Source organism: Desmodus rotundus, chromosome 9 (genome assembly GCF_022682495.2).
Source record: "Desmodus rotundus isolate HL8 chromosome 9, HLdesRot8A.1, whole genome shotgun sequence".
Classification (NCBI taxonomy): Eukaryota; Metazoa; Chordata; class Mammalia; order Chiroptera; family Phyllostomidae; genus Desmodus; species Desmodus rotundus.
The window spans coordinates 39,853,149-39,995,103 of NC_071395.1; the positions used below are offsets into that span (position 1 = coordinate 39,853,149).

General features: G+C 54.7%; 1 protein-coding gene across 16 annotated transcripts; it reads right to left on the minus strand.

Annotated features, from left to right (window-relative positions):
• Nucleotides 1-21,242: 21,242 nt before the first annotated feature.
• On the minus strand, nt 21,243-117,229 carry PTPRS (protein tyrosine phosphatase receptor type S). 16 transcript variants are annotated; one of them, XM_053910956.1, is made up of 36 exons: nt 117,042-117,229; nt 108,894-109,019; nt 79,624-79,814; nt 73,491-73,636; nt 72,794-72,935; nt 69,771-69,959; nt 64,204-64,314; nt 53,174-53,443; nt 51,104-51,685; nt 49,993-50,126; nt 49,370-49,514; nt 43,894-44,199; nt 42,448-42,641; nt 42,270-42,296; nt 40,093-40,210; nt 38,011-38,619; nt 37,499-37,596; nt 36,719-36,972; nt 36,038-36,131; nt 35,718-35,933; nt 35,168-35,325; nt 34,670-34,681; nt 34,322-34,434; nt 32,946-32,993; nt 31,800-31,897; nt 31,585-31,708; nt 30,851-31,026; nt 30,654-30,773; nt 27,666-27,820; nt 27,281-27,566; nt 26,912-27,090; nt 26,031-26,157; nt 25,826-25,951; nt 23,263-23,417; nt 22,967-23,102; nt 21,243-22,387 (listed from the first exon to the last, which is right to left on the minus strand). In XM_053910956.1, exons 3-36 carry the CDS (start codon nt 79,712-79,714, stop codon nt 22,319-22,321), a joined length of 5,808 nt encoding a protein of 1,935 aa, XP_053766931.1. In that variant the 5' UTR covers nt 79,715-79,814; nt 108,894-109,019; nt 117,042-117,229; the 3' UTR covers nt 21,243-22,318. The 16 variants fall into 16 exon arrangements, with proteins under 16 accessions (XP_053766931.1, XP_053766929.1, XP_053766930.1 ...); XM_053910954.1 differs by lacking the exon at nt 108,894-109,019; XM_053910955.1 differs by lacking the exons at nt 108,894-109,019; nt 117,042-117,229 and adding an exon at nt 86,630-86,750.
• Between the last annotated feature and the right edge of the window lie 24,726 nt (nt 117,230-141,955).

Genomic DNA, 141,955 nt, shown 5'->3' on the forward strand with positions numbered 1-141,955 from the left:
CAGGGCTTCCCATCTCTCTTAGGACAAACTCCTCCATGCGGGTCTCAAAGTCCTGCACCCCTTGCTTCCACCTCCTGGACCTCATTTCACATTCCACTTCCCACCCGCAAATTCCTAAAATGATCCCTTGCATCTCACAGACCCTCGCTCAGGCTGCTCCCTGGAACACCTTTTACCCGTCCTTCTCCTGGCCAACTGCTGGTTGTCCTTTGGGTCATTTGTCCTTTGTCCTATTTGTCCTCCGGGAAGCCTCCCCTGACGCCACCATCCAGGTTGATGGCATCCATCCTGTTCCAGATTTCCCCACCTTACTGTGCTGACCTTGGAGAACTTCTCACAGCCATGTTTGTGCAATTTTTTGTGGATGATTTAGACTTTTGTCTCATCCACCTGCTCCCCTAAGAGCAGAAGCCCCCCCTGGCTCTCAGGCACCCAGCCTGAGACCCGGTCCACAACAGGTGCTCAGTATCTATAGGGAAGCTCAGAAGGCAGACCTTCCTCGGCCAGGGGGGTGAAGTGCCGCCCAGATCACACAGCGCAGCCGTCGGGCATCCTTCCCGAGCAGCCACAGCGCCCCCTGGAGGCCTCCTTGGCCCTTCCCTCCAGAGCTCCCATCACTGAAAGCAAATGTTCCTTCCAGGAGTTTACCCTATCTGCATTCATCTCCTGTGCGGGCTAATTTTATTAAAGCTCCCCAAAGAGAGAATTGTAAATTCATTAGCGCACATCTTGGACCAGACCCTCCTGTATACCGGGTAAAAAGAGATTAGAAGTCAGCTGGGCCCGGCGATAATGGCACAGAAGACTCTGAGACATAATTCTTAATTAAACTGTAATGAGATAAGAAGTTGTCGCCGGCTTGCGGCCTGGCCCGAGCTGCCCATGTTCTCCCTGTAATGCTGTGATTTACAATTCTCTTCCCTCAAAGATGTAATTAGTTTTTTCTTCCCTCTTAAACTAACTCTAAACATTATTTAGATTATTTAAGAAAAAACAACAACAAAAGACAGGCAGCCACTGGGGGTTGTTTTTAGCCTGGTGGAATGTTGACTTCAATTTAGAAGAAGGGAATGTGGAGGTCCAGGGGAGCAGATTCCAGAGGAGGAAGCGGAGCGTGGTGTAACGCGGAGCCAGCCCGCTGAACTTGGTGCAAGGACGGCCTTTCAGACCAGGGCTGTTGAAGGGTGCCCGCCTCCCTCACAGACTCCCAGCCAACCTCGGTTTGAGGCGGCTGCTGCACTGTGGCCGGTCCCGCCGGGCAGGAACGTTTGGTTGAGGTTGAGCTCTGTCTCCCCGTCACTGTGGCTCGTTCTCAGTACATGCTGTGCCTCATGGGACTTTTCCACGGCAAAGGACAGAAACCACTCCCAGCTGTGTGGGCGGGGAAGGGAGTCAGGGGGAGGGTGGAAGGGGGCTTACAGAGTGGAAAGGGGGGCAGTTAGCTTTGATGCATGGCCTCCTGCCGTCTCCCTCCTCTCATGGCACTTATACCAGCTTCAAAGTCAGCCTAAAGGGCAACCCAGACTAAGCCCTGATGGCCCCCCATGCGGACTGGCATGAGGTGAGTGGAGGACCTGTCTCTTCACCAAAAGAGGGCACCCTGATAACCCCAAAGCCACGTGCCGAGAGAGACTCTGTGAAACAGAACCCAGGGGTGATTGAGCACGGTGCTGGGGCCCCAGGTGGTGGCCAACTGCTGTGGGACTCGCTGTAGTCTGTTTGAAGATGAGGGGGTATGTGTGTATGTGTGTGTGCATGTGTGTTGGGGGAGTCTCGGTCCCCACTAGGACATCTCATTCCTCTAGAGGTGGCTCCTCATGTCCATCTGGACAGCCTGCCCCATGTCAGGGGTAATCAAACCCACTAACATTTGCTGAGCCCCTCTATGCCCCTGACACAGTGGTCGAGCATTGTATCAGTCAGTTACTGCTGCATAACAAATAATCCCAAAATGTACCAGCTTCAAACAACATTTATTATCTCACAGCTAATGGGGCCTGGACTCTGGGTGCAGCTTGGATGGATCCCCTGCTTGAGAGCCCTCAGGCTATAACGAGGTCTTGGCCAGGGGCCACAGCCTCCTTTCAAGGCTGAACTGAACAAGGTCTGCTCCCAGGCACACTCCTGCAGCTGTGGGCAGGATTTGGTCCTCGCTGGCTGTTGGCTGGGGCACCCTCCCTCCTCCTGACACGAGCATTCCCTGTGGTCATTCACTTCATCACTGCACACGCATGGGTGGGCCAGAGAGTGTGAGCAAGGCAGAAGCGCTAGACATTTTCAACCTGACCTCGGAATGACATTGCATCACATTTGTCTTATTCTGCATGTTTGAAGGCAGTCACTAGGTCCTATCCACACTCAAGGGGTGGGGATCCCATAAGGGTGTGACCAGCAGGAGGCAGAAGTCAGGGGCCGTGTCTACAGCTGCCCAACCACACCAAGTTTGTCCTGTACACCCTGCGTCTGTTCACAGCTGGGTCCTCACGGCTGGTATGGTGCCCGCCACATGTCAGGTGCTCCGTTAACAAGTGTTTGCCAGACTTCCAGATTCATTCACTCTCACTCCCTCATTTATTCATTTGCCTACTCAACAAATATTTACTAGGCACCTACTATGTGCCAGGCCTGTGCCAGGAACCCGGGGGTTACCAAGAAGCACCAGATCCCTGCCTTTGCAGACCCTTTGCAGACAATTCAGTGGAGAGAAACCAACTTTCAGTGAATAACCACACACACAAACCCAAAATTACAACCGTATCAGCGCTGAGAAGGAACAGGGAGCTAGGCGGATGTTTTAAGGGGGACTGACCTGGGCTGGGGTAGGGGGTCCAGGAAGTCTTCAGGCAGAAGTGTGAGCTTGGACCTGAAGGGTGGGTGGGAGATACAGAACTGGGCAGGGTGGGGACGGGCACTCCAGGTGGAGGGGACAGCCTGGGTGAAGGCCATGAGGGGGGACAGCTGGAGAGGGAGGAGGGAGGCTGGGAATGAGGAGTTTGCCTTGGGAGGCCCTGAAGGGTGAAAAAAGTTTTTTAAACTGAGATATTTTACCTAGGATAAAATTCAGTACTTTAAAGTCTACAAGTCAGTAGTTTTTAGTACCTTCACAGAGTTGTGCAACTATATCGTTAGCATCTAACTTCAGAACGTTTTCATCACCCCAAAAGGAAACCTCGTGCCCATCAGCAGTCACCCCCCCCATCCCCAACACCCACTAAGCCACTCTCTGTCTCCGTGGGTTTCCCTGGCCTGCACATGTCACGTACATGGAACCACACATCGTGTGGCCTTTGTGTCCGGCTTCTCAGTGAGCACCGTGCGTTCAAGGTCCGTCCACGATGCAGCGGGTCAGTGCCTGGCTCCTGTCACGGCTGGGTGATGTCCCGCTGTGGGGCCGGACGCATCTTGCGTACCCACTGGACAGCGATGGACACTTGGGTTGTTTCCACATTTTGGCGAAGGCGAATCATGCCGCTATAAACATGTGCATACAAGGATTTTTAAGGTTTTATTTATTTATTTATTTTAGAGAGAAGGGAAGGGATGGAGAAAGGGAGAGAAACACCGATCTGATGGCTTGCAATGTCCCAAGTCGGAATTCAGGCCTGCAACCCAGTCATGTACCCTGACTGGGAATCGAACCAGCAACCTTTCGGTTTGCGGGACGACGCCCAATCCACTGAGCCACACCAGTCAGGGCTGCATATGAGTGTTTGAGCAAATGTATGTTTTCAGTTCCCAGGGGTGGCATTGCCGCGCTTTATGTTAATGCTATGTTTCACCTTTTGAGGAACTTTCAAACTGTTCCAAAGCAGCTGCACCATTTTAAATACCCTCCACTGGGAGATGAGGGCTCAACTCTTCCACACGCTGGCCAGCGCTTGTTAGTACGCTCACTTTCTCAGTTGGCCCTCCCAGTGTGTCGCACCGAGGTTCTCACGGCGGTTCTCACGGCTTACGAGCCCGGAGGGCCACGGCTAGTAGGATTCACTGAGGCGCAGGCTCAGACCCTTGACAGTGACTGGGCCCCCGGGAGTGCGACTGCCGAGCACCCCAGCTCTCTGCCACTCTCCTGCTCGGCGGCCCACGTGAGGGCTCCCAGGCGGGAGGGAGGGGGTTAAGCCAGCCCAGTCATCCCAGAGCTGGGAACCTGCTGACCTCAATACTGCAAGGTTGGCCATTCAGGGGGTTTATTCAGCCGGAGCCCTAACCCGCTCCCGAAAGGGCCGCCAGAGAGGCTGGCAGCCAGGAGCAGCTTGGGAACAAAGCCCGAGTGGTGGGGGGGCACAGTCTCGCCGGCTGCAGCGGCCCATTGTCTGCCCCCATTGAAATGCAAAGAGAAAATTAGAATTCGCCAGCTTCCTTTCTTCTCTTTCTTCTGGATTTTAATGAATTCAGCGGTTACTGGCTGAGCAGGTGAAGAATATGGCTTTCGAGGTGTTTTGTAAAAGAAGATTTTTCCATTCCAGGCTGGCCCTTGAGTTCAACCTCCATCAGCAGAACGTCCCCGCAGCGCTGCGTGGTCTGAGTGGCGCTCTCTGCTGTGGGCTGTTTTACCAACATCTGCCAGCAGCTTTTCCTTTGGGTTCACAAGGAGACTTTGTAGATCCACAGATGATGTTGCTACGGGCCAGGGGCCTGGCCCTGAGTGGCCCTCCTGGAGCCTGCCGGTAGCGTGTGGGTTCTTGACTTCGTGGGGGAAAGATTTCATGGCCCGAGTCCAGGTGACTATGAGGGCACGTTTGTGAGACTGGGGACAGTGAAGCGAGGAAGGGCTCGGCGCAGAAGTGCAGGAGGAGCTCACCGGGAAGTCAGAAAAGAGCCGGCCTCAGAGACAGGTTCAGGGTGTTGGCCTGGGACAAGCTGCAGCGGCCCAGTGCTCCCTTGGTGGCAAGTCCTGTGGGGACCCCCAGAGTTTAGGAGATGCGTGCCTATGGGGGGAAGGGAGGGAGGGAATGGCGCGGGCTGCTCCCCAGAGGGAGAGTGCGGGCTGGGGCCTTTGTTTTGTGGCTTTTATCTCTCTCTGGCAGGAGGGAATCCTAGGGGAGTTCTCAGGGGGAGGGTTTCAGCAGAATATCCATCAGTTCTCCAGGTGTGCCCTTTCAGGGTCGTGGTCTCCACGGACTGGTCAGCGCCCGGGCGGTGGGTCATTGGTCATTGAAGCTGGTCCTGGCATCGCCCACCTGGTTTGGCTGCTTTTCTGGGTCTGGAGCGGAACTACAGCTGAGGCCTGGATGTTCTCTCTGGGGCGGTGGCCTCCTGCGTCTGGCTGTAAACTGCTCAGAGCTGTGTTCAGCTGTCTCAGTTTCCCTGTTCCCTGTTCCCAGCTTCTTACTACCCTGCCTCAGTACTACCTGTGTACCAGACAGTTCATCATAAAAATAAGTACACAGGAGAATATGTTTGCAAAAGGCTCATCTGACGAAGGACTGTTATCCAAAATATATGAAGAACTCTCAAAAGTCAGTCATTAGCTCACATCAGATTCAACAGTGAGAAGCTGAAAGACCCCCCTCTAAGACTAGGGCCACCTCTCACGCGGCCAGCAGGGACAAGAACGCCCACCCTCTGTCTCCTAGCCAGCGCAATCAGGAGAGAACAAGAAGCAAACACTATCTGAATGGGAAAAGAAGTAAAATCGTCATCCGTTCGCAAATGACATGGTGCTACATAGAAAAAACCCCTAGAGGACCCACCAAAAAATGGTCGGAACAGTAAGTGCATCGGCACAGCTGCAGGATGCAAAAGTCCAAATACAGAACCTAGTTGTTTCCATATACGAGCGATGAGCCATCTCAGGTTCAATTCCCGGTCAGGGCACAGGCCCGGGCTGTGAGCCAGCTCCCCAGTTGGGGGCATGTAAGAGGCAACTGACCGATGTTTCCCTCCTTCTCTTTCTCTGTCCCTTACCCTCTCTCTAAAAATAAATAAAATCTTAAGAAAATGAAAACACCCCATTTACAAGAGCACCAAAAAAGTAGGATACTTAAGAATAAACTTAACCAAGCAGGCAAAAGCTATTAACCATTGATGAATAAATTTAAGAAGACACAAATAAGTGGAAAGATATTTTGTGTTCATGAATTGGAAGGATGAATATTGTTTATATGTCCATATAACCCAAAGTGATCGCCGGTTCGATTCCCAGTCAGGGCACATGCCTGGGTTGCAGGCCAGTCCCTCGGTGGGGGTGCGCAAGAAACACACTGATGTTTCTTTCTTCTTTCTCCTTCCCTTACCCTCTCCTTAAAAATAATAAATAAAATCTTTAAAAAAAATAGACATAGAATTACCTTACAATGGAAATGCCTTCAGTAGCTGATGGATAAACAAACTGTGGAACGTTCAGAAAATGGGCTGTTATTCGCTGCTAAAAATATGTGAGCCATCAGCTGAGAAAAGACAGGGAGGAAACTTCAGTGGATGCTACTAAGTGAAAGCAGCCAGCCTGGAAAGGCTACAGACTGCATGATTCCAACTCTGTGACCTTCTGGAAAAGATGAAGCTATGCAGGCAGCAGAAGGATCAGTGGTTGCCAGGGAGGGATGAGTAGGTGGAGCACAGAGGATTTTTAGGGCAGTGAAGCTGCTCTGCGTGATGCTGTCAGGCTGGGTACACGTCATCAGACGATTGCCTAAACCCACGGAATGCGCGGCACCAAGAGCGAACCCTAACGCCGGCGTGGACTCGGGGTGATGACGTGTCAGCGTCTGCTCATCTGGTGTAACAAGTGGCTCACTCCGGTGAGGGAGCTGTGCTTGTGTGGGGCAGGGGTCTTTTGGGGAAATCTATACCTTCTGCTCACTTTTGCTGTGAACCTAAAACTCTAAAAAAACAAGTTTATTTAAAATATATATAAAGGAAACAGCCCTGGCTGGTGAGGCTCGATGGATTGAGTGCCATCCCGTGAACCAAAAGGTTGCAGGTTCGATTCCCAGTCAGGGCACATGCCTGGATTGCAGGCCAGGTCCCCAGTTGGGGGTGCGTGAGAGGCAACCACACATTGATGTTTCTCTCCCTCTCTTTCTCCTTCCCTTCCCCTCTCTCTAGAAATAAATAAATAAAATCTTTTTTAAAAAATCAGGAGATTAGAGTATCCAGCAATCCCGCTCCTGAGGGTTTACCCAATGGCGGGCCTTTTCATTGCTGCATAGTATTCCGCCATCCTATGGAATGACATTCCACATCGTTGTACAAGAATGTTCACAGCAGCTTTGGCCCTAGACTAGAAGCATCCTGAGAGCTTATCAATAGCAGAGTGGATAATCCAACCACAGAATATTACATGTGCAGCAACAAGAAAGCGGGAATCCTGTACCAGAAGCGACACATAACCACCTGCATGAAAGAAGCCAGGCCCCAAAGAGAACATGCTTCGTGATTTCACTCCTATGAGGCTCAAGAACAGCCGAGACTAGGTTATGGGGACGGGATCGCCACAGTGGTTCTCCCTGGGCTGGGAGCGTTGACTAGGAGGGGCCACCAGTGAACTTTCAGGGAGATGCGCTAAGATAGAACACCAGAGACGGGGGCTTATAAACAACAGACATTTATTTCCCATAGTTCCGGAGGCTGGAAGTCCAAGTTCAAGGTGCCGGCAGATTCTACGTCTGGTGAGTGCCACTTCCTGGTTCCTAGGTGGCACCTTCTCGCCGTGTCCTCGCCATGTGGCGGAGGGACAAGGAAGCTCTCTGGGGTCTCTTTTATAAGGACACTCACCCTATTCAAGGGGGCTCCACCCTGGTGACCTAATCACCCCCAAACATGCCACCTCCTGATTCCATCACATGGGGAGGTAGGATTCCACTACACCGTTGACCTTGGGGCAACATGGCTTGGCCTTTGTGGGTCCACTCACGCATGGGTTTCTTTTCAGTAAATACTCCCAAATGTATTTTCTCTGCCTTATAATTTTCTTCATAACATTTTCTTTTCTCTGGCTCACGTTATTGTAAGAATACAGTATATAATCCAGGGAACGTACGAGATATGTGTTCATCAACTGTGCACATTACAGCTAACGCTCCGATCAACAGTAGGCCGTTAGCATTTAAGTGTGTGGGAGCCAAAACATCTATGTGGAGTTTTGACTATGCAGAGGTCAGGGCCCCAGCGCCTCTCTGATCGAGGGTCTACTGTGTGCATTTCGGGGAGACACATTCCTAGCATAGCAGGCGGAAACGTTCTGATGGGTGAACAGATGCAAGAGTCCACCCAGCAGCACACTAACGGTTGGACTTCGACGGCATGTCAATTATACCTCCGTTTTTTTAAGGGGAGGGGAGGTTAGCAAGGGTTAGGTTGGCTATTAAGTAACACACACCTGAGTCTTTGTGCCTGGACCCAACGGAAGAATTTTGAGAGAATTAAAATTGAACATCCGGCCCTGGCTGGTGTGGCTCAGTGGATTGAGCGCCAGCCTGCGAACCAAAGGGTCGCTGGTTTGATTCCCAGGCAGGGCACATGCCTGGGTTGTGGGCCAGGTCCCCGGTGGGGGGCACATTAAAGGCAACCACACATTGATGTTTCTCTCTGTTTCTTTCTCCCACCCTTTCCCTCTTTCTAAAAATAAATAAATAAAATCTTTAAAAAAACCAACAACGAACGCCCTCATTTGGGATTCGGTTATTTAGAGCCACGTGAGGTCATCCCACTTCTCATCACTTCTATTCACCTCCCGTGCTTTGGCTCCCACACTTGGGGAGCCCTGTGTTAGGCTGCTGGGGCCGCCGTAGAACGAAGTGCCACAGGCTGGGGGCTTCCACAGTAGACACTTATCAGCTCTCAGTCTTGGAGGCTGGAAGGCCGAGGTCTAGATGTCAGCAGGGTTGGTTCCTTCTGAGGCCTCTCCCCTTGGCCATCCCTCCCTGTGTCCTCACATGCTTGTCCTTCTGTGTGAGCCTGTGTCCTGATCTCTTCTTGTAGGGACACCAGTCCTGTTGGATCAGGGCCACACTCCTGACCTCACTTTAACTTGATCACCTCTGTCTCTCCACCCCGTCACAGTCTGAGGTCCTGGGGGTGGGGCTTCAACACATGCATTTGGAGGGGCGGACACGGTTCAGCCCATTAGACCTAGTTTGCCTCAGTGCAGAACCAGAAGGGAAATTCAGCTCCCGGGGCAAAGTCCCAGGCAGGGTGAAGTCTCCAGGGGGCTGTGCTGTCTGTGCAGCAGCCGTCCCGCTGAGGCACGGGTTTGCTCTCGGGGTTCCAGTTACCTGCAGTCAGCGGTGGTCCGAAAATATTAAATGGGAAATTTCAGAAAGAAACACTTCCTAAGTTTTCAACTGCACACCATTCTGAGTCATGTGATGAAGTCACTAACCCTAACCCTAACCCTAACCCAGGCCGTGGGTGGGGTGGGGGGCAGGGCGAATCTTCCCTTTGGTGCCTCCACGCTGTGACGCTCCTGTCAGTCAGTCACTGAGTAGCGTCCAGGTGGTCAGATTGACTGTCTCGGCATCAGCCCTTGGTTCAAGTCACATTCACCACGTAACTCCTATAGAACAATTATAACAGTGTCCTGTACTTTTCTTACTGTTAACCTCTTACTGTGCCCAGTTAATAAATTAAACTCTATCCTAGGTATGTTTGTGTAGGAAAAATAAGTATTTAGCCCTGGCTGGTGTGGCTCAGTGGATTGAGCACCGGCCTGCGAACCAAAAGGTTGCAGGTTTGATTCCCAGTCAGGGCACATGCCTGGGTTGTGCGCCAGGTCCCCAGTAGGAGGCGCATGAGAGGCAACCGCACAGTAATGTTTTTCTCCCTCTATTCCTCCCTTCTTCTCTCTAAAAATAAATAAAAATAAAATCATTCATATATATATACATATATATATATATTTATAATTTATAGGTCTTGGTACTATCCATGGTTTCAGGCATCCACTTGGGTCTTGGGACTTGTAAGAGAAGGCTGATGCCCACAGAGCTGGCTCAGGGTGGCCCCTTCATCTCCCGAAGATTTGTTTGGTGGAGGAGCCTACAAGCTGGACCTGAGCAGAACTGCTGGCACAACAGGTGTCAGCTGGGGCACAACCAGCAGCCCTCTTCCTGCTTCAAGGGCCAGGGGCCAGCTCCCCACTGACCCCGTCTGAGTGGTAGGGACCCTGTGGCTGTCCTTTGGAGGGGAGGTCGACAGAAATAGAAGTGAGGTGGATGATGGGGCCAGTGCGTTTGCACCTGTCCCCAGTGCCTGGATGCTGGACGGTCTCACTCATCTTTATACAAGCTGTGCTTTCTTCCAGGCACACCCTTCCCTGCCTGCCTCTTCCCCACCATGATGCAACTAAAATCCTAAATCCTCTTTGCCTTGCACTGACACCCTTCAATCTATGTACCCATGATCCCTTGCAGAATAGAACAGAAATTTCCTGTTTTACAGTCCGTCTCCCTTACTTGCCAACAAACCCCATGGAGGCGGGGGCGGGGCGTGTGGCTCACTCTGACCAATGCCTGGCACAATGCTTGCTCAACACTGTGAACACTCTGGGGCCAGAAAGGCCCAGGTTCAATCCTGGCCTCTGCCCTTTTCTGGCTGTGCGACCTTGAGCGAGTTAGTTAACGTCTCCATGCCTCAGTTTTCTCATCTGCAAAATGGGGATGATAACACTATGTTATCACTGCGGTATGAAATACCACAGTTACCTCTCATTCAGTGAGAGGCTGTTTTTTTCTTTTTTTAATGACAGGGATAAGGCCCGGGCCGGGTGACACAGTCCGCTCCATTTCCGGTGCCCTCAGCCTTGTGGGCTGCTGCTCCCCACTCCCGAGGAGCTCAGTCTCCAGTGGCTGATCATGGATGGAAGGGCTTCATTTTTTAAATTCATTTTCAATCACACCATCACCAAACAAATGCATTTGCTGTCATAAGAACAGGAATGTACTGCAAGAACTAAAGTTCAGCCACCTTTCATGGGGTCCCGCCTTGCCCTCTGCTCTGCTTGCCGTTGCCACACGACCGTCACCCAGGTTCCAGGCTGCGAGCACCAGTCACTTTGAAATGCTTGTGGGTGCTGATCCTGTCCCGTGAATCAGTCTCTGGGGCCAAGTGCGGTGGGGACACTAGTTTCTGTTGGGTGGTGTCTGGGTCATCAGCTGGGAAGCTGGGACTGCAGACCAGGGCACCTGTGTGTGGCCTCCCCAGGTGGCCGGGGCCTGAGGGGGCATCCTGCGGAGACACAGCCAACAAGCGGATGTCTGTCTGCAGGGAACCAGAGAGAGCTGAGGGCCTGTTACGGCCTCCCCTTGGGGGTCACTGAGCACCACTTCCCCTGTCTGCTGTACGTCCTCGTAGTCACAAGCCCACCCAGACCCCAGAGTGGGGGGACGTGGACCCCACCTGTCAACGACAGAAGTGTCAGAGAAGTTGTGGCTATGTTTTAACATGGCCGTATCTCACCGGACGTACACCGTCAGCTTACAGGTGTGGCTTTCCGAACTCTTTGTCCTGTGAATTTATAATCACATGCGTGTCCCCCCCAAAAGATGTAGTGTCTTTTTTTTGAGGTAATTACTGATAATCTTTCTTTCTCTTTCCCCTCCCCTCGCCTGCCCTCTCCTTTCTCTCTCTTGCTCTCCCCTGTTCTCTTATTGTACCGAAATACACATAACATTTGCCACCTTAACCACTTCTCCACGCACAGCTCAGTGGCAGTGTGCACACTCGCACTGTTGTACAACCGTCCGCCACCGTCTGTCCTGCGACCTTTTCACCTCGCAAATCTGAGCCCCCAACCCCATTAAATGCCTCTCCCTACTGCCCCCCCCCCCCCAGCCCCGGCTCCCACTATTAGGGTCTCAAGTCTTTTTTTATGTACAATTTCCCATTGCTAATTGCTGTTGTTACAACTAGCTGATGACTTTAAAAATTATTGTAATTTTTATTTTGAAATAATTTTAGACCCACAGAAACATTTCCAAAATAACACAGAGAGACCCTGTGTGTCCGGCCCCCACGTGCGCTGCCTGGCAGCATCTCCTGTGACCACAGGGCGCTTCCTGAGGCCCGAATGTGACGTGATGGACACCAGGAACCGGCCCGCAGACCTTTCTCAGGTGTGGGCAGTTCTGCCTCTTCTCCGGGCCCAGAATCCAAGCCAGGGCCCCAGGTTGCACGTAGTCAGCACGTTTCCTGCGTCGCCTCTGGTCCGTGATGATTCTCATTCTTTGTCGCTCACGGTCTTGACCCGCTAACAGGTGCTGGTCTGTTAAATGTGCCTCCGTTTGAGTTTGACGTCTACTCATAACTCAATTGAGTCTGCGCGTTTCGGGACGAGAGCACCACAGAAGGGGCGCTGTGTCCTCAGGGCCGTGCGGCAGCAGGTACGGGCCGTCGACACGTCTCATCACTGGGGATGCTGACCGATCACTGGCATAAGGTCTGGCTGGCCAGGTTTCTGCACTGAAAAGTTAGTGCTATTTTTCTCTTTGGTGGAAAAAAAAAATCGTGTGTACAGAAACTCTGAGACTATGCAAAATTCTGTTTTTACATCCTTTTCCCTCCCCCCTTTTCTCTACCGCTCCCCTTTAGTAGCCATCAGCTTGTTCACTGTACCTGTGGGTCTGTTTCTATTTTGTTCGCTTATTCATCTGTTTTGTTTTAGATTCCACATATAAGTAAAACCAAGTGGTATTATTTGTCTTTGTCTAGCATAATACCTGTGTCCCTTGGGTCCATCCATGCTACTGCAAATGGCAAGATTGTGCTCGTTTTTATTACTGAATAATACTCCATTGCATTCACGTTTCACTTCTACATCCATTCATATACCAGTGGGCATCTGAGTCGCTTTCCTGTCTTGGCTATCGACAGTAAGGCTGCAGTGAACATAAGGGTGCCTGTATCTTTTTGAATTAGTGTTTGTTTTCTTCAGATTAATTCCCAGAAGTGGGACTGCGGGGTCATCAGGTAGCTCTGTTTTTAATTTTTTGAGGAGCCCACATACTGTCCCCCACGGTGGCTGCACCAGTCCGCATCCCGCCAGTGATGCACGAGGGCTTCTTGTCAACACTCGCTGGTTGTCGACTTACTGATGAGAACCGTTCTGACAGGTATGAGGTGACGTTTCATTGTGGTTTTATTTTGCATTTCTCTGATGATTAGGGACACTGAGTATCTTTTCAGATACCTGTTCATTTGTACCTGCCCATTTTTAATTGAACTGTTTTTTGGATGTTTGTTAGTTTGTATGAGTTCCTTATATATTTTGGATATTAACCATTTACTGGACGTATCATTGGTGAATATCTTCTCCCGTTCAGTAGTTTGACTTCGTTTTGTTGATGATTTCCTTCACTGTACAAAAGCTTCTCAGTGTGCCCTGGCCGGTGGCTCCATTGGTTGGAGCACCATGCTGTACACCAAAAGGCTGTAGGTTCGATCCCTGCTCACAGCACATGCCAGGTTGCTGGTTTCATGCCCGGTCGGGGCGCCTGTGGGAGGTAGCTGTTGATGCTTCTCTCCCTTTCTCTCTCCCTCTCTCTTTAAAATCAATAAACACATTTAAAAGACAATTTAAAAAAACTCTTCCGTTTGATGTAGTCCTGTCTGTTCTTTTCCTCTGCTGCCCTTGCCCACGGGCACGGGGCCACAAAGGTGCTGTGGAGAGCAGTGCCAGGGGGTTTACGGCCTGCGTTTTCTCCCAGGAGTTCTATGGTTTGGGGTCTTAAACACACATCTGTAATCTGTTCTGAGCTCATTTTTGTATATGGTGTGAGAAAGTGGTCCAATCATCCTCTTTTCACCCACTCGTTTACCACTGTTACCATCATCATCACCATCATCACCACCATCATCATCACCATCATCATCTCCTTCCTTCCTTGCCTCGGTCTTTTCTGGAACAGTTCACAGATAACTTGTACCGGGGACAGTGTGCACACCCTAGTGGAACAAAAAGTGACCCTCAGAAGGCGCCTTTTCTTACACAGGTCACCGCAAGGCGGAGAGTCCGGCCGCGCACGGGGCAGGGAAGAGCCAGTGGCCCCGGCCTGACTTTGCCTGGAGAGCCGGAGTCGGTCCAGCCGCAGAGTGTGGGGGTGCTGGGCCTCCCTTTCACGGGGGAAATCACATTTTTTCTGGCCTGTGAGTATGTGGTCGTAAATCTGAGTGTGCTGAGCACTTGACAAGAAAGTGGGTCTGAGGTGTCTGTGGCCAGAAACGTTCTTTGTTGAGCTGCAGCTGCACCAATCTCAGAAATAGGCCCGTAACATTTTATGGTGGCTTTGCCATGTATTCTAGCGGGTTTTCTTATTTCCAGTACGATTGAAGACGATTCCTGCACATCTTCCGCAATAATGGAAGCTTTGCCTCGTCGACTAACCCAGCTCGCTGGTAGCAAGAGACTCGCTGGCCTGAGAAGCCTGAAGCACTTCCATCTGGTTCTTTTTTTTTTAAAGATTTTATTTATTTATTTTTAGACAGAGGCGAGGGGTGGGAGAAAGAGAGGAAAATGTCACTGTGTGGTTGCCTCTCATGTGCCCCCTACTGGGGACCTGGCCCATAACCCAGGCATGTGCTCTGACCAGGAATCGAACCAGTGACCCTTTGGTTCGCAGGCCAGCGCTCAGACCACTGAACCACCCCCACCAGGGCCCATCTGGTTCTTTACAGAAAAATTTTGCCAACTTCTGAAGTTCCCACATTATCAAGTTAACTTACCAAGTCACAAAGCACTTATTTTTTTAGTCAAATGCTGGGAGGTGATATTTCTCCCTTTTTCCATGGGCAGATTTAGTATCTATTACTCCAGGTGTGCAAGAGTGCTATAAAGGTGCAGTGGACACCTATCCTTCCCACCCAACCTGGAAAGCAAAACACTACACATCTCGCCGGTTTACCTGTGCCCTTCGCGCCGCACCCCTCCCTCCTGCCCAGGGGGAGCTCGGGCCCTGGATCTGTTTACTGATGAATTCTTCTAGTTTTATCATTTAGCTCTTACATTTGTCTCCAATACATTTTGAGTTAATTTCGTATGTGATGTGAGGCAAGGGTCCAATTTCCTCCTTTTGCATGTGGACGGCCGACTGCCCCCCCACTTGTCAGAGACCGTTCCTTCCTCACAGGGCGGCCTGGCACCCTTGTCAAAAGTCAATCGTCATAGATGTGAGGGTTTATTTCTGGTCTCGCAACTCTGTCCTACTAATCTGTATGTCTATCCTTGTGCCAGTATCACAGTGCTTTTAAACTTTTAATTATATTTTATTGATTATGCTATTACAGTTGTCCTGATTTTTATCCCTTTCCCCCCTCAAAAGCACCCCCACTCCCTCAGGCAATCCCATCATTGTTCATGTCCTTGGGTCATGCGTGTAAGTTCTTCAGCTACTCCGTTTCCTGTACTGTAGTTTACATCCCCACGGCTATTCTGTAACTACCTATTTGACTCTTCTCATTTTGGCAGCCTCCCTGTGTTTGTTTCTATGTATGAGATGGAGCTGCTCTGACTCTGTGTCTTGGTGGTGTGGCCTGATGTAGTAGGTATCCTTTAGGGTCCAATGGCACAGCCTCCCCTATCACCCAAGCTGGGTACTCAAGGTGCACCCTCTGTGGGCTGAGTACACCCTCCTCTTGTAGTTGAGTGTTGGTTGCTGTTGGCAGATCAATGGGAGGGATTTACCCAAGCCAATCAGCTGCAAGGACTGACCATTGACAACTAACCTCTGCCCTCTGTGGAGGACCAGCTGTGCAGGGGCAGGGTGGTGATGCTCTGACGTGGTCTGTAGGTGCCCACTGGGTGTGCAGGCTCTGGAATTTCTGGGTGGTGCAGGCCAAGGTCAGCCCCTACCTGTGTTCTGCCCAGGGCCACCCTTCCTGAGTTATAAAGCAATCTGAGATGGCCGCTAATTGTGCTGGGCTTGGAGATTCCCAGGCAAAGCCAATTTGTGAATCTACGCTGGCTGCTGCCAGTGCTGGGCCTGGGGCTCACTGAGGCCAGTTGTTGCTTGTTTGAGGGGGTTTAGGAAGTTGTGAAACAAGAGCCAAGACCAGCCATTCATGTGGAAAAGCAGCTTGAGTGGGCCCGTAGGTGGGTGGGGCAGAGTTTCTAGGGAAATCTAGGGCTGGGCAAACAACGTCAGCTAGGTTGATGGAGTCTCAGATAGGCTCCAGCTTGCCAGCTGGGGGGAGGGCGGGCTCAGAAAAAAGACAGTGACCTCTGCTCGCCTTGATGCCAGCCACTTCAGTTTCTCCCTGTGTGCCACTGGCGCCTTTCGAGCTGCTACCCTGGTGCTGCAGCTCAGAGGGAGTGAGTCTCAGTGAGTCCAGTGTGTGGGTTCTGTAAGAGGAACTGCTTGGGGCTCCAGGAGTTTCTTCTACTGATTCAATCTCCACTGGTTTTTGCAGCCAGAAGTTGTGGGGACTTATCTTCCTGACACTGGAACCCTAGGCTGGGGGGCCTGGTGTGGGGCTGGGACTCCTCACTCCTGAGATATCCCTCCTGAATTTTCATCCACCACACGTGGGTGAGGGACCAGCCCATTCCATGCCTGTGCCCCTCCTACCTGTCTGGATGGATGTGGTTTCTTTAATTTTGTAGTTGTCACACTTCCATTCAGCTCGATTCCTGACAGTTCTGAGTGATGGCTTTTCTATGTTTTAGTTGTGATTTTGATGTGGTTGTGGGAGGCGGTGAGCCATGTCTGCCTGTGCCGCCATATTGACTGGAAGTCCCACCGTGTTTTGATTACCACTAGTTTTGAAATTAGGAAGCGTGAGTCCTCCAAAGTTACTGTTCGATTTCAAGACTGTGCCGTCTATTCTGGGTCCCTTGCAATGTCATCTGAACCTGAGATCAGCTTGGCCATTTCTGAAACAATGATGGTTGTGGCTTTGACAGGGTTTGCATTGAATCTGTAGGTTGCTTCTGGTAATGTTGCCGTACAGATGAGATTTTATATATTTGCTCCTTATCTGTTTACTCCTAACTACTACATATTGCTTTATGTGTTTAAAATGTTTTATAATGAAAGTACATGACCTTTTCTTCTTGCCGCCTGCCTGGTGTGGCCGGTGTTTTTGAGACTCGCTCGTGCCGCGGGAGAGCTCTGACTGCTTTGTGTGCACTCCGGACATACTCCACCGCAGGTCTGACAGGACTCTCCACACATTTCCCTGCTGGGGGACATTTACGTCGGTCCCATTTTTTTTATAAAATAAAAAATTGGTTCCAATTAAATTTTTTGTTTACAATAAAAATGTATTATAGTTGGTGCTTTTTCTCTTTCTCTCATTTTTTTAACGAACACTCCCTCTCTGGATTACTGTGTACATCCCCTTGGGCACCTCTGCGAGAGTCCACGCAAGTTGTATCTCAGACTGGAACTGAGTCGAAAAGGTACATCTTCGCCCCGGCCTGTGTGGCTCAGTTGGTTGGGTGTTGTCGCACAAACTGAAAGGTCGCCGGTTTGGTTCCCGGTCAGGGCACTTGCCTGGGTTGCGACTTTGTCCCATCGTTGTGTGTGCACAAGGCAACTGGTGCACGTTTCTCTCTTGCACCCACGTTTCTCTCCCTTTCTCCCTCCCGTCCCCCTCAAAAACAAAACAAAACATGTATATCTTCAACTTCTTACTCTCAACTTGCTCTCCAAAGTAGCAACTTACTCCTCTAGTCTGAGTAATTTTCCAGCGTTCTTGCATTGCCTGACTCCTTCCCCATTGTGTTACTGATCCTTTTACTGAGATGCCAGATTCGCACCATTGGCGTTTTCTTAGCCCTTTGCATCTAGACACGAAGCGGGATGCGCAGCCCCACCTCAGACAGTCCTACAGTTTGGGCAGCATCTGTGTTCCCCTGTAAGCTGACATAGTGTATAAACGCTGCAAATCACCTCTTCCTTGAAGATTTGGCAAAACTCGCCTGAAAAACCACCTGGGAAGGTGTTTTGTACGGGGGATAGTTCTTTGGCCATCATTTCAGTAATTTCTAAGGTTAAATCACTTTTTAAGGACTCGATTTAATTTTATTCTTAAACTTTTTTGTATTTTATTCTTTTATAGATTTAATGGTACAAACTTGCACCCCCCCTTAACCCCTCCCCTCCGTAAGGGTAGTTGGCTCCCCATCATCTCTAATGTCGTCTGTGCTTCTGTCTTCCTGCCAAAGGCCTGCCTCTGTTAGGGGTGTTTCTGAAGATCCAGCTTAAAAAAAACCTTCTTACCCAAGGATATGTTCATTGATTTCAGAGAGAGGAGGTTGAGAGAGAAAAAAACATCAAAACCACAACCAGGTTTGTGCCCTGACTGGGGATCGAACCTGCAAACTTTTGGTGTACAGGATGATGCTGCCACCATCTGAGCCCCCCACCCAGGGCCAAAGAGCCAGATTCCTACTACGTTGTTTTTTTCCTGGCGCTGCCATAGTTTTCCATTTATTAATTTCCGATTGTCTTGCTGTTTTCCCTTGGCCTACCTTGCGTTCGTTCTTTTTGTCATGGATGCTCAGTTGATAGCTTTGACTAGCTTTAGTTCCACTCACATAAGGCTACATATTTGCCTCTAAGTACGTCCTTGGCTGTTTGTTTCATTTATATTCCATGATCTTCCTCCCCTCATACATGCACTTGACCTTAAATTGATGTGACATCTTCAGTGGCGTCCTGCTGGTTTTTACTTGGGGCGGTCGCATCATTCAGTTCCAAGTACTTTATACCTTCACGTGACTCACCTTTCATTCATCATTTAACACCGCCCATCATGTGGACTCCGGGAGCTGGCTGCCATTGGTTTATATAATGTTATTGCGCTGTGGCTAGTAAGTGTGACTGTTCAGCTTTCCTTTATGACCTAACACAGCTTCCGTTCCTGTGCGAGCCATGTTTGGACAGAACATGCATCCTCTGTTTGCTGGGGACAAAGTCCTGTGCATATCTATCTGGTCAAGTTTGCACTATTCATCTCCCCACGGCCTTTATCTTGACGACTCGCTCTTCCTGTTCCTGAGGTAGGTTCCGTCCCCAGCACCAATGTGTTTCTCTTTCCACTCCTCCTCGTGGGTGTTTGCTTTGAACACGTGCAAGCGATGCTGTTAGAGACCAAGTGTGGATTTAGGGCATTTGCACTGAACACCACCACAGCGCTTTCAGAGCCACGGTGATGGTGGGGGCTCTGCCCTCAGCGCCGTCCTTCCCAGCCCGGGCTGTGGTGTGTGGCTGATCCTGACCACAGGCAGGCAGAGCCCACAGACACCTTGCACTGTCTCACTGTGGCCACGGGAAGCAGGCAGGCCTGGGCCCGCTTCCAGCGCTATGACTTGCCATCTGCGTCATCTGGGGTGGGAGACCTGACCTCTCGGAGCCCATTCCTTCTCTGCCCATTGTCAGGACTGAGATGGCATGGGGTGAGCACGCACAGCTGCTCAGTGAACCAGGGTGGTCGTGGTGTCCTGTGGCAGGCCAAGGCCCCTGGAGATAGTGTCTTGTGGCCATGGCTGTAGGATAAGACAATTCCTTAGGGCCGTCCTCTTCCAGGAAGCCCTCAGGTAAATCCCTGCCTGCCACCACCTACTCCCAACCAGGCCAGGAGCATCTCACGGGCTGAGCCACAGAACTGAGTGTCACACATATTAACTTCACCTGAAGATCCTCTGCATCCCGTTCCAGTACGGAGGGCGAGGTACGTCCTGGTTGGACACTTCAGCCTCATGGGCTTAGGAGCCCAGAGGGGCTTTGAGGACTGAGTGGGCGTTCTCTGGGCGGAGTGGACCAAGCTTAGGACGGACTCCGCAGGGGTGTCTAACCCGCAGCCCACAGGCCACACGTGGCCCAGGATGGCTATGAATGTGGCTCAACACAAACTTGTAAATTTACTTAAAACATTTAGATTTTTTCATTTTTGTGTTTGTGTATTTAATGTGTGGCCCAGGGACGCCAAAAGGTTGGACCCTCTTATCAGAGTCTGGCTTTCTGTGCACGTTGTGTCTCTGTCAGTGAGAAGAGGGCACCTCTCCCTTCCTCACTGCATCCAGAAGTCAGGAGCTAAATGCTTTTAATTCTGTTCACACCACGGAATCTCGAAAGTGCTGTTAGTTTCCACTTTCGCCTTTCTTCTTCTTTTTTATTAGGATTTATTCTATTACTTCCTGGTTATTTGAATTGGAAGTTTGGTCCATTTGTCTTAAGCTCCGTGAATTTCTGAGTCTGTTTTCCAGTCAGCGTGTCCAAGGTTACAGGTCTTCCTCGGGCACCTCTCCAGCTGCGATGCGCAGGCCCCATTACACGATATGCTTCTTCCTGTTTCTTCTTTAAACCCGTGCTTTATCTGGAAATGTGTTTTAACATTCTCCACTCCAGGCCTTTTTGGGGTGGCAGACTTCATCGCAGAATCTCCTTCTTGGTGCCAAGATCGGGTTATTTTATCTCAGATTTGTTTCTTGGAATTTGTAAAGATGTCTACTGCTGGATTTTCTAAATGCCAAGTTTTTACATAAATGGTCCGTGTGTGTTTGAGAATTTGGGGGTTGAGAATATAGGGTTCGATCAACTCATTTGACTAAGTTTATTAATGGTATTAGTCTCGGCTTCTATATGTGTGCATTTTTGACTACTGGATCTGATGGGTTCTGAGGGGGGTGCCCCCATCCTCCTGGGATGGGCCCCTGTCCTAAGACCACCCCTCTCCCCCCTGGAGCCTCTGTGACCATGGGGTCGGGGACCTTTCATCCCATCCCATCTCTGGCTCCTTCGAATAGAGACAGGAAATGGCTCGCCCTCCACCCCCCGGGGTCTGACTCTGGCTTTGAGCAGGGGTCCACTCCCTGGGTGGGCACAGGCCCCTAACCCAATGCTTCGTCCAGTAAACTCAGCTCCCTCACCGGCCCTTCCCGAGAAGGCGGCATGGCTGTGGCTGAGACTGACCAGGGTGTGAATCCCGGCCCCATTCCAAAGTGCATGTGGCTCTGGGTTGGTTCTGGCCCCTCTCTGAGCCTCAGTTCCCTCATCTGTAAATGGGGCTGATGACGTCCATCTCAGAGAGCTGGCTCCTGGCAGATGCTCAGTGGTGGTCCCAGCACAGCCAACAATAATAACTACTGTCAATGAGGCAGCCCCTGTAAAGGCAGAACTTGGGTTCCGATCCCAGCAGGGCCCCTTAGACACTGAGCGCTCTGGGACCAGCAGCCCCGCCTCTCTGGGCCCCCCTCCTCACCCGACTGTCTCGGGACAGAAGGAGGAGACAGCTGTCCAGACCCCTGCCAGCCCCAGGACGATGGGACGGACAGGGGCACGACAAAGACGCCACCGACGACCGGGCTCAGACCATCTTCCTTTAATACAAAGTTGATTTATCTACATACACAGAGGTGGGAAAGCCACCCAGCTGCTTCCGTTTGAATAAACAGTGTAGAGCAACAGCAGGTCTGCTCTCGTACAAAGAGAAAAGCTCACTTGCTCGGGGGTGGGGGGTGCCGTCCTTTCTGCTTTTGCCCCGTAGTCCCAGGGGAAAGGCTCCCTGACCGGGGGCAGCACCCAGCCTCTCTTCCCTGGAGAGGCGGAATCTCCTGTTCTGTCCCTTCTCCCTCCTCAGGGGCGAGAGGGGGGCTCAGGCTGCAGGGAGGCCGCCCGCCATCCTGGTGCCCGCCCTCCACTGCCCCACCCTCGGAACCGCCCATGATATGTCTGAGAATTTAATCATTAAACAAAGAAACAAGAAAAAAGAAAAAAAGAAAAAAAACAGGAGCAAAAGGACATCCTATTCTTGAGTGAGGCACAGCTTCTGATGGCAGGAAAAAGAAAAAGCTGGCCACAGGGACAGCTGTCGGAGCAGACACGGCCACCACACAAGAACGTTCTACGGTGAAAAAATAGACTGTGACGGGAACAGGAATAAGCAACATTTTTCTTTTTAAGTTCGTTGACTGGTAAGTCACTTTTTTTTGTTTCTTCTTTTAAAAAAATTGGAAAAAAAATAAGCTATTTAAAAAAAAAGAAATGTCACTGGATAGTTACGGGGAGTATGAAAAACAAAGAGCTGAATTCTGGCCCCTCCAGCCCGGAGCTGCTGCAGGGCTGGAAAACCCCCTGGGGGCGGGGAGGGGCCTCGGCCCCGCCCTCCTCTGGTTCTGGGGAAAACCCCCATTTGCTCTCCACCCCCCCACCCCCCACCCCGGAACTGCTCGTTTTGGAATTGGAAGGGAACGAGGAATGTGGCAAGTATTTCAAGGCGGCGGCTGGTGCCGGGTGGTTGCCGGGGGGGCCGAGTCATTCCCAGAGACCCCACAGAAATGCCGCCGCCTCCGCCATCAGGGGTCCAGGCCTCCAGGGGCCCCCTGGCCCAGGCAGAGAGAGGCATCCGGAGCCGGCGGAGTTGGGCCGGGGTGACCATGGCTTTAGGTTGCATAGTGGTCAAAGCTTCCCAGGTACTCCAGAGCCGCCTGGTAGCAGAACTGGTACTCGTCCTGTGGGAAGGGCAGGGATGGGCTGTGGGTGCTTCGCTCTGACGCCTGTCGGCTCCCCACGGCCGCCATGGCAGCCAGGCTCCGCAGCCTGGGGTGTGTCGGTCGCACAGACTCTCCACCCCAAGTGCCCTGTCCTCTCTCTGCCTACAGGTTGTACACAAAGAGGTGGCTGCCCAGTCGTCCCCTGCACACGCTCCCCCAGGCCAGGAGTCGGTGACACCAACTCTGTCTCTTCAGAGACAGCAGAGGGAGGACCCTGTTCCTAGGCCATCGTGAATGCGACGGTGGGGAAGACCCGCCCGGCCAGTGGTGGGGCTTAGACTCTGTGCCTGTGTTACGGTCTTGGCTGAGCCATGAACTTGCTGTGACTTTGGGACTAGAATGGACCCCTCCCCATCTAATCCAAGGGACACTTCTCAGCTCTGGACTTAATCTACTCTTTGTCAAAGAGCTCACTAATCCCCTTCCAGCCCAGAGCAGGAGGCACTGACGCCCACCTACTCGTGAGCCCACGTCACAGAGGGGCGACTGGGGCTCCCTCGACAGTTGTGAGGCCAGCCTCTCCCCGCCCCTCCTCACCTCCGTCTGCACCATGGCCGGCCTCTGGGTCCGCAGCATCTTCACCGTCTGGAAGATGTCCACCACACCTTCGTACCGCATCCTTTCCAGCACGATGCTGAGCGTGATGAAGACGCCGGTCCTGCCCACGCCAGCACTGCAGGAGGGAGGCGGCAGCTCAGGTGCAGGGCATCTCGAGCCCCCACTCCCCAGGCATGAAAGTATCCCAGACTGGAATGCCTGAGGCTGATGGTCATCCTCCTCGGGCCTCAGCCTCCCCAGCCAGGAAACGGCCTGGGGCCCAGGGAGCAGCTCACCTGCAGTGGACGGAGATGGGGCCGTCCTGGCCGAACTGTTCCTTGGTCTTGTGCACTTGGCCAATGAAGTCGATGAAGCCCTCCCCCGACTTTGGCACGCCCTGTTCCGGCCAGTCCGTGAACTGGAACTGGCGAACAGTCCGGGACTGGCCGTCCTGGAAGGAAGAGCCCAGCCTTGCTCACGAACGAGGTCAGTGGTGGTCACGGCTGGGTTCCGTCCCTGCCAGCCTGCAATCTACCCTCCAGCCTCACCACCAGCGCCACCCTCCTCCACCGCGTTCTGCTGTCACCATCCTACGCCACCGTCTCACATGGCCACCGTCCACCCCCCACCACCCAGTGGTCCTCTCTCCACATCTCCGATCCCATCCACCACAACCACCAGGCCACGTCCTGCACCTTCCCCCACCTCCACGGCCTCAGGCAGCCTGCACCCTGCTGTCCCAGAGCGCCACCCACACCATTGCCCTTGATGCTTTGCCACCCAACGGCGCCATGTGCCCCCACGTGCCCCCACCATCCCACAGGGCTGCCATCCACCACTCACCACTCTACTCAGCACTGTCCCCCACCTGGCAGCACCACCCACACGGCGCCCCCTCCCCCCACTGGCCGCCATCGCCTACACGCCATTTCCCACCCGTGCCGCCCAGCCCCTCACCTCCCACCACCCACCGCCCACCGCTGATGATGGCCGTCCCCACCATCCGCGGTTTCGCTTTCCATGGTTTCAGTTCTGCAGTCAACCACGGTCTGAAACATGAACTGTTTATTTCTGGAATTTTCCATTTACTGAATTTTAAATGGTGGTGTGACGTTCTGAGTAACGTGATAAAATCCCACGCCACCCTGCTCCGTCCCGCCCAGCACGTGCGTCAGCCCTCTGTCCGGCGTGCCCGTGCTGGAGACGTCCCCGAGTCAGTCACAAGCAGCCGCCATGGTGGCAGCATCACAGCGCTCGTGTTCCAGGGACGCTGGTTTCCTTCCCTCGGCCCCCAAACCATGCACGTCACTTCTACTGCAGCCCTGCTGCAGCTGTTCTGCAGCCGCTCGCACACGCACAGGAGAGACCACAGGAGAGACGTGGGATGCTCAGGGCTCAGCGCTATCCGCCGCCGCTGCAGGCATCCGCTGGGGGGTTGGAACCCAGTCCCCACAGGGAAGTGGGGACAACTGCACTCACCAGCCTCTCCCCCCTAAGGGCACCACCCAACACCCTCAGCTCCTATCTCACCACCCACCCCTGGCAGCGCATAATCCTTGACCATCCAACACCATCACCTGCCACTGACTGTCTCCAGCCTCGCCACTCGGTCACCCTCCTCGCCCACCCTGTCTTCCCACGGCCCAGCTGGGCCGCCACATCAGACTCTGCTGTCTTCCCTTCTTCACGACCCATCACTGGTCAGGCACCGCCCTTCACCCCCAGGAGAACATTGCCCGCTTCTGCCTCCACCCTCCTCCAGCCACCGCTGCCTTCTCCAGGCACCTCCTCTACAGCAACGCGGGGCTGCCCGGTGGTGCCCCCGCCCTGAGGGCCTCCGTGCTCCACCCCCAGCCCCATGTTCCCATCTCGTCCCAGCTACAGCGCCATCTACTCCCATTGAACGCTCCGTGCTCTCCACTTTTCGAAGTTATTTGTCATTTTCCATCGATTTTCTCTCCAACATCCCCCGGCTCTTCTCCAATTTCCCCTTCCTCTGTCCCTCGATGACAAACACCACCCTCACCGGCCTGCAGGACTAGCCCTACACAGCCTGTCACCCATGCGGCCCCTTCTCCAAACCCACCTTCCTCCCAGCTGGCACATGCTTGCTCACTGCCCCGCCCCACCGATCCTCAGCCCCACGTCCCAGCCATCCAATGGCGGCATCTCACACCCCCGACACTAGGGCCCGTGACGGGGTTCATTCCCCCAGCCACTGGCAACACCTCGACAGCCTTCTCCCAACCTCTTCTTCCACCAGCTTGGTCCCTCTGTCACCCACCAGGGCCGCCTTCCAGTGTCAGTCTCATCGATCGCCATCTAATACCTACTCTCCCCCCATGGCCGCCGCCCTCTACTACATAGGCATCAGCGGACACCACCCACGCTGCTCTCCCCTCTCCCCTGCCCACGGCGCCACTCTCCACCACCCGACCCCCCCCCCCCCTCAGGACCTTTCTCCACTCCCTGGCTCCAGCCTCCACCACCCAGCACCACCAACCCACCAAACTTCCTCTCCAGCCCTCTAACACCACCCTCCACAGGCTGCTGCTTCCAGGGGACACCCGCTCAGACCCTTGTACGGGAGCCCCTTGAGCCACGCACCCTAGTGAGTGGGTTACATGTGCTCCAGTGGGGACACCACGGGGTCAGCACAGGGACATGGTCCTCTCTTCCATCTACTTGGTAGTAGGAATGATTGGTCAACTCACTCTTTTCCCTGCCAACCCCCCATGCTTATTCCTGTCCCTGGGCCTTTGCTTCTACCCCAGCTAGTGAAGCCATCTTCCGGTCACCAGGGAAACATGGGGCCCCATCTGGGTTCCAGCCCTGCTGCCAATCCATCCCCACACTCACCCGGGCGTCTGTGACCTTAAACTCCCGCAGGATGTACTGTGGCATATTATATTCTGCCATCGGATCCACCACGAAGTACTGGTAGCGGGCGGATCGCTCTGCTGGCCAGTACTGGTGACATTTTTCCTGTTAAGGGGATAGAGTCTGTGGTCAGCGTGTCCGAGCCCCCTGGGCCCCTGCCCTGCCCTCCTGGGGCCCTGCATACCCGGCCCATCTCCCGCAGCTTGGTCAGCATCACCACGATGGTCGAGTTGTTCTCCCACAGCATGCGCCAGAAGTCCTCCGTGGTTTCTGCCAGCGGCCCCTGTGTGGCAATGTAGGCCTTCTGCTGCCTGCGGGGTGGGGTGGGTGAGTCCAGGGCTCAGGGGAGGCCCAGGCCCAGGCCTGGAGCTGGCTCATGCTGCCTGGAGGGTCAGGCGTAGCCACAGAGCTACACCTGCCCTGCACCTGCCTTTGTGGTTAGGGCTCACCAGGGGACTGCCTCCCCCTCCCCCAGTCTCATTTGGCACTCCCAACAGCCCCACTTAGCACTGGGAAGCCGTCAGCCTCAGGCTGTGTTCCAACTCGCACAACTGCCCTCCAACCTCCCCGCCTCCCTGCCTCCCCGCCCCACCTCCCTCGAGTGCTGGTGAACGACTTTCAGTACTTGGCGCAGGCGGCACCTCCACCTGAATGCCCTCCCTGGCCATGGTTTCTCAGCATCAGCACTGCTGGCACCCACGGCTGTGTCGTCCTTTGTGATGAGGTATTGTTCTGGGCAAAATCCCTGGCCTCCACCCACCATATCCGGTAGTAGCCACTGCCCAACACATGCAAATCACGACGACCAAAAACGTCCCGAGACAGTTTCAAACTTCCCCCAGGGAGGAACTGCTCAGATTTGACGACCACGGACATGTAAGACGGAAGCCCACTGCAGACAGGAGACCTCAGAGAAACACAAGGGAAGGTTCCCCCTCCTCAACTGTGCCTGCATGGGGCAGGCAGAGGCTGTGCGGCTTTGTCTCCCAAGCAAGAACGGAGGCCGCCTGGGGACAAGGCTGGGACACTCAGGGGCCCCAGTCTTGCCAGGCAGAGGCGAGGTACCTGTAGCCGTCGATAGAGCTGGCGTTGATGTAGTCGGAGCCCTCCACGCCCCGGATGGGCTGCAGGCAGACCCGTGTGCTCTCGTATGGCATGATGTTTACCAGGCGGTTCTTGAACTTGTTACAAGGCAGATTGGCGCTGATGAAGCGGGATGTGTGGGCTTTGGAGTTGGCCAGCCGCTGTGGGGACGAGGAGCAGGGGCTGCCATCCGAACAGCCTCCAGCCAGAGTGCAAACAGCAGGACAGCAAGCAGGGGAATGCTGCCCCCTACTCCTGGTCCCCGGCATCAGGGGCGGCCTCAGCCTCCCGCTCCTCAGCCCCGGCACCACCCAGGCACCCACCCACAGCAGCCTCCACACCCTTTCCCACCTTGAACTCGAGTTCCATGCCCGTGACATGCTCGCCGGGCTCCACCTGGGCCAGCTTCTGGATGTAGGCGTAGAGGCTGCGGGCGGGCACCTCGGTGTTGCCGCAGCCCACGGCCTCCAGCAGCGCCTCGTGGATGAAGCTGTACTGGTCCTCGGTCTGCACCATGTAGTTGCGCTGGGACCGCATGAGTGTCACGTGGCCGTACACGTCCACCGTCTTCTCCGGCTTGATCCGCTCCAGCATGGCATCGATGACGATGAAGCAGCCTGTGCGGCCCACGCCAGCGCTGCGGGGACAGGTGCGGCGATCAGGCACCCCTCGGGAGAGGAACGGGGAGAGCGAGGTGCAGGCGGGAGCCGGGTGCAGAGGACAGGGGCCAGCATACCTGCAGTGGACCACGACGGGGCCAGCATCAGGGGGGTTGCAGGTCTTGACTCTCCGCAGAAAAGCCAGGAACGGGGTCGGGTACTCGGGCACCCCGTGGTCCGGCCACGCCGTGAACTGGAACTGGCGGACCTCACGCTTCTCGCTGGAGCCGTTCTGGGGGCAATAGGGAGACCGCCTGGCACCGCAGCCCATGCAGAGGACAGCCGACACCCCCCCCAGACCACCGCGCCCCTGAGTGATGCGGGTGTCCACCTGCCCCCTGGACGCAGGGGGGTGTCCACACGAAGGTGTCACATCTGTCCCACACAATGCGGCCAACACTGTGCCCCAACTTCCTTCCCCACTCTGCTCCCTGCACCTCAGCTGACAGTCGTTCCTCCCTTCCAGGTGCTCTGACAGAACTTAAAAAGCCACCCTGGACTCGGCTCCTACACACCCGACACACCAGCCAACACTGGATGGCCTTCAAAGCCTACGCCAGCCCCGGCCAGGCAGCTCAGCTGGTTAGAGCGTCGTCTCGATACACCAAGGTTGCAGGTTTGATTCCCGGTCAGGGGACACATTACGAGAATCAACCAGTAAAGGCATAAATAAGTGGAGCAACAAATCGATGTCTCTCTCTCACCCTTCCTCTCACTCTAGAAACTCAATTTTTAAAAGAACTTGAAACAAATAAAAAACCTGCCCACTTCTCACCCTCCTCATGGTGGTCACCACAGTCCACGCCATCATCGCCCTGGGAGTGCACAAGCGTCACTTCTGCCCTGGTCCCTCCAGCCCGCTGGTGACGCCCCCAGGCTGTTCTCCCCACAGCAGCCAGGGAGCGCCGGTGAGCAAGCGTCAGGTCCCATACCTCCAGTGCCTACAAAAGCTCAAGTCCTCCCCGTGGCCCACAGGCCCCACACAACCTGCCCTGTCCCCTCCCTGCCCTCAGCTGCTCCCTCTCCCCCCAGTGTTCACTCAGCCCCAGCCACGTGGGCCTTCTCTGCTCCTCCAACATGCCAAGCACAGTCCGGCCCGGGGGCCTTTGCACGCGCTGTGCCCCCTGCCTGTAATGCTCTTTTCCGGTGTCTCCTCATGGCCCGCTTCCTCACCTCCTCCATTTCCCCAGTACACATTCTATTCTTCTCCTTGGCTTTATTTTAGTCCTGAGTGTAAGATTCCTTATCACTTTTGGACCTTGGTCTCAGAGAAGTTTTTATGAACGTCACCTCCCTCCCCGAAGGCAAGGGAAGTAAAAGAGAAAATAAATGCGACCGTATCAACCTAAAAAGCCTCCGCACAGCGAAAGAAACCACCAACGAAACAAAAAAGGCAACCAACCGAATGGGAGAAGGTATTTGCAAATGGTAACTCCAATAAAAGGCTACTATCCACAAAACAAAGAACTCGTGCAACTCACCACCAGCAAAACACCTGATTAAAATATGGGCAGAGAACCTGAACAATTTTCCAAAGACATACAGGTGGACAACAGCTACCTGGAACGATGCTCAGTTTCACCAGCTACAAGGGACCTGCAAATCAAAGCCACAACGAGGTGCCACTCACACCTGTTGGAGTGGCTGTTACCAACCAGACAGAAATCACGGGCGCTGAAGAGGAGGGAAGAGAAGGGGCCCTCGCACACCGCCGGTGGGGACGTAAGTGGGGGCAGCCACTGTGGAAACCAGCGTGCACGTTCCTCAAACAATTAAGAACAAGCTGCCACACGACCCCGCCACCCCTCTTCAGGGTATCTATTTCCCAGCAAAACCTGAGAACACTCAGGCACATGAAGATATACGGACCCTGTGTTCACCGCCACGTTACTTATTCATTGTGGCCAAGACACGGCCACGATCTGTGGCCTCTGAAGGGTAGAGACAACGTGGCACACAGCCACGAGAAAAGACGGAATACTGCCACTTGTGACCACATGGGTGGACCGTGAGAACACTGCTAAGGGCAGTAAGTCAGGAGAGAACAAGAACCGTGTACAGCAACAAACGAAGAAACTCACAGACACGGACGACAGCGGAGGGACGAGAGGGGAGAGGGCTGGGGGAGGACAGGAGGACGGAGAGGGTCGGACACACTGTGACTGAGCGGACTGGGCTTTGGGCGGCGCGCACAGTGGAGCACAGAGAGCTCAGGCCATAAAGACGCACACCTGAAACTTACATAATGTCATCATCAACCGGTGCCGCCCTAATAAATTTAATTTAAAAAGATGTGCTGTTTTCACGTCTTTTGTCTGTGTCTTGTCCACTACACACAAGGCCAGGGCACTTGGTCTGTCTGCTCCCTGCTGCGTCCGGTGCCCAGGTCACGGCTGGACACAGAGCGTGCGCTTGCTCCGTGCGAATGAAGCACGAACTGCACCCCCTCCTGTGCATCGACCCGGCGTTCTGGCACTGGGCCCAGCGTGGGCTCCGTGCTGAGAGGCCTGACTGGAGCCTGGGAAGCGTCCCACCACTGGCAGCGCCGCCCCTCCCCATTGCGACAATAAGACACGCCCCCTGGGGTGCACGCAGACGCAACCATGGACCACCAAGGTGAGAGGTGGACGGGACCCTAGGACGGGAAGTCCTTCAGTTAAACGCCTAAGGATGCCTCTGCCTAAGGCCAGCAGGGTCTCTCTAGCTCTGTGCTCCACCCAGCACGTAAGGCCCCTAAAGGGCGGGGCCCAGACTCTGCCAGCACCCAGGCGGAGGGTAAGACGACAGGTGATACCTGGGATGTGACCAATGGCAAGAGGACAACAGATTCACTGCTAAGTTGGGCTGGTTTTGTCCTACTGCTGTGGCCGGAGACAACAGGTGCCCCACCTGAGCCTCAGTTTCCCCATCATAAAGTGGGCTTCACGAGAACGTGGTCAGTCCGGGTCAACAGGCTTGGTTATCTGTGTGTGACAGGGAGCTCCCAGGGCAGCAGGGGGGCCCTGGCTTCCTCCTCGGCCCCCATGCCCCCCCCCAGTCTCCGGCCCACCCTAGGCCCTACCTACCTTATGCAGGGAGAATGTCCGCACGCAGAAGGTGGCCAGCTCGATGGTGTCCAGCAGTGTCACCTGGATGAAGCCGTAGGTCTCTGTGCCCCTGTTGGGCCAGTACTGGTCGCACTTGATCTGTGCGGAGCGAGAGGACGAAGGTGAGTGCGAGCGGGGCCGGGCGGGGCTGGGGAGCAGCAGGCTGCAGGCCTCACCCGCGACTTCTCCTCCAGCCGTGTCATCATGACCACGGTGGCCGAGCGCTGCTCCCACACCATGCGCCAGAAGTCGCCGAAGGTCTCGGGCAGCGGCCCCTGCGTGGCGATGTAGGCGTTCTGCCGCCGGTAGCCGTCCACGTAGTTGGCGTTGATGTAATCACTGCCCACAATGCCTATGCCAGGGCGAGAAGCCAGGCATCAGTGGGGGTGCCCGGGGCTGGCTCCATGCAGCCCACCCGGAAGCCCCCCTGGAGTGCGCCCATCTGTCCCCAAGGAAACGGTGGGGCATGGACCTCGGACACCTCCACCCCTGCAGTGGCTGACCGCCGTCTGCGCCGGGCTGTCCTGTGTGCTGCAGGCGCAGAGCAGCCTCCTTGGCCTCTGCCCTCCAGATGTCATTAGCAGCCCCTTCCCCCAACTTGTGGCGGCAAAAATGTCCCCAGACACTGCCAAATGTCCCTGGGTGGCAGGACTGCCCCAACTGAGACCCAGCGATGTAGAACACAGATGGAAATATGTTATGCATAGTAGCCACCAGTTAAACACATGTCTAAAAATTCCCAGTGGCCTCTGCCTGGTGTTGGACAAGGCCTGGTTCAGGCTTCAGTTTCCCACCTGTCCCCTAGCTTGTCCATACTGGCCCTGCCCTGAGGCCGAGAGGAGGCGTGGGGCCTGTGGGCTGCCTGGGGAACGAGCAAGGGCATGATGGAGCCTGGGGCCCCGCATGCTACCTTCAATGGGCTGGAGGATGACTCGGGAGTGGTCGTAGGCGATGACGTTGGCATAGCGGTTCTTCGGCTTGTTCACTTCCAGGTTGGAATGCTCCCACGTGAACTGCTGGCCGGGGTCAATGGACTGCAGGGAACGGGGAGGTGGGGGGGGCATAGGGGGTGTCAGCGTGGGCATCAGAGGGGCCCAGAAGCACGGGAGGCGGGGCCCAGCTCACCTCATACTCCTGGGAGAGCTTGAGGCTGTCGTTAGCCTTGAGGCGTTCCGTGTGCTCCGCCATGTCCGAGATGGGGATGGGCGGGTGGCTAAGCATGCCTGCGGGGAGAGCAGACCCCGCCGGTGCAGGCTGGTCACCGGGGGCCAGCCCAGAGGCCGGGGAAGGGTGAGGGTGCTCTACAGTGTGAGTCTGCAATGGGTGAGCTGCGGTTAGAGGGCGTGGTGGGGGCGGGGACCCCAGGCCTGCAGGTCTGAAAGTGGGGCATCAGAGGCTCAGCTCCTGGCCAAGCCCGACACCCTGCTCACGCCGTCCTCCCGCTCTGTCCCCAACCCAGCTGGCGGAGGGCTGCCCTGGAGGACAGACTTCTAGCTCCTAGTGCCTCGTGGCAGGAAGCAGGCGGGTGACACGGAAATGAGGAAGCAGGAATGAAGGAACCTTATTCCCTGGGGTGGAGGATGAACACTCCTGTCTGCCTGTTTGGGATCACAGGACCTGCAAAGTCCTCTGCCGGGGAGACTTGAGGGACTGCAGGGGAGGCACGGCATGTCCCCACCTGTCAGGGCACCAGCTTGGGGCAGGCATACTCAGCCCGTTTTCTGTCTGGGACAGGGAATGGTGACGACCCTGACCTGTAGAACCCCTGGGGTGGCTGGGTCTGGCTCTCTCTCCCTGACGCCTGGGCTTGCCCGGCCCCTGTCCGCTGCCAGACTGGTGCTGCACGCGTGCGCACACGCAAGCCGCAGCCGCGCACCACCACGGAGGACAGCTTAGGCGGCGCCAACACCGCCAGGCCAGCTAATAAACAGCTGTTGTTCTAAGTGGGGCCCCCGGGCGACCCCCAAGAGCCCACCTCTACGGGGTCTGAGGTTGGTGTCCATCTGCCTGGTGGCCCTCCCTGTCCATCACACAGGCGGGCTCCTGTTCTTACGTACGTATGCCTGTGTCTCACCTATGTCCCTGTCCCCAACCCCCCCACACAGTCACAACCAGCACCCTAAGGGCACAGTGGACCAGACACCCCCCCCCCAACAGAAGCCAGAGCAGGACAGGTGGGCAGAGAGCGGTGGCGGGATGGAGAAACCAAAGATGAAAACAAACGAGGGGCGGAGGGAAGGGAGCCGAGAACAGAAAGACACAGGAACTAACTTTCAAAGTGAAACCCCGGCTCCCTGAGGGGGCTGCTGAGGCCTGAATCTGCAGAAACAGCAAACAATAAATAAATGAAAACACTCGGGTGGCCCCGTCTCCCCCACCCCTTGCTGGGTGCACGCACAACAGGCGGGCGACAGACGCGCAGGGCACACGACTTCCACAGTGAGGGACACACGGCTGCCGGCCCCGACCCGAGGCCTAGGGTAGCTGCTGTGTTTCCTCTGCTTGGTGTTTGGCCATGACTTTTAGGATCCTCTGTCAACACGTCACCCCACGCCAGCCTGGCCTTGGGTCCCCTGTTGAGGGTCACTGGGGGGGGGATTGTGGAGAGGATGTAGGATGGTGAGGGAGAAACCTGAGGGCAGGGGAGGGACATAGGGCCCGTGCCGTGAACTTGAGGGAGGGAAGTGGCCATCGTGAAATGCGTGCTTGACCCTCATTTGGATGGGAAGACTGACATGAGACAGGAAGGAGAAGGGAGCACGTGAGACCTTCAGGACCCCTGACGGAGGGCTGCGGCCGTCAGGCAAACATGATCGCTCAAAACCCTTGTTTGGGTAAAAACGGAACTGACACGAGACAGCCCAGCAGCAGCACAGAGGACGGCGTCCACGGGGAATGGCACAGGAGCCCGTGAGGAGGACGGCAGCCCTCAGCACAAATGTTGAGCATCTCCATTTGGTTGGAGAGAGAGTTAACACGAGCCCGCTCGGATACAGGAAGTGGAGACCAGAGTGCAGGTGGAGGGACAGGCGTCACCACGCTGTGAGCTCATCGGGAGAAGAGTGGCCACTGGTTACATAAAAACTCCTCGTGCGGTTAGAAGCAGCTGGCAGGAGCCCATTAGGAGGGAGGAGACGGGGGAGTGTGTGGTTCACTGCACATGACAATGATCGAGGACAAGACCCTGACTCAGTGTCCCACCAGGTGACTTCAGCTGCACCCCATCCATCAACGGGGTGCTGTTTAGAGGCAGGAGGAGCGCGAGCATCTGTGGCCATGGAGGACAGACAGGACACGTGGGAGGCACAGTTTCCATGCCTTGCTGGGAGCACACTGCGGGGGGGTGTGGGGACAAGCTGAGCGGTCTGAACAGAAGCACAGCTCTCCTTGCCAGCAGGAACGGGGGAGGGGCGGGGGTTACTTCCTCACAGGAGACAGCAACCACCATTTAAATGTAACTTTTCATGTCTCATTTGGCCGTGAGTAGAACCAACCCTGGAGAGTCCCCAGCCGGGACCCATTCAGGAATTTGGGAATCAGGACTTGAACTGCACCAAGCACAGCTTGACGGGACAGATGAGGGTCGCCAGGAGGCAGCTTCCTGTTCCCCATCAGTGTCGTCCCTGGCACCTGGGATAAGCACACACCTGGTGTCTGGAAGTTAATGCGTCTCATTTCCACGGGGTCCTTGGGGTGGTGGGGGGCGAGGTCAGCGTTGTTCAGTAGGCATTTGGTGCGGGGCTCCGAGTCCTTGCGTTTGCTTCGTTGGGGGAGGAGGAAGAATCAGTGAGAGAACACACTCCAGGCACCAAAACGTGGAACCCAGACGGTGGGAGAGGGCCCACGTGCATGGCCGACCGGGGTTCCCAGGACCATGTGCACACACGTGTGTAGTCTCCAGGCAGCCAGGCTCCCCCCACCAAGGCTCAGCACCACCCTGTTCTCCCTCCTTAGCCTCCTGCCTCAGGCCTCTACAGGGCGGTGCCAGCTCTTACCTGTCAGGTTTGCTGCTCCCAAACGCAGACACAGGTGAAGAGGAGAAAGAAGACAGGTGAGGGAGTGCTGGCCATAAAGGGCCTGTTCTGTGATGGTGGGGGGCTCTCTGAACCTCTCTGCTCTCATCCAGAAAATAGGCCTGATCCTTTTTGCCGGGTCCACCAACCCCCTCTCCAAGCTGGGGCAGCCCCATGTGCCGCTACAACCACCTCCTTCATTGAACTGGGCAGAGGCAGCCTCTGCCCCCGCCTTCTTGCTGAGTGGAGTGTGGGGCTCAGGAGGAGTCGCACCGCTGGACTGGTGTGAATCCGGTCCTGCCACTTCCCAGGCTGAGGGACCAGGATCGAATGCTCACCCTCTGGGCCTCAGTCCCCCTCTCTGCACCATGGAAGGTTCCCCCGGTGACCCTCACAGATGACGCTTCCCTAGACCTTTCCACAGCACCCTCCTTCCCGGGAAATCCTCCCCTCTCAGGCAGGGGAGTGCCAGGGACTCACTTCTTATAGAGCAAGATGGCGATAACAATGCAGATGATGAAGACCACAGCCAGCACGGGCCCGATCACCCAGATGAGCCCCTCCTCGCCGTCCACAATGGGCTGCGGGTCTGGGTTATCCAGCTGGAAGGGGTCTGAGAAGGGGCTGGCAGCGAACGTCTGCACATGCGGGGCAGGGAGGCGATGTCAGTGTCTGCCCTCCCCTCCGGGGCCACACGGGGCCACGTCCCTCCTCTCCTCTGGGCGCTCTGTGGCTCCCAAGAAAACGGACCCTAGGGGTGGCCTGCATGCCTTGGCCCTGGCCAATGGGGCGTCCTCCCCCTTCCCCCTCTGCTTCAGCCACTCTGCAATCCCTTCTGTTCCTCTTGGACCTCCAGGCCTTTGCACATGCAAATCCTGGGGTGCCGTTTTCTGTTGAACTCGTACGCATCCAGTCAGAGCCCCAGTTCTCAAGTCCCTGCTTCTATACCGCCTCCCCCCTGCGATTCCCCCAGCTTCCGTCTGCCCAGGAGGCGGGATCTGTGTCTGGCCAGACATCACTCAGGACTTACGGGCTCACTCTTCTGCAGCACAGCAAGCACAAAGAGAACATATCGGTGGCCTGGCTCCAGGCCTCTGTTGTCAAAGCCACCATACTGCTTCTGGTCACCAGGCTGGAAGGTGGACGGCAACACGGAGAAGCGGGCTGCGATGTAGGGCCGGGGCACCTCGAGCTGGCGCGAATGCCGCAGGCTGCGCCGCTGCAGCCGGGAGATGTCCTGGATGAGCTGAGGGGACAGAAGTGTGGGCCGCTCAGAGCCCAGCGGGGAGCAAACGGGCTCACGACAGCTGGGACACGCCTGTCCCTTGCAGGTTGGGCCCTAGCCCTCACCTCCTCTAGGTCCATGTCCTCTGGGCTGCCCAGCGGGGTCAGGAACTGGCCACCACGAGACTTGCGCAGCGGCACCATCACAATGAAGTAGCTCCTGTCACGAGACGAAGAGCCACAGGGGGCCATCTACAGGCATGGCCAAACAGATGCTGCCTGGGGTGCGTGGGGCCCCCCTTTCTGAACCTCCCCTTCTGCCCATGCAGCGTGCCCCTTCTCCCGTAGCCCCAGCCAGGTTCCAACCTCCAGGCCTTTGATCACACCGTGCCTTCTGCCTGGGAAGCCTATCCCAGGCAATTATACTTCTCGAATTCCTACACACCCTTCAAAGCCCCAGCTTCCACGCCCACACATTTTTGTAGCCCTTAATTCTTCTCTGCCTCTCACTGCCACACCAATGAGCTGATAGCCTGTGTGGCTGTCTCCCCACCAATCTGGGACCCCAAAACCAGTAGAAGGTTAGGCACCCAGGAGTGAGAAAACGTTGGAGCAGCAGACACAAGGCCATATACAGTGACTATTCCCACAGGAAGCACGGGGACCGTATGAGACGGGGCTGACGTAATCCCCATTTTATGGACATGTGAGGAGACCGAGGCACGGAAAGGCCAAGTGGCTGGCCTATCACATTAGCTGGCTAACGGGGTGTGTGCGGAATCCTGGGGTCGGGGGGGCCAAGCGTACTGGACGGGCACGGGGCTCTGGCCGTCAGGCAGGTGCACCACGATGAAGCCGTCAGTGTTGGGCCTGGGGGCCACGCTGGGCTTGCCGCTGAGCAGATTGAAGGCGGTCCAGGCAGTGACCGTCTGTTGGAGGCCGCCTAGGCTGCTGCCGCGGTTGGTCAGCACGAAGTTGTAGAAGGTGTTGGGCTTGAGATGCGTGATGAGCTTTTTGGTGGTGCGGCCGTCCACGTCCAGAGTGAGCCCGTTGTACTGGATCTGCAGGCCAGGGCCGGCTCAGCGCGACTGTGGGCCGACTCCTGACCCAGCCTGGATCCCAGACTCAGCCCTGACCCTGCGCAACTGATCCCGGATTGAGCCTTAATCCCAGCTGAGCCCTGACCCCAGGCCGAACCCCAACTCTGGGTCCCAATGTGAGCCCTAACCCCAGAATGAACCCCAACCCGAGACATTCTTAATCCCAATTGAGCCCCAACTCTGACTGAGCCCTAACCCAGAACTCAACCCCAACCTCAGACAGAGCCTCAATCCCTGCTAAACCCCAATTTTGAGCCCTAATTCCAGGCTGGGCCCGAGCTCTGAGTCGCAACCCTGCCTGAGCCCCAATCCCAAATGAAGCCCCAGCCCAGACTGAGCCTCAGTCCCTGGGGAAGCCCAACCCTCCTCAGGCCTGAGCCCATCTGAACCCCACCACAACCCCAACAAGCCTCGACTCCAAACCAAGCCCCAGCCCTGGCCGATCCCCAAGCCTGGCCCCGCCCACCAGCCTGCCAGGGGCTCACACCTTATAGGGTGTTGGTGAGTTGTAGTTGTCGGGGAACTCCCAGCTGAGCAGGACCGACGTCTTCATGATCATCTTCACCTTGAAGTTCTTGGGCGAGACTGCCGGGCAGCAGCCGAGCAGGAGAGAGAGAAGAGAAGCCCTGTGAGAGCCTGGTGTGGGCTGGGAGGTGGGGGGGGGTGGGGCGGCCCAGGCGTTCCCTGTCGTCCGCTGTGCCCGTGGCCTTCCTGCCTGGCCCTGGCCCGGCCCTGCCTGGCCCTGTCCCAAGACCCTGCTGGGGGAGACGGCGCGGCTGCAGAGAGAAGGCAGAGGAGGAAGGGGGTGGGGGGATGGTGGTGCCACCGAGGCACGTCCCACCTTTGCCAACGCCAGAGCCTCAGGGTCCAGACTCGCCTCGAGCATCCACGAGGAAGCAGAAAAGTGACCACTTACCTGGGTGGGGGAGAGGGAGGGGGCTGGGGTAGGGGTGGGCACAAGGCCCGGTCCGGCTCTGGTGCGGGGGTTGCCGCGCCTACCTTGGTCCCGCAGGAACGTCCGGTAGCGGACAGGGGGGCTGTAGGGGCCGGGGCCCCGGCGCGTGTGGGCCCGCACTTGGAGGTCATAGGCCGTGTCGGGCTTGAGGCCCTGCAGCGTGAGCATGTTCTCAGCGCCTGGCTCAGCCGCTGCTGGCAGCTCGGTCTCTCGGGCAGAGCCCAGGGCACCAGCCTCCCGGACTGCCACTGTGTACTTGACAATGGCCCCGTTGCGCTCGGCGGGCACCGGTGGCAGCCAGCGCAGCAGGACAGTGCCAGCTGAGGCGTTGCCAGCTGCCTCGAGGATCTGCGGGTGGCCACGGGGTGTGTCCTCTGGGATGCTCAGGACCTCCACCGCCTCCTCGCCCAGGCCGCCTCGGCTCCGGGCCGCTAGCCGGAACACATATGTGGCCCCCTTGTGCACTCCTGACGCCGTGTAGTGGTCCTCAGTGGGCAGGAACTCTAGCGTGGCCAGGGGTGATGAGTCCTCTCGGCCGAACTGCAGGCGGTAGCCCAGGACCTGGTCCTCGGTGGTGCTGGCTGGGGGCTCCCAGCGTGCCAGCAGGCTGCCCTCAGGGGACTGCTGCACCGACAGGGTGGGGCGGCCCAGCACTGTGGGGACACAGGGCCAGCGTCAGTGACTGCCTGCCAGTCTGGGGGCACGGGGTAGGGTTGGTGTTTTTAAAAGTGGGTCTCAGAGAGGCCTCCCTGAGAAACAGACCTGAAGGAGGTGAGGGAGGAAGCCACGGGGAGGTCTGGGAAGGACAGCAATACAGGCAGAGGGAACAGCCAGTGCAGAGGCCCGAGGTAGGACTGTGCTGGGTGAGTTTAAGGAACAGGAGGCAGCCAGCGACTCAGAGAACCCAATAAAGGAAAACGGCCCCAGATTTCACAGCAGGCCTGTCTATCTCTTCCTTTAATCAGTAAGTCATACATTTCTTGCCTTGTTCATCTGCCCATCGTTGGCACCTGATTAATATCCATGGGACACAAGAGCGTCCAAATCCTGCCTGTGCCCTACGGTTCTCGCAGTCTGAGTAGTAACAACTGTGCCAAAGCGGATTCGGGGTCTGGTAAAGGGGGAAGCAAGCTTCTCCACTGCGGGACACACCAGGGCCTCTGACGGGCTGCGCTCAGCAAGCACAGCTCTAACGCAATGTCCCCAGATAGGGGTGGAGGCCATGGAGGCTTCTTGGAGGAGGTGGCAGGGCCACTGGGCACTGCCGGCTACACAGCCCAGCCAGGTTCAGGAACACATGGGCACGGCTGGCAGCAGCGTGGAGAGGGCTGAGTCGAGCCTGAGTGTCAGGTTGTGTGGTCAGAGGTGTGGCACCGAGGGTCCCAGGGAGAGAAGTGGGCGTGGGAAGTGGGACAGAGGCCCTTCTGTGGTTTCTCGGACACACTAAGCCTGTTCCCCTCTCTGAGCCTTTGCCTGGGCTGTGCCCTCTGCTTGGAACGTCCTCCCCTCACATCTGCACAGTTGTCTCTTCCCTCTCACTCCCCTCTCTGAGCCTTTGTGGCTGGGGAGAAGGCAGACCCTTGGGACTGACAGGAAGAGCCAGAAAGGGAAAATGAGGAAGGGCTGCCAGGAGGAGGCGATTCATGGTGCGGCTGGGAAGACAGGCACAGCTCCCCAAGTGACAACCCACCCAGGGTGGTCAGAGCTGATGGGGGAATGACAGGGTACTGAGGGGCCCAGAAGGGGCATCGAACCAAGACTGTGGCATGAAGGCGGGTGGGGAAGCCTCCCCTGATGAGGGAGAAACAAAGTAAAGACCTAACACATGGGGAGGAGACAGCCAGGCCAGAGAGGGTGTCCAGGCAGCTGGGCAAAGCCAGGAGGACAAGGGGTTAGAGTCACCCTTAGCTATCTGCATCTGGCTGGAACCAAGTGGCTACTAAGGAAGAGAGTGATGAGGCTGAGATGGGGTCGGACCTGGCTGGGCCCCAGATGCCCCCCTGAACAGCGCCACCCCTTTGCCCTGGAGTTCCCCCTGCCCAGTCCGCCCTCTCCCCACACGGGCGCAATAACTCTGCGGAGACACTGTGGGGGCCGAGGAGCCATTGGAGGAGGGGGTCTCGTACCTGCTCCCTTGGTCACTACCACCTTGGGTTTGCTGCGAGCGCCATCGCCTTTCATAGTGTAGGCGGCTACAGTGATGGAGTACGTGGTCTCGGGCTTCAGGTTTGTGATGATCATCTCCTGCAGGCAGGAGTGGGGTCAATGATGCAACCCGACTTGAGACCAGCCCCGTCCACCCTCTTTCCAGGGCTGGGCTCAAACAGGTGGATGTGGAGCCTGGTCCCCAGGCAGGGACGTGCACCCGACCACATGCACAGACCCCAACAGGTGGCAGGTCCATGCTGATATGGGCACACGCAGCCTGACAGCACGGAGTAGGACAGTTGCCTTTGCTCCAGTAATCTGGCTCCCACCCCCTTCCCCAGAGTCTGTCCTTGCAGCAGCCACCAGAGGGCGCCTGTGCTGGTCCTCTGCCCACAGCCCTCCCCAGGGTAAAAGTCCAAGCCTTCCTCCTGGCTTACAAGGCCCTGCAACACCCACCAGGTCCCCTCCTTACTCTCACCTCCTCTTCTTCCCCTCACTCATTCTGCTCCAGCTACAAAAGGACCTCCTTGCTGTTCCTCCAACACACCGGGCATGGTCCTGCCCCGGGACCTTTGCACAGGCTATTTCCTCTGCCTCCACTATGCCCACTGGTGTGCTGGAATTTCCTATACCAGCTAGCGAGAGCTAACAGTTAAGTTTTCAGGAATTTTGTGAGCCAGTTATTAAAGCCATTATTAAAAAGTAAATTATATAAACTTACAATAAAAATAAAATTAAAAAACCTCCAAGATACTATATATGCAACTCTTCCCATTTACTATGTTTACCACCGTCTGTGCCATCAAGGTTATCTCGTCTCTTGTACCTGGTGGTACCAAACTCTAGGCAGTAGCAGGAAACCGATGCGGTGGGATCACTCGCACCGCTGGCAAAGCCTACATGCAGACCTGGGCGGCCCCTGCCCACCCACTTGGAAAGCTGACGTTTATACCACTGTCTACACCCTGCCTCCCTGAGAGCTGTAACTAGACATATATTTGTGTCTTTTTCCCATTACTGTCCCTCTCCCACACTGAGCTGTGACTGTGACCCCAGGAAGGGCAGGCGCAGGACTCTGTCTTGGTCACTGTCACTCCCGTAGCCCCTTGAACAGGCTGTAGCCTATAGTAGGTGCTCAGTAAATGACTGCTTGTTCAACGAACACCACACACAGCCATGTGCACCATCACACTCGTGCCTGTTTTCCCACACATGCACATCACAAACAAGGCCCAGCATGCCTGGGGCTGAGGGGTGTCCCCAGGTCAGGAGCATGAGGGGGGACAGGGATGCATTAACAGAGGGTCTCCTGCCCCTGAGCCTCGCATTTCCTCCCTCCCAGGGTCTGGGTGGCTGGGAGGGGCTGAAACTTCCCTATGAGAGGGGTAGGGACGCTGTCACTTTAACATTAGACCTGGGGCTCTCAGAAGATCCTGTGGCCTCCATACTGAAGGCACAGAGACAGCACAGAGGCGGTGACTTTCCCAAAGTCACACAGCAATCCCGACTCTGGTTCAGGGCCTGTGCAGAAAGCTTGAAAGGATGACCGCGGTGGTGCCACAGGCTTCCTCTCCCACCCTGGACCCACTGACCCCTCTCATTACGCAAGGGCCAGAATGGAGTGGACACTTTAGATAGAGAGAGAATTTCTAGGACAGGGAGGGCTGAGGCAGGTGATGAAAGGGTCAGGCTGGGCTGGAAAGTGACCCAGCTCTGGCCTTGGTAGGACAGGGGAGACAGTGGGGTGGAGGAGAGGCTCGGCCCTGCAGGAAAGGCATTCCAGGAACAGCCTGAGCAAAGGTATGGTGGTGATGACCGCAAGCGAGGCGGGGACGGGGGCCTGTGTACCTGGGAGCCTAGGGGCCATCCAGGTAAGAAGGACATAGATGGCCTCTGGGTCCAGGCCTTTGCCTTGTGTCCAGGGCCCCCTTCTGGGGTCCCCAACAGGTGGCTCCTGGGGTTGCCATGCCCATTTGCCCTATACGAAGACTGAGACTACGAGCTCCAAGAGGTAATGGGATGTGCATCCGGGACCCAGGGGAGGAGACCCTTTGACAAGAGGCGTGCAGGGGCAGGGCGGGGGGTGAGGGGCGTCACAGCACAGCAAGGCACGGCCCGGAAAACAGCACGCCAGCGGCCAGAGGGCGCTACTTACATATTCAGCCGTGTCATCCGTCTCCCACTGAGCGTGGGAAGAGGCGGCAAGGGAGAGAGGAGGAGATGAGCAGGGTGGCCGGAGAGAGAAGCAGCAAGAGGGCAGGAGCACAGGGTGGGGCACATCCCTGCCCACCTGGAACCCCGCCCATCCAGCCCCGCCCTGAAGCCCCGCCCACCTGGGCATCAGCCAGCATGACGTCCTTTATGCGTGGCGGTCCCCGGGCCTCAGGACCCTCCATGCGCACGTAGTGGACCTGGTAGCCGCGAATCTGGCCGTGCTGTCGGCCTGGCGCAGGTGAGCGCCACAGCACGCGGATGGCCGTGGCGTTGAGCGCCTCCGCCTCCACCTTCCGCGGAGGCGCGCTGGGCACTGGTGGGGGGAGGGGGGGCAGGGAGCGGGATAGGGGGAGGGTGGGGGGCACCGTTACTAGGGAATCCGGCCCTGCCCCAGGCGGCTGCCTGATGCCAGGGTACCAAGTGGCTGCTAGTTAACGGGGCACCTGCTCTAAGCTCATACCACAGCCAGGAGGGCGTGCCTCCACCAGCCTCCCCCAGCCCAGGGAGGGACCCTGCTGGCGTGCCCCACGCACAAATGGGGCAACTGAGCAGCACCCGAGCCTATGGCCACCGCCCAGGGCCACGTGACTTTAGGCAGGCTGCCACCATCCTCACAGCAGGCCTTCCAGACAGGGGCTCTTTTTCTCATTTACAGAGAGGAAAACTGAGGCCCAGGACGCTGACTCCGTGATCACAGGGTTAGAAAGAGGCACAGCAGGGGTCTGAACTCAGGCAGCCAGCTGCCTGCTCCTACAGCCCCCATATGCAGCCGGCCTACTCAGCACTGGAAGTCTTTCTCGGCCGCCCCCAGACCAGAGGCCTCTCCACCCGCCTCCCTCCCCCGCGAAGAGCTGCTTCATTTCCTCCCCATGTGAGGACACATCATGGGGCTACCAATCGAACCTTCCAGGCCAATGGCTCAAAAAGCAAACCAGGTTCGAAGCTGCTCGGTTTTATTGAGGAAGCTGCTCACTTCAGTTCGACCCAGTCCCTCAGCTTCCCCAAGGTGAGCGCCCACATCACTTTGCATCTTAAAACTTTCTATCTTGCAATTGGCTACAGCAGGAATATTGACACCCCAGAAACTGACTAATGGTACACATCCACCTGGGCCTCCCAGAGAGCCGGTGGTTTAACGTTATCAGCCCACAGTCTACCTGCTTTTAGGCAGGATAATGTATACCCAGGAAGCTGTGGATGCTGGTTCATCCCAAGATAAAGCTAGGTGTCTGGGGTTAGGGACCATAAATTTTTTGCAAATGCTCCTTGCTGCTTCTTACACTTTGTTTCCATGGTTCCGCCACTGGGCCAAACTATAGGGCTGCCAGCTCAACTTTCCAGGCACAAGGCTCCGGGAGCCAATGGTGCCCAGAGGTCTGGAACAGAGAATTCCAAGTCAAGGAGCCCGGGATTTGGGGGGCAGAGTGCTTGCTTCTTGTCTCCCTCTCATGACAGTGACTTCTACCTTTCAGCCACCAGCCAGCCCAGTTTTCCAGATAGGAGGCTCCAAGGCTGGATGGATAGGCTGGGGCCTGCGGGGATCCCCAGGTCAGGGTGGTGCTTACCGTCCTCGTCGGTGCGGATGACCACGGGCGAGCTCTCGGGCCCTGGTCCCACCTCTGTGTGAGCGACAGTCGTGATGCGGTACTCCGTCCACTTGTCCAGTGACTCCAGCAGGATCTGAGTGGTGGTCGGGGGGATGCCGTTCACCTCCTTGGGTTGCGGGTCCTCCGAGCCCAGCGGTCGGTAGCGGACGCTATAGCTCACCAGGGCCCCGTTGTGCGTTTCCGGTGGCGGCGGGCGCCAACTTACCAAAATGGCCGTGGAGCGTGTGCTGACACACTTAACATCTTGAGGGGGGGCAGACGGTTCTATTGGGGGGGGGGAGAATGTGGGAGTGGGGAAGGGAGGCGGGATGGGCAGGAGGGGGCGGGAAAACAAAAGATGGGAAAGAGAAAATAAAAAAGAAGATGATAACAAACAAAACAGGACCAAAGCAAAGAGAAGTCGAACCCAAAAGAAGCGGGTGTCAACCGAAGGTGAGATGGGTGGGTGGGGGCGGGGCTGGGAGGGCTGGCCAAGAACACTGCACTCACTTCCATGGCCACACCTACCTGACACACAGTAGGTCGTAGGTAGTGGGCAGCCACAGCCCCTGTGGAGCACACAAGTGTGTGCCAGGCATTGTGATGAGGAACAGCAATAAAAGACCCATTTACTGGGCACCCACTATGTGTCAGGCACCATGCCAAGTAGAACAGCAATAAAACCCTGTTTACTGGGCACCTACTATGTGCCGGGCATGGTGCCAAGGACTTCACAGAATAACAGCAAAAGCATCTATTTGTTAAAACACCCACTATACGCCAAGCACCATGCCGAGTGCTTCATAGAATAGTACATGTACTTATTTATTGAACATCTACTATGTGCTAAACCTTCTGCCAGAGGAATAGCAATAAAAGCCCCATTTACTGGGCACCTACTATGTGCCAGCCACCATGCCAAAGTGGAAAAGCAATAAAGCCCCATTTGTTAGGTAACTACTGTGTGCCAGGCACTGTGCCAGAAAAAAAAAAGCTCCATTTACTGGGCACCTACTGTGTGCCAGGGATGGGTAACAGTAAATACATTAATTTACTGAACACCTACTGTATGCCAGAGGAATAGCAATGAAAACTCCATTTATTAGGCACCCAGAGCTTCACAGAGTGACAGTAAAATATTTATTGAACACCTGCTGTGTGCCAGGGACTATGCTAGGTAACAACAGTACGAGCCACATTTATTGGGCATCCACTGCTAGGCATGTTGCTAGAGCTTCACAGGGTTGCAATAAATGCATTTACTTACTGAAAACCTGCTGTGTGCCAGGGGAACAGAACGTCAGGGGAACAGCAGTAAAAGCCCCATTACTGGGTACCTATTGTGTGTTTGGCATGGTGCGAAGAACTTCCAAAGTTAACAGTAAAAGCACCTATTTCCTGAGCACCTGCTCTACAAGAGACCCCCAGAAGCTACCCCGTGGTTTACACCAACCAGGACCCGGTCTAGGCCTCACCTGAAACTGATGCTGTCTTAAGCACCTACTACATACCAGTCAGCATGCCAGAGGCTGTACAGAGTAATGCCACAAGTGCCTGCTTATTGCACACCCACTGTGTTGGTTCTAGGCTCAGAGCTTTATAGCGAGCACACCCCGTATTTAGCACTTACTGTGTGCCAAGGTCTTGATAGATCAGAGTTCTGTCTTGAGCCCCTACTCTGCACCTGGCACCATACTAAGCATTAAAGATCGACAGCAAGTCTTATTTACTGAGTACCTACTGTGGGCTGGGCATCATAATGGCCCTCTAAAGATAAAAACATCAGATGCCTTTTATGTAGCACCTACCTGTGCCACCAGGCACTGTGCTGAGGATTTTATCAGATAGCATTAATAGTCTCCACATACTTAAAAAGCACATACTGTGTGCCAGGCACTATGCTAGGGGGTTAACTGAAAAACAGTAACAGTTCCCACACATAAAGCACCTACTATGTGTTAGGCCTTGTACTAAAGGCCTTGTAGAACATTAATAGTTCTCACTTCCTAAGCACCTACTATATGCCAGGAACTATATTACTGGATAACAGTAGTAGTCCCCATACTTTAAGCACCTACTGTATGCCAGGTACTATACTAAGGGCTTTATTGGATAACAGTAACAATTCCCATGTATTAAGCACCCACTGTGTGCCAGGTACTATGTTAAGGGCCTTATATAAAAATGGTACTAGTTCTTACCGAGCACCAGTTACTTGCACACATGGTACCTGGGGCTTTGCAGATAATAAAGCTCCAGGTCCTGAGCAAAAACTGAGTCCTGGTACCGTGTCAGGCCTTTCAGGTTGACAATGGCTCCCATCTGTGCACCTACTTTGTGCCTAGTACTAGGCTGACTTCTTTAAAGGAAGTACCACTTATTGTATGACAGCCATTGTGCCAAGAGCTTTGCAGAACAGTAAGAGTAGCCGTCATGTTTTGAGTACCTACTGTGTGCCTGGAATGAGGTTAACCTTGTGACAAACTGCTAACAGCTTCCATTCACTGAGTGCCAACAATGTGACCATCTGTGTTTAGATTTAAAACAGCAGCTGCATATATGGAACACCTACTGTGTGCTAGGCAACATTCTAACAGTGATAGTTCCCACATATTAAGCACCTACTGTGTGTTAGAGGCTTTATGAAATTAACAGTAATAGTCTCCAGGTATTGAGACCTACTGTGGACGAGGCCCTGTGTTATCAGGGCATTGCTGACAATAAACCTCAAGTTCTATGCACCTTTTGCACACCCAGCACCCTAAGCACTTTACAGACTCAAAGTGCATTCCACTGGTCACACCTCATTTAATATCCACGGCCACCCTAGGCAGCCAGAACTATCGCCCCTCCAGCCCTGCCCCATGTTACAGATGGGGCATCAGGTTGAAAACCCACCTGCCCAGATTTTCTGTTGTCACTGACTAAGTACATACTGGGCGCTCTTCATATAGCTCCGCCCATTTTATAGATGAGGAAACTGAGGCCGGGAAATGGCAAGCTGTCAGCCCAAGGGCATGTGGCAAGAGGCAGGACGGGAACCTGGGCTCAGCCGCTCTCTGAGAGAGGCCTCAGCGTGAAGCTGGGAATTCCGACCTCAGCCTGCACCATCTGTGAGCTCCAGGCACTTGAGGACGCCCGGATCCGCACTCCCTCTGCTGCCCAGGACGCGAGCCTGCCTTGCCGAGAGGGTGGCCCAGAAAAGTCACTGGCCTTGCCGGATGTCAAGGCCCAGAGGTCCCTCCCATCGTGCCAGCCCCATTTGTTCTCTGAACGTGTGTTTACAGAGTGCGCACTACGTGCCCACCCGGAGCCAGACCCCGGGATCCAGGGAGGAATCAAGCCTCTGACTCCGAAGTCATCAGGCTACAAGAGACCCCAGAGGCTATTCCACCGACTCACTTCAACTAGAGTGACCTTGCAGCCTCACTCGAAGTGAATTTCCGGAGTGCCCCCTCCCGCCTTTCTTGACCAGCCACCCCAATCAAAAGTGCCCAGGGGAATCAGGCAGGAGCGAAAAAACCAACCAAGGAATGTGCCAGAAGGAATGGATTCGCTGAGAAGGGAGAGGAAAAATAAAACCAAAACCATAATAAAATATAAAACAACAGTGATGGTGATGATGATGAGGAAAACCATAATAAAAGAAAGACGCCTTCCAGGAAACTCCCAGTCTGGTTACCTACCTTCCACTCTTCAACTGCTAACTTATATGACTTTCTTACGAGGGAGGGAATGGCGAATGCTGAGCTACAAGGCCAGACCGAGCTCTGGGTGGGTCTCCAGATGCAAGCAGGCCTACAGCCCTGCTCCGGCGCCCAGTGTGGGCACGCTGCAGTTCCAGACTGGTGCCGATGAGGCGGGGAGGTGAGATGGTGTCAGGGGAGACCCACGGCTGAGTGGTCTGGCCTCCACCTACCCTTGAGTTCAGCCTAAGAAGCCCGCAGCCCCGGGGGAGACACGCCTGGCCCTGGGTCTTGGCTGCCAGTTTTCTCAGGCCCCACCCGTCTCAGGGTGAGAAGTGAAGAGTCCCTTCTCGCCTGGTCCCTGTCCTGGGCCGCCCCGAGTTTCGCATGGCTGGGCCAAAGCCACTTTCTTGACGACCCTGGAGGCCGCCTCCTTCACAATCCGGCCCAACCTGCATGGCATCTGAGGAGGGGCGGGCGTGGACATAAATCAGGCACGTGTGTGCACCGTTGCAACTCCAGACTCCCCATGTCTGGGCAGGTGGGCCTCTTGGCAATGGGGCGGAGAATGTGCAGGGCTGAATTTGGGCTCTGGACTGTCCGTGCAGCCCAGAGCTGCTGGGGCTGGTGGGGGGCATGCAGGGTGGGCCGTCTTTGTGAACCTGCTTGAGACCAGCGCGTACTCACCTTCGTGGCACCTGTGCCAGTCTCTCACGTGGCTGCCCAAGCCACAGGACACCCTCACTGATCGCCTCACGCACAAGAACGCCCAGACGCCTGTGACCTGCAGAGCGCCGGGCTCGGCACGGAGGAGCGTGGAGGAAGGAAGGGGCTGGGGGTGGCAGGGAGCTGTGTCTCCCAGGCCCCTGACCCCACCAGCTCAGACACCTGGCCCGAGTTGCTGCCATTCTCAACTGACCCGTGATCCCCCCCAGGTGCACACACCCGGTGGAAGAGGAGGGGCTCGAATGTTTGCACACTGAGGCTGCTTCCAGTAGAAGGCCTGGGTGACTATGCGTGACTGACTGAGAAGTGGGAGGGGAGGAGGGCCACAATGACGAAGTCCACAGCAGTGGAGACCACGGCGGTGGAGGCCACACCAGAGGCCATGCCGGGCTAGGCTGAGCAGAGAGGAGAGAGCAGAGGGAAGAGAGGGAGGCAGCGCAACAGCGGGAGGAGGGGCCTGTGCAAACTCTCTGAGCTTGGAGCAGGCAGGGAGGGCAGTGGCGGGGGCCACGGTGTGGCCCAGAGCCAGCTCCCAGCTGCAGTGTCCTGGCCAAAAGGTAGCTTGTTTGTGACAGGGAGGCCGGGCAGGCACAGCACAGAACTCCAGGAATTTGAGAGCCCTGTTACTGGGGCCCTGCAGTAACCCCAAACCCAGTGTCAGCTCTGGCCCCACCACCCCTGCCCTTGGCCATGGGGCCCCTGGGGTGCAAGATGTGACAGCCTTGTGCGCCCTTCTAATCGGCCCCAAACCAGGGAGAGGAAGAGAGAGGTGCAGTCAGCAGTTCCTTCCAAACTAAGGGCAAAACTGCAAAACCAGCCCCTAGGAAGACAGAAAGCAGAGCCTGCAGAGCCCCGCTGCCCTCGTGGGAAGAGCGAGGATGGCACGGGTGGACGTGCCTGAGGTCCAGGAGTGAGGAGGGGACGGGCCAGAGGTGCCCCCACCCCCTATGGCAGGCTCCGCCTAGGTCAATGCACATAGAGGACATCTGCGATGGCCAAGGGTCCCCCCCAAAAGATGAGGGCAGGGTCCTCGAGACACCTACTGGACTGCAGCGTGCGCTGCCGCACCACCGAGGTGAAGGCGCCCAGGCCCTGGGGAGAGCGTGCTGCCAGGCGGAAGGCATACTCTGTGTTGGGCTTGAGGTCATCTACCACAAACGTCGTGGCTGGGTCAAAGGTCCTCTTGACCTGGGAGCAGGGGCAGGGGCGGCGAGAGAGACACAGAGACAGAGAAACAGATTTAGAGATGACAACAAAGACATAAATGGACACAGAGACAGGGAGATACAAACAGGCATAAATGGAGAGATTACAGAAAAGACAAACACAAAAAGACACAGAAAGAGAAAAAGAAATGGCAAGACACACACACAGGCAGAGACACCAATGAATTATAAATAGGGAAAGGGTGAGACACGGGAGAGAAAAGAGAGAGAAAAAAGGGGGCAGAGGAAAGAGGGAGGAAGAGACGGACACGGAGAGAGATGGAGAAACAGCGAGGGGAGAGAGGTGGGACAATCAGCAACACGGGGGCAGAGAGCGGAGGGGAGAGAAGCAGGGAGAGATGCTGGGACAGAGCCAGCGAGACGCCTGTGGCAGCAACCGCTCCGAGTAGGCGGGGAGGCCCCGGCGAGCGCCTCCCCCACCCTGCCTGGCCCCTGGATACCTCTTTGCCGTGCTCGCCTTCCCGGAACAGGAGCTCATACTTGATGATGCTCTCTTGCCTTGGGGGGCTCCACGAGAGTCCAATGCTCGTCTCTGACTTGGCCTCAGCCCGGAAGTTCATGGGCTGGCCAGGCACTGGGGTGGGGGACAGAGGAACAGAAATGGGAAGAGGACAGGGAGGGGTCCACTCCTGGCACACCTAACCTGCCAGGTGTCTGCATTCTCCTCAAAAGAGCCCCACGGAGCTCAGGCTATTTGTCTCCAGATGCTTCCAGAATGTTCTCCCACTCTTATTACTCTGTTTTCCAGGAGGACTCCCTGTTGTCAGTTGTCCACCTCAATCCCCCCATTCTCTCTGCTTCCAAATCCCCTGATCAAAGCACCCCACTGCCCCTCCACCCCCACCTACTCAAATTAAGTGACAGAGAAACTGGTGGGGACGATGTTTGGAAATGGGGATCTCCACCCCTTCCGCTCGGTGGAGGCAGAGTACCCACCCTCCCGTCCCTTCGCTTGAGTTGCCTGAGTCTTCCTGGATTGCAGGTTTGGGAAGCCTGAACCCACGAGGAAAGGACCAGAAGCCTGCAGAGAGCTGGGGTCCCACATACCAAGATGCTCCCCACCTGACCCTGGTCCTTCAGCCTGAGTGGTCGGAGGCCAGCCCACTGCCTCTGGGTCATGTGTGTTCCATTTGTTATTTCAAAATGGACAGCGTGAATCTCTCCAATGAGAGCAGCTGACAGTGGCGTTGAACCCAGATATCAGCGGGCCGGGCAGCTAACGGGAAAACGGAGGCAAGGGGAAATGGCACGCCTCTGTTCAGATGCAGCCAAGGGGACCTATCTGGATGCCTGGTTACAGCCCCACGGGCTTGCCAAACCAGATTCCCCAAGTGAAGCCAGAAATCTGGGTTTTCTGGGACAACTTCCTGCTTTGAAACACTAGTGTGAAAATGTTTTAAAGTGGGACAAATAAACCACTTTGTGACTTCCAGGCACGAGCAGCCAGCTGCCCGAGAGGAGCAGGCACATCACGGCACGCGTGCCTCTCCCTCTGTTGGGCCACCCCGAGCCCTGCTGCCCATGTCACCACGCCACCCGCGGGCACCTCACCTCCCTGCTGTGTCTTGACCTGGATGGGGTCCGAGAGGGGCCCATCGCCCACAGAGGTGAAGGCCAGCACACGCACGGTGTAGGTCTCATCCTCCAGCAGGCTGCCCACGGTGGTCAGCAGGCTGTCGTCCACATTGTGCTTCTGCCAGTTGCCCACAGGGTGCTCGGGCTCCATGGTGTAGTAGATCCTGTAGCCCCGAATCAGGCCGTTGGGCTCCACGGGCTCCTCCCACTGGATGATCATGGTGGTGGCACTCAGCATGCGGGCCTGCACGTTCCGCGGTGCGCTGGCTGGTGCCTGCTCGCCTGTGCGGGTCACCACGGACTCGCTGGGGGGGCCCTGGCCGATGGAGTTGACTGCCGACACCCAGATCTCGTACTCTGAGTTGGGGCTCAGGCCACCAATGCTGTACCGTGTCGTGGTGATGTCCTCTTTGATCTGGTACGGCCCGTCCTGGCTCTTGGACTTATACTCGATGACGTAGTAGGACACAGGGTCTGGGTTCCCTGAGTCCCAGGTGATGGTGATGCTCGTAGCTGTATTCTCCGTCACCACGGGAGTGCCGGGCGCTTTGGGAAGAGCTGTTGGGGGAGGGGGACCGGCATGGTCACATGGCCTGCACCCCCTGAAGGCTGTGTGACTTTCAGCTACACAACTGCCCTCTCTGAGCCTTGATTTCCCTGGCAGTGACCAGTAACTCCTATCCCATCACCTACAGCAGGGGTCGACAAACTATGGTCCACAGTCTGGCACCTGTTTTTGTGAATAAAGTTTTATTGGGATACATCAGCGCTTACTTATTTATTGCTGACGGCTACTATACTGTCAGCAGACATGAGTGGCTGCAGCAGAGACCAGATGGCCTGGAAAGCTGAAAATACTTTAAAAACAAATATTTACTATTTAAGAAAAATATTTACGTTTGAAGGCAACATTGGCCCAGGGTCCACAGCTCTCTCTGTGGCTCACTCTGCTCAGCCAGAGGGCCCTTCTGTGTTCCCACGTCACACTTGCTGTCCCGATACCTCAGACGCTCTGATGGTCACAGGATCAGCTCCATCCAAGACCATTCCTTAGGGCCTCACTCACCACTGAGGCTACAGGTCCCCCAGCCCAGTTCTCATCGCTGCCTAAGGTTACCTCATTTTCACCTTCTCCCCAGCAGCAAGGCCCAAATTTTGTTTACAGCTGTGTGCCAGGACCTGTGCACCTGGGTAATTGTGATCTTTCTCTCCTGCTTGTCCCAGAATCTCATGCCCCCTGGAAGTGTTCATCATGAGTTCAATCCCTCAGCAAAACGACCATCAAACCAGCTGACACTGACGCTTCCATAGCCCTAGGGTGGGGCTCCTTACTTTTTCCTGCAAAAGCCCAGACACTAAATACTTACAGCTTTACAGGCCTCTGTTGAGACTACCTACATCTGCCTTGTAGCCAGAAAGCTTCCATAAACGAGCCGTGAACAAATGGATGCGTGCCAATAAAACTTTATTTATAAAAACAAGTTGAGGGCCAGATTCAGCCTGAGGGCTGTAGTTTGCTGTCCCGTTTTAAAGCTGGAAAAAAACACTTGTCGGCACCTCTCTCTGAATCTTACGACGAACTTGAGACATAGGGAGACTCTGCAGTCCTCACACCTACCCTCCCAATCTCTCTGAGTCTTAGCAGAGGCTGTTCTTTTTTCTCAGAACTGTGCCCCATCTTCTTCGGCTTGAATTCCCTTTCAACTTTTAGTCTCTCCCTGACCTAACTTTCCTGGGAGGTGGGGCCTTTCCTCTGGGAATGTGATCGGTGCTGCATGGCCCCCTTCAAGGCCCTAATCTGCCTGTGTCATAGCTCCCGGGCTACACAGGCGTCTCACACTTTGGACTGTGAGATCCACAGAGCAAGGCCAGGTCTCATTCTATGGAGCCCAGAATAATTTATAACCAATAAATACAGATCCACAGAATAGTTCTCCTTCAAAGACACAAATGTCCATAGCCAAAACTCAGAGGTTTTCTACCTGTACTTCCACACCTGCACCTGGGGTCAGGGGACCACCTGCCTCCCCTGTGCCCCCTGCTTACATTTCACCGTGATCTGGGCCACAGCTTCGATGACGCCCAGGCTGGACATGGCTACACACGTGTAGTTGGCAGAGTCCTTGACGTCCGTGAGTTCCAGCACATTCCGACCCACGGGCATGTCGTCTTCAGGTGTCAGGTCCTCAGCACCCTGCATCCACTTGACGTACGGCATGGGCGAGCCCACGGCTACACAGGTGATGTTCACGTTGCCGCCCGGCATGATCTCGTGGCTCATAGGCAAGATGGAGAATCGAGGAGCCACGCGGCGGACTGGGGGCAGGAGGGAGATGCACAGGGTCGGGGGTGGGAGTTGGGGGAGAGAAAGAATGCAGAGGAAGAAAGAAGACAGTGGGAAGAAAGAAAAAAGGAAAGACGGAAAGAAAGAAAAAAAGGGGGGGGGGAGTGGAAAACAATTTAAATATAAACAAGGCTGTTTCCTTCCCCCAGTTGAATTTTTTTTTATTCCAAATGAAAAGAAAACAAAGAAACCAAATTAAAAAAACAAATTCCAACACAAAGAAACCAAAACTTCAAAGGAAGGTACTTCACAAACAATAGAGATTTATCGATATATAATCAGAGACATGAAGCATTATTTCATAGCAACAGGGTTTCAGAGACCAGAGGGGCTGGTCACAGCACAGTTACGAACACAAAAATTTATCAGCTGTTTCTCATCTTTGATGACAGACGTGGCTTCAGGGAGCAGACCCTCCAGCTGCTCTCCCGAGTGGGGAGCTCTGGAAGATCCTGGCTGCGTGTGGGGGGCTCTGGGAAGGACAGAACAGAGCATAGAGCTCAGGGGAAGAGCTGGAACCAGGAGGCGGAGGGGGCTGGGAATCTCAGCCCTCCACCCTTGCCCCCTCTGGTGACTCAGGGACCCCGCCCACTTCCCCGGGGGCCCTCCAGGAAAAGATGAGAAACTCTAATGAAATTTTTGTGGTTTTGGGGTATAGAAACCCTTCTAAAAGCTTCTGTCGGATCTCACAAGTTTCCATTGATAAATGCAGCTCTCAGAGTCACAAACAGCATGCAAGAGAGACTGGTGGAGAGAGAGAGAGAGAGAGAGAGAGAGAGAGAGAGAGAGAGAGAGAGAGAGAGAGAGAGAGAGAGAGAGAAGCAGGAAGAGGAACAGAGCGCTAATGCATCAAAGAGGCCTGGATCTCAGGGGCCTTAGTGCATACTCATGGGGGTACCAGAGAGGAGAGATAGGCGAGGCGAGAGAGAGAGAGAGAGAGAGAGAACACAGGGAGAGGGACAGAGAGAGGGAGAGACAGAGAGAGGAGAGGAGGGAGGGGGCCCACTTCAATGCTGCATATTAACTCTAGCGGATGTGACCCAATGTGACATGCCACATTGTCACATCCTAGCCCTGGCAGAATACAACAATAATAGTAGTAGTAGTAGTTAATAGTAGTAGTAGTAGTAATAATAAATGGGGCGAATGAACTTGAACGCTGGGAAAACAGGGACATGTTCTGTGCATTTCTTAGCAGGGAAGCGGATGCAGCCTTCCGTCCCCAGCTCGCAGACCATGAAGGCAGCAGGACGCGTTTCGGGGGCTCCATTTTCGGAAGTGGGACAGGTTTCTTGGGTTAGGGGTGAAAGGGGCTGATGCTTATGGGCACCTGAACTTCCAAACGGCACTGTGGCCCTGCTAAGGGAGGTTTAACCGCAATGGGAAGGACTGGGGACAGCCTAGCAAAGCCTTCTGGCCAGAAAGAACTTGTCCCTGGCTAAGATCTTAGGGCTTCGGGAAGCCACGTGGGCAGGTCCCCAGCTTTGGGTGGGTCAAGGAGTCTTGTCTCTAACTGTAGACAGGACAGAGTGGAGTCTCAAAAGGCAAACCAGGGACACAGTGTGCCTTTCAGCATTCTAACCTGCCTCTAATTTTCACATGGTATTGGGGGTACAGTTGCACTCCTAAGAGGGTGTGTGTAGGGGTGTGGCCTGCCCTACAGAGGAGGGGGGCTACCGAGGATAAAGGGAGGCAGCCTGGGCTCCCAGCTGGAAACCCCAGTCCCTGCTCTCTGAATCCCTGAATGGAGGCAAAGAGAAGGGGGAAGCCCTGTCGGGGTGGGGAGGAGGGCCAAGAAGTTGGCACCCTTCAGAAAAGGGAGCCCCACGGAAAGTCCAGAGTCACGTTGGAGACAGGATGGAGGAAGTGGAAGGTGTCCCCTGAGGGGTGGGGTGGGGGAGCAGGGAGGAGGGAGAGGAGCCATGCAGACGGTCATGGGATGATGGGTGGGGCTCTGAGATGGGGGCGGCTCTCCGGCAGGGCTGGGGGAGGGGGTGGAGTCTGGAGAAGAGAATGGGATCTGGCCAGCCAGTGAACATGGTCCAGGCCAGCCGCCACCACCGGCATCCACAGCGAGGCACATGAGTGGGATGCCCAACGCTGCGTTGTCATGGAAACGGAACACGATGGGGGATGAGCGTGGGGAGCTAATTAATCAAGGACAGAAAACGGCATCAACGTCCAAAACAAAACCAGGAGAAACAAATGAAGAAACAAAGCGGAAAAAAAGAAAAATCCAAAACACCAACCAAACAAAAAAAAACCCTTCCAAAAGCAGGAACAACAACAAAAAAAAATGGAATGGGTGTGGGGCTGAAAATCGGGGTCTGAAAGGAGAAGGGCTGTGGCTTCCCCGGGGGGTACCCCCCACCCCTGGCAGAACACAGGGTCTGACCCCCCTTCCCAGCACCCCAAGAGCCTCGGCTGCTACTGAGGTGACACCCTCACAGCACACGAGCCTTCGGGGCAAACCAGCCTGGCCCCACTGGAGGCCCTCTCTGGAAGCCCCTCTAAGCCCACTTCTCAGTGACAACCTGCCTGTCACTTAGGGCCAGACAGACACAGGCCCGATGTTAACGGCAGTCAGCCAACTCCTCAAGGCCTCAGAACACCTCTCTGGGTGGCAGTGGGGCGCTGATGGGACTGAATGAACCCCGTGGCCTTGGGAAGAGCCCTCATCCTTCTAGAGCCTCAGTTTCCTCATCTGTAAAATGGAGGCAAGTGGTGACATGCTGAGGCCATTTAGCTGCCTGAGACAGGGCATAGGACAGAGAAGTTGCCTGGCCTGGCATGGGACTGGCGAAGTTTCCTTCTGGACTTCCAGGGTGCTGGGAAGGAAGGTCAACTACATCCTCTACCTTAGGAGAGTCTGGGGAAGAATTAGAATTAAATTTTTAAAAAAAATGGAACAATAAGAATTTCTACTGAATTCCCACGTGGCTTTACCCCTCCCAACCTTGAGAGGCAAATGTTCTTACATCAGCTTGGCAGGTGAGGGAGCAGAGGCTCAGAGAGGTGGTGGGGCTGCCAGAAGACACAAAGGCAGGTCCACGGGAGGGCGTGGTGGGGCCAGAGGGCAAAGCCCAGCGTGCCTGGCCCTGGCCTCAGAGCGCGCCAGCCTTCTCTCCCCTCACCACGGTGAGCAGCCAGACGCTCAGCCAGGTGGCCCTTTTTGGCATTTGGCTGCTTCACACTTGTGTGTCCTTACCCACCGAGGACACCTGAGAGCGCAGAAGCACCCTCTCCTGTGCACAGCTGCCAGCTGAGTAAGGCCCAGTGGCCACCAGTCAAACGCTAACCAGCAGCCATGATAATAAGCGCCCAGAATCCTCCGGTAAAAGGCTTACACTGAAGGGGTTGCTGAAACATCAAAGGGACTGAGAGCTGGCTTTAGAATCGAAAGATTACATGTGAGCCCAGTTTATCCCTCTGTGAGGTTCAGCGTCGCGCCCAAGAGACCCTGTTTGCATCTGACCCTAACATATCTTCCCCTAGGAAGTGTCATAATTTGGAAGGCACCTTCCATCAGAAAGGGAGACGGGGCTTCTTGAATATGGAAGAGACTTGCTGTGCAAGGCTGTTAACTGTAAGTCAGTTACATGTGGGAGGGCATTTATCAACAACCGTAATTTTAGTGCCTATGGTCCCCAACGCAGCCGGCAGCCATCGGCTAGACGGGTCTGCCAACAGCTGTACAAGCTGACACCTACGACACTTTGCCCACTTGCTTTCTCCCCCACCCTATGCACTTCTGGGGCTGTGCTGTGGAAAGGGGGCTGGTTTGCCACGAGTTTGGAGAGGATGGTGCCCATTGGCACTGGGTGACTCAGAGCCCCCTCGGGGGTCTTGTAAGGCTTCCAGGCATCCACCTAGCCGGCAAGGATGGGAGGCTGACGCTGTGTTCTGCCCAGTTTGGTGCTGACACCCACCCACGTCATCTTTCCACCCCCGGCTGCAAGTTTGAGGTGCGGGTTAGAAAGTAAGGTGGGCGCCGAGCCCATGGGACAGAGCGGCCCCACGGGACCCCCGCCCCCAATTACCGACCTGAATGGAGGGTCCAGGCAGGTTATAAGGGGACCACACCAGCCTTGGTCCTCAGCACGCTCCGGCTGGCTCTCGTTTCCAGCTCTTCTCGTCACCGAGTAGCCGGGGGTCCCAGCAGGGGGACCCGCGTGGGTGAGGGGGTCAGGAAGGTGGGCGGTGGGGGGGGTGACGGGTTTGGGATGGGGGTGGGTCGCTTCAAACCCCGATTCACATGGAAAAACAACTCAAAAGCCGTCAAAGCAACCGGGAGACGACCCCTCCCCCAAACAGGAAGAGGCATAAACTCAAAAACCAAAAGTGGGGTTCAGGGGGGAAGGGTGGGGAAGGGTGAGGGGAAACTGAAAAGTGAGGTGATTTGGTTGAAGCACTAGGTAGGGAAGTGGACAGTGTCAGACATCTCAATGATTCAGCAAGCCGCGGCTCCGAGGGTGGGGGCGTGGGGCTCTGGTGGGCATTTTGGGGTGAGAGAAGCTACTGGATGCTCCTCTGGACTCCAAAATGAGGACAGGGTGGGGAGGGCAGGGGAGAGATGCCAAGAAGTTCTGCAGCCTCCACGGGTTTAAGCTTAGATTACACCTGTCGGGAAGGGAGGGGGTCCGAGGCCTAATTTCAAATCCAGTTTCTCAGCCCCTCCATGGAACCCCAGCCTGTAGCCCAGGGAGGGTGGGCACCACCCCCACTGGCCTGCCTCGTGTATCTTCTTCCCCCCAACCACCTGGCCTCCCTCCTCCCACCACCAGCTCCCTCCGCCATCGAGATGGCATGCAAGGCCTGGAGGGACCTGGCTGGACCTCTGGCCCACAGGCAGACCAGCGGCCTTGGCAAGTTGGCATTTTGAGCTGGATGTTTTGCTTTATTCACAGGTTTAAATACCCTCTCTCGCCCCACGTTTTAAAAATTTTTTGTTCTACCAGAAAACGGGATGACATCTTGCCAATCAACGGACTCCCCTTGCCCCCCCGCTGCAGCCGGAGGCGCGGGGCTTCTCAAATGACAAGGTGTAATCTAACGTCCCCCACCCCCCACCAAAAACAGCGGAGACAGCAAGGCAAAGAGTGAGAGGCAGGCAGCAGGCGAGAGGTGTCTGGAGCTCAGTGTTCCTGCGGGACGCCTCCCTCCCCGCCACCCGCCATGCCCAACGGAGGGGAGCCTGCCTCCCCGCCCTGGAGCCCCCTCCCCCCTTGGGATGAGGGTTGGGATGAGGAGAAAGGCTGGGTCCTGATCTGTCATCACCGAGCCCCAGAGGCAAGTCAGGGGCCTTCGGGGTGGCATGACTGGGTATAATGAGCAGAACCGGGGGGCTCACCAGCACATCCCCATGGAAGTCTTTCTGGACATTTGGAGGTGAGAGGGGTGCCAGGCCCCGATACCTTCATCTACTCCTGTTTTGGGGGGCCAGGAGGTAAGGGGAGCACTTAGAAGTCAAATCCACTAATTACATGGCTTTAGTGCCAGAAATTTAATTTTAAAGACAATTTGTCTCCGAAGATTCCAGGCTACGAACTGCTCTGAAAAGACCGGGGGGACAGGCTCCAGACAAAGGGTTAGGAAGAGCACCCGGAGACTGGGGCCTCGCCTGCTGGTGACGTGCGCTGCTGAGCCCCAGCTTCTTAGTTCAGCGTTTGAGACTGGGCGTTAAATTCTCCCAGCCCTGCATGGCCTCCTCCAAACCCCTGATCACATCTTAAGGGTAAATGGTGGGACGTTCTTCCCCGTGTCTCCAGTTTGCTCTGAGTTCTCCCTGCTGGTTCCCACAACACAGGTGTGTGGTTCACCATTCAACTAGGTCCTGTGCATCAAGGTTCTACAATGCTATGTTGCTGGACCAAGTGATAAAGACACCATCTTTAGCCACTAACTTGCACCTGAAAGGCTTATGATTTTAAAGAGACAAAAAAGAACATTAACAGCCAGGGAGCATGTAATCTGGTGATCTTCCCACCTTGTCAAAAGCCTGAGCTGCATCTTCCCCAGGGGAGTTCTGGGAGTATAGCTGCCAGGTGCGTGAAAAATCGGCTTGGTTTTGACTTTGCCCTTTTGGATCTCAGAGATAAAGTTCAGGAGCAGAAGGATTAGTCTGAATATTCTGCCCCCTGAACAACCCAGATCAGTAAAACTGGAGATCATGAGTTGAAGAAGAGTTAGATTTGGGGTGGAAATTCCTTGCAATTAACTCCCCAGACTGGCTGCTCTGGCAACAGTGTAAATGCTTGGAGCTTTCAGGGCAGATCATGCCCATCTCTTCTGGCGGGCTGGCACTTATCTGCAAGGGAACCCAGCACCCAAGCTGGGCCTTTTCTGCTCCCCTCTGATACTGTGGCCACAGAACTGCCCGGGGGAGTGGCTCCCCTCTGATACTGTGGCCACAGAACTGCCCGGGGGAGTGGCCGGGAGTGAGATGAGAGACACGGCCCGGGGAGGCCACCGACCTGACGGGAGCGGGTTTAGAGCCAGGGGAAAATGAGACCATGGCCTGGCCTCAGAAAAGCACTAGTGAAAGTAAGATCAGAGCAAATGAATTAGCTTCTGCCCTTTTCGAAGCAGTTTCCTATAGGCCATACTATTCAAACAGTGGATCTGTTAAACATACAACAGGGAAACTGAGGTCCCCAAAGAAGGGAAGTGACTTGACCCGATCATTTGCTTGAACTCTTTACTTCCCTGTTCTACAACAGCCCCACTAAAGATTTTTTTTGTGCCATGCCCTACACAGGGCGCTAGAGGAGCATTAATTAGCTTGATGGAGTCCTCCCCACTACCCGGTAAGCTAGGCATGTTAATGATCCTTATTGTTTATATGAGGAAATGGTGAGCTGTCCAATGCCACACGGCCAAGGAGAAGCAGAGGCAGGATTTGAACCCCGGTCTGCTAGAGCATAGTCTTTGCTCTCATCACTAGGCTATACTGCCCCCCAAATCCAAGTAGTCTTCAGAGACCCTCAGCTACCTCTCAGTTCCAATCCTCTGGGACCCAGCTTTGGTGGAGGGGCTGGGAGACCCCTCTCTTCCCTCTTTGGGACTTCCCTGGACTGAGACCAGCCCGACAGCTCTCACACTGGATTAAAAAGGAGACAAGGGAAATTTATCCCCTCTTTTTGCATCTAAACTCCTCTTGCCAACTTGGCCCTTGACTTAATAAATTGGGAGTTCAGTGAGGGCACATGAGGGACAAGAGGGGAATTGGAGGTGACCCCCAAAGAGGCTGACCTCTGCCCTCCATTATCTATGTTGGGTAGCAGCTGGGGGCTGGAGATTAGAAATCTAGACGGACTTTACTGGAGGCTTGTTTGGGGGGTGGAGTGGAACTCTCGAGGGCAAAGGGAGGGAGCAAATGATGGGAGCGTGCGTCTCTGAAGGTTTGCAAGAGTGAGAGAGACAGAGAGAAGGAAAGCTGAAAGAGAGAGAGAGGAAGAGAATCCGGGAGGCAGAGGGAGGAGGACGGGGAGAGGCTGTGTCCAAAGTTCCCCTGGGTTTTCTCCAGAAGTCCACAGTTCTGATGCTCAGGTACTCAGAAAGTGACCATGCAGTACTGCTGGACAAAAGACACCTGTAACTAGACCCAGAGCCCGTGAGGGGTGGGGGAATCAGCCACCATCACCTGGGAGGTGAAGGCATAGCACTAAAGGGCAGGAGAGCCTTCTCAGCATTTCTTCCCAAGTCTGTCATGCTACGTTTTCTGATGGGCGTTCCGTACCTGTGCCCAGCCAGGACCCACAAAGTCATCACGCCAGCTGCCATTCTGAGCGCTGCCTATGTGCCGAGCATGCATGATTTGGGGAGGACGGTCCAGTTTAAGGTGGCCACTTCCCACATTTGGACTTGCCACTGTATCATCAACAAGAACTCAAAGTGCCGACTGCCCATTCACAGCGGGGTTGTTTGGGAGGGTGGGAGGTGGTCTCATGCTGAGGCAGAAGAACGGGAACGTGCTTAAGTCCCCTTCCAGCACTGCTGCCTGACAGGGCTGGGAAAAGGGGGGCTGGCCAGTGAGGTCAAGCAAATGGGACTGCCCTCCCCCCACACCCCACCCCAGCAATGGCCACTTCCCACCAGCTGTCTGTGCCCCCACCCCTGCACCCTTGAGTCTGGTGGTCACTTTCTGCCCCAGCATCCCAGCTGTGGGACCCCTTCCGCCCTCCCAGATAGTAGTTGGGACAGGAACACTGGCTTTTAAATCACAATGCGTTTGGAGAACAACCACAGAACAGCTCAGCCCAAGAAACCGAAAGCAAATAGCACAGAAACACGAGACAGAACCAAAGACAAAACGCTCTGGAGGAGAAAGGGGCTGGGTGAAGGGAATGGGAGGGGGAAAAATAACGAACAGATCGGTTTCCCCCCTCTAAAATGAAACAAAACAACAGAAAAAACCCTCTTAATTAAATAAAAGGAATAACGAAAGGAAAATGAAGAAAACCAAAAGAGAAAAACGGAACAGAAGACAAAAAACACTCCAACAGAAGGCGTTGAGAATTCACCAAACCGAACTGACAAGAGTGGCATGCAGAGAAATTTTTACATTCTCCCAGCATGCATCAGGCCCAAGTTACCATGACGACGAGGAGTGCAAAAAACTTAGCAACAACATTACCCACGGATGCATAGAGGCGACCACAATGCAAGCATCGCGTGTGTGCGGCCTGCCCTAGGCCGGGCTGGGCGCGGCTGAGGTTTTCGTGTCTTTCTGGGTTTTTGCTCTCGCTTGGCAGTTTTTTGTTTTGTTTTGTTTGCTTTGCGCTTATTATTTATATTCTACTGTTTTTACTTTTTTAGTTCATTTTTCTATCATTTTCCACGTGTGTGTCTGGGTGTGTCTGTGTGCATGTCTGTGTGTATTTCATGTGTGTGCATGTCACTTTCAGAATGTAAAAATGTGGGTAAAGAAAGTAAAAAAGAAAAAAACACACCAACCTTCTCGAAGCTCTGAGGGATGTAAAGGGGGTTTGATGCAGAACACAATGACATGGGGAGAAGAGAAAAAATAGGGGAGATACAGAGAGTAAAAAGAGGACTTCCCAAGGCTAAAAGCTGCAATAGTTTGTTTTTTTCTTTCAACCAAAAAAAGAAAATTAAAATTAAAAAATAGAAAAGAACAGCAATGACCTTTTCCCTTTCCTCCATTCCTTCCTTGACAAACAAGATCTACATTTGCCTTCCACACGTCTGTTTTTTAAATGCAATTTTGGAGCATCTGAGACCCGGGCAAAGACTGGGAGGCTGGACCCCCCCAACGGAAAGAGGCACATGCCGGGCACCCCCACTCCAGGAGGCTGAGGACGCAGAGGACCCCTCCCTCGTCATACCCTTGCTAGAGGCCCCGCCCCCACCCCGCCCCACTCCTGCCATCCACACTGTCTCTGAGCGCTGCCAGACTTATTCATTCCCATCCCAGGTGTCTGCAGAAAAATCAGCAGGTTAGGGGAGACCGGTCGGCTGGAGTCGTGGACGCGCTACAACTCACCAGAGGGGCCGTGGCAGCAGATCAACTGTGTGCCCCCTGCCCGCCTGCCCAACCGCGTCCCCGTCCCCTCCCTCCACGCAGCCTCCTCCTCAGAGACCAGAGGCAAAACCCAAGGTGCAGAACCAAGGAGCTGCTTCAGGGCCGGTGGGGCTGTGCTTGGTGGGGCCGAGGGGAAGGGAGGGGCTGCCCAGCCTCCCAGGTGGAGCATGGCCGGTTCTTGTTATGCTGAATGGGGGAAACGGAGGCCTGGAGAAGGAGCATGATGGAGTCAAGTGTACAGAACCCACTGGAAAGCCCTGGCGTTTGAATGGGCCTATTTCCGGGCAGGCAGATGCTGTTTCCAGCACAAATCGGACCAGGAACACCCATCGGGAGGTGGGAGACAGAGAACAAAAATAGTGGAGGACGGGACAGATTAAAATTTCTGAGGGGACCGAAGAGAGCCAAAGCAGGGTAAGGGGGTCAACAGCTGCATGTGGGACAGGGGAAGCCACCAGGACCTTTGAGGGGACACCAAGGGACCCAAAAAGAAGTGTGTGTAGATGCTCCCTGGGCTTCCCTCGGGGGTAGGGGTGGGGACAGCACCCACGCCTCTGGGCGGGACACGCCTGGCTGCCTGCAGGCCTCGCTCTGGCCTACTGGAGTCTTTTCTGAGGGTGACCAGGAGAGAGAGCACCAGGCTCCAGGAAAGCTGAGGGTGCAGGGCCAGTGGTGGGGGGCACCCTCACAGACCTGTCCCCAATTCTTAGATGGAGGGTGCTGGAAGGGGGGGCGGTGAGGCGAGCTACGAGGCCACGGATTTTGGAGAAGCGAAGCGAGCACATGACAAGGGGAGGCACGCACGACACACCACAGAAGAAGCTGACTCAGGTGGGCGGGCGGGTGGGGCAGAGGCCTGCAGACTCCCCCGGCCCTGTAGGCTCGAGACTGAAGCCCTCCCCCAGCCCTGCCCTGTCCCCTCCTGCCGCCACCCCCAAGACCTGTACCCCACTTGCGCGTCCATCACAAGGCACAGGGGTGGGGGCTTAAGCCGCCCCCATTCTGTCGGCAAGGACACTGAGATCCGGGGAGTGACGCCACCTGGCCCAAAGTCCCGCATGACTGGGTGGGAAAGCCCTCCTGCCCAGGTCTGCAGGGGACAGGGGAGCCCGGAGGCTGTGAGCCCGAGGAGGGAGGGGGACGGGTGGGGCGGGTCCCTGCCTCCGACCTGGATACGGCGTTCCCTACCTCGCACGTAGAGGTTGGCGGGGGAGGAGTAGCGCACACCAGCGCTGTTGGTGGCCACACACTCGTATTTGCCCTGGTCGGTCTCCTCACTGCTCTCAATCTGCAGGGCGCCTGTGGGGAGAAGGGAGAAAATGCAGCCAGTCAGGGGAGGCCCAGAGGCGGGCCGGAACGGCTCTCCCAGAGGCGCAGCTGGCCCATCTCTCGTTCTGGCTGGGCCGGAGAGGCAGGTGAAAGAGTCAAGTTAGCCTAGAAGCCCCAGCTGGGCTGGCACCTCCCTGGCCCATCTCACCCCACCCTGAGTCTAGCCCTGAACACATCACATTCCCCAAAAACCCTCTACTGTCACTGTGAAAGCAGCTGGTCACGGGGCTGGGGCTTCAGAAACGCCTGCCGAGGGGAACGACGAGCGAGGGGGAGTGTGGGCCATGACGGTGTGTCTGCAAAAGTTCAGGGGGCTACTGCCCAGGCAGAGGGGAAGGGCAGGGCTAGCGTTCATACCCACAGCGGTCTTTCCGGAGACCCTGGGATCTAACAGGCTAGGGGATGCGCCAAGTCAGGGAGCTGGGGGGGCAGTGCTGATGGTTCCACCCAGGGCCCGTGTGGAAGTGAACACAGGTCTGGGTTCCTCGAGTGTGTCTAGAATCACGGGTCCCAAAGCCCGCAGCACCCGTAAGTCAACCCAGGCAGGGATGCAGTTTGTCACGGGTGTTTGAACCAAGTTTCAAACAGGACTGGCTGCCTGTGATGCCGGCTAAAGTAAAGGACATTGAGACCGATACACATCAAGTGTGTCTGAAATCACAAGCCTGGATCTAAGAATTTGTTGGTCTTGTATGAATAAAAGTTTAAAGAAGAGGCCAATTTTCTCCAGCATATTTAAAAGCACTGGGCCAAATCACAGACCTTGGTGCCCATAAGGGACATGAAGATAGGGCCGACTTCCCCTCAGCATGTTAGACATCACAGGCCCAAAGCAGACTTCCCCGTGAACACAGAGGAATGAATGAAACTTCTCAAAAATATTTGGAAGAATAGGCCTTGATCAGGCCCTACATGCCCACGGATAAATGAAATGAGCCCGGGATTTTCCCAAGAACACCTGAAACCAAAACCTAGGGCAAACCCTCATTTTCACAGTAAATAAAGATGAGTGAATGTCTCTAAGTATGTCTGAGTCGCAGGCCTGGACTCAAGTGCTTGCTGACCTGTCAATAGAAATGAGTGAGTATCTCCAAGTGTGTTAGAATCAAAGGCTTCAGCCAGAGTCCCTGGCACCAAGAGTCTGAAAATCCAGTCCAAGCTCCCAAATAGACTCCTCCTCCTAGCTTTGTTCGTGGTTGTCCCATGGGAATGACATGGATGAGGGTCTGCCCCCATAAAACATTCCTACTTTTCCTCTGTCCTCAAGACTCTGGGGAAGCAGGAAGGCAGGTATTGCTAGTGAGGCACAGAGAGGGCAGAGGGGCTGCTCTAAGTCACACAGCATTTCATGGTAATGCCAGGATTGGACACTGACTCTTTCTTGGGTCTCCTATCCAGATCTATTCTAGTCTATTCTCTGGGACAGCGCCCAGATGCTGAAGTCAGACCTGGCCTCTGAGACTGCCTGATTCTCTGCTCCTTCATGCCGGACTCCACCCTGGATCACAGCTTCAGAGCTGGAAGACCCCTCCCACACGCTCATTCTACTGATGGGAAAACGGAGGCTGGAGACAGACGACAAGGGCTGCATACAGAGCAATGCCCGCAAACCCAGCTTCCAGCACTGCGGGTGGGCACGGGAGGCGCTGCCCCTTCCTGAGCAGGAGACAGCCCCATTCCTGCAGCCAGGTGGCCTGAGGAGCCACTATGGCCAGACTCAGCCCCCAAGCTACAGGTAGCCACACAGACACAGAGAATGGATAAACACTGGGCAGGGTGGCGAGGAGACACGTGGACGGGGGCCTGAGGCAGCCCCTCATGGAGCCTGGGGGGCTGGGTGGGCAGCGAGAGCATGAGTGGGTGGGTGGGTAAAAAGCCTCTTACCTCGGATCGGAGTGCTTTCTGTAAGGGAAGCAGAGAGAGTCAGGTGAATGACAGAAGGCAGTCCTGGGGGGCCGGGGGCCCCGAGGAGGCCAGGCCGGGCCCTGAGTCAGGCCTGTCCACTCTGACCCAGGTGGAGCCGGGCCAGCCTCAGTCTAAGGAGCCTGCAGACCTTGCTGAGGAAGAGGAGGCAAGGCTCCCAGAGCAGAGTGGGTTTGAATGCTTGTCACTCAGGAGGGCTTCCCACAGGCGAGGCAGGAATCTCCTGGGGAACGAGGGGCATCACTACGCCCCAGGAAGGTCTATGGCCTGGCCTGGCCCTGTTGGCTGCCTTCCTTCTGGGCTGAGGGAGGAAGGTCCAGGACCTCCCTCCCTTCTTTCCTTTTTGGGACGGACAGGGAGCCAAGGAGATCTCAGGAATCTTGTTAGAGACAGTGGGAGACGGGTTAGTGCCCCAGGGTCGGGCATTAATAAAGCAAAGGGAAGGTGTTACAGAAGGGCCAGGTAGGAAAGACGGGGGAGGGCAGTGAAAAGGGATGGAGGGCAGAGGGAGGGCCCTGCAGCCTCCTTTACTTCCAAAAGGAAAAGAGGAAAAAAGGGTTATCTGGGTGTCCACCTGGGTACTGGGGGCAGGGACAACTCAGTCAGACAGAAGGAGGTCCCGGACTGGAGTGTCACACCCTCAGCCCACCTTCTTGGGGGCCATCTCTCCCCTCCCCCACCCCACTGATGACAGGTGATAACCCTGCTGAGGACAAAGGGACCCCAAGGCCAGGGCAGAGAAGCTGTCGAGGAAGGAAAAAGCAGCTCCTTTTCATGGCCCAGGCCCATCTTACAGATGGGCAAAGGGAACTGTCACACTATGAGTCAAAGGCAGAGACCCAGCTATCCAGCCTACCAGGTTGGGGACCCTCTAGCCTGAACTTTTTGGGCCCCCACATTATCTCTCACAAAATCTTCAATCCGGCAAGGCCACTCTCTCTTTACACAGAGGAAATGGGAATTTGCCTAAGGCTGCAACATGGAGAACTAGAATCCCGGGCACTTGGGAAGCTAGGTCAGCCCCTGCTTTGGGATGTTTCACTACATGTGGATTATGATGGTAGAAGCTAGAGGCTAGAGAACAGGACTTCTTCCCAAGATGGCCAAATGGCCCACAACCACTATATTGAGAGGAAAAGGATGTACCCCAAGGAAGACAAGGAAAAATCATGGGCCACTATCAGTCATTCTCACATTAGTAAGAATTAGTCCAGCAACTGGTTTCAGGGAATTCGGGTTAGACACTGGAAAAAAGAGGATGAGTAGTGCTCAGTACCAGCCCTTTAGAAAACTCCCCTCTCATTCTAGCCCTGTCCCCACAAACTTCTGCAACTTCATCGTTTTCCAGCAGTGTCACGGCCCAGAATGGGGCAGGTGGACTATTACATGGGGAGCTCAGGATGCCCCGGATTTCCCCTCAGCCTCCATTCTGGGGTTGGAATGACCCCGTGTGGCCTTGCCTGTTTCCTCTTTTCCTTTGGGGGTCCTCTCTCTGTAGCTCCTTGGGGCCTGGCTGGGAAAGACTCGGTGGCCGGTGGGGAGTGCTGGTGGAGACGACTGGGTTAGTAAACATGCCACGTAGAGTGGGTCACAGTTACTGTCACAGTGGCTGTTAGTCTGGGGGGAAGGGGCAGGGGATCAAAGGGGGAACGTTAGTTGCTGACACGGTGAAGACATGAGACTTACCAAAAGTTTCTGAACGTTTACAACAGAGGGACAAGAAAAAGAGAACAGGATCATTAACGGGCAGTTATGCAGAAGCCTATACACTCACGGCAGCAGGGTGGGGAGGGGGAGTCAGAATAATCAGATCCATTATGATCAATAAAGCAGCTTATGTTCAATGAGCACCCATTACGTGCCAGGCATTCTGTCCTGGGCCCTCACAACAACGTCAGGGAGTAGGCACCTGTTACAGGGATGCTGAGACCCAGAGAGGACCTGCTCGAGGACACAGCTGACATCTGACCTAGGCCACCCGGCCCTGAGGCCTGTGCTTTTCATGGTTTCGCTACACTGGGGAGATGATGGTGGAAGCCAACAGAAAAGCAACTGGATTCTCTAGGTGGCCATCATTCCCCCAGCTGAACCCCCAAAGCTCCAAGTATCCCCAGATAGATTGGGAGGGGTCAGGCTCTCTCCTCAGTACAGAAATTCTGGGCTGAAGACATGAATGTCTGCCCTTTTGCAGAGCTGAGGTCTTCCCCGGGGAGGGGAGCAGAAAGCACAGGGTGGGCAGACAGGCTCCTCAGCAGATGCAGCTGGGCAGCGAGGAGGGGCACTGGGGACGACTGGGAGGCCTTCAGGCATGGGTGGCTCCGAGGTGGAGTCCTCAGAGGAAGGGGAGAGAGCAAAATGAGATGCGTTCCAACGTGCGTACTCACGACACACTGAAACACGCGTGAGTGCACACGGCCACAACCCTACCGCATGTCTGCACACGCAAGGACTAGGGGCTCTGGCCTGAGACGCAGGCACGTGGAGAGCCTGCCCAGGGAGGACCGGCAACGTGGGTATGCGTGTGGCTGAGCTGTGCAGACAGAAGCTGCGCCCTGGGGCAGGGGTGAACCCACGTGCCACAGGCGCGGCCTGCGTGCGCCCTGAGGTCAGACCAGCACAGAGGGCCCAGACACACACATATGGACATAGCGTGAAGCGGGGGGAAAATGAACACAATACACACACAGCACCCCCCAACATGTGGACTCACAGACGGGGCATATGGGTGCTATGCTGAGACACAGCTGTGGAATCACCCATCCCTGAATCCCTAAGGTGACCAAGTCACTGTGCTCTGTCCCAAGGCCCCCTAGCCCAGCCAGGGCCTAGACAAGCAGGCTAGGCTGCCGGTCTTTGCCCCTTAACTTCCTCAACGGCTTCGGTCTTGGAGATACTCTACCCCTGCAGCTCTCTATGGTTCCCCATACCTTATCTGTCTAGGGCTCACTACCTCCTCTGGACATGTTTACTACTTCAGCATAGGAGACCCTCTCCCTGTGCCACCTCCCATGGCTCTCCATTACCTTGACTGCCCCTCATTATAAACCCAGTGGTTAGGCATTGAAGATGGCCTCCCATCACCTCTGGTTGCCTGTCCCCCTTTTGTCCCCACTGCTGGTAGACTGCAGATAGCCACCATCCTCTGTGGCTTTCTATCACCTGCAACTACTCATGCCTTGCTGGGAACCCACTGCTGGGCACTAGAGACACTGTGGCCCTGGGGCCTCCACTGGGCCCACTGTGTGCCCACTCAGGCATTAAAGAACTCTCCTCCTACCGTCCACCACAGCTCTCCACCACCCCGGCCAGTCTACGCCCCATCATATCCATATCCCCATTGGTTCAGCTCTGCAGACATTCTCCCCACCAGCAGCGCCTCCATGGCTGCCCATCATCTCTGCCTTTCCGTCTCCTGTTAGTGCACGGGGCTTGGGCCCTGGAGCTACCGCACTCCCTCTGCTGCCTTCTGTGGCTCCCAGGTCCTCCTGCCCACCTGCACTCACCTGATCTCAGCTGCTTGATGCGCCCGTTGCTGGCGCTGGGGTCCACGGGCAGGAAGTCCTTGAACCAGGTGATCTCGGGGTCAGGGTTGCCGCTGGCAGCACACAGCATCGTGGCCGTCCGTGTGCGCTCCACCACCTTCAGCTGGGGACCCATGTCGATGTTGGGGAAACCAGGGGGCAGCTGGTCCTCTGCGGGCAGAGACAGGAGAAACAGGGCAGAGGCCTGGTTATCGCATGCCACCCCTCCAGGGGAGAGCTCGGGGACTGGCCGCCCCGGCCAGGACCCACAGCAGGCCCCTTATTTCCCCAGTGGAATGAGAGGGCTGTGGTTGTGGCCCACGCAGGGCTTGTTGCACAGAGGACAAGAGGCCCCAGTCCCAAATCCTGAATGCTAACTGTGTACTAGCCTGTGCCCTCCTCAGAGAGGGGGCTTCCTTCAGAGGGGGAAACTGAGGCTCAGACAGACACAGGCCTGCCCCAGGTCATACAGCCAGAACATGGTAGCCTAGGATTTGCACTCAGGCCTGGCTGCACCAAGAGGAGGCTGGGATGGCAGTTGCAGAACCTTCAAACTGGGCCTGGACCTACCGGGGCCCGAGGGGGCAGCAGAACCCTACCTGAGGTGGTTCTCCTTGGTACTGATGACGTCACTAGAGTTAAGGCCAAAATAACTGAGCCTCAATTCTTGGTGCTCTGGCCTGTACATGCTGGAGGCTGGGTCTGCAGCGTTCCTCTGTGCTCCTGTCTCCTGTGCGTGCATGCACGTACACCCATGCATGCACCCACACCCCACGCACGCCCCATGTGCATGCACTTCCCGTGTACATGCAACTCTGTTGGGGTCCCCGTGAGTGAGTGTGGGTGGCACCCAGCCAGGGTGGGAGCAGGCATGTGGGTGCTGGGGGAGGCCGTGGCTGCCTGACGTTACTGAGAGCTCCTAATTAAACAAAAATGTTCATCGCGTACCACATTGTGCCCTATTCCTCGGAGTTTAATTAAAACAACGGCGTGGGAGGCGTGAGTGGAGTCCACAATCAGATGACAGGGGAGGGAGGGAGAGGCGGGGAAAACTGAGCCCAGCAGCTCAGACCTTCCTCGTTCAGCCAGGGGTGGGGACTGGGGCTCAGGGCCCGGAGCTGGGGAGGCTAGGCGTTCCTGGGTCAAACACCCTGGGCTGGGTGCCCAGCCCCAAGCACCACGTCCTCTAGCAGCTGGAGCACACAGAGATGCCAAGGAGGCCTTGACGGGGGACAGGGAGCAGACACGTAGCTTTCCCAGATACCCATGGCACTTAATAGATTCACAGCTTGTTCTTTTAACTCTCTGAGCCCTTACAATGGAGGCTGGCCCTGGGTGAGGGAAGGCAGACTGTTCTGTCTGTGCCCGGGAAAGGTCAGGGCAAAAATATCTGCCAGGAAGGGGCAAGGCAGCCCAGGCTGCGGACTCCTCCCTGCTCCTCCTTCCATCCCCCACAGGACGGGCTCTAGGACCCACATAAAATGAGACGATGGGGCTTGCGGTGAAAACATCATTAAGAATTTTTATGTGGTCACAGCAGAGCCTTCTGAGTGAGGGACCCCGCAGAGGTCACACACCAGGGTCTGGGACAAAGTTTCCCTGGGGCCAATGGGATGCCTCTTCCCAGGGCTCCAAGCTGACCACAGCTTTGCTGCCCTGGTGGACATTGGAAGAATGCCACCAGGGGAGCCACATGTGGGGCCACCTCCCACCTAACTGCACGGTGGCTCATACTTATAGAACAGAGAGGGTCAGGGCACCCCTGCAGGTGACAGGGGCAACTCAGTCACCTGAGAGAGAGCTGCAGAATGGTTGGTGGCCACACTGTTTTGTTCATGCCAGAGTGACAACAATGACAGTAATAATCACATCAGACAGACAGACAGACTTGACCAAGTGCTCATTCCCTGTGGAACACTGTGCGAGTCTCTCACTGGCATCGCCCATGCAGGTGATTCATGAAACCACCCCTTGTGCTGAGCATCATCCTTATCCTATTCCAGGGGTGAGGAGACTGCACCTCAGAGTTTCATTAACTTGTCCAAGGTCACACAGCTTCAGAGTGGCAGCACCAGGATTTGAACTCAAGTTGCAGGCCCCGCCGGGGCTAAAACCACCTTGCAACACAGAAGGCAGCCGAGAGCTGCTGGGTAGGAATTTGTGGCAGGGCTGTCTGATGCTGCTGTTTTATAGTGAGGAAGCAGTTTTCTGGTGCTCCCAGCCCACTTGAAAGAGGCTCGCAAAGGGCCCAGCGAAGCAGTGTTCCCAAAGGATCCGTGTGAATGTAAGGGGAAGTGGGGGCAGCTGTTTCTGCCTGTCCAGCAGCTATTCCTCCTCAATTCCTTTGGGGAAACCACACCTTACTGACACTGTCTAAGCAGCTGACACACCCTGGACTCCAGGGAAGGAGCTCTACCAATTATCCTGATTGTTCCTCCTGCCCCAGTAAATGGCTCAGGCATGGTCAAGCTGGGCCAATGTGCATCAGTCTTGGGTCATGTGGTCCTCCCTTTTGGTTGGTGGCTTGGAAGCCTGGAGGTACTAAGAGGCATCTCACTGAGGATGCAGTTGATGTGGAAGGCAACAACCCCAGAGGCAGAGAGAGAGTGAGCTCTGAGAACACTGTTTGAGCTCCTGGATCCAGCTGAACCTGAAGCTGGTACTCTGCTTACATTTTAATTACATGAACCAATAAATTCTCTTTCTTACTTGAACCAGTTTGGGTTTGGTCAGCCTCTTGTAATCAGTAGAGCATGATTCATATAAAAAAATGAGGATAACTCTAGTCTCTTAACACTCCTCTTTGCTGCAAAGGCCTGCTAGATCCTATCACAGTAGGCTCTGGGCTCAGTGGTGTTACGGGCTAGAGAAGGCAGACTGAGGTCTCCCAAAGAGAAACTTCCCAAAGAGATCCAAAGTGAGACTTTCACGGATGCCTCTGGTGTTTGTCCCCAAGGCTGAGAGAGCCCCATTCCCTCCACCCCCGCACGGGGGGAACCCGGTACCTCGGAGGACAGTGAGCTTGGCATGAACTGTGATCTCCCCAACTGAGTTCTGGGCCACGCACTCGTACACATTCTCGTCCCGGGGTGTCCGCAGCGGCTGGATCCTCAGCACGGCCCCCGCACTCCCATCAAACTCGATCGTCTGCCGTGGGCAGGGGAGAAAGGTCAAGGCGAGGCTGGGGCCCCAGGGGTCCAGGGAGAAGCACTGGGGGGTGATACATACCCTGTCCCATGCATATGCACTAGCGGCAGAAAACTGGGCCTGGGTGTGTACCAGTAGAGTACCGTGTGTATGTGGGTATGTGACCAGCACGGGAAGTCTGTGTGACCAGCATGGGAAGGTGTGTGGGATGCGGACGGATGCACATCTAGTCGTGCGCACGTGTGCCGATGCCCTTCTGTGAGCACCAGTGTTGGGTGTGAGTCTGTGGAGTGCAAGATAAAACTCAGAGAAGACAGGGCGCTGTTTGAGACCACACGACATGAAGGCGGCAGAGCGAGCCGGACTGGCAGGGCCCTCACAGGGCAGACGGGGGGCGGCGGGGGGTGGGAGGGTCGCATGGCAGGGAGTGGGTGGGAGAGGGCCCTGGCTGCCCACATTATGCCTGGGGAATGTTCCTGCGGCGTCTTCCGTGACTGAGCTGCTGCGGCTCTGGGGGGCACTGGCCCCAGGCTGCCTCCCCTCAACCCAGCTCACCTCAAAGCGCTGCGAGTTGACCTTCTTTCCCTTCTTGTTCCAGGTCACCCGTGGTTTGGGGTCGCCCGTGGCCTGACACACAAAGGAGGCCACACCTCCCGACACGCCAATCTGGTCTTTGGGCTCTTTGATGAACCTGGGGGGTTCTGGGGGGAGAGCAGGAAAAAGAGGGGCTCCAGTGGGCCCAGGTAAGTGGCCAGGACCTCACACGCAAACATACACCCCATACCCTGCCCGGCCATGGAGCTACCACATGGGGCCGACAGAAGGGCTGAGAGAGGAGGAGGAAGGTGAAGAAATGCTGCCATCGAATGGCCCCCTCTCCCTGCCAAGGCACCTGTGGTTACCCCGGGCTCTACATAGCCCCACCCCACCCCACCACCACCTGGACGTAACAGCCACACACACGTCTATGTGGACACAACCTCATGGGCTCACCCACTCAGTGCCACAGGGGATAGTGGAAGGGGAGACCCCTGAATTCTGAGGTCTCCAAATTCAGCACCTGGAGGCCCCCAGTGGCAACCAGCCAAACTCTGAAGGGTCCTTAGTCCTAAAAAGATTTAGGAGATAACTTGGTCTAATCCCCTGGTGAGACACATGGAGAAACTGAGGCACCAAGCAGGTTGGTAACATTTAAGATTAGTAACATCTAATCCTTCTGACAGCGCTGAGGGGCGAGGCCATCAAAATTCCCATTTCACACATGAGGAAGCGGAGGCACTGACCAGACCAGGCACTTGCTTCAGACATGCAGCCAGCCAGTGGCTGAGGAGGGATTCGAACCAGGCTGGCTCCTGGACCCATGCTGACTCTGCCCCCACAATGACCTCATGCAGCCTTTCCAAGAAAGTGTCAAGTGGGAATTACTATGTCTTTAACGTTTCTGAACAGACAGCCTCAACTCTGCACCCAGCACAGGCTGCAGTGTCCAGCCAGAGTTCGATAACATTGTTTCCTTTTTATTGACTTTTCACAGAAGCCTTTGAATTGCCTAAAGGGATACTGGATTTCTCCTCACAGTCCTGCTACAGTGTATCCCATAAAATGAATTCAGTTACTTCTGAGATTGTTACCAGCAGACTTAAGGGCTGAAACATACTTACAAAGTCTGGAGGAGAGTAATCTACATATCCCACCTAAAGGGAATAATTACATGAGTACTGGGCTGTTAGTGAAGTGGAATACTATGCCACTGTAAAAAGGAACAAGGATGCTTTTCAGAGGAACCATTAGGGAAAAAACAACAAAACATGTAGTGAAATGAGCCCTGGCTGGTGTGGCTCAGTGGATTGAGTGCTGGCTTGAGCATCAAAAGGTTGCTGGTTTGATTCCCAGTCAGGGTACATGCCTGGGTTGCAGGCCAGGTTCCCCACGTAGATGACTGCACATGCCGTGTGTGTGTGTGTGTGTGTGTGTGTGTGTGTGTGTGTGTAGGAGCAGTGGCTGCTGGCCCTGGCCGGGTAGCTCAGTTGGTTAGACGCTCAGTTGGTTACAGCACTGTCCCGATAGGCCACGGTTGTGGGCTTGATCCCCAGTCAGGGCACATACAAGAATCAACCAGTGAATGCATCAATAAGTGGAACAACAAATCGATGTCTCTCTCTGTCTCAAAATCAATCAATCAATCAAAATAAAGAAGCAGTGGTTACCTCCAGGGACAGAAACCATGTGGCTGGACACAGGCAGAAGGAAGCTTTATATCTTGATACTTCTTAAAGAACTATTTAAAGATAAATTTATAACAATTTTTAAAATATTTTATTTATTTTTATAGACAGAGGGGAAGGGAGGGAGAAAGAAACATCAATGTGTGGTTGCCTCTCACAACCCCCTACTGGGGACCTGGCCCACAACCCAGGCACGTGCCCTGACTGGGAATCAAACTGGCAACCCTTTGGTTCATAGGCCCACGCTCCATCTACTGAGCTATGCCAGCCAGGTCTAAAATATTTTTAAAAGGACTAAGTGAAAAGGTGAGCTGATTAGAGAAACTATTGAGTAAAAGTTTGGGGTCTGAGGAGAGGCAGAAAAGGGGCTAAACAATTCGAACTGTAGCAAGACTGGGTCTGAGCCCCACAAATCTGCGGAGGGCCACGAGCTGGAAAGTTCTGGCTGCTCAGAAGCCCCGAGAAGCTCAAGGGAGCTTCAGGTCCCAAGTGTGGGTGCTCACAGGCCCCAGTTCATCCCACCCATGGCTCAGGCTAGGCTCTGAACAAAAAAGGGTGTCCATCTTGGAGATCTGACCGGCCTCGCCTCCGTCACTTGAGGCTCTACTCCCACTGATGTGATCGTGTGTCCCCACTGGCCATCTCTCTTAAAAATCAGTAGACCACTGCGTGCGGCCTGAGTGACCTCAGTCAATTCCTGTGTATCCCTCTGAGGCAGTGACTGCTGGTCCCATTGTACAGATGGGACTCTACAGATTCAGGAAGGTTAACAACCTGGCACAAGGTCACAGAGCTGAGAAATGACAGCACCCAGATTTGAACCTGCGTCTCTCTGTCCTTGAGACTACATCAGTGCTCTTAATCACCTCCAGGCCTTGAGCCTGATTTAGATGTTTTGCTCCACACTGAGCAAGGGCTGGGCCTGCCTCACCGGCCCTGACTGTCTGCCACTCCTACTCCAAGCCTCAGGAATGGCGATGGGAGCCATATGGGTCCCCAGCCAAGGTCACGGGGAAAGTCACTGCAGCCAGGTCAAGAATCTTACTTCTGGGACAATACTCCCTGAGAGCTGCTGGACGGAAGGGCAGAGCAGCTGCAGGAGACATTGCTATTTATCAGAGTCGGAACACACCCCTACACCCGCCAATCCAGGGAAGGAGACAAACCAGGAGCCCTGCTGTTCCTCCTGGAGTCCATTCCTCCTCCCTTCATCTGGCAGCTCCAACCTCAGCTGGGCCAGCGTCTAGCCAGGGAGGCTCCCCAGGTTACGGCAGGCCGGGTCAAGAGCCCCTCTGTCCCCACCACTGCCTGGATGTCCCCCATCACGGCCCTGATCCCGCTGGGCTGAAATACCTGACTATGTGCCATATGGCAGGTGTGTGCAGGCAGCCCCACTCCCCGGGACCCCATCATACCTCCTCTCTGTGTGCAGCGACCCTTGGAAATGGGGCTCTTTGATGCCCATTAACACCAGGCCCCGTGAAGCTGTCCACTGGCTCCCGGGCTCCCCCTCTCTGCAGCAGTGTCCTTTTGGCCTCTCTCCAGAGGGCTCCAGGATCCCAGCCAGCCCAGGAGAACTCTACCTGCCGCACCCCCCACTAGAAAATTCCTTGTGGACGCTTGGATTCTCTCATTCTCTCCCCTCTTCTTCCTGGCAAAGGAGCCCCGGACACAAGAAACATGCACTGGGTATGGCTGCAGCCTGCGCCAGCAAGTGCTGCCTTTGTGCTGGGCCCAGTGGGGCTCGGCGCTGCTCTCACGCCCGCGCTACCGACAGGCAAAACCGAGGCTCAGAGGGGTGAGCGACCCACCTAGGGTCATCCAACTCGTGAATGGCAAAGAGCAAGGATTCCAACCAGATCCTGCCCACCTCTCAAGCCCTGCAAACAGCACGCTGGGTAAAAGGGGCTGTGGGTTCCCAGACTGAGAACACTCCAGGGGTCCCCACTTCTTAGGTGAAGAGACTGAGTGGCGATGTCAACAGCGCGGAGGCTGGGAAAGGCCTGGTTGCGGTTTCTCCATTTCAGATTCTGCAGAGAAGAGTCTGGTGCCAGACCCGAGACCCACCCGCTCGCCGTCCCCTCAGCCCCGCCTGGACCGGCCCCCCAGACCAGGAACCATTTCCACAGCAGAAGTCACTCTTCTTGGCACTGGCTGGCGAATGCTTCGGCAGCTCCCCCAGGCCCTTCGAAGCCTCACAGCCCCACCCGAAATGGCTCCCTAAGGACCTGGACCACTCCCTGAAGCTGGCAGTGCCAATCATGGTGCCCATAGCTCCCTGCTGGGCCCCAGACGACAGGGCTCCTGCTAAACAGACCCACCTACTGGCGCCGAGATGCCCCAGCCCTGAAGATGGAGACCTGGGTTTGACCCCAGACCGCTACCAAAACATACAGCAATATAGTCACAGCAATTAAGGGACCACGAAGGGAACACCCACTGAGCAGCTCCCACTACATGCCAGGTGCTGACATCCTGGGTCACACTCCATCGTTGCCCACCTAGTCCCTCAGCTCCTATGGTCTCTGTCCTCCCCAGAGGAGCCACCAGAGGGTGCCAGTGAGCACCTGAGTCAGGTATAGCCCCTCTACCCATAGCCCTCCAGGGCTGCTACCTGCCTAGGAGTAAAAACCCAAGTCTTCCCCAAGCCCACACAGCTCTGTGGAACCTGCCCCGTCCCCCCCACCCCAACCCTCCCGTCCTCTCTCCGCTCCTCCAACAAACCAGGCTGCATCCCTCTGCTTGGGACCCTTCCCCTGGATACCACTGAGTGCACGCCTGAGCTCCCTCAGGTCGGCTCAGATGCCACTGCTCACCATGGTCTCCCCCATGGCCTCCTCTCCCGTTGGACTGGTCTTGCTCTCAGGCACACCCCCAACTCAATACCCTCAGTGTCTCTCCCCTAAGAGATCAGCAGCTCTGAAAGGGGCCAGATGTTTGTTTTGCCCTTGGGCCTAAACCAGTGCCCATTATCATTTTGGGGGAGCTCCTGGCACCAAGTGGGTGGGGCCAGGGATGCTGCTCAGCCCGCCACAGTGCCCGGGGTGGCCCTCCTCCACAGAGAGTGACCAGAACTCAATAATGTCAGCAGTGCCCACGGGGGAAAGTCCCCAATATAGGGCACGTGAGAGGCAACCACACATTCACGCTTCCCTCCCTTTCTCCTTCCCTCCCCCTCTCTCTAAAAATAAATAAAATCTTTAAAAAAAATGGCTGCATATCATTTTTAAAAAAACAACTAAAAATTCTTAGTACCTTTAGTGCACCATTCCCGCGCCAGGGAGCCCAGGGTGGCGGCTGGACAGGTCCCAGCCAGCCGCTCCTGGCCTTGGGCCGGCGGCAGTTTCATACCACAGCCAGGAACTCGGGCTTGGGACCAGGCAGCCCTGGCTCAAATCTGAGCATGGCCCCTTCCTGGCTGTACTGTAGCCTGGCCGTGCCTCAGTTTCCCCATCAGTACAACGGGGACGACAATAAAAGCATTCACCTCTTCAGACTGTGGCAGCTGACCTGAATGTGTTACAGAAAACGTGCCAATGGACGAGGTAGGTGTGTGAGTCTCGGGTGTTCTCGCTGAGCAGCAGTAGCTACTGGGCTTGTGGCAACATGGGATTGTGCACCTACTCTGTGCCAGGCACCATGCAGGGTCTTATCACGTGTCCTCGGCACAGGAAGGCTGGGACAGGGATAGCGTCATGGGTCTCATTCAGGCAAGGTGGGAACGACAGCTGAGTTGCTCGTCCAAGGCCACACAGCAGGTATTTGGCAAAACCAGTCTGCTCAAAGATCCCAGTTTCCTTCCCTTCTGGCCCCACCCTGTGTCCCCATGGGGCTGAGTGATGCCTCCTCTAGGCCCCTCACAGTGAGCTGGGTCTTGGTGTAGGCCCGCAGTTGATTGATGCTCATCCTCTCCATGTTACTGTCGAAATGCAGCCCTGCCCATCCCCAAACTCCATGTGCTCACACCTTCACCAGGAATTCCCTTTCCATCAGCGAACTCCTATACACCCATGAAGCCCCACCTCTAACGCCCTCTCTTTCCTAAGAAGCACCCCCTGGCTCTGCCTGGAAGGTTTGATGCCTGTGTGTCTACCACCTAGGTGCTGGTTTTCTACCTGCGGCAAAGGAACTTGAACTCAGGAGTGAGGGACTTCAAGTTAAGTCGCTGCCTATCTGAGCCTCAGTTTCCCTCACTGGAAAATGTGGAAGGTAAACAGAACTGGCGTGCTGGGTTTTGAGAGGCTGGAGGAAGATGAAGCAGGTAGTCTGTATTCAGCACTGGGTTTGGTGCAGAGTTGATGCTGGGGAAGCGGATGTCATCATCACTGTTACTGCTTTATTAATTCCGTCATCATTATTTACCTCTGAATCTCTCGGCCTTAGCGCTCCACTTGGCAAAACCAGGAGCCCTGGAGAGGCCACATATTCACTCACACACACCGCCCCCCGTGCCCGGCTCTTACCTTCTGCTGCGCAGCCTCCAACCAGCAAGACCACGAGGAGGCCCACGGGGCCAATCACAGATGTCATGCCAGTTCCCCAGGCAGGCGCCATGTTTGGCAGTGACCTGCAACCTCCAACCTCCAGCCTGGAGGGGGGGTGGCCCCAGTCCCTCACAGAGAGGCCTTGAGCCGAGCGTCAGACGAGACAGTGTCTGCAGAGACAACAGAGGGGCCATGAGACGGGAACAGGGGAATCTGGAGGGCCCTCATGGGGGAGGCAGCAGGAGGACCATGGGGAAGTGGAGGAGTCAGAGGTGGAAAAGATGGGGTTACAGGACAACTGGGGAGGGTCACAGAGTGACGAGGGTGGAAAGAAAGTGCCAAGCCTCTACTACAGACTGAATGTGTGAGTTGCTCCCCCAAACGCATGTTGCAATCCTGACTCCCAGTGGATGGTATTAGGAGGTGGGGCCTCTGGGAGGTGACGGGGTCACGAGGGTGGGTTTGTGCCCTGATAACAGAGGCCCCAGAGCGCTCCCTCACCCCTTCTGCGAGGTGAGGACAGAGCGGGAAGACATCTATGAACCAGGAGGCTCACTCTCACCGGACACCAGATCTGCCAGCACCTTGATCTTGGACTTCCAGCCCCCAGAACCATGAAAAATAAGTGTCTGTTGTTTATAAGCACCCCCGCCCCCTCTCTGGTGCTGTTACAGCAGCCAAAACCAAGACAGCCCCAACACCCAGCTGAGCCCCCAAGCCTGGACAAAGCCCCTGACTCCAGCCAAGCCCCAAACCAGGATTGAACACCAGCTCTAGAATTGGCTCTGAAAACCCAATTTTTCCCGCTCACAGCCTGGAACTCCAGAAGGACACAGTCCTAGCCAACAAGACCAACAGTCAGATCTTCCAGCACAACCTGTTGGTCCCTGCCCTGCTCTAGCACCTGCTGTGGCTCCCGTTGCCCCCAGAGGAAGCCACTCCTGCTGACAGCCACACAGCCTGAGCTCAGTCTCCTCCTGCCAGCCTTTGCCCCTACTGTGCCCTCTGCCAGAAGTGCTGTCCCCCTCCTCCCCACTACCACATGACAAGTCTCAGCTCAGTTGTCACTTTCTCCAGAATGCCCTTGCCACTCGAAGGTCAGCCATCCCGCCTCATTCTATGTCCCACAGCCTAAGAAATGACTAAGATCATCCTCCACAACATATACACCAGTTTGTAAATTAAATGGAATGCTCATCTCTCAGTGTCTGTTTCTCCTACAAGAATCTACACTCTTCTAAAGGCAGAGGGGTCCCTTGTTGCATGGGCAGAACCCGGGGCTGGCCCCTCCCTAGGCTCCACTTTGGCCAGCGTCAGGACAGAGGGCTAGGGAGGGGCAGGGAGAGACCCAAGGACAAGGCCCTCTAGCCAGGTCAGCCCTGCACCCAACCCAGAGCATGCCCTGGGTGGGTCTGAACTATGGCCACAGGAACGGGTGCTACATAATGACGGGGCAGCCCCTGTCATCTGGCTCCCAAAATACCCAGCTGCGGTCACCTCGCCCAGCCACGGAACGGCCCCAGGGGAAGACTGGGTGGTGGCCAGGTCATGGCCCGGGGTGGAGGGTGGGAAGCTGGGCTGGGGGGCTGGGGTAGGGGGGCTCAACCTGCTCAGTGACTGACGTGCATTCAGACCAGGCCCAGAGAAGGATGCCTGTACAGTCAAACCGCGGACAGGCATTACACACAGTCAGACCACAGACAGGCGGGCAGACGAGAAACAGCCAACGGATGTATACACACAGTCTGGCAATGTTGGGGGGCCCACACGCAAAGGCAGGCAAATGAAACCTGTACACAGTCAGACTATGAGAGCAGACAGGTACAAAATCAGACCTCAGACACACACACAGAGTCAGACAAAAGAGCCACACACAGGGTCATGGCCACGCAAACAATCCGGCTACACGACTGAGCTGCAGGCAAACATAAACATGGAGTTAGGTCAGAGTCCCGTGGTGCACAGGCGAGGAAACCTAACACACAGGCCGCGGACTCCACCGCGTGCACGGAGACAGGCCTCGCAGGCCACAAGCCACACTTCCACCAAACCCAGACATGCAAAGCCAGATCCCTCTCATCCACACAGAGGCAGACAGACAGGCGTGTACACAGACTACAGATGCACACTCAGACACGACCAGGTGGGGACTGGGTAGTTGGGGAACTGGAACCTTGAGCACACAGGCCCTCACCTTGCACCCCAGCCATGGGCCCTTTAAGAGCGAAAGTGGTTAATGGGGAAGGTGGAGACCCAGCTGTGGCCAGGGTGTCCGCAGCAGCTGGCCCCATCCACAGATGCACATTGGCTTGGCCACATCTGAGAAGGGGGGCTCTGCCCCAGACCACTTGGGATAGCTGGGTAAGCCCTCAGAGAGCCTCTGGGGAAACCAAGGCAGCAGAGCAAGCCTGCAGTACAGAGCAGCTCAAACCCAGGGCCACCCAGCCTACCATGGACTCGCAGGGGAGTGACATCTCTGTTCCAGCCTCAGTCTCCTCACCTAGAGTACCAGCTGGCACGGGGAGGGGCCACCTGCACAGAAGGCCTGGTGTATGGGGGCCCCGGCCGCAGCTGCTCCCCCCACTCTCCACGCCCCATGGGAGCCAGGGGCAGTGCCTTCTAAATAAGGCAGCTCCAAATTACCCCCTGGCTCCCACAGCCCCGGCCTTGCTGGGCCCATGCCTTGTCGATGTCTGGGCAGGATGGGGCTGAACCAGGTGCAGGCAGAGCCAGGCCATGAGCTGCTGACTCCCCTGAACCAGCCTGCTGGGGTCAGGGGTTGGGGGGTGGGGAAGGAGAGGACACAGTGTTGGGGGTTTTTCAAGGCCTGGATGACAAGGCTGAAATGGGGCTGGGAGGCATGGGACAGGCTCAGAGAGGAGAGGGCCAGTCACCACACAGAAGCTAAAAAGTACCAGTGTCTCTTAAGCCCCCGTGCATCCTGGAGGAACTTGCTATGACAGTGGTTAAGTCCCCAAAAAGCCCGGGACCCTCTTGCCAGCAACTGCTTTCTAAAAGACCCAAGTGTGGGGTCTTTTGTAAGGGACCAGAGAATATTAAAAAGCCCTGTCAGCTCTGCCTCCAAAATCTGTCCCAAATCTGCTCACTTGTTACTTTTTCCTCTTCTGCCTCTACCTGGCCCTGCCCCATCATCACCTCCCCGGGCCAATGCACTCCCACCCTCACTCCCCAGTCTGTCCTAACCCCGAAGCCAGAGGGCGCCTGTGAGCATCTGACTCAGGTCTCATCCCTCCTCAGTCCACAGCCCTTCTGGGCTACCCACGGCCCTTGGGGTAAAAGCCCAGGTCCTCCCCCAGCCCATGAGCTCTTGCACAACCTGCCCCATCCCCTCCCTGCCCTCGCCTCCTCGCTCACCTGCTCCAGCCACACAGGCCTCCTCACTATTGCTCCAACCAATCAGGCATGGTCCTGCTTCAGGACCTTTGCATTGGCTGTTCCCTCCGCCTGGATCTCTCTGCCTCCAGATTTAATGTTAACAACATTACTCGGCTAAAAATTAAGCATGAATGGGAATGGGGAGGTGTCACCCACACAAGGAAACAGCAAGAAGCAGCACCTAGAGGTCCTGGGAGGGAGAGGAGAAGAGATTAGGGCAGAGACACAGGACAGCAAGGAGCCCTTAGCAGTTCTGGGTGGGGAGGGACGTGGCCAGGTTGGCATCTGGCCAAGCCTCCTCCCTGCACCTCTTTCAGGAAAGCAGCCTGGGACACCAGCCCTGTGCTGTCGAGAAAGGGAAACGGAGGCAGGTGCATTGGGGCTGCATGGTGCTGTGATCCCCAAGTTCCTGGGGGACCTTGTGGCTGTTAAGAAGGGAAGAGCCACCCATAGGAGTTGCAGGAAATAACGGGCTACACATGAGGCTGGGTCAGGGGTGGGAAGGAAGGAAAGGAGCAGCCTCGGACCTGGAACCCAGGGGCCAGGGAGGGTCCCGCCCAGCTGTCAGCTGAGAGTTTCCTCTGCACCAGGTGCTGAGCTGTTTGCCATCTGCTCCCAGCAGCCAGCTGGGATGAGGAAACTGAGGCTTACAGAGGAGCCCCCGGGGACTTGCCCGAGGCCCCCAGCTGGATCCTGGCCCCTCTGAACCCTGGGTCCAGAGCCCACATTTAATCACATGACTGTGTCGTTCCTCGGCTACTATGTGATCTTAGGAAAGTGGATGACCTTCTTAAGGCCTGATACAGCTTTGCTGGGCAACCACTGGGGGCTCCTAGACTGTGCTAATGGGGGACGAGTGGGCACCCATTCCAAGCAGGCACTGGGGCGTGGGTCACATGATCCCATAGCTGGCTTTGTGTACCCACGCAGAGCAGGGAATATAAAGGCATGATTATGACCCAGAACTTCGCAGCAAACAGGCTGTGTCATCCGCATGAGGCAGGGTCTTCTGGGGCCAGAGGATGCCCAGAGGCTGCCCCCTGCCAGACTAAGGATAATCCTGTCCTAAGGGGGCTAATTTGTGCAACTCTGACCTTCAGGAGGCCTCCCCTGGCCTTAGGCCGGGGGCAGGGAAGGCGGTGGTGCTGGCAGTGGGGCTTCAGGACACCTGGATGGACCACCTCTCTGCCCTTACACCCCCCCCCACACACACACTTACCCCTCCCCACCGCCTCACTTCTGGGCCAACAGCCTTTGCTGCTGCGTGGAGCCCCTTTTATAGTACTTCAGAGCCTCTCAAGGGCAGGGGCTGGGTTCCCAGCCTCGCTGGATAACTGTGTCCCCAAAGTGCCCAGCAGGGTCCAAGCTCTAGCTCTGAGTCACTAGTGGGCTGGAAAGTCTCCACCTAAGCCCTTTTTCCTCTTAGGGCCTCAGTGTACCCTCATAGGGACACAGACCCAGTGCTGGGCCAGCCCCACCACCTTCCTGGAACAGGCTGGGACTGGGGAGAGGGCTCTGCCTTTAATTGAATATCGATTTGTATTAGGTGCTGTCCCCAAAACCAGGAGTGGATGGGCAGGGCAGATAGGGAGCCAGGCCCAGCCCCAGAGGGAGAAATCAGTCATCTCAGCAGGGTGTCCCAGTGTGCCACACCCTCTTAAATGTTCCTTGAGCTTCTTTCTGTTTGCCAGATGAGAAAAAGGAAGCTCAGAGAGAGGCTGCTGCTTGCCGAGGGTCACACAGCATGGAGGGCACTGGGCTGGGCTTTGAGGTTGGAGAGTGGTTCTCCTTCGAGCCCAGGCTCCACACTCCCCGAGTGCCCAGGCTGCCAGACTCGCTTCTGCCAGCATGTCCCCCAACATTGGTTTCATGGGGGAGCTTGAGATACCAAGATCTCACACTCTCCAGGATGGTCTGCTCAGCATTCTGGGACCTTCAGGATCTGACTGTCGGCTCACCCTGCAGCCCCTTTCCAAAGGTTACGGTCGTTCCCAGAATGTACTGGTCTGCCTGGGGCCTCTGGACCTTTCTCAACACGGGTCCCCCTAACAGGTAGACCCTTCCCCAGCTGGCCCACCTGTCCACTCATCCTTCAAGCTGAGGCCACCTATCCCCCGACCCCAGGACCGTTCCTCAGCTCAGCTCTGACACTCTTGGGGCTGGGAGTGGCTGTGTCTGACTCTGTCCCTCTTCTGCTCTAAAGTCTCCCATGGCTCTCATCCACTAACATCCTGACTCCCAACAGCCTCCAGAATGCTGACCCCATCATGTCACACCCCCGGTGCCCTGCTGGAGCCCTGCTGCCCTACTCACTGCTCACTGGCTCACACGGGGGTTATTTGTACAAGTTGTTCCTTCGCCCAGCACATCCTTTCTCCTTCCCCACCAAGCCTCAGCCATCACACTTATCACTAGGTCTCAGCGGAGCTGTCACCTCTTCCAGGGAGCCCCCCTGACCCGATGTCCCAGGCTGGATCAGGAGCCCCTCTGATCTCCCCCAGCACCCTGTGTCTCCTATCACAGCTCTGCTCCCATTATGGGCCTGTCAACCTCTAGGTGAGGGGCCTTCTCCCCACCATGGGAACATGGCAAGGCCCCCGGCACAACTTGGCACTTTAACCCACAGCATTCCTATGATCATGTCCATTGCAGAAGGGAAAACTGAGGCCAGGAGACACTGCAGGCAGGGGAGGCCAACACCAGCACTCCGCCAGCTGCAACTTACATGTGCTCTGGCAGTCAGCTTGAGCCGTAAGGGGCAGACGTGGAACTCCAGGAAGGGCAGGCAGGACTTGGGGGGCTGGGCCCCTTACTGGGGAGTTGCAGGCAGTTCCTCGGGAGTGGCCCACGTCTAAGAAGGACTCTTGGAAAGCAGGACTCTCAGGCAATAATAGGGGTTGCCGAGGCACGGGTTTGGTGGGCGATAGATAATGGGATGTACAAAGGCATGGAGCTTGGGGACAGGAATGGCAGGTGAGTAGGTGGGCGCTGATATGCTGGCCCTGACCCTCCCGTTTATTAAAGCCTCAATCAGATACAGCGTCAACCGGGGTCCACAGGCCAGAAGGGCACGGGGCAAATGGAGAGTGGGAAACTTTCACTTAGTTTTAGGGGTGGCTAAGAGCAGAGATCACAGCTACCTACCCCCCCACCCCACCCCCTTGGTCCTGCCGCCTCCTCCACCGACTAGGTCCCGACTAGGTCCTGAAGGAAAAATCAGAAGCCCCCGCCCCCAGCAGAGCGCCCTGGGGCTGGCAGCTAAGGCTTCCCAGCCTAGCTCCGCCCCCAGAAGGTGGGGGAGGAGAAAAGGCTGGGGGCCAGGCGGGGGAGGGGACCCTACCCTACAGAGCATAACGGTCAAGAGTTTTCCAAAGTGAGAACTACAGGCCTGAATGGGGGAGCGCCAGGCAGTGTCGGAGCTAGAGATGGCCCGGGAGCTTGCTTGGCTGGGCCAGGCCCGTGCGGGGAGGGGGCGAGTGGGGGCCCGCGAGAGTACCCCCTCACCGGAGCCTAGAGCAGGGACAAGGAGGGAAACAAAGCTCAGCGCAGACTGGCCCTCGACATGCAAGAAGATCCCAGGTGCACTCACCCAGCGGCTTAGAAACTGGGGCCCGCCCCGTTGCAGCTGGTCCCTCCGTCCCTCGTCCACCCTGAGCGCTACCGCGGCGCGCAGGGAAGACTTGGGAGAGGCCCTGGCCCAAAGAGCTCGGCCTGGGGGCGAGGCCTGGGGCGGGGCGACCTGGGGGCGGGGCTCCTGACGGAAGTGGGGCGGGGGACCAGCGGGGGAGCCCCATCTGGGGGCTTTGGAAGCCTCCATGGGGTTCCTGTGTGGGGAAAGCATTAAAGGGGGTTACTGTGCCCTCGCACAAGCACAAGCATGAGGGAGCGTCCTGAGGCCCGCCCCTTCGGAAACCTGATGGCTGAGGGAACCCCTATCCTGCTACCCCCCCTTTCCAGGCGCTGATCGTGACCATGGCAACGGATGAAGGGGCTGGATGCCAGACTCCGCAGCAGAGGGCTCCCCAAACACACCCGAATACTGGAGGTCGGATAGGGGGCAGGAGTCCCTCCCAGTCTGAGTAGGTTGGCAGAGGCCGCGCCCCCTAGACACAGAAAGACCCAGAGGGTGGGGGAGGGGCGCAAGCACAAAGAGGCTGCCCTCCTGCTGGGCTCCGGTTGGGGTCTGGAGAAATGAATGGGGGACACGGTGGCAAAGGCCCCCACCCTAGGCACAACCCTAAGAAGGGGGCGGAGAGCGCAGGCCCAGATTGGAAACAGATGGGGCCACCATGCCAGGCCGAAGACACCCGATCCACAGGGGTGGGTGGAAAGGAGGGTGGGGGGAGAGGGAGGGGTGGGGGGAGAGGGAGGGGCGGGAGGGGTGGCCCCACCCAGGCAGCCAATCCGGGCTGCGCTTCTGCCCCGGTGAGAGTTTGAAAACTCCAGGGTTGAGGCAGGGAACTGGAGGCCCCTCGGTTCTGGGAGCTTGGGAGGTGTTGGGGAGGGGCGGAGACCGGATGGAGAGCCCAGGTCCCTGGTGAAAATGCCACTTGTTCCACCATTAATGCTCAGAATGAATCCCATAGCTAACATGTATTGAGCTCCTAGTGTATACCAAGTGCTGTGCCTGCTGAAGTCACACCCACATCACTCCCATTCTCCAAAGGGTGGAATAGAGAGGTTACTTGCCCAAGGTCAGGAAGAGCATGGGCTGGAACCAAGGTTTGGGTCCAGAGAATGAGCCCTTACCCACAATGCTGCAGGAGGCCTGGAGCAGCAAAACGACAAATGGAGGAATTACTTCAAATTTAAAGTATCCAGGGGCAAAGGACAAGGGCTTTGATGGGGACACACAGGCAGCTGTGGGAGCCCAGAGGAGGCCCTGATAAGGGTTCAGGGAAACTCACTTCCCACGGTGGCCCATCCATACTCTGCTATGGCTGCTGCAGGGGATGCATTCCCCATCTCTCCCCAGCACCATAGGCTTGGTGATCTGTCCCTTCCTGACCTGTGCCTCAGTTCCCCCCTGTGCAAAACTGTATAATGCCACCTCCCCTAGCACTGCGGAGGCCTGCACTGGAGTTCTCAAAGCACCAGGGGCACAGGTTTTCTGTGAATGTCTGGATGTGGACTCTACAGAGCACACAGTGGGTGCTCCTAAACACAAGATACTCCAGTATCGCCACTCCCCCACAGCCCCAACTGTGGGAGGCACATAGTAGGTGCTTCAACAGGTATAATACCTGGAACCCCAGCACTATGTGGAATACACAGGAGGTGCTCTGGGTCAACAAGATGTGGAATCAAGCAGTGTTACTTTACCCAGCTTAGGAGGGCACACAGTGGGCCCTCAGGAAATGCCACCAACACAGTGGGTGCTTTGCTTGCATTTGTGGGTGGATGGCCCAGGCACAGGGCTCATACACACCCAGGAATGAATCCAAGCACATTCCATGTGACCTCAAGGAAAAACCTGCACCTCCAGGCCTCAGTTTTCCCATCTGTAATAAAAACCAGGCACACAACAGTGCTCGAGGAACCCGAGATGTCAGGACATCCAAGGCTATGTGACCTGGGGCTGAAGTGCCTGTCTCTGGGTTGTCTAGGACCCAGGGGATGCTGGCTGAGGACCTGCCAGCCCCTCCCCAGCTGGCCCTGACTTCTAAGGGCCTGTGGCCCACGACTGCCTGAAGATGACCGCTTGCCTCCACGCAGTGGCAGTGACCACAGTGGGCTGGGAACAGAGCACCCCCGTGGTAGGGGTGGGACAGATCCGGGCCAGGAACGAGGCCTGCATCTAGTCTACCGCAGCTGGGCACCCCGCCCGCACAGCCCCTGAATGTCCCCCCGATCATGGCTCTAATCACCCCACACGTTAACTGCCTGGTCACAGACCTGCCTCTGCCACCAGACTGTGGCCTCCGAGGGCTGGGCGGGGTCTCTGCCTTGATCAGAGAGCACACCTGGGCCACCCCCCCCCCCCCCGCCCCCGCACCCAGCAGCAGGGGGTTCACATAAACCTCCACATGAACAGCCAGGCCCTCCTCACCCAGGACAGCCTTCTCTGACCTTATTCTCCCCTGAGGGCGACAGTGTGCGATGCCTTCATCACAAAGCAGGCGTCTGCACTCACCCTTTTTTAAACAGGAATTTCTGAGCACCTTCTGTGCGCCAGGACTGGCTGAGGCACGCAGTGACTAAGGCTGGCAAGGGTCCCTGCCCTTGCGGAGCTGATGCTCCCCCCAGTGGGGGCAGTGGAAGGGAAACAGAAAAAATAAAATACACCAAGGGTCAATGAGTAGTAAGCGCTATGAAGATGGATGAAGCAAAGGGTGGGGTGGGAGGCAGTCTTAAAAAGGGAGGCCCAGGAGTGAGGTGGTGACATGTGACCTGAGAAGAGCAGGTAAGAAGTTATCGCGGGAAATTACTGCGAGTGTTTGGAGGAAGGGCAGTCCTGGCTCTGGGGCAGGACCGAGTGGCCGGAGCTGGGAGCAGAGTGAGGAGCTGGGAGCAGAGTGAGCGAGGGGGAGAGAGGAGGGAGGTGAGGAAAGGCGGGAAGGGGATGAGGGCAGGTCACTTGTGGGCCCCCCCAGGGAAGGACTTGGGCTTTTACCCCTTGGGAGGTAGAAGTCCCAGAGGGCAGTGGGCAGAAGAGGAGCAGGACCTGACTCTGGTGCTCACAGGCACCTCTGGCCACTGCAAGGGCACTGTGGGAAGTAGGGGTAGGGGAAGCCAGAGGGGAGGTGGCTGCACATACTCAGGTCAGCAGTGAGAGACACACTCTGGATAGATTCTAAAGGCAGAGCCAACAGAATTCTCCAAAGGACCAGTGGTGGGGCATAAAGTAAAGCACAAGGACGACTACAGGGTTTTGGGCCTGAGCAACTGGAAGGTTAAGGGTTGCCACCTCCAGGAAGCCCTCCCTGACTATTTTGGCCATCCAGTGCCCTTGAGGGCTGACCCCAGAAGCCCCCAAACATTCAGCTGATATGTCCTCTACATACACCAGGAGGCAGCTGCCCTTGGGGAGAAGCATGGGGCTAGATCACATCAGCCCCTGCAGCTGGGACATTTGTGGGTAATTGTTTTTTCAAAATAACTTTTATTCTAATTTTAAAATAGGCACATGCAGCAGAAAATGAGAGAAAATCAGCCTAAAGAAGAAAATAAAAGCTGCCTATAACCCACCCCTTTACTGGAGAGAAAATGTGAGCATGTGGTCATTTTCACTCATTCTTTCTACAAACATGTTTTGGTACCTACTATGTGCCAGGGTAATGGGGACACAGCACGCAGAGCCAGCTCTCCTGCCCACAAGACAAGTGAGGGAGACAGACACTCATAGGGAAACCATTACTGTCAAACACGTAACACTGGACAGTGCTGAGAGATTCCAAAAAGAGAAAATGCACAGTGAGGCTCTAGAAGCCTGGAGGGAGCGGCCTGGGGTACTCCTCAGAGGACCTGGAGAAGACAGCAAATCAGACATACAAACACCTATGAGAACAGTGTTCCAAGCAGGAGAAACAGCTAGTGCAAAGGTCCTGAGGTCAACTGCTTTCTTCCAGTCTTTCCTCTATGTGTGCAATTTGGTACTTTCTGAAATGGAGATCACCATTATGAGACCATTTGCCTGTGTCCAACCTGCAGAATTTAATCGGTTCCCACTTGCTCAACATTACAAACTACCACACTGAGAGGAACACCCACCTATGAACCTGTGGCCTGTCACTTCCTGCACAAAAGTTCCAACCAACAGGTGTCTGTTGGGATGTTCTGCAGCCTTTGATACCTGCCCTGATGCAGTACCCTTGGGTAAAACCACACACACCTGGGTAGGACACCCCTACTCCCATCCCTCTCCCCACCTGTCCCACTGTCCTCACATTTGAGGCCGAAATCTCTCCAAGTTTCACTTACAGACAACCACCAAACTCTACATACTTGGGATCCAGAGTGAGGGAGAAACTGATTGGCAGCTTCCTCCTTTCCCTAGGCTCCATGGATCCCCTCCCTTCCACCCAGCATAGTATTCACTACCTGGGCAAGTGAGTGTGCCGACCAACCAGGAGCCCACCTCACCCACACTTATATCACGGTCCTGGCACCACCTGTGCCAGCCAGCTACCCCACAGTTAGCAGGCACACTGCCCATTACAGACATGCCCCAGCTCCTCACCTGCCTTTTTCACCTCCCAGCTCCCCCAAGTCCAGCTACCTTCCTCTCCTTCCAGAGAAATCCAGGATGCCTTCAGGTACAGCTGGATCCAGATGCACCTGTTCTTCCCAGATTCTCCCCTTCTCAGATGATGGCAGCTCCATCCTTCCAGAGGTTCAGGCTAGAACCTAAGGGCCAGCCCTCACTCTTCTTCTCTCACCTGCACATGTTGCTCGTCTGCAAATACCCTGAAGTGTCCCTCTTAAATTTCTCATGAATTTATCCATCCTTCTCCATGTGCCTCCTTACCTTGTCTAGCTCCCAGTACTGCCCCACCCTGGACCAATTGCCTCTGTCCTGATCCCCCAGCTCTTGCCTTTATTTCCACACAGTCTGTCCTCCCCACAGTAGCCAGAGGGCGCCTGTGAGCACCTGAGTCCCAGAGTGCTGTCCCTCCTCTGCCCACAGCCCTCCAGGTCTCCTAACTCCTTAGAGATAAAAGCCCAAGCCCTAGCCAAATCCCACAAGGCCCTAAACAATCTGCCCTATCCCCTCCCCCCCTCACCTCCTCCCTCTTTCCTCCTTGTGCACTCCACTCCAGCCACATGGCCTCCTCCCTGCTCGTTCAAACACCAGCCATTGTCCCGCCTCTGGGCCTTTGCACATTATTCCCTCTGCCTGGAATACCCTTCCTCCACATTTTCATGGCTCTTTCCTTCTCACCATTCAGGTCGCCCTCAAACATCACCTCACGGACACCTAACTGATCACTCCAGTTCAGAGAGCGCCCCCATCACCCTTTATCACACACTCCTCAATTGTTTTTCTTTTTTGGCACTTTCATCTGAAATTACGGGGTGGAGCAAAAGGTAGGTTCACAGTGACTCAGTTGGCTGGAGTCGGACCATGAAGTAAAAGCTCCCCAGTACCTTTCCGGGTCAGGGCACGTGTTGGGGTTACAGGTTCGGTCCCCAGTCGGGTTGCGTGAGAGAGGCAGCCCGTCCATGTTTCTCTCTCACATCGATGTTTCTCTCCCTTTCTCCCTCCCTTCTCCTCTCTTTAAAAAGAAAGTCTTTTCAAAAAGTAGGTTTACACTTGTGACTACGTGAAACACAGAGTTTATTCTTGTATTATTTTTCATACAAACAACTGCAAACCTACTTTTGCCCCACCCTGCATTTACCTCTTCTTTACTGTCTAAATCAGTCTTGTCCAATAGGGGACCAACAGCCATGTGTAACTAAATAAAATGAAACAAAATCCAAAATCAGTTCCTAAGTCACGGTGGCTGCGCGCCGCGCACACGAGGCTCACGGCCCCAGCAGTGGCGCAGACACAGCGTGGTTCTGCCACCACAGAACATTCTGTGGCAGCTCTGCAGGAGACGGAGCCAGGAGGGTGGGACTGGGTCGGCTTTGGTCACTGCTGGGTCCCAGGGCCTGGCACACAGAAGGTGCTCGATAAACGCTCTCTAAATAAATGAATGAACAAATGAATGATTTGCAAAGCCTGGAGGGGCTGATTTGCAGGACAGGGCAGAGGTCAGCAGGTGCCACCATCAGCCACAAGTCCACAAGCTGGGATTTGCAGCTGGGTCTCCCTGACCTGCCATCCAGGTGCTCTCTGGGGGCGACTCCAGCCCCAAGGGCAGAAATTTGTAAAAAGCTGCCCTGGCCACCACCAGGCTCCGTGCAGCAGCCCAGCACCAACATGCTGACAGAGCCAGAAGCCGGGGGTGGAGGGGCCAGGTCCCCTGCCAGGCCTGGTCCTCCAGGGTGGGGCCCCCACCAGGCCCACCCCTACCCCTCACCCCCACCCCCCACCTTGCGCCATCGTGGCTCTGGCCACATCCTCTCTGCAAGGTGCCTCTGTGATCACCAGGTCCCCAGTGAGTGCATGGTGCTGCCCACACCCTCCCCTCCTTGTGCCAGACTTCCGCCACATACCAATCACCTCATTAATCTTTCATTCAAGTGGCTCATGCCTCTCCCTTAAACCAGAGATTTTCAACCAGCGGGCCCCAAGGATTTTTTAAAACACACAATAGCTGACTATTTAGTCAGGGGCACTGACCTCTTTTCCCTCAGGTTGTCAAATAAAAAAATGACAAGAGCCAACACAACAATAACCATTCGGTGTGAGTGCCCCGTCTTGAACCGTAAATATATATTACAGGTCACATAATACAGGTGCATCTTATCGGTCGTGCTGCATAATAACATTGTGTCTGATTGGCTAACACTTGGTAGCAAAAATCCTTATATACAAGTACAGCCATCTGATGTTTTAAAAAGACACTTTGGAGCAAAAAGGGTAGGTAATTACTATTATTATTTTTTGGTAAGTCAATCCAAATTATACCTATTTTTTGTCAGATTGGCAAAAAAAAGAACACTTTTTTGGTGTGCCACAGAATTTCAGTCATTAGTTTGTGTGCCATGAGATGGAAAAGGCTGAAAGTCGCGGCCTTAAATAATTTCCTTTAGAAACTAACTCAATAATGCACAGCTCTAACTGCCTAGCCTCGAAAGTCACCCGAAAAGTTGTTATAATGAAAATATGAACGGAGTTCTTCCATTTTCCCTGGATACTGTGGCTAAAGGCAGCGGCCTGCCTGGGATTTGGTTATAGAGACTGGCAGGGGTTGGCTTACAGACCGCCCGCACCTGAGTCTTTCTCCTTGCCCTGCTCCACGTGACCAGAAAGGGGAGCTGTTGCTAGCCTGTGCAGCTATGTGTCACGCGACACCCCCTCCACAGGTCACCCCAAAACAGCTTCATTCTGGGGGTAGGCCCCCTCGACTTTAGAAATCATGGCCCACAGACGGCAGGTGGACAAGGTTCTTGACCCAGCTCTGTCCGCAGGGAGCTATGTAACCCTGAGCCAAGTCCTTGACACTTCTGGGCCTCAGTTTCCCTACCTGTACAGAGGAAGATTAGTGTTTTTAGTACCTGAAGTTGACTTCTGTGACTTCAAGGCCTTTGAAGATCCGGGAAACTGAGGCACAGGCCAGCGAGGTCCCAGAGGCAGGGCTTGAAGCAGCCCCTGACTGACTCCCCTAGTGAGGTGGGACCTGGTCCTGGTCACTACTCAAACCTCAGCATCTACCTTGCACCAGGCGCTCTCCCGAGCTCTGGGGACACAGCAGGGACAAGGCAGACAACCTCCCAGGGCTTGTCTTCTAGGGAAGGAGAGTGACAGGCAAAGGCAGCCATGTGAAGACAGGGGTGAGGAGGAATTCTGGGCAGAGGACACAGCACATGCAAAGGCCAAGCTCTAGGGAAAGAGGTGCCTGGTAGCCGAGAAATGGGACTAAAGGGGTAAGGGATGGGAGGCAAGACGTTTGAGGAATGAATATGTTTGAGGCATGAACAATCATCACACTCCTGTAAATATTCTCCCTGCTCGCCTCACCTGCTTTTACAGAGCTCCTACTGTGTACCGGGCTCCAGGCTGAGCACGAGGGGCCCAGGACAACCCAGGCCACCCCAGCCCAGTCTTAAGGAGCTCACAGGCTGTGGGGGAGACACACAGGGGCTCGGGCAGTTAGAGGTCAGAGCTGTGATGGGGGATGCCTCTGGCCTGCGAATGCGGCAGGCTTCCAGGAGGAAATACCTAAAATGTGAAGGAGTAGAAACTGGGAGAGGAGACCTAAGTAGCACTGGACAAAATGGAAGAGGTGAGAACAGAAACCTCGGGCTGAGTCCCAGCCACATCCCACAGGGGAGAAGACAGGGACTAGGGAGCCACTTCTGGGGCGGAGGAGGGGGAACGGACCTGCTATGCAAAAGCAGGTAGGTGCAGGTAACAACCTCTCCACTCCCCAAGCTCTCAAGACCAGGGAGAAGGTGGCATCTTTAGACAGGGGTTTGGATCTGGACCCACTGCCGTCTCCCCTGAGACCTAAAAACGCTCTTTAAGACCTTAGTATGGGAAAAGCACTCAGAACTGAGCCGGGCACACAGTAGGTGCTCAAGGAACATACCGGCTCTTATTCCTGACTCTTCCTGAAAGCCAGGCATACATAAGCAGCTTGTAGAATACCCTCAATAAATGGTATTAATAAATGATAGTATTTCCCCCACTTTTCAGTTAGGGAAACTGAGGCACAGAGGTTAGGCCCAACTTCCCACCACTAATGAATGGCAGAACAGGAACCTGAACTCAAGCTGCTTCTCAACCCCTCCCACAACCACTCATCTGATCCTCAGTTTCCCCTCCCCAGGCCTCACCCTCCTGCCTCACTCGCAGACGACAAGGTCCCAGAATTCACGGCTTCTCACACTGAGCCTGTGACTTGCAGTCGTCACATGGTCAGGGGCTGGCAGCCACCTGGAGGCACAAGGACGGACCCCTGGCTCCCAAATGTAATACATTATTGTTATTATTAATTATTCTCTAGCAGCTGCCCTGGCATTGGGAGCCATAAGGGGGCACAGGCATGGGCAAGGATGGCGGCTTGGGCTCAGCAGCTGTCCTGGAGGACTCAGCCCCAGGCCTCTGCACTGTCTATCCCTCCGCCAGGGCCACTGCCCCCCGAAACCCACCGGGCCGCCTCCCTCACCATCTCTGTTCGCAGGTTACCCTTGCCAGGAGGCCTCCAGCACCCCCTATTTAAAATTCCGCCTTCCACTCTGGCTCTCCCCTCCCCTTCTCTGAGTTTTTTTCCCAGAGCGACGGGCTGCCTGACACGGAATGTGGTGTCTCCTCTGTGCTTTCTTTATTTCCACCTCCCCAACTGAACTTCGAGCTGCAAGAGGACAGGGCATTTGTCCTTTTAAATTGCTCGCGCCTGGAACAGCAAGCAGCCGGCACACGGTAGACATGAACATTGCGGAAGGGAGAGTCCTCTGCCCTTAGAAGCACCCTCTGTTGTCGGTCTGTGTCAACCTCTGCAGAGCTTTCCCGCGCGGTTACAGACCAAAGGTAACACTCGGACTCAGAGTGGGTTTTCCAGCGGAAATGGTATCATCCTGTTTGTGTCGTTTCCCGACTTGCATTTTTTCCACATGACACCGCACACACATTCCTGTGTGTGCGATCCCTCTTGTCACCTGCCTCCCAGCCTCCCGTTACAAGGCTGGGCCATTTACTATGACCCCCAAGGTGCTCACCCATGGTGGACCTCTGCACCCATGCCTCCCAGGCCCTCGGGAAAGCATCTGTCTCTCTCTCAACGCTGAGAGGCGGAAGGATGTCTTCACATTCCCTTTGAGCTACAAACGGCACCTCTAGAAATGTATCTGACAGACACATTCATTCCCCTGAAATGACACATGTGGAAAGTTGTCAGAGCAAGACTTGAAATAACACAAGTGCCTATCAATAGTGGATCGGTTAAGAATATAAGGGTACAAGGGACCAGATAATGCCACAAAAAAATTAGTATCTCTTGGTATTATGAGATTAGTACCACAGGTGTGAAAAGGAACGGGGAAGCTAGGTGGACAATTATGAAATTACTTTTAACATCCTGTATCTTTAAATGGGAAAAAAACACTCACCAAGGGACAGAACAGCGCGTAAAGGATGCTACCATTTGCTTAAACACAGGAGTGGAACTCTACCCACCTCTGATGTTCACGTGAGGGCCCTACATAACTGCACCGACCCAAACGGCAGCCACCAGCCGCACCTGGCTGTTCACATTTAAGTGCAATAAAGTGGAATACAATGTAGAATTCAAATCCTCAGTTGCACTGGCCACATTTCAAATGCATAAGAGGACATTTGGCCAGTGGCTACTTTATTAGAAAGTACAGGTAGAGAACATTGCTAGCACTGCATGAGAATTCTACTGGACTGATGCAGAACTGGGGCGGCAAGCTACAGCCACAGGCCAAATCTGGCCTGCCAACTGTTTGTGTAAATAAAGCTTTATTGGCACATGGCCACGCCTGTTCATCTCCTATTGTCTCTGGCTGCCTTCTTGCTACAAGAGCAGAGTTGAGTAGTACAAACAGGACCCTCCAGTCCACAAAGCCAAAAAGATTTACTATCTGGCCCTTTGCAGAAAAACTCTACTGGCCTCTGCTTCTGGGAAGAAGGGGGGAAGAGAGCTGAGGATGGGGGGCAGCAGAGGCTCTCCACTGTGCGCGCTTCTGCACATCCTCAGTGGGGCCCCACACAGGTGCACTATCTGGCCAGGAACATGCATTACAAATAAGAGGTGATGCAAAGTGGCAACACGTATTTAATCTCCCGCCAGTGGCACCCAGAGAGCCTGGACCCCTGCTGCTGCCATGCTGGATGTTACCAGCTCCGGACAGCTGTGCCAAGGGGATGGGCAGAGTGGTTATCTTGTTGTTTTAATCTCCATCTCCTGGGAATCTTTAAATATAGAGAAAAGCCCGTCCACTCATCCATCAATCACAGTCTCTTAAAGAATAGAGGGTAGCCTGTCCACCTCAGTCACCACAGGGTCCCCCGCATCCATGCTGCATCTGGTGAACACTTGAGGCCTAATAAATGCACATGAGGACTGAGGGCGCTGGGCCCGGGGATGGGGCTGCATGACAAGGCTGGCAGTGGGCATGGAATGCCAAGCCAAGCTACCCCGAGGCCGTGCCACCAGGGGACACGGGGCCAGCCTGGCCCCCGGGCCGGCCAGAACAGCCCGTCCCTTGGGCAGGAACAGGGTGCACCCTCCCTGGGGGCAGCGCTCAGCAGCGGGGAAACGGGCAGGGTGGGCGGGGATCCTGCCGCTGCAGGGGTGGCAGGACCTCAGGCTCCAGACCTGGAGAGAAATTATATATTCATCAGAATCTTACACAAAAGCCCCACAGCAGCCTGCCAGCCAGGCTCTGGCTTTTATGGTGATCAGCGATGAATTACCCACAATGCCTGGCCAAGCGCAAGCGGTTCTTGGCCCAGATCCTAAACTAATTTTTATATGTTCGTGTGTATATAATTTTGCTCCCTCCCATTCCTCTTCCATCAACAGTGGGACGGGGGGTTGGGCAGGGGCAGAGGGAACCCTGGGTGTACGGCAGAGGGTGTTCATCAAGTCCCTCGAGCCTACCTGGCGGCAGCCCCCGGCCCAAAGCGCGTGGAGAGGGGAGGTGAGTGCGAAGCTGGAGCCAAGGGAAGCCTGGAAACCACCAAGAACGGAAGCTGGCAAGCCCGGGGGTGGAAGACAGGCAGAAAAGAAGAAGAGGAGCCAGGAGGGGAGGAGAGGGACCACAGGCCCATGAGTGGGGTCTAACCCCTGCCACATGCTGTGTGGTCTGGGGCAAGGGCCTTGGCCTCTCTGGGCTTCAGTCTCCTGGTCTGCAAACCAGGCCCCCTTTGTATCCTCAACTGGTGGCCTCCATGAATCTCTGAATCCCTGCCCCAGAAGAGCCCCAGAAGAGCCCCAGTAGAGCTTAAAGCTGGCGAAGCCCCAGCCCAAGCCGCAACCCACCCCAAAGGTATAGCTGGGCGCTATTCTAAGTGCTCTCAACACAAGGCTGAGAAAAGAATGAACCTTGCCGAGGGCACTAGCTTGTCTGCAGCACAGGGACACGGGCCCCAGATCACATCCACCACCTCCAGGAAGCCCACACCAAGTATCCAGGGAGAGCCAGCCCCTTTGCCTTCTGGGAACCTTGGTGGCTGTCCTGTAACAGACGGGTCCCACGCCTGCCCCTCTCGTCCTTGTAGGTGCTCAGGTCACCTACAAGGTGAGATGCAGGACTCATCCTTGGCTCCTTTCACTCCCACCCTCACCCGACCACTTAACCAATCCCACTGGCTTCTGTGAAAACCCTTCCAGAATCCACCCACTTATCCCCCTCCTCTGCTTCCATCTGGTCCAGCCCCTACCATCTCCCATCTGGACTAGTGCGGTCGGCTCCACCCCGGTGTCCTGCTCCTGCCCATGGCCCCACAGTCCGTCCTCCCTGCAGTGGCAAAAACACACCTGAGCGCACCGAGCCCAGTCCCATCCCTTCTCTGCCCACAGCCGTCCAGGGCTCCCACCCCACTCAAGCTAAAAGCCCAAGTTCTCCCTGAAGCCCAGAAGGCCCTGTACCGCCTGCTCCATCCTCTCCTCCCTCTCTCCTCTCATTCACTCTCCTCCAGCCGCACGGACTTCCTCACTGTTCTTCCAATGACCCAGGCTCGGTCCTGCCTCAGAGCCCTCGCATGGGCTGTTCCCCCTGCCAGGAACACCTTTCCTCCAGAACTCCACACAGTTTACTTCCTCACATCCTGCTAGTCTTTACTGAAATGCCACCTCCTCAGAGAGGCCTGCCCTGATTCAGGAGGTAAAACGGCCCCTCCTTATCACCTACCCCTTTCCCTGGCTTCATTTTTCTTAAAGCCATGGTATCCAGTAGGACCTCAACAAATGTTTAGTTTATTTATTTGTGTATTGTCCGTCTCCCCACTATACTCCATGAGGACAGGGCTTTTTCCTGTCTTCTGCAATACTCTGTTCCCAGTGGCTGGATCAGGGCCTGGCACATAGGAGGTGCTCAGTAAATACCCATCGGTGAATCTAGACCCCCAGCAGGGTCCTGGGCCCCGAAAAGGCACTGTGACTGTTTCTGAACTCTCAGAAGCTTATCTCAGGGTTCAACAGAACATTTTAGAGCCGAGCCATCCCCTGGGGGAATGGGTGGGCAGCACGCTGGCTGCCGCAACTGGCTCAGTGGGAGCAGCCAAGAGCAGACAAAGGAAGGAGAAAAACACGCCTGCACCACAAAGCTGTCGCGGGCAGGCCTGCACCGGCTCATTGGTGACCAGAGTGGAGACTAAACACTCTTTGTAGGTGACCAGGCGGAATCCAGCGAATGCTGCTGTGGGCGTGGGACATGTGGAAAAGGGAAGAGGAGAACAACGGAGCTATATTTATTGATGCTAAAATAATAGTACCAATAATAAGAATAATGGCTAATATTTGAAGACCATGTATTATGTGCTGCTAGGCACTGTTCCAAGTGCTTTACACCTAACATCTCACCTAATTCTCTCCCTTTTACAAACGAGGAAGTAAGCACCTCAGAGAGGTCAGGACACTTGCTCAAGATCACACAGCTCAGATGTGGCAGAGCGGGACATGTGGCGGCGAAGCCTGCCGGCAGCCAAACCCCACACCTGGTACACAGTAGGTGCTCAATAAATGTCACGGAGGTGTCCAAGGGCGAAGGGAGCTGAGGCAGGGCACACGCTCCAGGTGGAGATGGCGGGAGTTGGCGGGCAGTCAGCTGGGTGCTTGCTGGGGGGACACAGAGGCCTGAGCCGGCGACACACACACGGGGAATGGGGCCTCAGGGAGCAAGGCAGCTGGCTCGGAGGATGACAATTAGCTGCCAGTCTCATTTCCTCCTGTGACAGAGACGGGCAGGCCTGGCCAGGACCCACAACTGGCTTAGAGCCAGGGTCAGCGGGGACCTCCCCAACCTGTCAGCAGTGATGTGTTCATCGAGAACAAGGGGAATGTCATAACCATCTGGGGTGGGTGGCAGGATGAGACATGAAGGGACACTCTCTGGGTGGGGGAGGGAGAGCCTGGCTGAAGGTCAATGTAGCCCCCAGGAAACCCGTTCTCATTCTCTGCCTCAGCTGGACCAACCCACCATTTAACCTATGTTTACAGAGAACCATATGGTGAGAGGTCCAAGAGAACAGGTCTGATGTGAGTTCAGTTCCAGGCTCTGCTCCTTGCTTACTGGGTGACCTTCAGCAAATCATTTCCCATGTATGAACCTCAGTTTCCCCATCTATGAAATGGAGTTGTCACTCCCTGGCCTGGGACAACCTTCCCAAGCCACAGACTTTACATTCACAGCTACCCTGAGTCTGAATTTTGGCTTAACCTCCTCCTAGTTCTGTGGACTCAGGCAAGTGTTTTAAACAATCTGGGTCTGCTTTTCTTCATCTGTTAAAGGCTCCTTGTTTGCACCCCTGGATCGAGCAATGCCTGAAGCTGGTCTATGCTAGCACCAGCCTTCTCTGTTACAGAGCCAATCAACTCATCTGCTTTTATACTGAAGTTTGATTTGGGTTTCTTTTCCTTTCCGGCTGCAGGCCCCCTGTGTGTCTGAGGCTGAAGTCTCATTACTAGCCAGGCAGGGAACTGAGGGTGTGAACCCTTGAAGATTACCCCTGCTCAATAGTCAACCTGTTGAAGGACTTCAGACAGACCCAAACCTCTGGGTCTCAGGTCTTTCAAAACACAGTCACCAGAAAGCAACACCCACGTGGGTGGCGTCATCCAGATCTGGGACTGAGAGCAGCACAAGATGCAAGATTAAACAACCACTTCACCTTGAGGGCTCACCGTGACTTTGTACACAAAGGGAAGTCTGCCAACACTGTTCCCTCTACCTGGAACGCCCCTCTCTCCCTACTACCCAGTTAATTCCTACTCAACCTCTGCATCTTAGATCAGCTGCCACCTCCTCCAGGAAGCCTTCCCTTCCCTCCCCTTCCATGTTTTCTTCCCTTCCTCTGTCCCAGTTCCCAGTCTGGCAATTACTATACTTCATTGAGCTTAAGGTGTATTGTTATTTTACGTACCAACAAGAGGGGGGAAAAAAAACGTTGCCAATTAAACTGGACATGACTTCTTAATCACAGAAAATTATCATTTGATAGCTACTGAAAGGACTTTATAAACTTTGAAGAGAGATTTTGATCACTTTTCTCTCCTGAACAAGGTACAAAATGGAAAATGTAAGTAAAATATAAGGTTCAAGTTTTCCCAAAACTCCTGTGTCCCAAGCCCAGCTCTTCTGCATTGCTTCCCAACCCGGACTTGCCAGTGTGGGGTTTGCACGCAGCACCGACCCCGTGCTGCCAGGCCCCAGGAACCTGGCATCTCCCCGGGGGGCTGCCCAGGGCTTTCCCTCCGAGCTGCCAACACCCCCCCGAAGGTCTCCACAGAAGGTAGCAAAGATGGCTGGGGTTCCGGCCAATGCCCATGTGGCCCGAGCACTGTGGTTTGTCACCTGATGCTGGCGGCTGCAGTGACCAAGGCAGGAACAGCCACTCTGACTAAAACCACCCGGTGCATAGCAGGCGTTCGAAAAAATATGAGTGGATAAGCAAACAAATGTCTCAGAAAATGAGAGTTCGGAGAGGTCAGCCACTGGTCACAAGTCACACAGCTCAGCAAGAGGTGAGGGCAGACTTTGAACTGAGTCTAACGAACCGCCAGCTTTGCACTGGCCCATACAGCTGACAGCCTTACAATGTATTTATTTTCCTAAAACAGGACAGGGTGTGGACCCTGACCGACCTCTGAACTAAGAAAACTAACCCCACACAGCCTTTAAATGCATGTGGTTGATCTATACATTAGGAAGAAGTGATGGCTGTTCAGTGCTTGGGAAGCAGCTTGGCTGGCTACCCCGCCACCATGCCACATCAAGCTGCGCAGCCCCTGTCAGGTGACTCAGCCTCTCTGGGCCTCAGTGTTCTCATCTGTTAAATGGATGTAAGAGTCTCTCCCTCATAGCTACTGTGAAGGCGAAACCCACAAAAAGCACACAAGAATTCTGCCTGCAAATTTTACCCCAAATCTCACCACTTTCCCCCTTCCTGTCTCCACCTGGTCCAGTTTCATCCCCACCTACAGGGACCAGCACTGTCCCTTCTGCCCATCTCCCTGCCCCGTCCCCCGACCCTGCCACCCAGTCCTTACCACCACCCCCCCAGCGGCTGTGCTCCCCCAGCAGCCACTAGAGGGCACCTGTGAGCACCTGAGTCAGGACCCATCCTTCCTCTGACCATAGTCCTCCAGGGCTCCCACCTCCCTAGGGGTGAAAGCCCAAGTCCTTTCTCACAGCCCACAAGGCCCTGCACAACCTGTCCCTTCTCCTGCTCACTCACTCTCCTCCAGCCACATGGGCCTTCTCTCTGCTCCTCCAACATGCCAGCCACAGTGCTGCCCCAGGGCCCTTTCAGAGGCTGTACCCTCTGCCCAGCACATTCTTCCCCCACATATCCACTTGCTTCCCTCCCTCACTCAAACTGTCACCTCCTCAATGAAGCCATCCCTACATCCCATTTAAAATGACAGCCCTCATAACTTCACTCTCAAATCCCTTTCTTCCTTTCTCTTATCACCATCTAGCATGACACATTTTATTTTGCTTACTGTCTCTCTGTGATCAGAACATGAGCCCCACAAAGACAAGCACTTCCTCCCCAGCCAGGTCCCAGCAGAGAGCCCAACACATAGTAGGCGTCCGAGAAACTCCCTGGACAACTGAAGGCACAGGTGTGGGGGACGCAGTGGCTGCAGCTGAACCAGGCACTGGGTCTGCAGGGCTGGCATCGGAAGCGTCCACGCCTCCTCCAGCGGGGCCCTTCCTGTCCCCATTTCTGAACCATCCCTGGACTCTGCCCTCTTCCCCCTTTCCTGAGCCTCCAGCCCCAGTCTGAGCCATCCCGCGGCCCAACACCTGCTGAGCAAACACAGGAAGCAGGGGCCCCTGCATGGTGCCTGGGCTGGGCATGTCCCTCCGGCCAGTTTAATCCCTGCCCTGGTGAGAGAGAGAGCCCTTTGGGTGATCCAGGACCTCGAACTGGAACAAGCAGATCCACTGGAGAAGCGTCCATCTCACCGTCCCTGTCCCCAGGAAGAGCCAACCCACAGAAGGCACCTGACAGTTATCAAATAAACGTGCCGTTTACAAGCACCACCTCACCCTCACTCCTGAGCCCAGTGCTGCTCTGGGTCACCCTTAATAGCCCACTGGATCCTCCTGAGGACCCTCACAGGCGGGGTTATCAGTGTCCCCATTTTACAGATGGGGACCTGAGGCCAGGAGGTGAAATCACAGCAAGTAAGGAACAGAACTGGAACTTGAACCCAGGCCACTTGGCCCCAGGGTCCAGTTCTTCTTCTTTTTAAAACGATGTTATTTATTCTTAGGGAGTGGAAAGGACAGAGAAAGAAGGAAACATCTATGTGTGGTTGCCTCTCACGTACCCCCTACTGGGGACCTGGCCCACAACCCAGGCATGTGCCCTGACTGGGAATCGAACCAGGGACCCTTTGATTCGCAGGACGGCACTCAATCCACTGAGCCACACCAGCAAGGGCAGGGGTCCAGTTCTTAACTGCTAATTTACTCAGTCTCAATAAATGACAAGAATAAAACATAAGAAAATACCTAGACCTTCTACAGAGTATTAGCTGTGTACTGAGGCTCAGAGAACTTTAGCCATTTGCCTAAGTTCTGAGACGTCCCCAGTTCACAGACAGGTACACTGCGGCTCGGACACGGTCTATGCTTGCCCGGGGTCTAACAGCCAGCCGGAGGCAGTGCCAGGGCTCACACTCAGGGCTTCCCAACCAGCCCTGTGAATGTGGGCCTGAGCTGGCACGAGCCTGCCTACAGCAGGCTCCCCTCTACAGCTGTGCCTCCATGGAGTATCCACGGGGACACACAGAGCAAAACCTAAATGACAAGTGTCAGGGGTGGGAAAGCAGCCCTGTGGGTGACTGGGCTTCTTCAGGCATAAAAGAGGGGTGAAAAAAACTACCTAACACCAACTATATTTTTAAAAATCCCACAGCAGTAAGGAGACTGGCCCGTCAGCAAGGCGTCATATCCGTGGGCGGGCAGAGGCCCCGGAAGGCTCACAGGGACAAGGCTATTTTAAAGGGGCTATTTCTGGAGGCCAAGGTGAGAACGTGGGGGCGAGAGAAAGGATCAGGAGCGGCCGCCGGGGCTGACTCTGCCCGCCTGGACTGGCCAACTGGTTGGGGGGCAGGGTGAAAAGGGAGAACTTGGGAGCCACCTGCTTGGCACAAGTGTAGGCACTGCCTCCAGCCAGGTGGAAGGCCTCAGGCTTCGTTTCTTCCCCTGTGAACAGAGCTCTGTTTGTGCAAAACATATGCACTGAGCCCTACTCTGCGCAGGAGCTGCTGTGGACACAGCAGAGAAGACGGGCAAACACGCCTACCCAGGAAGTCCCAGCCAGAGCAGGAGGCAGATGATGAGTAAGACGCACACAACATGGAGACAGTGACAAGGGCTTAGAGTAAAAGCAGAGCAGGAAAGGGCAGATGAGTGGCTGGGTAGAGAGGCAAATTTTGCAGATCTTAAGGTCAGAGGAAGCTTCACTTAAAAAGGAGCAGTATCCTGGCTGCTGTGGTTCAGTGGATTGAGTGCCAGCCTGAGAACCAAAAGGTCGCTGGTTTGATTCCTAGTCAAGGCACATGCCCGGGTTGGGGGCCAGGTCCCCAGGTGAGGGCACACGAGAGGCAACCGATCAATGTATCTCATGCACACTGATGTTTCTCTCCTTCTCTTTATCCCGCCCTTCCCCTCTAAGTATAAATAAATAAAATCTTTTAGAAAATGAGCAGAGACCTGAAGGAGACAAGAAAACCACCATTTCCTAAGGCCCATATAATGCTGTTGTTAGCCTCGAGTTGGGTTGTGGGTGCAAAAAACTCACATGAGAGGCATAATTTCTCTCTTCACATCAAGTAAACACCTAGGTTGGCCTTTCAGGGCTCTTGTGTCACCCCACAATTATTGGGGCCCAGGCTCCTTCCATCTCTTTGATTTCCCCGTTCTTATCCACAATTCTTGCCTCGTGGTCCAAAATGGCTGCCTGAGTGCCTAGCATCCCCTCCATATTCCAGCTGGGGGTTGTAGGAGGGAGCATGTGCCACCTCCCTTTGAAGGCATTTTCAGAAAATCCTGCTTATTTATCCCACTGGTCATAATTGAATCATAGAGCACAGACATGCAAAGTACACTGGAAAATGTTTTGTATTTTTTTAACCAGGTGGTTACGTGCCCAGATAAGTCATAGGATTCAACTGCTGTGGAGAAGAGAAGGAACACTGGGACACCCTGCCACAAACATATGGCCCAATGGGGTCAGGCCTTAGGTTCCAAACCAGTGTGTCTGGGACACTTTGGCCTGGGAAGTGGACACGGAAATCACTGGAGCCAGGTCCCTCCCTCCACACCAGGATGGTTTTCATGCATCCCAGGGCCCACCTCCCCCGAACTCCAAGGTCAGAAACAGTGCCAGCAGCCCAAGCTCAGGCTCCGCGTCTTGGGGGCCTCCCGACAGCAGGACTGCACCCGTAATCTACGCTCCCCTAGCACCAGGGCCCCAGGCACCAGGCATCCCCCACCCTCCCTCCTGCCAGCCTGGTGAGGACGCCTGACCAATTCATCTCCTTCTCCTCAGTAAACAACTGTCAGGGAAAATAAATAGTTTTTAATAGGCTCATTAATTGAATTCAGGGAGAAATAACCTTCTCCCCAGGCTGTTAAGAAGAAATACTCAGACACAAACAAGAAAGTCCAAGCCACGCAGTCGGAAGGCAGGAGGGGACCTGGCCTCCCCAACGGCTGGGAAACCCCCCAGTGGTTCTAGCCACATTCAGTCACAATGACTCACCCAGAAAGGGGGCCATTCCTGCCCTGGGTGCTTCCTAGCCTTCTGCAGGTGGAAGTCACCAGCGGGTCTAACGCGGCTTTAATGTCCCAGTGGCCCTCGGCCTCTGCTCTAAGCCTGTGGCAGAAGCCATATGATTAAATGGTTTTTTTCCTTCTCCCATCCCTTTTTTGTAAGGTTCCCCCTGCTTATGTCAAAGATATACCGGGTTCCCGTTCACAAGAGTGAGACAAAGTTTTCTCTTTTAAGTTTTAAAAGAGAATGAATGGGTTTAAAGAAAACTACTCAGTCATTAGGAGGACCAAGCAGCCAGGGCAAAAGCACACGTCATAGTGAATGACTGAAATTTGGGTGGTGTTCGGCAGAGCACTGGACAGGGAGTCCAGAGGCCTTGAAAGAGCTGGCAGGGTGACCTCAGAACGGACCCCCCCAGTACCTGCCAAGGCCACACTGGTGTGACTTGGTTTCTCCACCACAGCCCGGGTGGCTCCGGGGAAGGCCTCCTGCCAGCGTCAATAATGGCATCAGCCTGGCCTGTGGTTTCATCTGCCCAGGGCTTCACATTGGCTCCCGCCAGCCTGCTCTCGGCACTGCAGCAGAAGGCTCCGGCGTGACTCCACATCCTTGAGAGAAGCCAGACTTGGTCCATCTGCTCCTTGGCACCCCCAAACCCTATCCCCCAGAGCCCTGTACACAGGTCCCCCAATTCGCTCCCACAGGGCATGAGTCATCACACTGTACCATACCATGTTTATGCCCACACTTTCCAGACATGCTCAGTATGGATCTTTCGAACCACCCAAGAGACAGTCCCACACCCATTCTACAGACAGGCAGACTGAGGCCCTGGCAGGTGGACCCACTTGCCCAGGGTCACACTGTACGTGAGGCCAAGCCGAGACTCCAATGTAGGTTCTTCAAATGTCAAATTCGATCCCCAAAAGAAAGCCTAGCCTGTTCCAGGGGGCCTCTTTAGTGTCTTCTCCAACAATCTGGCCGGACAAACTACACCAAATGAATGTCAGAGTAACCGAGTCTTAAAATCACCTGGCCCAGCGACTATGCACTTTTGGGGTTCCAACTCCTTTGGGCTTCTCCCAAGAGACGGGAAATGTCATGGACTGTTTCAGGGTTCCCTGACCCCCATCCTCAAAACCCCTGGCTTTCAACGGCCACTCATCACTGCTTCTGTGCCAGACATCTCAGACATGCAGAGGCTCAGAGATGGCAAGTGAGTAGCCAAAGTCACACAGCACCTGCACTTGCGACTGGGTCTCCTAGCCTCCCTGCCAGGGCAGAGTAAGCTGAGCAGGGGTGTCTGAGCTGCTGAAGCAGGGCTTTCCCAGCCATGGCTCACCTAACTGGGACAATTAGTGTGGGACGCTGCTGGCTGCAGAATGAGCAAGAGCGAGAGGCAGGGGGAGAGGGTAGGGAGGCTGGCAGGGACTTTGCTGCCAAGAGAGGAGTTGGAGTGTGCAGTTCAGGGAAGCAAAGCAACTTCCCTAAAGCCACACAGCTTGTGAGAGGCAAAAACAGATTTCGAACCAGACCTGGCCACCAACAGCGTCCCTCCCTGTGCCCCGCTCACAACCGCCGTGGGAAGCAGCCTTCTAGCTCCACAACCGCTCCATAACGGCAGAGCCCAACGCAAAACCAAACTGCAGGGTAACCAAAAATTAAGAATTTCAAGAAAATAACAGCAGAGCACTTAACCAAGTGCAGACCCCTCTGAACCTCCACAAGCATGGAAATGACACCTCGGTTTGGCCGGGGCATGGGGCAGCCCTGACGAAAGGCTCCAGCCATTCCAGTTCCTTGTCCCCACCAGTGCCTCGGCTTCCCCATCTCCAAGTGGGGCAACAGCTGCCACCTCTCAGGGCTGTTCTCAGAAGAAAGAGAAAATGCAACCAAAGCCGGAGCCCAGGGCCAGGCAGGCAGTGTGGCTCCATGACAGGGAGGTCACCTCCCCTCCACTGTAGTTGCTCGGAAATTGTAGGTATGGGGCTCCATCCTCACACCCCTTGTTTTTCATGGTGGGGGGGAGTGGCAGTGAGAGGACACAGTCATTCAGCCCCTATGTGTGCACCCCAGGGCCTGGCACCATGTCAGCGTGATACCATTTAATCCCCAATGACGCAGCAGGCAAGCTCTGTCCCCATTCCATGGATGGGAAAACTAAGGCTGGGGGAAGGGAATAACGGGTTACCTCACACAGCCGGGAAAGATTGGTGTCAGATTTTGAAATCTGAGAGCTCAGGCTTCCAAAAGCCCTTCCTCAGTGGGGACAGAGTCTAGGCTCCCAGGGCCAGGTGGGGTAAAAGAGGGAAGAACAAACCTGGATGTAACAGCCCCTCCCTGTCCCAGACGCAGCACCAGCACCAGAGACGCCAATCATTCCCAACTTCTAGAATCCACATGTCAGGGGCGATTACCCGCTTCTGATAATTCACTGGGCAGTGGGCTAGGACAGGCACACAGAGAAAACCCATCAGTAATCTCAGCGTTCAAGTCCAATGGGACCCTGTGGACCATGGGCGGTGGGCATCCACACACAAGCCAACCGCTAGATTTCTCAGGCTGCCACGGGTCCTGAGCATGAATCCGGATCTGCTCGTCGGCACTGCCGACACTGGGACTGGGTCATTCCTTGTGGGGGTCCGTCCTGGGCACTGTGGGGTGTTGAGCAGCATCCCTGGCCCCACCCACTCAATGCCAGGAGCACTCCAGATGTTTCCAGACATTGCCATGTGTCCCCCAGGGAGCAAAATCGCCCCTGGTGGCAAACCACTGCAATAAATTCTACAAAAGACGCTGCTGACCCCCACACCCGAGCCTCAAGAGCAAACAGGTATGTTCCGGAAAAGGAGAGAGTGCAAGGAGCAGGTCCTGCAGCCAGAAGATAATTCACAGCCCTGCCCCGTGGGACCAGCCGGCTTTTTCTGCACGGCATTTAATTTAAGTCAAGTTTATCATTATGACCAATATTAATATAATCAGAGCCAACGTTTATTGAGCGCGGATATTGGCCCAGGCCCTGTTCTCGGTCCTCCCTTGAGTTATTGGGCTGGTGCCGGTAAAGAACCCACCGAGGTGACTTCAAATCTTAAATCCATTCTCCAGCCCAGGAAACAGAGGCTCAGCAATGGCAAGTGAGGTGATTCAAGGTAACACAACCGGCAAATGGAGGTGTTTTAAGAAAAAGAAAGATCCAAGGGTATAAAATAGGGCAATTTCATTGGAAATGTAGATTTCTGGTATTTCTCAGAATAACTGGCAGATCTGGCTGTGAAGCCATTCAGAGATGCCCAGGAAGCTGGGGGTGGGGGGAGCCAGCCCGGCCCACACCATCCATTGGCATCACTGCCAGGCCCTAGTGGGCATTGGGGTTTGAGAATAATGTTCCTGCCCCATCTTTCTGCCTCAGTTTACCCCTCCAGACTGGTGTGAGGGGACCCGGCCCACTCTCCAGTGCAGCCTTCCACCTCCTGTCTCGGCTTCCCTCACCTGCAGTCACACAGCCGCAGGAGCCCCTCCTGGCTTTGCACTTGCCGTCCCCGGCACCCGTTCATCTGTTTCCCTTCAGGTCTCAGCTCAGAGGTCATCTCAGAAAGGTCCTCCTTGTCCCCCCCCAGACAAAATAGTGGCCAGGTGACATACTAGGGGCCACCGGATTGTCAGTCTCAGAACCCTGCTTTAGGCGATTTTTTTCCTTTCCTATTTATGCGCTCACTTTCTCCGCCAGTACACTGCAGGGTCCAAGAACGCAGCTTCCCTTGCTCACTGCCATATCCCCAGAACTTCATTTTTACTTGGCATTATTTTTTAAAAAGAAAGACAAAGTACTTACAAAGCGCTTTCTCTCTGCCAGGCTTAGTTCATACGCCCCTTGCAATAATCCTATCATGACTGACGCAATGCCCAAACGCCCGTTTTACAGGCGAGGAAACTGAGGCACAGGACAGCTATATAACTAGCCCGAGGTCCGACAGCCGGTGAGCAACAGAGCTGGAACTGGAACCCAGAGTCTGGATCTCAAATTCTCTGGCAGCTGGGGCTCAACAAACACCGACTGACTGGAGGAATGACTCAGTGAACGAACGGATGGATGGACGGATGCTGGCATATCAAGCTCACAAACTGACCCTCTCCTGAACACCCTTAGTCCAAGCCGAGCCCTCACAGCCGTGACGCCTCCCTGACCTCCCCCCAGGCACTCGCTCAAAGCTACCTCGGGTCCTGGCAGGTGGGGGCCATCGCCTGGGTCCCAGGAGCACCCAGAGCCTTCCGAGGCAGCCTCACCTGGCCTCCCGTGGCTCAGACCCTGCCAGGCGCCTGGCTCGGCCCTGCTGCGGAAGTGGGGCGGCCTTGCTTCGGCAGCCAGTGACGGGGAACGCCCCAGTTTGCGGTGGCTGAGTCACCATGACATACCTCCCATGCTGGACCCCATGGCGGGCAGGTCCCGCTAAGTAACAGTGCATTCCTTTATACACATTAACTCACTTAAACCCCCCAACAACCCTGCAAGCTGGGTACTATTACTCTCCATCTGACAGACGTGAAAATGGCAGCACGGAGAAGTGGAGCGACGGGCCTCAGGTCCCAGAGACAATGAGAGGCCAAGCTGAGATTTGAACCCAGGCAGCTGCAGTGCAGCATCCACGCTCTTCTGTCACCCTCTGAGGAAGGCAGCTGGGAGCCCCAGAGCCTCTGCAGTGACTCGGAGGCGCCCCCAGCAGGTGAAATGTCATCAAGACGACTTCTGCGACTACAGGGCAGAGCACCCGACTCCGCAGCAATTAAGACTTCAGGTTCTGGCATCTGTGGACTCTGGGCCAGATTCCTTGCTCTGTTACTTACAAGTTGTGTGGCCCCAGGCCAATGAAGACCCCTCTCTGTGCCTCAGTTTCCCTCTCTGAGAAAGGGGGCTCTGAATACGGCAACTGAGCTCACAGGGCGTGTGAAGGTTAAAGGCATGAGGACACGCCTTATGTGCTTACTCAGCAGAGGGCCTGGCACGGGGCGCCAACTCCACATAAGTCGGAGCAGCTATTATTATCCCCCCGACATCCCCTCATTTGCTGATCACAAGGTTAATTATAAACGGCATTAAATTATACACACACAGACGTGTCACCCTTACTTTCCCAGAACCCCTAAATTTCCACCAACACTCAATTACCCACACGACAGCACGACAATACAGCATCTTCCCAGCCCCTCTCCGCCTCACTGCCCCCATCCCGGGGTCCCACGCCTCTGGGGCTGCGCTGCGATGCCAGACTGGGCGCCAGACGCACAGCATCTCAGGCCCCAAGCAGCAGGCTGCGACCGCCCTGACCTGGGAAATGAAGCGACACAGTGGTCAACTCGCCAGCCCAAGTGTGCGCAGTTCACGCCGGGCAGGTGCTGGAAGTTAGGCCTCTGACCCCGAATCAGAGGCGTAAGTTCATTCTGCAAGTGAAACAGGGCAGAGGCAAGACCACTCAGAGAGCGAGAGAGGAAGGCGAGAACCAGGAGAAAAACGGGGGGTATTCAGTTCCCCCAGTAGGAAGGCAGGGGATCCCTGGCCTTCCTACAAGGAGCTAACAGCAAAGATTTGAAAGAAAAAAAAAAAAAAAACCCTCAAAAGTCACAGGGACCACCCAGGAAGTTCTGAACAAAATCTGCCCCTTGGAAAGAAAAATGACATTTTCAATTCAGGTCCAGGTAGGCATTTGGGGGGGAGGGGTCACCATAACCCAGAAACCCAGGCTCCACCCCCCCACCACAGTGGGACCCACAGGACCGAGAAAGGACCCAACGGGAATGCCGAACAAAAACCTGGGAAGCTTTTCACGTCTGGGATCTCTCTGGCCTCGGCAGAACTTTGGGGGTGCCTTGATTTCAGGACAGAAAGGAGGGGATTCCAAAGCCAGGTGGAACCGCACCAACCCTCAGGTCCAGCCTGGCCAGGCTCGGGGGGGGGGGGGGGGGGGGGTGGAGAAGTGGAGGGGGACCAGCTCCTCGGAGGAGGGGGAAAAGGAGACAAAAATAAAGCAAGGAAAAGTCTAGGCCCTGTCCGTGAGTCACTCCCACCCGCTCACTAATTTTCGCCTTTGCAGAAGTGTAAGCCAATTGATTTTTTCTTATTCCCCATGCACCCTCCCCCCACCGCCACTTCAGAAATATCAGCCAGAGACAAGACAGAAATGGTACGCCGGGATTTTTTTTTTTCCTTTTTTTGAGTGTCTTTTTTTTTCCCCCTTAAAGAAAAAAGGAAAAAGGAAAAAAAATAAACCTACACATTATACTCAGTACCCTTGAGCTTCTAAAAGGCAGAGGAGGTGACAAATTGAACCGCAGGGCTTGGAGACCCAGGTGTCACTACTTCCTGTGCCTCTCACAGCTAAAACCTGCCTGTCTCTGGGCTGTCCGTCTTCCTTGCGATAGGGTGGCACGCACCGGAACCTCGACTCCTGTTCAGCTCCCACCTTCCCCACCCTGCAAGCCAGCAGCTTTCTGGTCCCAGAGAAGGTGGGAATAAGACAAATCTTAAAAACCATTTGAAAAGCCCTTGACCCCTGGTTTTCCCTAACGCAGGCAGTGGTGTGACTTTGTCCATGCACCCATGGCAGATTTTCGTCAGCGTGGCACGTGGATCCCGTACAGGCGTGGCAGTTACATCTTCACCCTGTCCCCACCACTGGAGGCTGAGCCACCCTGCCTGGTGGGCAGGGGCGGTCTCTCCAAATACCCGACCCCGGACATCTTTTGTTGCACAGAAGGACAGAGCAAGGGCAGCCTGCACCTGCTTCATGGGAGATGGGCATCCTCCTCCCTGCAAACTCTGGAAAAGGGGATGCCCACCATGGGAAGGGGTGCCAGGAGGCTACCCTGGATGAAGAGTAGCCAGAGACTCTGGTGTCTCAGCAGTCCTGCCTAGGCCCCCTCCAGAAGCACTCGACCCTCGAAAAAAGAGCCCCGGCTTGCAAGGTGCCCGCCAAGACCCACACTCTTCAAGAACCTTCAGCTGGCTCCGAATGACTCCACAAATGGAGCCTAATGCAGTCGGGGAGGGAAATTGCTCTCAGCTGAAAACATTAAGCTTCGTCAATTATTCCCCAAACCTGCTGGGTTTATAAATATCCGTTTTTATTTTTAGGGTTTTCCTCCCCACCCCGAACTCTCTCCATGCTATCCCTATATTCTCCCACACACGGCCGCTGTAGGTACTAAAGTCATAGTTAGCAGGTGAATGCAGGGTAGAGGGTGCCCGGCCACTCTGTGCCTCAGAGTCACATCATCCCTGCCTGTCCCTCCCCAACCACCTCACTCTCGCTATCATCGTGCAGGCCGTGCAGCCACTGGAATAACCAGCAGAGCCACAGGTCTCCTGGCGCCCGGATGCTGGAAGCAGCAGTTAGTTGGAAGTCTGCACTGCACTCTAACACCTGTGAAATGCTGTGCAATGCGGACCCACAAGACAGGAGGGGAAACTGAGTCATCTCCTTGACTGGGCCCAAGTCCCGGAAATGCCAGGCAAAGTCCCACGCTCTGTTCAACCCAAATACAGGAAAAAATGGGTAGAGAGTGATGGCTCCAGAAACATGAACCCAGATGCCACCAGGACTCCCTGACACCCAAGGAGCGTCTCCCTTCCACCTGCTCCTGACACCTGGGGCCTGAGCATCACGGCCCCAGGTGGGGCCCACGGACAAGTGGAGATGCACAGAACCCCTGGGAAGCAGGGATAAAAGAAAGGCTCTGAGGGAAAGACCAGAAGCACGGTCAACGGAGGGTGATTTCCGCGCAATACGCAGCAGGCAGGCACTGGTTGTCGGTGCCCCTCTCTTGTTGCCCATCACATGCCTAGCTCAGGGGCCTGCAAGGAACCTTGTGGGAAGAGGGTTCCCTGGGGAGCCCAGCCCACCCCACCCCCAGGAATGCCCTCCAATGTCACACCTCAAGGCCACACCAGAACAACCCATCCCCCATCTCCTGAAGGAAGTGGGCCAGACTACCAAAGTCCACTGACACGACAGTACCAGCCCCCCCATCACCCCCGGGGGACCAATGTCAGTGGCCCAGGTAGCCCAGGTGGCAAGAATAGAAAAATGCATGAGCTCACCAGGCAGGCCAGGTCTCCCGCGACGTTTTATCTGCCTGAGCCCAATTATACCAACTCTCAGTGTGACAGAGTATGGCGGGTGGCAGCCCCCAAGGGGCTGGGGGGAGCTGGGCCCCAGGAAGAAGTGCACTGTCATGGTGAAGGTGCCCCCCCCCCCAGGGCCCTGGGGATGGGGCAGAACAAAGCTTTCTGGAGAGGAAGAATGGAGAGCTGGACAGAGAGCAGGCAGCACAAGCAGTAAAAGATGCCCAATGGAGGACAACGTGGCGGGTAGGGGTGTGCAGCCAAAGACATAGACCCAAGATGGGGGGCTCCGGAATTTGGGGGCATGGGAAGTAGTCGTCCCTAGCCCCAGCTGCCTGCCTTTCTCAGCCAAAGTATCAGCTGGCAGAGGAAGAAGAAAGCTGAAGGACAGAAGGCAGGCAAGATTGGCAGCGAAAGGGGTATACAAAAGAAAGGGACCCTGGAGGGGGAGGGAAGCTATGCAAATGGAAGAATCAACCGGGTTCTTCAGGCATTAATAAAGGCTTCAGCAGCAGCAGCTGGTATCACAGGAGTAGCAGGGAGGGCTGGTTTCCTCTCCTTGAAGGTGGCTGGCGGCTCCAAGAGGAAAGCAGGGCACCCCAAACAAAGAGGGGCCCTCGCTCCCTGTACCCCAGGGACAATGACGACAGGGGATATCAAGAGAAAGCCAGAAACCCAGCAACCAAAGTCTCGATGGAGGCCACTGGAGAGCGGGTGGGTCCCTATGGTGGGGACCCTCCAGAACCCTCATGCTTTGTCCCGTTTCTTAGGAGTCCCAACGCCCAGTCTGGACACCTCAGCCACCCCCGTCCCCAGCGGTGTTGCCCAGGCTGGTTTTCCAGGGGTTTGACTAGCGGCAGAAGGGCCCGGTGCTCAGCGTAGGGACTCCCCCTAATGGAGATGGGGGGAGGCAGGGGAATCCCAGCTGGGCCCACGAGAGGGAGGCGAGGAGCCCCCCAGATGGAGGCGCTGGGGAGGTTTGTTAATTTGGGGGGATGAGATCCCTAAGGGGTGACTAAATTTGAAGAAAGGTTGCAGAGGAAGGGGCTTTCAAAAGCTGCATATTTACGGAGCTACTAGAGGAGAATTTGAAATCGGAAAAGGGTCGCTTAGGAGGAGGTTCCAGGCTGGGGGGGGGGGGGGTTGGCTGGAAAAAAATCCAGTTTGCGGGGTGTTCGCTGATTTGAGAATTTTGGAGAGAAAACGGCTAAAGGGGAGTTCCCCTATTCAGAGGGATTTCGTGCGGGTAAGTGTCCTGAATTTGTAGGGGGAGTGCTAAGGAAGGTTCCTAAATTTGAAAGATTTCCATTAAGGAGCAGTGAACTTGGCCGCAGCCTAGCCCAAACCCTTGCGCCAGGGCTCGGGCACTCTAACTCAGGGAGCCTCCCCTCAGGGCAACCCCCGCCCCCGCACGCCCCCTTCAACCTCCTTCAAGGACTCCGCCCCCCTGGATGACGTCACCGACCCGACCCTCCCAGCCCCCCTGGGGGGCTCCAGGGGCTTGCAGAACCCGCGGGGCTGGCGGATCTAGGGGCGGCTTCCCTTCTCCCGGGACCCCCAGCACCCAGTGGAGGTCGGATGCCGGGCTCGCGCTCGTCCGCCCGCTAGAGTCCCTGGGGCTGGGGGCTAAGTCTCCCCTCGCCCGGGGGTCTGAAAGGGGAAGCCAGGGCCGCAGAAGGGTGGGGCAAGGCCAGGGTGATGGAGGGGCGCTCCCCTTTCAAGCAAGAGAGGACAAGAAAACGCTCCAGGGAAACAGCGTTGACTCAGAGGTCTCAGGGGATGGGGACTAGAGACGGAAGGCGGCGGGCAAAGGGGACAACCTGGGCGCACCTGCCGGTCTTCTCCAGCTCCCACCTGGAGCCACCCGTCCCGGGCTGGTCTCCACTCTGGAGCGCCCGCGTACCCCCAACCCCAGAACAGCGCCCCCTGCCTCCAGGACCCGCCTGGGGTCCCTCGCCGGCGCCGCCGGGGCTAGGACCCCCTCCGCACACACGCACGTCCCCCCTGCGCGCCTTCGCCCCGCCCGCAGCCCGGGGTGGTGCAGCCGGCGGCGCTGGGCAGCTTCCAACGCTGCGCTCCGGGCGAGTCCAGCCCAGCCCCCTCCACAGCAGCGGCGAAGCCCCCGGCCCCGTGGCCCCCGCCTAGTCCAGTTCCCGGGGATATTGTTCGGACGCAGCTGGCCAGGCGCAGAAACTGGGCGTGCAGCCGGCTGCAGCCTAGCGTCCTCAGAGCACAATGGCCGTGCAGGCTTCCCCGGCACAAAGCCGGCGCGCTGCCCACTCCGCTGCCTCCAAGACCCTCATTGGAGTGCCTGCAATTTTATGGTAATTCAGAATTTTTGTTCCCCTTTACCTGGAGGCTGGCTGGGCTGGGCTCCCCCGGCACTGCTGCGCTTCACATCCTGGCTGTTACATGGGATCCGAGCGGAGCCCGAGCGCCAGCGGCTCGCGGCGTGCGCGCGCCGGCCGGGCTGCCGGGCGGGCGGCGCGAGGACACTCACTGCGGCTCGCGCTCCCCTCGCGCCGACTCGCGCGCCCCCCTCCAGCCGGTGACGTCATCCCTTCCGCCAGCGCCGCCGCGGCCGCCGCCGGCCGCGGGGCGGGGCAGGACTGCCCGCGTCGCTGCGCAGCCGCGCTGCCGCCACGCCCCCCGGCCAATGAGGCTGTAGGGATGAGTCACATGGTCGTGGGCGTTTAAAGAGCCGCGGGAGCACGTGGGGCGCGGAGCTTCGCGTGACACGTGGGCAGCGACATTAGCGCGAGGCGCTCCTCCGGCTCTCTGTTCGCTGGTGAGCCCCAGGACACTCTGCGCAAAGGCCATGGTGCTTGCCATGTCCAGCTCTAAAGTCTGTCGAGGTTCTGTAGTGCCTTCTTCATATAAAATCCAGACATTTCTCTGCATTCGCACTCACCACTGTGTTCCCAGATTTCCATGCTCCAGACAAGCCAGCTCCTTAAATTTCCAACAGACTGCTCATTCCTGACCCAGGACCATTGCTCCTGCTGTCCTTTTACCTGGAACAGGCCTCCTCCAAGATCTTCTAATTTCTGCTCAAACAGCAGCTCCTCGGAGAAGAAGCCCTCCCTGACCCGGGTCACTAGCAACCTCACGCTCCATTCTCTATCCATCATCCTAATTTTATTGTGGTCGCACTAGAGTGTGACTCCGTGGGCTCTGGAATCCCTGCGTATAGGTTGAATGAATGAGAGAATGGATAAAGGAGCATTTCTTGAAGAGTAAGCACTTTACAAACATGCCACCTAATTATCATCGTCAGCTGCCCTGGAGTGGAGTCAGGACAAGTCACCGCAGGAACCCCAGCTCAGAAACTGACTAGCTGTGTGAGGCTCTGAGCCTCGGTTTTTCCACCTGGGAATTGGGTTTTCTTCTTTGGTTCTCAATTTTCCGTCTGTGAAATAGGGCAAGGTAGCCCCGGCTCATATGCAGAGAGTAAGGATGAATTGTGATAATGTGCCTGCCTAGCCTGTAGTTGGTGCTGCAGAATTGGATAATGAGAAAACAAAACAGGAAAAATAAAATAAAAGCACAGAATCACCACAGGAGGTGTCAGCGCTCGGACACCAAACAACATTGCACGTGGGGTCATTGTGTTCTGAACATGTTGAGAGAGTTTTGTTTCTTCAAGGTATGTATTTGAAGAGGGCCTCATACCCACAAAGGAACTCAGGTTTAGAATTTGAGGGATTTTTTCCTCCAAAATCATTGATTCATTCATTCTGGGCCAAAGATGCAGATGTAAACAAAAGGCATTAACCGGGGAACAAAATGAGAAGGCGGAAGTCATAAATAGGAGGAGAGAGAGGAGAGAATGAATAATTAATCAAGGAACCTAAATTAAGCTTGGAGTTTCCAAGCGTCCAGTGCAGTGGCCAGGTTTGCAGAGCCTATTTTGTCCTTCCCATCTGCATGGCCCTGACCTAGCCATCGACAGTCTGGCTTTGTTTTTTCATCCAAGCAATGGGGACATAGCCCTGCCTTGAAGGATCAAATGGGATAGTCCCACAAACACTGAGAATGGCTTCTCGTACACAGTAGGTGCCCATGGCCTGCATCCTCAATGAAGACAGAGTGAAATGAGACTGCAGGCTTATGGATGTGGCATGAGCCCCAACTCTGCCACCTATTCAGGGGAGGGACCTTGGACAAGTCACTCTGAGCCTCAGCATTCCCATTTGTAAAAAGAGGACAACCACCTCTAACCTCTGAGGATTCTTTCGAGGAGCAAAGGAAAACAGGTGTAAAATATGGTACAGTGTGTGCCTAGGAAACCCATCCATTCAGGCCATTAATCTGTGTACCAGGCTGTTTTAAGGTCTGGGACACAGAAGTTAACAAAACAGGCTAAAAAAAATCCTGCTCTCCAGGAGTTAATAGTCCAGGAGAGGAGATTGACAAGATACCACTCCAGGTAAAGACCCAAGTCTTCAGTGGAGCCCACAAGGTCCCACACTACCTGTGCCCATCCCCTCCATCCTCCACCTGTCTCTCTTGCCTACTTCACCCACACTAGCCTCTTGAATGTTCCTTGCAAACATCAATCAGTCTAGCCTCAGAGCCTTTGCACTGGCTGTTCCCTCTGCCTAGAATGCTGTTCCTTCTGTTTTTCCCAAGGCCGAATCCTCCTCACCCTTCATCTTGGTACCAGATTATTTATTATAATTTGGAATTATTTTGTATTTTGACCAGTTTGCTTATTTTCTGTCTGTACCCCCACTTCATCTGTGCCTCTGTCTGACCATCGGTAAGTGGGAGATGGTAATAATCTCTTTCCCCTAGTGTTGCTGGGGGAGTGGAGTGAGCTGTGTGATGTCGAGCACCTGGCACCAAGTATTGTCTCAGGAAGGGCTTGCCTGATCAATGTGGTCACTGTCAACGGGAAAGTCAGGATGGCTAGCCAGGTGGCCGTAAAAGTCAATACAAGGAGAACAGAACATTCTAGTCTGATATTGTCATAGCCTCCAGGAAGCCCCAGGAGGTTGACAAGTGTCACAAAGGCATTAAGGATTTAGTAACACCAAACTAAGAGTTCCTGCAAGCCAGAGCTTGAAGAGAACCAGGGAGAGAATGTTCTCCCTGGGGAGAAGTGGTGGGGGCGGGGAGGGCATGGCTGAAGCCTCCAAGTCCCATACTGTGGAAAACACTAGAATTGGGAGGTGGGGCTTGGTGGGCTCTGGGTCTCTGCCAATCTCTGCACACGGCAAGCAGTGGGTGTGGCTCATTGTTTGTTGGGTGAAAAGTTTAGATAATGAACATTTCCATCTTCTGCTGGGAGTGGGGGGGCTCTCCCACCCTCCCAACCTTCTCCTCCTCCCCTTCCAGCCCAGCCTGCCCACCCCCCAGTGTCTCCCAAAACCTGGTAATTAGCTCCGGTGTGCTTCTGTTGGGACAACTCCAGGGAAGCCATCAGCTGCCCAATACCGTATATAAACAGGACTCCTCATGCCAAGTTCAGGATTGTCTGCCTAGACCCAGCCTTAAATCCCTGGGAGACAGGTCCAAGACATCCCTCCTATAACTGTGCCAGGGATTCCACATTCCTTCAAATTAAACATGGTGTTCTCTCTCCCCCTCTCCCTAAGTTCACTTCCAATGCTAAAGAGAAAAGGGGCACATGGGAACACCCCATGTGCTGAACACCAGCTCCTTACAGATTTCCATGGGCAGGGGGTGCTCCTTTGGGATTCCACTGACTTAGTGTATCAGGTAATTGCTGAGGCCTTAGAGTCAGAGAGACATAGGCTCAAATTGTGACTACGGCACTTGACAAAATTCAGCATCCCTTCCTGAGTAAGACACTCAATTAGACAGGCTACCAGGGCACTTCTTCAACCTGATGAAGGGCACTACAGCTCACATAATGAATAAAAGGCTGGATGTTGTCCCCCACAATCAAGAACAAGAAAAGGATGTGTGCTCTCGCCATTTCTGTTCAAAACTACTGGAAGGTATAGCCTGGCAATTAGGAAAAAAAAAAAAAAAGAAAGAGAGAAAGAAAGAAAAGAAAAGAAATAAGGGGAAAAAAAGAAATAAGGAAAAGGCATCCAGATTGAGAAGGAAGAAGTAAAACTATCTCTGTTTGCACATACATAATTTGGTGTACAGACAATCCTAAGGAATCCAAAAATCTATTAAAACGAGTAAACAAGTTCAGCAAGGCTGCTGGATACAAGATTAATACACAAAAATCTATTTTATTTCTATGCAGTGGCAATGCACAAACAAAATGAAATGAAGAAACCAATTTCATTTACAATTGAATAAAATGTTTAGAAATACATTTACCAAAAGAAATACAAAATGTATACTATAAAAATAACAAAACATTGCTGGAAGAAAAAAAAGAAGACCTAAACAACTGGAAGGGCAACCCATGTTCATGGATCAGGAGATGAAATATGGTTAAGACGGCAATCATCCCTAAACTGACCTACAAATCCAACTCGATCCCTCCAATATCCCAATTAGCTTCTTTTGCAGAAATTGACAAGCCTATCAAAAAAATTCGCACAGGAATCCAACGGACGCAGGATAGCTAAAAGTCTTGAAGAAGAACAAAGCTGAGGGGCCCACACTCCCGTGTCAACACTATTGCAAAGCTGTGGCCATCAAGAAGACACTGTGGTGCTGGCATGAGAAGGGACGAGGTCCAGACCGGGGCTCACGCCCGGGGTCAGCTGATTTTCCACAAGGCTGGGGAGTCAGTGGGGCGCGATGGTCTTTTCAACAAGTGGTGCTGGGAAAACTGCGTGTCCACACGCAAAAGAGTGAAGTTGGACCTTTACCTCATACCATACGTAAAAATTAACTCCAAAGGGATCACAGGCCTAAGTGGAGGAGCTAAAACTAAAACTCCTGTGTAAGAACAGAGGCATAAATCTTCGGGATCTTGACTTAGGTAACAGATCCTTTTGGGATTTCTTCTGGGATAATGAAAATATTCTAAAATTAGATTGTGGATGGTTGATGATGACGATGATTATTTGAGAAAATATTAAAAACTAATAAATTACACACTTCAAATGGACGAATTGTATGATGTGTAAATTACATCCCAATAAAGCTGAGAGGCCTTGGGAGGTGACGTCACTGGCCCAGGGATTCGTCCGGTATGAAGATCAGCCTGACTGCAGAAGCTACACCCCTTCCTCTCTGATGGCCCTACCTCTGGATGATTTTCCAGGCTGTGCCTGCTTCAGACTTGGTCTTTCTGCCACTCCACATTTTTCCTAACTCCTACAGGACACCCGCTGACTCTTCCAGCTCACAGCCCCTGGTCTTATTTAAATCACTATGACAGCTCGTTTGTTAACCCATCCCACAGAGCCAAGCACACCCTGGGGCTTGCTAAATACCTGCTGGGTATGTGGGACCTTTCTGAGTGCGAAAAGGGTTAACTCACTGTATTTGCATACTATACCCAGATGCATCTTGGGAATAGACTGCAACAAAGCTTCAGGGGTGGGGAGGGGAGTCCTGGAGCACCCAAAGTGGGGAAAAGGCTAATTCTGGGAAGGGCTCGAAGGCTCTGGGCTGGAGGGTACAGGCAGAGATGAGGCACAGTTCACCCTAATTTCTGTGGGGTCAGAGTTATATTTCTTTTCCCTATGAGTAGCTAATAAGACTATAGAAATCCAGGGACATACATGTGGATGTATGTGTATGTTTTTATTTTAGAAGGTTATAAAATTGTTCTCAGTTTTTCTACCTGTGGTTTTTATACTTGATATCATCTTCCCCAAAACTGCATGAACAGCATTCACTGCTAGGCCCTTTGCCCTCATGTGCGTTAGTTATTGTGCCTGTCAGTAAGTCACCTACCAGACGCCCAAGAGCATGCTTTAGTTATGTGCAGTGATCAGGGAAGCACCTGGAATGTAGTAGGCACTTAATAGATGCCATAGTGGTATTTCACACCTCCAAAAGAATCCCAGCCGTGGGGCGGGGGCAGCTTGGCCAGGAGTGGGCATGGATATCCCAGCAGTGCCAGAGCTTAGCCCTCCACCTGCCACCTTCCGTGGCTCCCACCCAACCATGTGGCTGTGAGTGGGATGTCTGCAGGATAAAACGGGAAGTGCTAAATAAATCAGCTTGCCTTGCGTCCCAATTACCCATCAAGCTCCTCTCCGGGTGCCTGGTACTCTGGGGCCCTCAAGGGGGTTGATTTTCCTGTGCCCCAGAGACTCACAGTGTTTCAGAAGCAGCACATGGAACCCCCAACCTAGGATCACTGTCCTTGTCCCCTAAGGAGACATGACTTCCCTCCAGACAGGAAGAAACCAAAATATTGGGACGTTTCTAAGCTAGGAGCAGGCTGCTGAGGGAACAGGGAAGGTCATGGACATAAGACAACAGAAACTTCCATCTGATGAGCACCTACTGTGTGCTGAGTTGTGAGCTGAGAGCTTCCCATGCAGCTGAGCAGCACCGATCTTCCCCAGGGAGTAAGATGGCTGATTGCTGCCCATTTTATAGCCAAGCAAACTGAGGGTCAGAATGTTAAAGGATATACTGCATTCATATAGCTTGGGAGAGACAGGGCTGGGATTCTGGCCCCAGGTCTGATACAGCTCATTCTAAATGTATACACGCACCTGACAGACAGTTATTGGGCACCCGCTGTGTGCCAGGCACTGGGGACACAGCAGGGTACAATATAGGAAACAACCTCACGCTGACTTCTTAACAGAAGACTTGGACGTGAACCCAGATAAATAAATCTATGGCGAGAAGTGCTGAGGGGAATGAAGCAGGAGAGGGGAAGGAGTGGGGGTGCAATTTTAAATAGGGTGGTCAGGGAAGACCTCACTGTGATATTTGAACATCACAGGCCTGAAAGCAGTGGAAGGTAAAGAACATCCCAGGCAGCAGGGGCAGTGAGTGCAAAGGTCCTGGGGCAGGACTGTGCCTGGCATGTTGGAGGAACAACAAGGAGGCCCGTGTGGCTGGAGCAGAGTGAGGGAAGGGGGGGTGGGATGAGGGCAGGTTGTGCAAGGCTTTGTGGGCTGCTGGGAGGACTTGGGCTTTTACTGGAAGGGAGGTGGGTGACCTGGAGGATGGACAGAGGAAGAAAGGAATCTGACTCAAGTGCTCACAGGCACCCTCTGGTGGCTGCTGCAGGGAAGACAGGCCACAGGTGGGCCAGGGCAGGAGCTAGGGGACCAGAGTGGAAGTGACCGCATTGGCCCAGGTGGGTGATGATAGGGTGGACCAGGGTGCAGGCAGCTTAGAGGGAGAAGTAGCTAGACTGGGGACAGAATTGGGAGACAGTGTGACCCTTGGCCACACTTTCCTTGCAGTCTTTCTGGGGCCTAAGTGACCTTCAGGGACTAAGGAGGGCCACATTTGTATCATTAACCCAGGTGACAGAGTCCTAGGACTCAGCCCATAGGTATGCACTAATCAGGGGTGGTACACAAAGCCCTTGAATCCAGGTTGAGGCACGTGAGCCCCCACCCCCAGGCAGAGCAGCCTGTGCCCCCAAAACTCAGTAAATGAGTGCCCACTCCACCCTGAGCACTTGAGCAGGAGTCTGCAGAGAGCTGGCTTGGAAACAATGACGCCACTCCCAGAGTCCTGTTGGCTGCTGCCAGCCCCTCCCAGTGTGTGCCAGACCTCACCCACAGGTGTTGTTGCCTTAGCAACAACCACAGCCTCCCTGATGACCAGAGCTCCAGGTGTCACCAAAAATAGCATCTCCAGAGTGCACTCTCTGTTCCAGACACTGTTCCCTGTGTTTTTCCTGGCAGCTCCGTGGTGCTATGGCCCCATCTTACAGGGGAGGTGCAGAGAGGCTGAAGGCCAGCCTAGGCCCGCACAGCAGAAGCCAGACTGGAAACCAGGTCTCTGTGAACTGAGTCGTGCTCATCTAAGGCTGTCCTGGGGTCTCAGGTTGGGGTCCCCTCTGCCCTCCTATCATAGGCTGTGGGAGAGGGGAGGGCCTGGCAGGTCAGGAGATTTCTCAGAGGGAAACCCCTCCCTGATGCAGCTGGCCTGCATACTTCCAGCAATGGGACCCTCATTTCCTCCTGTATGGGAGAGCCTTCTTATTTTTGAGTGATGCTAAAGGGTTGTTTTTTTCGTTAATCTACTTGCTGCCATCTCCATTTCGCTTATTTCCTCTGGCCCTGGTCCTACTTTCCGAGGGTTGCTCAGAAAAAGTCTCCCTTCTTTCTTCACACTTCCTTCCCTCCTTCTTCCCCTCACCCCTTCTCTCCTCCTCCTCCAGGCAGCCCCTCAGCTTTCATTCTCAGGACCAGAATTGGGGAACAGATGACTCCCAGGGTTTAGGGTCAGACACACCTGCTGCTTGGCATCTCTGTGGCCCCGGCAAATCCATGTTGTCTGCTTGCTCTTTGGTTTCCTCATCTGTAAAAACAAGGGCACCTTCCCCTATCTTGGTTGCCCCTGTGGCCCTAGCACCTAGCTGAGTCTGGCACAAAGCAGACGCTCAAGAAATGTTTGTTCAATGAATGTTTTTCTCCGTAGTTATTGGTCTGTTGAATACTCCTCATATGCTCCAAATCCAACCCTTCTCAAGAAACTCCCGGGATTCCCAAAGTGACACTCACCCCTCATCTGGACCCACAAGGCTCAGCCAACCTCTCCCGCTCCCCACCACGCCCAGCTCCTTCCTCGCTCACCGCCTTTGTACGTGCTGTTCCCTCTGCCAGAAATGTTTGTCCCGCTCACCTGCTTTGCTTTTCATCCTTAATTTAACAGCTGAGAAATCAGATGAGGTTCCCCTTCGGGGATCCTTCTCCTCCTGTGTCCAAGGGTTTACATATGAACTGTGATGGTTCATTATGTAATTAGCCACTTAACTTGTGTCTTTCACACACTGTCCGTGTCAGGAGGGCGGGGCTTGTGCTCTGCCCTTTCACACTTGTACAGGATATAGCCCCTTCACCTTGGACTGCACTGACATACAGTAAGTGCTCAATAAATGCTTTTGAACGAAAAGAAATGAATGACACAGCATACACTATCCCACCTGATTCCTCCCTATGCTCCAGTTTATCAGAGTTTTCTGAATCAAACATACTCCTCTTAGCGAGGTTCCAAGCAGAGAGAGTGGCACAATCACCTCCCTATTTTTGTTCTCCATACTCCTGTTAATACAATCAAAATGTTTTTCACTTTTTCCATCCCCTCTTTACACTTTTCTCATTCTGGAGAGGAAAATGTTAAAATGTGTTGATGCAGTCAGAAGGGTTTTAAGCCTTTAGACAATTCAAACTTGAGAATCAAGTGATGGCGGAAGAGCTAAAAAAATACATTCTCATTTATTAGGAGGAGAAATAAAACGCCATTTCCATATGACAGAGGCTTGTTAATGCCGGAATGTAAAGATAGACATTTCCTGTCCTCGACACGCAAACTTCAGCCACAGCTGTTGGTGCCAGGCCCTTCAGAGTGGCTGGGACAGCGTCTCCACAAAAAGAACGTAATTGCTCGGGAGTCGAAGCCCCGCGTGTTCCTGGAGCCATGCCCAGAAGGAATGAAGGTCACAGAGGACTGAGACGCTGTGGGGCGGGAATTGCCCTTGGGGCCCTTTCAGGAGATGGGAAGGCCAGGCTGAGTCCCCCCACAACCACCACCACCCGAATGTTCATTTCCTGTTGTGGATTATGGGGGGGGGGGGGAGTTCTCCTACTGGTCAGGTCTTGAAGGAACGTTTCTCCTCTTGGGGAGGGAGGTTTCTAGTGAGCATCTGAGTCTCACTGTGTGATCTCGGGCACACTGCATTTCCTCTCTGTGCCTCAATTTCCCCACCTGCCAACTACAGACAATATTTGAATATTACAATTGTAATGTTAGCTATGGTTATTTGCTGGGCTTATTCGTTCTCCTTACTGTTTTTGTTATTGCTTTCGCAACCCATCTGGGATGCCTACCCAGCCCTTGGACTTTTCCTGAGAATTACCCCCACCCTCCACCCCACTAACACAGCGCCCTCTCACTCATTCTCAGTGTGACCTCCATCTTGCTGCCTTAACAGGTTGGATCAGGGGCATAGGCTGAGCCAATCAGACTCTTTCCTCTTAGAGCTGGGAGTGAGGACCCCAGCACAAGACACTGCAGACCATACCCCTGCCTTGTGGGAGGGACAAGCACAATGAGGGACAAAGGTGGTCGTTGAAGATCCCAGCAATTGCTACAAAGAAACAAAAGCATGGTAACATAATGGAAGGGAAGATGATGGGGAGACTTTAGCCAGAGTGGCTGATTGAGGGGGGCTCTCTCAAGAGCTAAGAGATGGCATGGAGGGCAGAGAGAACAGCAAGGTCAAAGGCAGGGCCAGGAATATGGATTTTATCCTTGGGGGCAATAAAAAGAAACTAAAGGGACCTTTAACAGGAAAGAGATTAAATCTGTGGCTTAAAGTTGTCCATCTGGAAGATAAAGGGATGTTTGTCAGCCTGTGTGTACCTCCCTATTCCTACTGCACACCTGCTCGTTTACTGGCAGTTGCTGCTGATTGGCAGGATTCTAACCCGTGTCCCAGTTCTGCAGGGAACGGGTGCTGCAACAGATTAGTGATGCCTGGGTCTGGTCTCCTTGGGAGAGTTCTGTTATTGATTGGGGATGCCTGTCATGGACTGCTGAACAGAAACAATACTGTGGTCTGTACGTCACATGTTTGCCACCTGAAGGTTAAGGGGCTGCTTCTGCTCAGAGAAAACCCTCCACACCCTCCTGCAAAGGGCAGTAGGATGGATCCTGGACTCAGACAGATCAAGGTTCAAATTTGGACTGGACTGCATCTTCCCTGTGTAATCTTAGGCAAGTCGCTTCCTGTCACGGAGCTTCATTCCCTCCTCTGCAAAGAATGGACAGACATCTCTCCCTCGTGGAGTTGTTCTGTGGATTGTGTGGAGAGGCATGCGTGACATGCCAGCAGGCAACTGTGCTCGGCTATGGTTGATGTCGGCCTCTCCGGGCCTCTCTCCCTGCAGCTGACTCAGTTTTATCTCCAGACCCAGCTCCAGGGTTGGCTCCCACTCTGCCCTCCAGATCTGGCAGATACCCTCGGCTGCATTTTGCACCTGGGCTCTGTCTCAAAGCTGTCAAAGCCTTGGCATTCGCCATCCACATTTATTCCCCCACACGGTGGCGGTACACATAAAACAAAGTGGGCACCAGGACAGATGGGCTTGGGACTCTCACAGGGAGGGGTGCCTGCAGTTGGCCCCCACTCACTTCCCTCCACCTAGGCCTGCCAGGGAGTGTGCTCCTTGCCAACAATGGGGACTGTCCCTGCGCTTGGCTGCCTCCCAACTCTTGCCCTGGTGTTCCACACTCAACATTGATGTCTGCGGGTGACTGGGATCACTTTGCCTCCTTTGTTACCTGGCATGGACTCGAGGGACTTTAGGGAACTGTGATGAGGAGAGAACACTTCAAAAGCATCTTGCCAGTACCTGACCCAGGGTGACTTTGGGAAGCAATAAATGTGCAAAATGAAACCTGGGGCTCCGGGGGCAGAAGTGGCCTCTCTCAGCGACTCAGTTCTCGCCTGACCACGTAACTCCCACTCCCACCTCTCACTCTAACCCTCCATCCTCCGCTCAGCAGCCAAGGGGAGCATTTCAAAACACAAGCCCTATCTGGTCCCTAGTCTGCTTAGATCTTTTGGTGGCTGCTTTTGCCCCTGGGGAAATGAATGAATAGATGGATGAATTAATTAATTAATTGCCCTTATTAGCCTGTTTCATGCATGGAGCCAGAGAAATCTCTTTAAAACTTGAATCAGAATATCAGGTCCCTGGGTCCTGCTTCTCTTCCACAGGTCTCCAGTGCTCTCGTAATAAAGTTTGCGTTCTTCCACAGGGCGAGTAAGGCATTGCACAACCTGTCCCCGCCCCTTCCCTGCCTCACCACGTCCCTCTCTCGCCCTCACTGTGCTGCAGCCACGTGGGCCCCACTCTTCCTCCAACACGCCGGCATGATCCTGCCCCAGGGCCTTTGCGCCGGCTGTGTCAGTTGTCTAACACACTGTTTCCCAAACTCTTTTTAAAAATAATTTTTTATTTTTCAATTACAGTTGATATACAACATTATATTAGTTTCAGGTGTACCACCCAGTGATTAGACATGTATATAATTTTTAAAGTGATCACTCTGATAAATCTAGTAACTATTTGATACCATACACAGTTATTATAACATTTTTTACTATATTTCCTATGCTGTACTTCACATTCCCATGACTGTTACATAACTACCAATTTATACTTTTTTTAAAAAGATTTTACTTATTTACTTTTAGAGAGAGGGGAAGAGAGGGAGAAAGAAAGGGAGAGAAACATCAATGTGCAAGAGAGACATCAATTGGTTGCCTCTTGCACGCCCCCAACTGGGGACCTGGCCTGCAACCCAGGCATGTGCCCTGACTGGGAATCGAACCAGTGACCTTTTGATTTGCAGGCCGGTGCCCAGTCTGCTGAGCCACACCAGTCAGGGCCCAATTTATACATTTGAATCCTTCACCTTTTTTACCCGTCCTCCCAACCCCCCTTCCAACTGGTAACTGTCACGATGGTCTCTGTAGCTGAGTCTGTTTCATTTTCCGCCCGGCATGTTTGTTTATTTTGGTTCTTAGAGTCCGTGTACGAGTGAAATCATCTGGCATCTGTCTTCCTCAGTGCCCTCCAGGTCCGTCCATGTTATTGCAGATGGCAAGATGTCATTCCTTTTTATGGCTGAGTCATATTCCAGTGTGTATTTATATGCACCACTTCTCTATCCACTCGGCCATTGACGGACACCGAGGCTGTTTCCCTACCTTGGCTCCTGTAAGTAACGCTGCAGTGATCGGACGGGCGAATCTCTCTCTCCAGTTTAGTGTCTGGGGTTTCTTTACATAAACACCCAGAAGAGGAATTGCTGGGCCCTTCCTTATCTCTTGATATAGCCTTGGTTTTAAAGTCTGTTTTGTCTGGTATAAATATTGTTACCCCAGATTTTTTTTTCATTTCTGTTTTCCTGAAACATCTTTTTCCATCCCCATACTTTCAGTCTCTGCGCGTCTTTTGATCTGAAGTGAGTCTCTTGTAGGCAGCGCGTGTGAGGGTCTTGTTTTGTTATCTGTCCAGCCACTGTATGTCTTTTGATTGAAGCATTTAATCCACTTGCATATAAAGTAATTGTTGATAGATAAATTTATGTATTGCCATTTTATTATTCACATTTTTATCTTTTTATTTTCTTCTTCTTAAAGAAGTCCCTTTAACATTTCCTGCAATACTGGTTTGGTGGTGAGGATCTCCTTCAGCCTTTTCTTGTTTGGGAAGCTCTTTGATTCTGGTAGATCGCTCGTCTTCATTTTGTTTAGTTCTTTTTCTGGAATTTTGCTGTTTTTTCACTTGGGACATGTTTCTTTGTCTCCTCATTTTGTCTCAGTTTGGTAGACCTGCTGCGTCGTCCAGGCCTTACACAGTAGTCTGCTGTAGGGCCCAGTGGCGCAGCCTCAGCAGTCACCTGAGCTGGGTGCTTCGGGTGCGCCCCCCCCCCTCCCCCGTGTGGGCTGGGTTCACCCTTCCATTGTAGTGGAGCTCTGACTGCTGTTGGTACATCCGTGGGAGGGACCTACCCCCAGACCAATGGGCTGCGCGGTGCGTGGCACACTGAAGCCAGATGCTGCTTGTTTGAGAGATTTTAGGGAAGTCCACAGCGTGAGCCAAAACAAGCTGTTTGTGTGGAAAAGCCACTGGAAAGGGACGGGGTGGGCTTGCAAGTCTCAGGGAACCACCAGAGGGGAGGGATGAACAGAGTCAGCCAGACTGACGGAGACCCTGACGTGGTGCCTGTCTGCTGGCTCTGTGGAGGCAGCGCTCAGCAAAGGAACAGTGACCTCTGCCAGGACTTCTGCCTGGGAGAGAGCTGCCCTTCCAGCCCCCGCTAGACAATTCAGTGCCTCCCTGTATGTCCCCGGCACCTTTCAAGCTGCTGTGAGTCTGAATAAGTCCCTGCACAGGCCCTTTAAGAGGAACTGCCTGGGACTCCAGAAGCCCTCTGTCTCACTCAGCCACAATCCCCACAGCTTTCACAGGCAGAAGTTATAGGGACTTCTCTTCCTGGTACTGAAACAGTGGGCTGGGGGCCTGGTGTGGGGCTGGGACTCCTCCCTCCTCAGGGGGGACCTCCGCAGCCAAGTTATCCCCCCTGATTTTTACCCCCCCCATGTGGATGTGGGACCAGCCTGTTCCATGTCTCTGCCCCTCCTACCAGTCTTGCTATGGCTTCTTATTTAATTCCCTAGTTGGAGGACTTCCGCTCGGCCAGATTTCAGGCACTTCCAAACGATGGTTGTGCTGCAGTTTAGTTGTAATTTTGATGTGGTCGTAGAAGGAGATGAACACAGCCTTTACCTATGCCGCCATCTTGACTGGAAGCCCCCCAAACTCTTGACTGGAATCCCCACCTTCTCCTCACCACTGAGCCCTCAGCCTAAATGTCAGCCTTCCCTGGTCGCCCTATCTGAGCACACGCCCAACTTCTCTCTGCCCCTAGTCCTGTCCTTCTCAGTTCTAATCCCCATCTGTTAAAAACGGATGCATTTTTTCAGGGATTATTTACCTGTTCGATGCCTGTTTCTCCTGCCAGAATTGTCACCTTGGGCAAGTCCCTGCCTCGCCCTGAGCCTCAGTTTGCTTGTGTGTCCAATGGGAGTATGAACCACCAGACACTGAGACCACAATTGGCTGACTTGTTGCCTGCTGGGCCCCGCCACCCAGGCAGCATCCGGCACACAGTAAGTGCCCACACATACACGCGTGAACGAATGAACAGAACACATAGCAGAGTCATTCGCTCTCCTGTGCCCGGCATGGGCTGCCTCTCAGAGCTGCCTTTCTGGGTCTGATGAGCTGAGCCCAACTGAAGAAGAAGCACAGGGGACAGATGTCACCATGGCATTTGTGTCCCCACACGTGTCCATGCTCCTGCCTGGGAGGGGTGGCATGTGGGCTCACAGCGCTCAGTGAATCTCAGCCACTCCGTCCCTGTCTCAGCACATGCCCAGGACGCTCACCCGAGGGCACACGTGGCCGCGTGTGCGACTGTTCCCTCATGTGTGCCAGGCCCCGCACGGCTGCCTGCGCCCTCGTCACCCCTATGAAATACCAACCCGCACCCCCCGCCACCCCACATGCCATCAGCCAGCTGCCTCCTGGTTCTTGAGTTTCAAAGGCCGACACTCTGAAGGGAGCGGTGGAGCAAAGAGTTGCTGAATTCTGCTGGGAGGACAAACGTTAACTGAGCACTCCCTGTGTCCAGGCCCTATTCCAAGCCCTTTATTACAGTTTTCACGTTTGATTCTCCCACAATCCTATGAGGCAGGAAGTATCATCAGCTCCATACTACAGGTGGGGAAGCAGATGCGCCGAGAGGTGAAGTGACTTGCCCAAGGCACAGAGCTGGCAGGATGCCGACTGCACTTTGTCTGCAATGCCAAAATGAGAGGGGAAACAGCCTAAGTGTCCGTCCACAGGGACTGGTTGTGACAGTCTAGTTTAATCCCCCAAAGAAGTGCAAACGGGGGTGCCAACGAGAACTTGCACGTGCGTGTTCATGGCGGCGGTCATGAACACAACGGCCACAAGGTGGAAACAACCCAGGTGTCCTCGGACGAACGAACAGACAGACACAACGTGGTCCGTCTGGACGCTGGAATTCAGCCTGAACGAGGAAGGGCGTTCTGACACCTGCTACAGCGCGGATGAACCTGGAGGACGTTATGCTCAGTGAGAGAAGCCAGGCACAGAAGGACAAGCACTGTGTGATCCCACTCACAGGAGGTCCCTGGAGGAGTCAGATCCACAGAGACAGGAAGTGGATGGTGGGAGCCAGGGGCAGGAGCGGGGATGGGAGTCAGTGTGTAATGGGGGCAGAGCGTCAGTTCGGGAAGGTGAGAAAGTTCGGAGACAGAGGGTGATAATGGTTGTCTACCAGTGTGAATGTACTTAATGCCCCGTAACCGGACACTCAAAAAGGATTAAGATGCCACCTGGCTGGGTAACTCAGTTGATTAGAGCATCATCCCAACATGCCAAGGTTGTGGGTTCAGTCCCTGGTCAGGGCACACACAAGAATCAACCAATAAATGTATATTAAGTAAGTGGAACAATAAATCAGTCTCTCTCTCTCTCTCCCCTCCTTCCTCTCTCTCTGTCTCAAATATATATATATATATGTATATATACATATAAATATATAACATATATAATAGATTAGATTAATAGATTGATTATATATAGTGGATTAACTGTAGATAGTGTATATATAATATATAGTATATATATACACTATATATATAGTAGATTAAGTAATAGCACATTTTGTTATGAATATTATACAACAATAATTTTTTGTGTGTTTTGGGGAGACGGAAAATTTCCGGGACCTGATAGTGGGGACGGTTGTACGTCATGCCACCGAGTCGCACATTTTGAGTGGTTAGAAGGGTAACTTGTGTCCTGCGTGTCTGTTAGCACGTTAAAGGGTCTGGTTTACTCTCTCGGAGGAGGCGCTGGCAGCAGCATAGGAAAGGCAAACTCCAGGCACTGATCAGGAATGACCTCGAAGATGTATTGCTAAGCGATAGAAAGGAGAGTGCAGGGCAGCATCTGAGTGCACACACGTGTGAAAAAAGCAGGCAGGTAGGGAAACACACAGGTGCTGATGTGTGCACACGCTGTCCCTGGAAGGAACAGGGACCTGTAGCAATGGCTGCCTCTAGGGATGGATACTCGGTGACCAGGCCCAGGGCGGGGAGGAGAATTTTTTTTCTTCCTAAACTCTGGCAGCTCGAAAGGCAGTAGCAAAAAGCCCAATTTTGCCTTTGACCAGCTGGGTGACCTCAGGCAAGTCACTTAACCTCTCTGCGCCTCGGTGTCATCGCCTACAAAACAAAAATGGTGATTCGCACCCTGGAGGGCTGTTTGGATGAGGAGATCACAATGAATCCCTACAATCAGGTGCTGAGAATTGGGTTTGGCATAAAACAGGTACCGGCTAAGCCCTGCTCCCGATTCTGTGCCCTGTTCCACCCTTTCCCATCCAGACAAAGAAATACGTAAGAGTGAAAGGTTTGAGCATTGAGTGAAAAGTGAACGGAGAGTGCTTAGCGCCTGGCGCGGGGCCCACGGTGGGCGTCTACCATCTCCGAACTGGTGAGCTCACCCCTTCTCCCCCCTGCTCCGGTCTTCAGCCTCCAGGGACCCAGCCTCAGAGCAGGTGACGCAACCTGGGGAAACCGAGTCCCTCAGGCCCCGGTGCTCTTAGCCGGCCCCGGGAGCGGAGGAGGGAGTGCCCTTTTAGTTCCCTGGGAGGGTTGAGGTTGGGAATCTACTCCTATTTGCCTTAATTAGCATCTCGAAGGGGCCGGGTGCCTTGACTTCGGGCGGAAGTCTCTGGCTGGGGTGGAGCCCGGCCCAGGCTGCCCCAGGAGGGGTGCCACACCTCCTCCCTGCGGGGGGCGGGGGAGTGCTAGCCTGGCTCACCCGCAGAGCCTCTGAATCAGGCTAATCTGGGGTCCTATCCAGACTTTCTGTTCCCCGCACGACTCTCTTCCTCTTCTGTGAATGAGGACCGATGAAAACATCTCCTTTCTGAGCTGCAGGAAGAATATAATGAAATCTAAAATGCCCAGCTCTGGGTTAGGAGCCCTAACTATTGTTGCAGTTATCATTTCCTCTGGAGAAAGTAGTTTTAAGTAGGATCCCACTTGTGATCCCAAAACTGTTTCTATACATAGAAAAGTATCTGAAGACCACACGGCACTCTGTCAACAGTGCTTATGTCCGGGGCTGCGATATAAATAATAATAGCTGGTACTTAGTAAGCACCTAACATGCCCTAAGTGCATTGGATGTGTAACTCCTGTAGTCATAGGTGTGGGGGACTGTAACTCCATTGTACAGATACAGAAACTGAGGCCCAGCGGGGGAACACAGTTTGCCCACAGAAAGCCATGGAAGAGCTGGGCTGTGAACTCAGGTGGCTGACTCCAGACAGCTCTGGCCCACCATGGGCTATGGGTAACTCTTGTCCAACATCATTTTCCCTGGGGTCCTGTCTCTAAACACCTCCGTACCAGAAGATGAGAAGGCTACTCGTCAAGCACCAGCTGGGGCCCAGGCCTGTCTGTATAATCTTAGCTCCTTGAGAAAACAGAATCGTTGCTTCATTCCACTGTTGGGGAAACTGAGGCCTAGACTGGGGATGTGTCTCCAGGTCATGCAGTAAGGCAGGGTCAGGCTGGGACGAGATTCCTCTGGGCTGGTCTCCACTCCCTCATCTATCCAATTCTGTCCTCTCCTCAGCGGATGGTGAGAGAACAGACCAGACACAGCGACTCAAACAGAGGAAAGCTAGATGCTGGGGCTGAGAGGTCTTCTGACCAAGGAGGATGGCAGTGAGCAGAGTTTGGGGCACATGGTGAGGCCGGCTCCCCAACCTGGCTCCAGGGCCAGAAAAGCCCCAAAGGGAAAAATTTCCTGCTGATATAAACGTTGTTAATCCTGAGACGTGGACCCCAGAAATGGTCCTTCAGAGAAAGGCTCTGTGGGAGGGAGCGAGCTGTGTGTGCTCCCAGAGCACAGCCCAGAGCTGGGGAGCAGGAGGGACAGCCATTGGCTCTGTCCCTTTCAACAAACTCAGGCTGATGGTGGTGAGCAATGCCCGGGATATAGGGGAGGAAGGCAAAAAGCCAAATCTGGTGCTGCTTTGAAAATATCAGGAGAATGACCAGAGAGGGTAGGGGAGTTAACAGGACAGGCTGAGATGGAAGAGAACATAGAGACCAGCACGTGCAGAGACAGAAAGGCTGAGTGGAAGAATGGATGGATGGATGGCTTGGTGGGTAGGTAGATGGTGGGGGGATGGGAGGATAGATGATGAATGAATGGATGAATAGATGCATGGGTGGATGGATGGGTGGGTGGATGGGTGGGTGGGTGGATGGATGGGTGGGTAGATGGGTGGGTGGATGGATGGATGGGTGGATGGATGGGTGGATGGGTGGGTGGATGGATGGATACATGGATGAGTGGGTGGATTGGGGGTGGATGGATGGACAGATAGCACTCCCACCAGTAACAGTAGCTCAGTAATACCAGTTCTGCCTTACTAAGTGGAGTATGTGTTGAGCACATGACTTCACCAAGTCTTCAGACTGACTTTGGTGGCGGCGGAGGGGGGGTGTCTCACTGACACTTTCACTCTAGATGTGGGGTGTCTGAGTCTCAGAGAGTTAAAATCCTTCTTTAAAGTCTCAGGGCTGAGCCCTTCCCTGCACTTTCCTGAGACCACCCTCGTCAAAGTGACCTCCAAGTCCAAATACAGTGGCCACTTCTCAGTCCCCATCCTGCTCTCACTCCCAGCAGCATCTCACCTGGCTGGTCCCTCCTCCCCCTGGGAACCATGTCCTCGCTTGGACCCTGGAAGCCTGCTCCCCACTGGCTCCCACCATGCTCTCTGTTGGACCCCTCAGTCTCTGCCAGCTTCTCTCCTCCTCCCCTCAGTTCCTAACACAGGACAGCCAGCGGGCATCTTCCCTCTCCCCCACCCTCCTGTACGTCCTGTGGATTCAGACACATTCCTCCACCATTCACCAACAGACCCATGGCTTCATAAGGCATCTCCCCAAACTCCACACCCCAACACCCAACTGGCCCCTTGACATCTCCGAGTGGGTGCCCGACACCACAACAGAGACAGATCTCCATTCTCACCCCTCCCCCTCCTGCCTGTCCCTCCCCCACACTTCTGCTCTTCCGATGCAGCTCCAACCTTCCAGGCACACAGGGCAAACACCAGCATCATCCTCAGCTCTCCTCTCTTCCCATACCCTGAAACCAGTCCTCTAGAAAATTCCATTGGCTCTGTCTCCACAGTCTATCCACTTCGTCCCCTCTTCTACAATACATCCTCTGATCCAGCCTCATCAAGGCCAACCTGCACCCTGGTCCCCAGCTTCCACCATCTTCCCCCACAGTCTGTCATCCCCACAGCAGCCAGGAGGAGAGAGTGCCAGTGAGAACCCAGGTCACATGCTGCCCTGTATTTTCCCTGTCTGTCTTCCCCGAGCAGCCAGAGAGCGCCAGTGAGCAACTGAGTCAGGTACCCTACCTCATCTGCTCAGAACCCTCCAGGACTCCCACCTCTCTCAGGATGAAAGCCCAAGACCTCCCTGTAGCCCACAAGGCCCTGCATGACCTGCCCCCAGAACATCCCCACCTTCACCTCTCCTCCTCTCCCCCTTGCTCACTCTGTTCCAGCCATGTGAGCCTCCTTGCTGTTCCTCCAACATGCCAGGTCTGGTCCTGCCCCAGGACATTTGCACAGGCTGTGCCCGCAGCCTCACCCTCCCCTTCTTCCTTTGGTTTCCAGTATTCAGAGGCTATAATCTCGCTGAGGCCTCCCCCAAACACCCTGTATAAGATTTGCCTCCTCACACCTCTCTGTCTTCTTTTGCTGCTTGAGTTCTTTCCTTTACTCTCACCACCCACTGCATTTTTTAATTAAATTTATTAGGGTGACACTGGTTAAACACTGTATGTGTTACTTGTTTACTTTGTAACATACAACATCGTCTGTTGGAAATGGGGACTTTCATTCTGTTCTGCTCACCATTTCCTCCCAGAAACAGAACAGCGTCTGACATACCATTAATATTTGTTGAAGAATTAAATACTTAAGGGAAGCTGAATCCATTGAATGAGTTTCTACTAGGGATAACCCTGGAAAATTTGTCCAGGAGAACAGAAAATACAAGGAGAGGCAGGCAGAGAACCCCCGAAGAGACCAGACTCAAAACTAGTGCAGTCCAGATTTGCCTGACCTTGGCCCCAAGACGAGGCAGCAGGGCACTCCTGTGCTCCAGGCTCCCTGAGGGCTGAGATGCCTCCCAAGCCCTGGCCTCCGACCTTCACCCTCGCCTCTGCTCTTCCTCTTACCTCTCGAGTTTCTGCCTTTGAAGACGGTTCTCTTCGGAGAACGTTCACAGAAGCCTTTCACACCCTGGGCTGGCAGCACGTGAGCCTGGGAAAAACATAAAGGTCAATGTCTATAATTGAATTTTCCCTGAGATAAAAATAGCATCTTTGTAATCGTTTAAATGGTTCTGAGGGAAGAAGGGAGAGAGAGAGAGAGCTGCCTGCAGTTAAAAAATTACAGACTTTGGTCGCCAGCCGGACCCAGTGCCATGTACACCCCTAGCTGAGTGATCTTGGGTAGGTCATCTGCCCAAGTTTCTTGGGCCATAGTGTCCTTCCACGTGGACTGGGATGTGTGTGTGTGTGTGTGTGTGTGTGTGTGTGTGTGAACACACATTGCAAGAGCTCCAAGGAGGTGCTGGCCATTGCTGAACTGGAGACGGGGCTCAGCCGGCGCTCTGCCCGAGCGAATGGGCAGCGCGTGGAGGCCCCAGTGGGCAACACCGGGCGGTGGGTGGTGGGGGGGAATCTGTGTCCTCTCCTCCGGGCTTCAGTTTCCCCTCCCTACACCTGGTGTGGGACTCTGTTCTCTCTCTGCCCTTTTAGAGAGTTCGCCCCTTGCTTTGCTGAATCTGGACTCCCCGTTTTGTCCTCCCTTCTGAGATCTCCGCACCCCACCTTGTGTGTGGCCTAGGGGAGGGAGGGAGGCAGGAGAGGCACATCCACACGCCATGGAAATAAATGTCCTCCCCCTCTTTGTTTTCGACAGGAGGAGATTCATCATCACCTCCCCCCGGCTCCCCGCAGAACTGGCCGTCAGTCAAAGACCCTCCCTGCTGGTCCGCGTGGTTCCCGGGCTTCTCACCTGGAGCCCCAAACTCTGGCTCCCCTCGCAGGGCCTTTGTTTCTCTGCTTAAGCAAGTCACTTCTCTAGATCATGCCTGTTTCCTTATCTGTCAAACCAACCCCTGGGGCTGGTTCGGATTATCAGGACAGGTGTGGAAGCCTCCAGCCCTGGCCTGGCACGGGGTCGCTCCCACTGAGGGGGCTCTGATCACATTTGTGCGCCATCTGCTGCGCCCGCCTCTGGGTCTTTAAGTGAGCTGTGTCTCCCGCCTCTCCTTCTCCTCACCCCTTGAAGGATTCCCTTCCCCCACCTAGCCTCAGTTTTCCTGCTCTGTAAAATGGGTTTGGTAGTAACACTTCCAGCCTTACTAGAATGTTGTGACAGTCAAAAGGGATCATGTATGTGCAGCACATAATAGGTGCTCAGTAAATGCTCCCCCAAACAATACCTATTCTCAATCCCCTGGGGCTGCAGGACCTGGGTTTTCGCAACAGAGTGGGCCTCGGACAGGGAATGCAATCAATAATCAAAAGGGTGATCGACAAGCCCCGGAAACCACATGACTGCAATCTGCAAAGTCCCAGTCAAACGTCACCTGTCCAACACACTGTCCTTTAAAAACAAAAGGGACCTTGTTGTTATTATTTGTTGTTATTATTTTGTTCTGGCTCTTTAGGCAAGATGTTTCCCCTTTCTGGGCCTCAGTTTCCTCAAGTGTCATGGCAAGTAGATGAGATGTTTCCAGGGGACTCTTTGATGACAGTGGAGGGCACCCTGAAGGCTCCCTTTGAATCACAGGGGCGTCTGTTCCCTGTTCGGTACTGACGCGCCACACCCATACTCACGTGCTCCGGGAAAGGCCCCATAATGTCCGCACGCTGGGCTGCAAAAGAAAACGAGCCTTGAGGTACTGCTGGCGAATTAACCCACTGCGCATGTACCGAGTCCCTGTGTGCCAGGCTGTTCCAGGCACCAGTGACACTGTGGTGTCCAAGACGGGCCAAACCCTGCCCTCACTTCAGTGATTAATCAAATTAGATTTGTGATGAGGGGAAAACTGAAGCAGGCGCAGAGGGACCAGGCGCCCCCATCCCGCAGGCACAGAAAAAGGGCTGGAAGAAAACACCTCGAGTAGTAACTGCGGTAACCTGGGAGCGGAGGGATGTCGGAGCACTGGGCGATCTGCAACCGAAGGGTGCGTCCCAAACCTATGATCATGGTGTGAATTTCCCCTCCATTAAACTGAAAGCGACGAAGGCGAAGAGAGAGCAGCCCTGGAGGCAAACGCTGGTGGTGAAATTGACAGTACAGACAAAAATCTCAGACGGCGAGTTTTCACAGGAGGATATCCTGGATCCATCCAAAAATCAAGAATCAATGAGGGAACGATGTATTTCTAAGGACAAAGAGGAAATCAGGGTCGCTCACAGCGAGGACTTCGTCACACGACATTTTGCTTCAAGACCCTTTGCCCACCCCACCTTGCTGAAAGAGCACACGTCACTGTTCTGTTGTTTTTTGTATGTGTTTGCGTGTGAACATTTACTTGGTGCAAAGAGGTTTACGTAAGCGTTCTAATAAAGTTGTTTTAAATTAGTGAAAGAGAAGGGGTGGTGGGAGGGTGGGGAGGGAGACCTTACAATCGGGCCTGCCCTCCGATTAGTTGTCATTCGAGGACATTTTCCCAAGAGAGTAAGTGTGAGTGTGAGCACACATGTATCGATGAGGGTGTTGTTTCCTGGTCTATAGTAACAACCCACCAGACACAACCCAAACACTTAACAATAGAGTCAATTAAAAAACGGGTGTTGCCACTAGACAAATTACAATGTGTATCATCGCGCAGAAAAGACTACAGGGAGACGCTTACATGTCGGCTGTTTGGGGCAGATGACAGCCAAGTTTTCTTACTACATTTTAGTTTGTTCCATTACTTTTTCGTGGTCAGAGCCGAGATAAAGGACATCAATACATTCTTGTTCTTAAAGAAAGAGGGAAAAAGGAAACCCAGGTAACACTGGGGGTGGGGCGCTAGTAAGCAATGGCTCTGGTTGTCTCACCTGTGGAATAGAAACAATATAAGATGTCTGGGGCCGAGGGTTCCAGGTGAGGATTTGACAAGACCAGCCCCGTCAGACATTACAGACCCTCCCAGGAAGCTGTCACTTCCTGTCTAGAGACCACCCCAGCCTCCTCTGGCCTTCCGGCTCCCATTCTGGAGCCCGAGGGAGTTTTTTGAAAGATGTCCCAGATTCAATCTCTTTCTTCGTCACCTCCATTTGACAAATCAGGAATCTGAGGCACGGGGATGCTAAGCACCTGTATGGGCTTCTCTGGACCCCAAATTGCCCAGCCACTAAGGAGCAGTTCCAGGATTTGAACTCCAGATGGTTTGGCTCCCAAGGCCCAACCACTGTACCACACAGCTTGCCCCGTCTCCCCTCTGCCTTCACTGCCTTCCTCTCCCTGACTCGCTCACTGTGCTCCAGACACACAGGGCTCCTCCCTGTTCCTCCAACAAGCCCTGCACGTCCCGTTTGCCTCAGGGCCTTTGCACAGGCTGTTCCCTCTGCCTGGAGTGCTTCCCCGCCCCCAACCAGATACCAACCTGGGGCTCTACCTCCCTCTTCAAATTTTTGCTCAAATATCACCTCCTCAGAGAAGCCCCCCCCCCGACCACTCCACCTAAAGGAGCCACGTCCCCATCACTTTCTACTCTCTCAGTCTTGCTTTATATTTTCTCACATCTCTTTCCAAACCATTCGTCATTTTCCGCGTTGGCTACTGCCCACGGCCTCATCAGACTGCCGCCATCTCGCCAGCGACTTCATCTGTCCTAATCACTGCTACCAATCACAAGGCCTAGAACAGGACTTGGCACAGAGTAGGTGCTTAATACACACTTGTTGAATGAATGAATGAATGAGTTCCAGGAGGTAGGGAGCCATTAATGCCCCACTCACAGATTATGGACATAGTTGGGGGCAGGGAGGAGACACTGCCTATTCCAGGTCCCATGGCAGTTAGTAGAAATGTTGGGAATAAAGCCCGGCTGGGCAGCCTCAGTTCTCCCTCCCTGACACTCCTGGGGGCTTTGGGTGGGGGCGGGCTGCTGAGCTGCTGCCGGCAGTCAGACTCCGACCTCCCAGCGATCAATGAACGCACAGAGGCTGCTCCACGGGGCACGTCTCCCAATTTAAGCGGAACCCACCGTGACCACAGCGATGGAGGGGTTGGGGGGGTGGATGGCCCAGCAGCAGCTCACAGCACGCACTGCAGGCCCCTCTCCGGCCTCCTCCCCTCATTCCTGGGCTGAGTCGCCGTGCTGGCAGGACGTGCATGACACCTGTCCTGTGTCTGTGGGTGGCCATGGCCACATCCTTGGGCACGTCCATTCTACCAAGAGGAGAAGAAGGGAAAAAGGTCATTGCAGTCAAGGAAATGGGAAATCGAACCAGAAC

What these genes read in the sequence shown, in the direction of transcription:
- PTPRS (XM_053910954.1), bottom strand. Translation starts at nt 79,714, where the DNA reads ATGGCGCCTGCCTGGGGAACTGGCATGACATCTGTGATTGGCCCCGTG. An exon ending in TCATGCTGGCTGATGCCCAG is followed by an intron (nt 42,297 to 42,447) that starts GTGGGCGGGGCT and finishes TCCCACGCTCAG; the next exon opens with TGGGAGACGGATGACACGGC. An exon ending in GCCGGGGTTTCACTTTGAAA is followed by an intron (nt 31,898 to 32,945) that starts GTTAGTTCCTGT and finishes CTCTCCCCGCAG; the next exon opens with GCATGCTTAGCCACCCGCCC.